Here is a 131,064-nt window from a genome sequence, read left to right on the forward strand (position 1 = left end):
CACAATTATTACGTTCTCGCGGGGTAGGCTGGTTCCCACTCCAGCCCACAATCAGTAACCATAGTGTATTGACTGGGAACCAGCCTGCTGGTATAAATAAGGCCAAAAAAAAAAATACCCGGTCTCTGGTCAGCGCGCGCGTCGATTTTAATCATGCGCGTCAACCTTTTTTTCTTTTTCAAATTAACACGGAAGCTACAACAGCGCCCTCTATTGCTGCGTCTCCTCAAATTTTTGTACCAAGGAATGTGGAAATTGCACCAAGGCAAATGATAAAGGGCACCAAGGCAAATTATGGAGGACACCAATGTATAATGAGGACACAGAAAAGCAAAATAGTACCCACCTTGTCTGTACAATACAAGCTTGAAAAAAAAAAAAAGCCACCAAAAAAAAAAAAAAGCGTCGCCACGTCAATTCCGGAACTTCGGTCTGACCAGAGACCGACTATTTTTTTTTTTTGCCTGAGGAACATTTTTTTCCAGAGGGTTGCAGACACTCAACAAAAATAAAATAGGACTTTTGGGTTGGAAAAGAAAACGTAGAAATTGAACATTTATGAGAGAAAAAAAATCCAATTTGTTGAGAAGCACGGGTGATGCAACTTTTTATCCAATGGAACTTTTATCAATTACATATCTTCCAATAAGAACAAAGTTTTAGGTGTTACTCATTGGTATTAAATCGTAAATTATGTAAAAAGTATAAGTCACTTAACACGTGTGTTCCAGTCACGTGAACGAGTTTGCGTTCCTTAGCTTAACCATACGGACGTGCCAACTTCAAATGGAATGATGTCGTTGAACAAAAATTCGTCAAAATGACGGTGCACTCTATATCCTACATGTGTTACTGTATAGACAGCAACTTTTAAAATCTTCTCTTTTTTTTTAACTGAAAGTGGAAAATGGAAAATTTCATCCATGACAAAATGATTACATTCATTGTCTGTGTCGGCCATTTTGGGAAACACAACCAACAACTTAGGAAAAACATACGCCTTTGCTGTAAACGATTGCAAACATTGGTGGCAAACAAGTAGACCCAAGCGCTCAAATGTTGCCAATGTTGGCAAATGTTAACATTGTTCGCGTAAGTGGAACGTACCCCGATACAATTTGAGAGCATCTTACGTTTGTATATATGTACAAGAAAAAGTATTACAAATGTGCATAGCATGGGCATATCTACATGTAGTCAAGCCTTAGTTTCCTTAATCGCCGGTTTGAACCGGTTCTTCTTTTATGCTAACTTCCACGATTTCCTGTTCCTTGAAATCTGTTTCCATGGCAGTGGTTTCCACTGCATCCGTAGGCATGGCAACCACTGTGGATTCGGAGGATGTGCTTTCAGAACCGGAGTCCGACGAGTCCGAGTGAACACTCCCTGGAGTGATGGCGCCCTCTCTTGATGACGCGCCATCTGCAGTTAGGGCTCCGTCCTGAGTTGCAGTCTGCACCTTCTTAGCTTTGGAGAAGCGAGGAGCATTGGCAATGTCCTTTGGATCTTGCAGAAATCTGGGGTACGAAGAATGACAATCAGACTTGTAACGAGTCACTGATTTTTGTGACTCGAGTCGAGTCATTTTAAAGAAGTGAGTCGAGTCATTTTCAAGAAGTGACTCGAGTCGAGTCATTAGGTCAGAGAGGCGGAAGTGAAACTTCGATCATATAGGCTATCTGGTTTTAATTTTTAAAGGAGGGCGTCAATTTAGCTGGCTTTCGAATCCAAGAGCTGCATAAGAAATCGCCCAGAGCCAATGATAAAACAACGAATTGGAAAATGTGTTTTAACATCCGGTTATACTGGATAGTATTTTGTACATTCCAGAACCATGAGGTGGGAGTCTGTGACACATTGTATCTTTGTACATGACAAGCAGCTGCTATACCGTACGATATTAGCAAAGTGATGTGAACAAAATCCTTGAACCGTAAGTCATCGAATATATATCTTTTTGCAATGTTTTGCTTTCATGTTTTTGACTCGAGTCTTATTAGCCTTCACTGCAGTCAAGTCAAATCTTCTGATGAGGGACTCGAGTTGAGTCAAGTCATTTGCTCGCAGTGACTCCAGTAAAGTCATTTACCCGTAGGGACTCAGTCTAGTCACCAAAAATTACGACTTGAGTCATTACAACCCTGATGACAATTGTATTTACAAGAACTCTCTTCAGATAATCCTCATTTTCAAATAGTTCCACAAAAATTAGGGGGAAAAAATCAATGAATCAATTGTGCCTGCGTGTTTGCAGTTAACTGTCTGTTTCCTACCTGTACGTCAGCTTCTGTCCAGGCACCTTGGCGATAATATTTGTCCTGTAGTAGTAGCGAAGGGCGCGCGACAACTTCTCGTACGTCATGTTGTCGCGGTTCTTCTGGCGCCCCCACATTTTGGCCACGGCGGTCGGGTCGACGATGCGAAAGATGAGTTTGTCCTTCTCTTCCCAGCTGATGTAAGGGGTGTACCTGTCATCGTTGAGCAGCTGGGCCAGAAAATCCCACAGAAGACGGCACTCTGAAATTGCAACACAAGACAGATTTCTTCAAACAATTGGCAACATTGTTGCAGAGACAGGGCTTCCCACTCACACATTTGCGACCATGTAAACCCGGTAGCTAGGTCCCTTGAGTTTGCCAACCACAAATGGAACGACAAAGGCCCGCTCTAAACGTCGAACTTCTGCCGTGTCGAATTCAATTGATGGCTCAAAAATTGACACTATTTGAATCGACGCGGCAAGAATTCGATGTTTAGACCAACTGCCACACTTCTGCCGTAAATTTGGTAAGGCTTGCCGCTCAAAACGGCAGAAGAGCGGCAGTGTTCTTAACGTCGAATTTCTGCCGTGCCGAATTCAATTTGCAATTCAATCAACACAGTGGTCCCATTTTAAAACGCACATGCGCATAGCCCCCCACCCCCCCCCCCCCCCCCCCCCTCCGGGCCAGCTGTTTACAGTTCAGCATTAAAACAAGATGGCGGCGCCCATGGACATTTCGTGGAGTGACCAGGATGTTCTGTCTGAGGTCATTCATCTTGAATAACCGACTTACGTTCGGCAGAAAAGCGGCGTTTAGAGCAACTGCCGCGCTTCTGCCACTTTTTTGCCGAATGCATGGTGTCGCCCTGAACATGCCAATCCTACAAGTGTCAGTGTTGGGATATGAAAGATTTGTGGCTGGAAGTGAAATGTCAAATATATGAACTTACTGGGGATGTGGAAAACGGAAAAATTTGGCCCCCGATAGAATCATTATGTTTGTTGTCTGTGTTGGCCATTTTGGAAAATGCAGTTAACAACTCAAGAAGCCTGTTTGTCTTTATTGCTAATTGTTCGCCAACGTTGGTGGCAAACAGTCCATCCCACTTGCATAAAATTTGCCAATTTTAGCAAATGTTAACACTGTTTGCCAGTGTAGGTCATTCCCTGCTCTGCAATGATGTTGTAAATGAACCTGGATGATAAATCTACACCAAACAATTCCATTGCCCACCTCCTTTCTGCTTGCAGGAGCCCTCTCCTTCTGTCTGGTTACCTATTCTCGATGCCATCAACGAATCTCTTCTGGACTGCTGGCTGAAAAAAGCACTCTGAACTTTGGGAAAGCCATCCCCCGCACAATTCCTCTTCTGTTGAGGAGATTTGCATGCATATGAATTATGGTGCGCAGCAGGGATGGACTCCATGCGATAGGCAGCTAAGCTCCGACTAGCTGCACTGTCAGAAGAATGACGTCGCAACTTTTCTGTTGTCCTGATAACTGGTACCTCACATGCACTTAGCATTATCTGTCCATGAGAGTTATAATGACGAGAGTGGTTATCAGGGATAGAGTGTCGGGGAGACGGAATGCCTGGACTCCCATTAAAGAGCTGTTCTTCTTTAGCATGTGTACGAGATCTAACAGGTGATCGGTCGCGCTCTTCCTTCAAGCTCAGATGATCCTCCTTCCAAACAACGTGCTTCACCCCCTGCTGATGTCTTGCGGCATCAACGTCAGCAAGCTTGCCTTCTTTGTTTATTTTGTAATTTGTGAAGTAACTCACGTCGGGGTATCGATTCCACCTAGCCCATCTATTCTTATAATCAGTTTGTTCAGGTACAGCAGAGGATTGGATATGGGAAACATGGAGTGTATCTGAACCGGTGTCAGGAGTGGGATAAGTGGAAAACGTGGTGTCAGAAGCGGGATAACCAACGTAGGACTGTGGACCCCTCTTGTAATTGCTTTCTACCGTGAGGGACGACCTCCTGACACGAACTTCAGCCGGTGATGACCTCTTGCTGTGACCTTCCACTGGTGGTGACCTGTGACCTTGTGACGGCCTTGTGGGGCAGCTCACTTCTGAGCGATCTGGGTGGCATGCATAGATGTTAACGGCAGAGAGGGGATGAGCAGGGTGTGATTCCCTCTCCTCAGCAAGTTCCTGGGAGCTGCATGCGGAAATCCCAGAATCGCTTGAGCTCTCACTAGCAGCTTCTGTTGGAAAAACAAGATCACTTGATATAATTTGTTTGTACAACAGCTTCTATAAAAGGTACTGATCTCGCAAGAAAACACAAGCTCTTCGGGAACCATTTATGTAAAGCTACCTGTTATTTTGAGGTTCAATGGCATGTTTTCCTCCCCATCATTTTCCCGATAGTTTCTGTTGACGGAGTGGGCATTGGAGTGCTCGTCGGAGTTATATTTGGAGCTTGGCATCTTGCTGCTTGGAGACGGGGTGCATCTTGGGATAGAAGCCACGTCTGGTTGCAAGATAAAAAGACGGGGGTTACATTCATCTTCTGTGTGGTTCAGTCTTTCAGACTGTTGGTTTGCAGGGGGACTATAATGGTTTATATACATGTACATGTAATTCTTGAAACAACTGCTGTCTTGGTTCGTCTAAGTTCTCACAGAAACCTGTGATGAGAGCAGAGCTGTTAAAACTTCATGTACATCCATGTATTCACATGGTTGAATGCAATCTGGACTGCATAAAAATAGATTTGAAGTTTACTAGTCCATTGTCCACAATGTCCATTCTTTACCAGTACATGTACATGTGTGATGCATAGGTGAAACTGGCCTTGGCAACAAAAATCTGAAATTGGACCTTGGGTCCGAGCTGCCACAGTGTCGCGCAGTGCAGCGCAGCACGTCAACATGGGACCCAGTTAATTTTTCCATGTGATAAGTCAGTATTTAACCTTTTCTCCAGCCGGAAAAGGATCTGATCAGCATTGGCCTAGGTGTTTCTACCGTAGAATCACTCCATGCACGACTGGTAAAAGAGATTAAAACTACCACACTTGTGAAAATTTGTACGTGCAGTTTTCATGGACTTTTCATGGACTTTTTTTTTTGGAAATTATAATGAAGAAAAAAACAACATTTTGTGGAAAAATCATTAAATAATCATTTTTGTGGGATCGTTACAAGATGATATTTCATTGGAAAAGTAAAAAAAAAAATCTGATTTCAGATTAAAATCTGAAAAGTTTCATCACTGAATTATCATGGGTCATTGATCAAGGGTCATTGAATCATTCGGTGACAGATGAAATGTTCCATTCCACTCGGCTTCGCCTTATGAAATGGAACAGTCCATCTGTCGCCTCATGAAATTATTCTTACCATTGCACTCATAAACATTCATTATTTGTATACTACTGCGCATGGCTTGGTTTTTTTTTTTCTGAGAAATTATACCTTGCGTATAGTCCGGGATTTCCTGGAATCCTTTTCCATTTAAGGCGGTAGTTTCGTTACACAGGTGCCTGGCCAGGGTTATTGCCTCATTGGCTGATGATGATGTGGACTTCATTTGCATACTGGGCACTGATTGGCAGAAGTGGATCCCGCCTGCGATGACACAATACAGAGTTAATGAATAAATGTTTGTAATTAAAGATCAAATACAAAAGTAGTTAAAGTAAATATTCCAGTGATTTTTGAAATGTTCAATTTTTTTCCCGAATGAACTTGTAAATAATTTTATGTTCTTGAGCGAACAAAATTCAGCCCCACCCGATTTGCATATTGTAGCCTAGCCGTCTGAGGTCGCTGTTCGCGCTTCGCACAGTACATATACGCATGTAAGTGCATGGTGTGGGGCTGCTGTGTATGTTACTGGCCGATCATCTGACACTATTGCCAAATGCCTTTACCAAGGCTAAGTTTAAATACACGTAGGAACGTCCTGCTCCTAATTGAAAAGCTTATTTGAAAGCCATAAAAGTATAAGTTTTAGCGAGGACTGCTTTTTGTCTCATTGGAAAATTTCGTCTCATTGGAATGTTAATAACTTTTGTATCTAGATGTACATGTATGCTCTCGTCTCATACCAGTTTGTGTTTTTTTCTACATTTATTCGAATAACTAGTTATAATTTGTGAATCTAGATGTATGCCCTCGTCTCATACCAGTTTGTGTTTTTCTAGGTTGTGTCTTTGTGTGTCTCACTGTTGTCCATTTTGTCCTTTGTCACTGTCTCTGTTTTCCTCGGTCATGTCCACTTGTCTGTCGATAGGTTAGGGTACAAAAGCGTGACGCTTCACCTTATACCTAAATGTTGTCGTAAATTTGTTCTAGTATTGATCCATGTACATTATTATACACAATTACATAATTCATTGCATTTTGCTCTGTGTATAATATGTTTACACGGCATTGTAACATTTTATTGTGTGGAAATGGCAACATTGAAATCAATGTTTCTACTAAATGTTTCTACTAATGCTAACAAATGAACTACCGGTACATGTATTCAATTTTAAAATTTGTTCGAGTGCCACCACACCCCAATAGTACAGGGACTCTTCCTTTAAAGCTATAGTCCATCATTTGCAGCCATCCGAAAAGTAACTGGCGTAATTATTGTTGAAAAACAAACTTGGTTGAAAGATAGTAAGGGAACTAAACTCCCTGTGAAATTATTCTTTCTGGGAAGCTGTCATTTTGAAATAATCAACGAAAGAAGGCATTTCCAACGGTGATTCTTAAGAAGCACCGTAGGAAAATTTAAAGTAGTAGTTCGTTTTGTTATTCAGCGAAGCGCGCACAAGTATTGGAACGACGCACACACGCGCGCGGTTGTTGTAATTTGTCGGATCAGTGCGCGACGTCGCGTATAGCTGCAATTCAAAACAATTCAAAACATGATTCAGTAACTTTTGATTTGAAATTGAGATCTTAGAATGCTGTTTTTCTTGGAATGTACAGCTGAAGCTTAGCTGAAACTTCATCAGGTTAGTTGCTCAGTATCCTTCATTAGATTTTGAACTCTTTTGTTGCTTCCAACGAACAAAATGCACAAATTACAAATGATGGACTGTAGCTTTAAGGAATTCCAATACAAGGGATTACATTTTTTGGGTTTTTTTTTTCAGGTACAAACAGATCTGCTTTGCAAGCAGACTGGCTCCCTGTCCGTACATTATCGATACTGATTGCTGGGGGGGGGGGGGGGAACAAGCTTACCCAGCGAGAACGGAATTTTTGTCTGACAGCCAATAATGGTCGGCCATTGTCGGAAATTGATTCTAAAACAATTGTACTTTTCTTAAAAAATGACAGCACACCAAGGGATGCTTGAGGCTACACTCACTAATACAGTCAAGTAAGGCCAAAAAAATTAAAAATTCTGTTTCCGATTTCATGGCATTTGAAAATAGGTTAGGTACGGTACATGTAGGTAGGGAACTCATTGGGGGGGGGGGGGAATATATTTTTTGTGCGATCATAGGAAGTGCAATTGCGTGTAGTCAACATGGTCAAGGGTATAAGGTAGTAATTGATGGTTTTTGTTTTTTCCCCTCAAAAAATTAGGGTAGGGGCTGTCAAAATAGGGTGGGTACCGATAGGGTAATCGGAAGCAGACCTATCATTTTTGGGGGGCTAAGGCAATTTTTTTGTGTACGATCATATGGAGGTGCAATTGCGTGTAGTCAAGGGTAAAAGGTAGTATAATTGATAGTTTTCAGGGTTTTTTCCTAATTTTCCCCCTCAAAAAATTAGGGTAGGCCTGAACCGGTAGGGTAACCAGAAGCAGAACCAAAAAAAAAATTTGGCCTAAGGCACATGTTTTTCACAATAATTTGGCAGTTTTCTTTTTTGATGTTTGCAAATGTTGCATACATGCATCGCCTTTAAGAACACAGGAAAAAAAAATCAGTTGCATTCTTTCCAACAGAGTAGAAAGTTGATGGACCAATGCCCAATTCCCACGAAACAGGATTCAAATCAATGAATGAAGTGTTATTCAATGAATAATTTGAATTGAACAGAAAGCAATTGCAAGTCAACTCTTTCCCCCCAGATTGGCAGAGCTAGGTCAAAGTTCTTTGTTTCTGGCAACCTGAGCAAGTTCTTGGAACTCAGACTCGATTGGGACAGTCCCTTTTGGCCAACGATCTACTTTTTTTCCGCTTTGCATTTCTTTGTTGATGGTTGCTCTGACTGGAACAAGGTGACACCAGCGTTGTTTGTTCCACGTACACTAGTGCACACCCTATATATGAAAATAATAAGATCATTTCCCTATTGACTCAGTGCCAACATGGTCACGTACCGGTACCCTGGTGAATTGAACAAGGTTGGCTGTACCTGGGGAAAAAGAGGTTTTTACTATTGGTGATCAATGCTGGCATTGCTGGGGGTCTTTTTTTTTGCTATGAGAGACCACTGAACCGTGATTGGATCAGATAAAATGGGTTTTGCACTGCACACATACTTAACTCAAGGGCGTGAATAGCTTCTTAAAAGTGGGTGGGGGGAAACCTTGTTCTGGGCCCACTTAAGGGCCCTGGGGGAAAAATGGATTCTAGATGCTCTGTGGTGCGATCTGAGGCAATTTCTGACCACTACATTATAAAAGCAATTTTTTGTTTAGCAAAATATCATCCTTGATCCTTGTTGGAGTTTGGAGTTATTGAATCAGCTAGTCCGAGCTACAAGTATGGAATCATAGTGGGCTACAATTTTTTTCAGGGACGCAAACAGTGGGGGAACAACCGATGATATTCCCCACTCAAAAGTGGGGGGGGGGATATACCTTGTTCTGGGCCCACTTAAGGGCCCGGGGGGGGGGGGGGGGAATGGATTCTAGATGCTCTGTGGTGCGATCTGAGGCAATTTCTGACCACTACATTATAAAACCAATTTTTTTTTTTTAGCAAAATATCATCCTGTTTTGAGTTATTGAATCAGCTAGTCCGAGCTACCAGTATGGAATCATAGTGGGCTACACGTTTTTTCAGGGACGCAAACAGTGGGGGAACAACCGATGATATTCCCCACTTTAAAAAGTGGGAACTTGTCTCCCCCACCCCCCACCGATTGACGCCCATGAACTGTAAAAGTGTAAAGGTGTTAAAAGATTGTAAAGTGTACCCGGTAAAGGTGCTAAAAAGATTGTACAGTATCGTCTTTGTACAATGTACATGTGCAATGTATGTAAATGTACATTTACACTGAGTACGGGTTATCTTCTAGGTTTCAAGACGAGGGTGCTTTTTATGACAAAATAGCTTTGTCATACATGTATGTCTGTCAGAATCAACGTTTGTGATTTAGGCCTAAGGCCAAACAAAAAAAGTCTCCGGTTTCTGGTATGCGTGCGCGTCGCCGTAGCCATGCGCATCGGCAAAATGAAAAAGTTTTTTTTTTCAATGAAAGATGATGTCTCAAAACCGCCAAACTCACTGGTTTGACTGGAATCCTGCTGCTGCACAATTTTAATGTGTTTTTAGATTGGGTTATGGTGGAGAATAAGCTTGATGTGGCCTCTCTGGACTCCCATACATGTATATTTGCACTAAGTTAGGTCGGACACCATTTGCAGTCATCAGCCGACATTTAAAGCAAAAACTCAGGTAAAAAAAGAATAAAAGCCGCGTCGCCGCACCACTTTTTGGGCAAGCTCCATACCAGAAACCGGAGACTTTTTTTTCGGCCTAAAGGTAGTTTTTTTTGTGACTTATTTTTTAATGTGCAACACTTACTTTGAATTTCACAATTCTTAAAATCTGCTTTTTTTACACATTGAATATATGGAAATTAATGTTAGCATAAAAACTCCAAAAGGCAGCAAAATACCCTGGAAAATGGCAAAACGAAAATTTAAAATAAGGTTAAATGGGACAGAAAGGTGCATTTTTAAAGGCTGCATTTAACAAAAAACCTGTTTTGCATCTTAGGGCCTTCAGGCTCTGTTCATACACCTGGTCAAAGTATCACAAAAGTGACATGTCAATAAGATCTTGTCAGTACTTTACTTAGATTTATAATTTTTTTAACCTACTGGTACTAGTTAAAGGGAATGTACATCATTGGCTTTTGCTGTAATTTTCAGAAATAAACTATTTTGAGGGGTTAGTATATAATAGATCAAATATTGTTACACTGACATGTTTGAAGTTTTGTGTTCAAAAATACTGGAAAAACGAAGAAAAACAAAAATGTTCAAGTAGTCTGGTTCCCTGACTCCACTAAAGATAAAATGGATCATTTATAGATGCCGGAAAATTGTAAGGTAAGGAAACCAATCTAGCTGGCCTGCACCCGTTCATGAACATGTAACCAATAGCAAACAAAATTTGGACTGAAAAAAATTGGTAAATTTGGAGCAGTAGTTGAAAAATAGTTAGGTTTTTTCCTACACTGGTCGGCCGACCACCGTTGGAAATTTATACAAAATACCACTTTTCTTGAAAATGGCTTCACACATGGTGCCATAATTTTACAGGATGCTTTAGACTGTCATTTACCAACATCCTGTAAGGTATTTCGTAAAAACTTGGTAGTTTTATTTTTCGATGCTTGCAAATGTTGTATATTCCCTTTAATGTCAACAGTCAACTCCAGAGTTTTTCGGTGTATTCATTTGATTTTCTTTCATGGAACACGTGTACACATGTATAGTTCACTGACCCGATATGTCTGGATCTCCAAAGTTATTTGATACATATGTACCGGAACGTGCTCGTTACTCGGGGGGAAAAGGATATGGTCTGGCTGGTTTAGGCCAATGTGGTTTCAAAAAGAAAAGTGTAGCTTTAATGAGGTCTGCAACATGTACCGTGTAAAGTTAAATAAACCCTTTTAATTAGTCCTGAATCCTCCAATTTTAAAGGGTTTTTTTTCCCGCCCCCTGGGAGTTAAAGGGAAGATACAACATTTACAAACATCACAAAACGAAATGATCAAATTATCATGAAATACCTTACTGGATTGTTAGGGAATGACAGTCTAAAACATTCTGTAAAATCGTGGCTCCTAGTGTGCTGTCATTTTCAAGAAAAATGGGATTTTTCCAACGCTGGTCGGCCGACCAGCGTTGGAGAAAACTGGCTTTTTTTAAATAGTGCTTCTAATTTTTCATAATTAGTTATTCCGCGTTTTCTTTGCAATTGATTACACACCTGTGAAGGGGTACAAGCCTGCTAGACTGATTCTCTGACCTTACAATTCCGCAAAGGTTGTACATTGCTCTGTTTCATCTTATAAGTGGGGTCAGGGAACCAGACTACAAGAACATGATTGGTCATTTTAACAATATTTGCTATAACATACTAATCCTCCAAATCCATTTATTTCTGAAACTTGCAGCAAAAGCAAATGTTGTACATTCCCTTTAATAAGGGAATAAATGTTTATTTGGGAGGTATTAAAAACTCTGTTTGAGACAGGTCGGAGTCTGGATGGGTAATTATCAGCACTTCCGACTCCCAAGAATGGACAGCTGGGCAGAATGGGAAGGTGGGCAGAATTGTGGTCCTGGGTTCGAGTCCAACCCGAGTAAGCTTGTGATTTGTTTCTCTTTAGCCTTTAGACAACGCTGAATATATTGTTTATAAAAAAGTATTTGTGTTTGTAATCATGCTAACTATGTTAGTCCAAAAATTTGGGACTCTCAATACTTTGTATGAGACTCCCAAAACTTACGGTATTGAAAACATGCGATACAAGAAAGTAGACTGGCACCTGAAACAAATATTGAAGAAAACTATCCTTTCAAAATTGAATTGAGACCTCAAACTTTGCTGATGGAATACTGAGGACCTTGTCTTTGCCTCCTAAAAATCTTGGAGACTTTTGTCAGCCAAAGAGTGAGTTAAGTTGGCCTGATTTTGTTTTGAAAAAAAGTAAGACTGCTGCAAACTGCTGTGTTTCTTCTTTCAGCCCTGCATGTTTGTGTGCACCCCCATGTTAATGTATGTACCTCTGTCATTTCTGTTTTAGCCTCTGAAGAAGAACTTGCTAAGTTTGCAACGTCAGCATGTGAGGTTCAACTCTGGTAACTAGGCAAAACCCAGTAGCCTATTTCCGGGTGCAAATTCCATCTTATAAATAGTTTGATACCCGCTGCTATTATCAGATTTGAACCAGCCAGCCGACCCAAGGGCGGATCCAGGGGGGGGCCAAAGGGGGCCATGGCCCCCCCCCCCAAAAACGAAACCAATATTTTTTTTTTTTTTTTATGTGACATCGCAATAAAGGCAGGCAATGAGTACACCACCATCTTTTCCTCAAAAAAACATTGGTTAAAGTGGTCAGAAATTGCCTCAGATCGCACCACAGAGCTTCTAGAATCCAAAAAATTTGAATCCAACTTTTTGGGGGGACCAAAAATTTTTTTGGCCCCCTCCAAAATTGTGTTCTGGATCCGCCCTTGAGCCGACCACAGCAAGCTCAATAGTCTTGTGTGGTAAGACATCTGCAATAGTAAGCAGGAGTTCATGGGTTCGAGTCCCACCCAAGTAATTTTGTGATTTTTTTTTGTTCACAAACCCTAATCAGTGTTTAGAAAAAAGGGAAAAAATGTCGGTGAAAGGGCAAAACCCGCAAACGTCCTGTAACATTGCACCTTTTCTGAGCAGTTTCTGCAGCAAGTCGTGCAGCACATCCCCGGCGTACGGTGCCCGATGCTGGAATCCTTCCTTAGTCAGTAGGCAGAGCGCTTTGCCGTTCATGGAAAACCTTCGCAGTTCCACTCCCCCAAGGGAGAATTCCTGCACGCACCACTTCAGCCAGTCTTCCACTTCCTCTTTGCTCCAGCTCAGGGGAAATTTCCCTGGAAAACCAGACAAGATATTCATATTATACTGCTTTAAATGAAAGTCTCAAAGCTTTTGCTGTAATTTTCAGAAATGAACTACCGGTATTTGAGCCGGGTTAATATACATGTAATAGATCAAATATTGTTACACTGACATGTTTGAAGTTTTGTGTTTGAAAACGCTGGAAAAACCAAGAAAAACAAAAATGTTCAAGAAGTCTGGTTCCCTGACTCCACTAAAGATGAAATGGATCAATGTATTGATGCCGGAAAATTGTACGGAAAGGGAACCAGTCTAGCTGGCCTGCACCCGTTCATGAACATGTAACCAATAGCAAACAAAATTTGGACTGAAAAAAATGGTAATTTGGAGTAGTAAGTGAAAATAGTTAGGTTTTTCCAACGGTGGTCGGCCGACCACCGTTGGAAATGTATACAAAAATACCATTTTCTTGAAAATGACTTCACACCAGGTGCCATAATTTTACAGGATGCTTTAGACTGTCATTTACCAACATCCTAGTCAGGTATTTCGTAAAAACTTATTAGTTTTATTTTTCGATATTTGCAAATGTTGTATTTTCCCTTCAAATTTGTTTTCTGAATGTTGTAGTTTTTTGCACACGCTAGCTTCTGTGTATCGCCTAGCACTGTTTTCTGCAACTAGCCTGTTTTAGAGATGGTCAACACATAGGAGTGTGCTATTTGATTGGAGTGTACATATACATACAAAAGACTTTACCCAAATCAAACAGCGCCCTGCTATTGTGTCTGCCATACAGTGTACCATATCTCTAATAGGATAATGGGCAGATCAAACGTGTAACACGTTTATTCAAAGATATGCTCGTACCATTTTGATGGGAAAAACAGTTGTTTTCAAATTAAGTTGAAAAAATTGGAATTTGAAATTTGATACTCTCTGGTTGGACCAAGATTATTCATTTTCAGGAAATGTTTATCAAAATGTAAATTCCTTTTAATCATTGTCCCAAAGGATGCGAAATGACATTTCCCTGAGTGCATCACGCACAAAATATCGCGGAATTTTGAACATCGATTCCGGAGGGATTTCATTTTTTTCCAGGAAATATCAAATCTCTGCTTGTAACCCCTAGTTCCTATGTTTTGTAATGTACCCCGGTACCAAGATAACAATGAATTCCCAGGTGTGTGTTTTTTTCTAGCAAACTGCAAAACCATATTTTCTTTTTAACAACTTTTTTTTTGGGGGGGGGGTGTTAAGGTACAAAAATAACCATGTAACGTTAAAAACAAATTTGATTTTCTGTGAATTTCAGACTTTGAAAGCCCCTGTAATCTGATAAACATGTACTTTAAATTAGTCTTTGAATAGCCCTGACATTACTGCAGAGAAAAAGGGGTTTAAGTCGACCGTCTGTCCCTTCGGCAAATTTGATAAGGTCACGCCACGCTAATCTCTTGCTCTAATATCCCCATCGCAGTGTGAAACAACAACTTGGCATGGACTGAATTTAGCCCGCTAAATGTCAGTTGGTCATCACAAAGAATCTTTCATGTCGATCAAATTCCTCCTGGCCACGTACGGCCGTCTTCCCAAGATAATTATTTTCTCAGAAAACTCCTCTTTGCGTGGATGAGGTTTTTTTTAGCAAAAGGTACTTTTGATTGGGATTGGTCAAACTAAAACCCGGCCACGAAACGGAAGGCACCAAAAAGTCATCTTTTTGTCTCAGTTACTGCTCTCTATCGGTGGGATATCGACTTCTGCACTTGACGACCACACAAAGTCTCTGTTTGTTTGTTTTTGTTTTTTTGTGGCAACCGGCAGAATGCACTTTGGTCAAAAACTCAATCATTTACTTCGGGGAAAAATCCCTGCAACTTTTGTGACAATGAAACAAATGTAATAAAACACCCCCTCCCCCCCCCCCCTCCCAAAAAAGGTTTCTTTTAAGCACTCTGTACATAAATTGTGTCATCAGCAGTCAAATTGAATTTTTTTTTTTAATTGCTGAGCACTTAAAAGAGCAAGTTGGATCATTTGCTTTTTGTACATTTGAAGCAACAAAAGTATTAAAACTCTGAAGCAGGGTGTACAGTGTATGCACTTAACTTTTTTTGCAGTTTTAGTTCAGGGGCAAATATACATTTTGAGAAAACAGAGAAAACATGCACATTTTTTTGTCTAGTAACTGGATTCCATTGGTAACGCACGTCACAAAGTGTGCCCATGACGGTGAACATGGTTACTGTGTTCTTGAGCAAGACATTTTACTATGATTGCCTCTCTCCACCCAGGAGTATAAATGGATATCTGTGAAAGTACCAGCTTGGTACATAACATACAGCTTGGTACTTAACATCCGTACAGATTCAATTATGCCTCCTACCAGACAGGAGAGTCATGGGAGAACCCTTCGTAATAGCCATAATTTTTCATCCTTGCCAACTCGAACCAGTCGCTTTCATAACAGCCCCATCCTCTTTTTTACTAGAATTTTAAACAATTAAGCAAGATGGAATTCACCTGTTGGGGGGGGGGGGGGTGTGATGGTATTTAGCTTAATCATGTCTGTGTCTTCGGTTTGTATGAGTTCTGTGAATGAGTATTTCTTTACTCTTTTTCTTTTTTCTTTTTGTGTTACAGTTTTTAAATGTACATACATGTACACTCTTAATTTATATTTTAAAGTTTTAATTGTTATGATCACATGCAATTTGACCTTTGGGTCACGATTTGTGGTTTTTAATAAAATAATAATAAAATAATAATAATAATAAAAAGTAGAGACCAAATTGCACCGATCTCGTGCTGCTGCAGAACGAATGGTCTCATTCCTGATGAACAGGGCTAAATAAAAGCACTTTGAAACCTTACACACCTGTACATACCAATCACCACATTATTATTTCTCCCGAACAATCATTTTCACAAGGTATTTGATACCAGTCCTATCTTCACTTTGAGCGAGGTGTATCATGGCATTTAATTGGTACACGTAGGTACCGCGCTACATGTACAATGTATTTTTCAGAGTAGTTGCAAGTGATCCTCCAACAATTGTATTGTTGTATACGTGGCTTACATTACATGTTTGCACTACCCGGTATTTCTACTGTTGTTCGACTTATGTACCATGGTAAATGGGTTTGAATCCTGACTGTGGGAACCTGGTGCTTGTGCTCTTGAGCAAGGCACTTTACCATTATTGCTTCGTCCTTCGGATGGGACGTAAAGCCGTAGGTCCCGTGTGTTGTGTAATGCACGTTAAAGAACCCAGTAACACTTATCGCCAAGAGAAGGGGTTTGCCCCGGTGTTTTTGGCAGTGGCTGCTTAATGCGCCGCAGCACCTTGTAAACCATTATAAAGGTGCAACATAATGGTTCTCATATTTCTCATGTGCGTCATTTACCTGTCTCTAATAATAGACATGATTTCCAGCGCCTTGGGTACCTAATTGTTGGTAGATACGTGCGCTATAAGACTTCGGTATTGTATTATAACTGGGGCGCGTAGTCATTGTAATATGATATTGTGTCCTTCTTTTCATCCTTTGGAAATGCAGAAATTAACAATCACCAATAACATTAATATATACGTGTATATGCAATCAATGGTTAGAATTACAATTTGAACACATTATATGTGTGGCATTCTGGCAAAATCCGACTGGGGAAGAATTCCATAGGTACATGGACATCACTAATTTTTCCCAGTAGTCACAGGCAGTGACCTACATGTATATTTATCAGCCATCAGAGAGCGATAACACGTCCTTTAAAGTTCGCATTTATCAACGGGGCCGTATCATAAGTCCGACGCCTCATAAGTCCGAAATTTCGGACTTATGAGGCTTCGGACTTATGAGACATAACATTTATTTATTCCGCATCATAGGTCCGACGCCTCATAAGTCCGACGCCTCATAAGTCCGACAACGGAAAAACGAGGCGTTTAATTTGTCGGACTTACGAGGCGTCGGAGCTATGAGGCATCGGACCTATGAAGCGTCGAACTTATGAGGCGTCGGACCTATGAGGCGTCGGACTTATGGGCCTTTATTTGGTTAGTGGATGCGATTTTGTCGGACTTATGAGGCGTCGGACTTATGAGCGGACCCCTTATCAACAACATGTCAAAAAAGCAAAATACCTGTACTGAGAAAAAGGCCTTTAAAGTTTCGACTGTTTTTGTGGTCGTGAAAATGAAATATGCCTTTCTTTTCATTGAAAACACTTTTATTCCATGCTTTTTATAGTTTCTTTAAACTACATGTATAGACATGCTGGTACCTGTACATGTGATCCTATCAATTTTAAAAGCGAAGAAACAAAATCGCCCCGTTCAGTTTTTGACATTTTTCTCCACTATAGTACCTGTGCCCAGTTCCGTCTCAAATTAAAAGTTAAAGGTAAAATGTAAAAGTTTCATTTCAGGAATATTCAGTTGAATATTTCGCAACATGCATTCCCAACCATCCACAAGCACTAATGGTCATTATACAAATGTACATGTACATGATGTACACTTACCGGTACATGTACGCGTACATGTATAACGACGTTTTCGCCAATACCCATAATCTGTATTTCTCATTGCACGTGTTTATGGTGTAAATCGAGGACACACACGTGCAACATCATCGATGAATCGAGGACAGAAACTAAATCGAGGACTCCTCGGTTGGAAAACGTGTACAAAACAAATGAGAGCTGTTACAAAAAAAAGTTAAGAGTACAAACAAAGGAAAAGGGAAGAGGAACAAAAGAAAATCCTCGATTTACACCATAAACAAACGTGTCTGTACATTGTGTATGTTGAAATACGAAAAGTCATTTACAATGTATACATAAGACAGTTTTCTAATTCCTATTGGTCGAGAAAACACCGCAGCGCCACATGGCACAGTACGTACACACTGCGCGTGTGCCAATTTCCATAAAATTAAAAGGAGACTGAGCACTATACAGGGTGTTTCAATAAAAAGGAAACCCAACTTTGAAGAACCAGTATGGACAGGCGAAATGTTTACTGGCTATAAAACTGTCATGAGATTTTGATGCAAAATTGCAGTTGGTTCACTTTCATGTCCAACACAATAGGCATGGTGTGCATGAGAATAAGAAGAAGACACGAGTGCATAAAAAGAAACCAGGAGGATTTTCCGGAGGATTAACATTCAAGCCATTTCACAGACATTTCCATAGCAATAGGCACACAGTGCCCAGTGGGTTTTTTTTATGAAAGTGAACCAACTGCATTTTTGCATCCAGTTTTCAAGACAATGATGCTCAGTGATGCATGACTCAGAAAACTTAAACACGGTATCATTGAAAAGCATAGAGATGACCCTTTCAGCTGATACCAGTTTTATCACATGTATAGCAGTAAACATATCGTCTGTCCATACTCATTCTTTGAAGTTGGGTTTCCTTTTTTTTTTTTTTAACACCCTGTACACGCGCCAGGCACACATCATAGACATGGCCAGAGAGGTGTTGCACAAAACATGAAGTACAAAATGTTATTTAAAATTGTTGGAAATGTGTGATTTGTTTACTTGTTTTTGACTTTTTGAACAAAAGGCACGTATACCTAAGTGCTTGGCCAGTATTAAACATTAGCACTGTCAGCTACCGGTAGGGGCCTGTTCGCCGATAATGGCCCATGCACTGATCTCTATGTAAAGACTGGATAGCTAATAAAGAGCCGCACAATGTACGAATTTGACGCCATATTGGTGAGACCGGCTGCTGATCTACAAAGGACAAGTTGTCGTTTTTATAGACAGCATGATTTCTTTTGTAACGTCGCGGTTCACTTGACTTATATTTTGGCCACCACCACTGACCAACTGACCAAGGTTTACTACAATTTTTCTAACGTCGTGGTTACTTTTATAATGCCGCAAATCACTTTTTCGGCGTTTTTGAAATAATAATCACTACGGAAATGTGTCCTTTTTAGAACATCATAATATGTGTACGTGACCAAAATGCGCGTCAACTGTTGATACAACGCGCGCGTATTTACGCGTAGAACGTTCGTATATACGCGGCCATCTTCGTGAGACCGGGGGCGAATTGGTCAATATGCAAAGTCTACTGTGTGAATGTTGTATGCATATCCGCTATCCAGTCTTTATATAGAGATCAGTGGGCCCATAGCATGCAGCAGAGTTGCTGACTCGAGTCATGTGACTTGGACTCGAGTCGGACTCGAGTCACTATTTTTGTGACTTGTGACTTGACTTGTAAATACCAGCTTTGACTTGTGACTTGACTTGGACTTGCAAACAATGACTTGTGACTTGACTTGGGATTGCAAAAAATGACTTGTTACCAACCCAAGTCAGACGCTAAATCCAGTAAAATGAATAGATTCCCACTAGTTTCAAAAGTTTTCAATAAGACTGTCACAACAAACTACACAGTTTTCAATGACCAAGTCTCTTGCTTAATGTAATGGTTGAACAAACTTTGAAAGGAACCTTTCATGAAAAGAAAGCAGGCCTTTGTCAATTGCATGTAAAATACCGGATAGCCTAACCCATTGGTAGGCGTTTAGTATACATGAAAATTGAACAATAAAGTGTTAGTACATGTATACTACATGTAATCGAGTGAGTGAAGTCTTTTTTTCATGTCATCTCAACATTTATTTCTACAATGTGAAGTAAATTTATTAAAGTATACAAAGGGCTAATATCCGACAGATATGTGATAAACTACAATAATAGTAATAGCAACACATTGAAAAAGGGGAATTAAGGAGGCATGTTCAAAATAACTTGTAAGATGACGCCAGGCTCTTTTAGCTTATTTCAGCTAAAACAAAATAATGTGCAACTTGACGTGTTCTTGGACAAAGATACTTGCGACTTGACTTGTGTTTAAGACCAAATGACTTGTGCTTTGACTTGTGACTGGACCTAATGACTTGTGACTTGACTTGTGACTGGACCTAATGACTTGTGACTTGACTTGGACTTGCAAACAATGACTTGTGACTTGACTTGGACTTGCAAACAATGACTTGTGACTTGACTTGGGATTGCAAAAAATGACTTGCTGCCACCTCTGGCATGCAGCTTGGGCCATTATCCACATCCAGGCACGCGTAGCCAGTTTAAAAGGGCCAAGCACATACATACATGTACGTATGTAACTAAGCTCTTAATCAACTTGGAAATTCTTGGATGGCAAAACCATGCATTTCCTTGTCATGGGTCTTTAAAACAACTTTTACAACTCTGTTTACTTGAAGTTGACTCCAAATCAAGATTGAAACAAGATAGTGCAGGTGCACATTTATAACGAAGATAAACTTTCGTTCTATACTTACAGGTATCTGTATAAGTACGATTAGCAATTACGGAACTTGAGCCACAAAAATGGTTCTGTTTTTAAAATTGTTTGTTTGGACAACTCCAAATTCTGTTTTCCTAATTCCAATCTCTCTGTTTCCTGTCATTGTGGTCCTGTTTTTTCTGCTTTGGGTATTAAACATTGGTGCATACTTCCTCTATACCTGTCCCCCCCCCCCCCCCCACCCAATACAACATTTAATATTACTGACCTACGATGTATATGTACTTGTAACTGGATGAAACTTCAAAGTAATTACCGGTACTAGTGCAACATTTGCCTTTTGCTGTGATTTTCAGAAATGGATGGATTTGGGGGTAGTATTTTATAGAAAATATCGTTACATACACTGACAAGTTTAAAGTTTTGTGTTATATACTTGAAAAAAAAACCAAGAAAAGATGCTGTTCTTGGAGTCTGGCTCCCTGACCTGACTTCAGAAGAAGCAGAGCAATTTTCTCATCTTTGGAAATGACCTCTTACTGTTTCCTTCGGACAGCATGCCAGAAGGAATACTTTCACAGGGAGTTTAGTGTCATTACTATCTTTAACCCTAAAAGGGCCGGGGGGGGGCGGAATCCGCCCCCCCCCCCTCAACATTTTCCGCGATAGCTTCTAAAAAAAATTTTTTCGCGACCCGAGCTGTTATGACTTTTTAGCCTCGTGCTTTGCACATCTTTTGATACCAAAAACATAAAAATCGGACAACGGGTTAGCCGGTAGCGAAAAATTTTCCGGCGCTACGCGCCGTAAAAACTGAATTTTCGCATGTGTCGTGTACACCGAGCAGAATTGCCATTCATACATATGAATAATTAATTAGCCATAACTCCAAAACCCTTTGACCTATAGTCATGAAATTTCTTGGTCTTGGGCATGTTTAGGAAGAGTTGCTCTATGCATGTGCTGAGTTTCAAAATTTTTCGTCGCTCGATGGCCGAGATCTTAGGGGGGGGGGGGCGGAATCCGCCCCCCCCCCCCCCCCCCCCCCCCGGCTGAGAGATGGTCAAAATAACCCGGCCCCTTTAGGGTTAAACCAAGTGAGCTTTTTAACAATAATTTGGTGGGTTACTTTTTGGATAGCTGCAAGTGATCTACTGGTACTGTACCTGTAACTCGAAAGTCCCTGTACCGCCCTGCCTGGTACTCCCTGTACATGTACCACTTAAAGGGCATGCAATGTAATTTTTTTTAACGCTATCCTTGAAAATCCACCTTTGTGCCCGATTTAAACTCATTTTAAATTTTTCGTTTTGCCATTATGAAGGGTATTTTGGTGCCATTTTTTTTTTTTATTTTATGCTAATGCGAATTCGCATATTCATGAGCAAAACTGTGATGTCATTCCGAACAGAAACTTCAATGATACAGCTATTTCAGCACAAAAAAGTTTCTAGAGTTTTGGATATTTTCCTGTCATAAATTTTCTCACTGGTGATTTGTTGTTGTGTCAGTAAGCCGATGAGCAACCCTTTCTCACAATTGTTTTCAATAAGCAAATTTTAGGAGCACAATTTGAACTGAAAACTCCTAAACTGAACAGTGTCTTCCTGACATGACATCACAGCAACAGCGCCCTCAGTTGACTGGAAAAACATGGACAATTTGTAAAGTTTTTAAGTGCACTTTTCAATAAAATTTACCAAATAGGGATGTCAAATAGTTTTCAACACACATTTACGAGGAGTAGAAAGTTGCACAAAATGTGTTCCTGAGAGAGATTCACAACATGGACCCTTTTAAAAAAAACCACCCAATACATATTATTTAAGCACTCTATTGTTTTATGGATTTTTCAGGGTATAATAAACAGAAATTCATAAATACCTCAGACAGTTTACGCATTCCTATTGGTCGAGAACCCGTCACGTGGCCGGTCTTAAACGGATGATAAAGACATGGCTACGGTAGCTGGTCTTAAACGCTTTTCCGGTGTCACATGAAATTTGGACTCCTATGAAATCCAGTGCCTTTTAATGTTTCATTGGTTGAACGTTAACATTCCTCGTGTATGCATGCGCAATGTACTACCAGTGAATCAGTATTTCATGGTCCAAAATTCACACTTCACCAGCCCAGCTGCGTTTTGCGCGACATCGCGCAGTACGCGCGACGCGCACGCCAGTGTCCCTATTAGGTAACGAGTTGTGGAGGGGCATTCCATATTATAGTCAGAGGGGTGTTTCGTAAAACATGATGTAAAATTGTTGAACAAAATGGTTGGCAACGTCTAGCTTTTGACATTTCTTTTTTATTTTGGACCGAAAAGGTATTTATGAATGGGAATAAATGTGTGTTCGGTCGGTATTAAACACTCTGTTTAAGACCGGTTTGAGTCTGGATGGGCGATAATTACCCGAGGCGAAGCCGAGGGTAATTATCGCCCATCCAGACTCCCACCGGTCTTAAACAGAGTGTTATGATACCTCCCAAACACACATTTATTCCCTTAGTAATACAATATACCGGTAGTATTATCAACGGTTACATTTAAAGGGAATGTACATCATTGGCTTTTGCTGTAATTTTCAGAAATGAACTATTTGAGAGGTTAGTATAATAGATCAAATATTGTTACACTGACATTTTTTAAGTTTGGTGTTCGAAAAGGTTGGGAAAACCAAGAAAAACAAAAATGCTCAAGTAGTCTGGTTCCCTGACTCCACAAAAGATAAAATGGATCAATTTATAGATGATGGAAAATTGTAAGGCAAGGGAACCAGTCTAGCTGGCCTGCACCCGTTCATCATGAACATGTAACCAATAGCAAACAAAATTTGGACTGAAAAAATGGTAAATTTGGAGCAGTAGTTGAAAAATAGTTAGGTTTTTCCAACGCTGGTCGGCCGACCACCATTGGAAATGTTTACAAAAATACCATTTTCTTGAAAAAGACTTCACACCAAGTGCCATAATTTTACAAGATGCTTGAGACTGTCATTTACCAACATCCTACAATGTAGTAAGGTATTTCGTAAAAACTTGGTAGTTTTATTTTTCGATGTTTGCAAATGTTGTATATTCCCTTTAACAGCCGGCCGGAACAGCCACTCCCCTTCCATTTTGAGGAAAATGACTTGTCGCGTTTGTTTTGGCATACCGTAATCGATGTTTAAAAACTATGTACATGTATGGTACATCCTCAACCTGTATACACATTGAAACTGGAAGTTGCACATATACTGTACATGTAGGCGTAGTATGTCTACTCTTTTGGGAAGTGATCGCAAATTTGTGGTCCTGCTTTGTCAACATCACTTCAGAAAAGATAAACACCGCTTTGGTTTCACAGGATACCGAAACTTTCCAATTGGATAGGAATCTAAATGGGTTTGTTTTTTTTTTCGTCGGACTTGTTTGGTTTGGTGTTGCTACTTTTTATTATTATTTCATAAACTGTTTATTTTTTTGCCTTATGGTCCTCTTTCACTTTCAAATGTTGAAACGTGTGCCCCTTTTTAGGTAAAAAAAAAGAAGACACATGGTGTAATTGATGGCTTCCGAGTCAACAAGCATTGGACATGGTTTGTAACGAGTGCTCGGCGTAGTCCAGGGGAGTTTTGCTTCTTCAGAAAGTTCAGATATAATATATGACAAAAAGTAAGACTGCTGCAAACTGCTTACTGATATAATATATGGCTAAAACTTTTCAACTGTCCAAGATTTGGAAATTTAAAGCAAACAGACAAACAACTAAACCAAACAAACACAACAACAAAAACTCCGAAAAAAAACAACAAATATTAAGAAAAATCCTTCTCCCAACAATAATCAATCATTCAAGTCGCTGAACAAGAAAGAAAAAAATCTTTGTTTAAATGTGATTATCCATTTGAAAAATAGTTTAAAATGTTCACTTTTTTTCAAATTCAAAGCTAAAGAATAACAACAAATAAATGTAACAAACTGTTCGTGTTTACTTTATTGTCTTCTGAAATTGTGTTTAACTTTGTTTACATGGTTGTGCAAAAAGAAATAAACCCACTTTTGACAGCAATATTCACCTACCGGTACTTGTTTAGCATATTTCAAAAATTCAATTTAATGGGATTAAAATATTGATTTTTAAACATAAATGACAAAGAAATGATTGCAAAATTTTGTCTCTGAGAAATGGTAGTTTAAATAGTCATGTGCTAAACCTATTTGTCCATGGTAGGGCTGTGCATCGGAATCGGGTACCCGAGTACCCGACCGTTAATGTCAGGAACCAGTTTCCAATTGGGTCATTCTATAAATTTGGGGTCCAAAGTGTGACATTTTTCCCCGTCCCTGTTACCTTGGTACTTTGTAATTTGCCATTCAAGCATCATTAAGAATGACTTCAAATGATTGTTTATTTGTTGGGTAGGTAGTTTGCTATTCATAATCACTCTTGGAGGATGTCTGCATTAAGGAGTGCATCAGAATTATACAATCATAGATGTCAGATGTAACAGGGACGGGGAAAAAAGTGGACCCCAAATTTATAGAATGACCCAATTATGGAAGAGTACCTGTCACCAACTTTGCAAATTACTTAGTAACTTCTCAGTAAAATGAAAAAGAAATGATTCTAATGTCAGTGGGAAAATTTCAAAATGAAAAACAGGACACACAGAAAAACAATGTCATGTTTTATGATGCTCGGGAAAGCTGCAGCTTTTACCACATGTAGCTGAAGAGCTCACTGCACCCTATCTAGCCGTATCACTGCACCGATGTGGTAGAATTATCGTGCCGACCTTTATGAATAATCTGAACAGCAACTTCCCATATTTGAATTTTTGGCTGGGTTTTCTTTATGCTGGGTTCCCCCATTCCCGAATTAGTTGTGAATACAGCAAGAACCCAGGAATTGAAATTGGTTCCCGAATCACCCCCGACAGTTTTGAACATACATTCAAATTTGTCGGGGTGCTTCCCGATCTTTAATGATCTTTCACCGAAAAAAACAGAATCATCCCGAGGCAGCCAAGAACCATCCCCGATATACATGTACTCAAGAATTGCTATTCGTGGTGATTCAGCTTAAAAATCAGGAATATGTGAACCTAACATTAACGGGTACCCGTATTTTTTCAATAGGGTACCGGTACCTCGTTCCTGTATTACCTGTGAATGCACACCATAGTCTATGGACGGCTTTATTCATTCTTGACTGAGATCCGGAGCTTGATTTGAAGACAAAAAAACACCACACTTAGGCCAAAAAAAAAGTCTCCGGTTTCTGGTATGCGCGCGCGTCGCCGTAGCCATGCGCGTCGCAAAATGAAAAAGTTTTTTTTTCAATGAAAGATGATGTCTCAAAACCGCCAAACTCACTGGTTTGACTGGAATCCTGCTGCTGCACAATTTTAACGTGTTTTTAGATTGGGTTATGGTCGAGAATAAGCTTTATGTTGCCTCTCTGGACTCCCATTTGCACTAAGTATTAGTCGGGCACCATTTGCAGTCATCAGCCGGCATTTGAAGCAAAAAAATCAGGTAAAAAAAAAAAAAGCCGCGTCGCCGCACCACTTTTTGGGCAAGCTCCATACCAGAAACCGGAGACTTTTTTTTGTTGGCCTTAGACTTACACGTTGACAACAGTGATTTTGGTGACTTGTATTCAAATGAGCATAATAACACTATTCTTGCGATTTTTTTTATAAAGATTTTTTTCACCACGTACAGTTGAAGAGCTAAATCCTTTACTACAATGTTATACAAACAAACAAAAACAGTTCAAATAAGTTAGGTAGGTAGGTTAAAAATTCCTGTCAAAAGTGGGTTTCCTTCTTTTTGCACCACCCTGTATGTAACACCCATCAAAACTGACCATGAGCAGCCAAAGTGTATCAATTGCAACAAAAGTGTAGCATTTGACGAACAGTAGAATGTTCAACGCAGCTTACAGTTTGTTGGTTGGTCAGACTATCATCAGTAAGGTCAGTAGTGGATCTAAATGGGAGGGAGGGGTTGTGGGATTATGGGGTTGTGGGGGGTTTGGTTGTGGGGGAGTGGGGGGGTCGCAACCCCCATTCAGCTGCTGACTTTAATATGTTATGAAACAAGTCACATGGGGCCCAAAATAATAATCGGAATGCTGAAGTTCCTAAATATATCAGTCCTTCTGATTTGAGGCGTGTGATCGCACTCCCACGCCATCGCACGCCTAAAAGCTTCCCGAGAGGTGTGAATATAATTGCACGCCTGAATTTCCCTGGACTACAGAATCACACACCGAGAAAATGACACACCTTGAAAAACCACACGCCTGGAAAAAATCCAGGTGTGCCTTTTACCACATGCCTGTGATTTTCAAACCAGGACTGAATATTCTCAAATTGCCTTAGAATGCAGGACAAATGAAGGGTTACACCGCTATGTTCCGACACCCCTATGTTCCGACTGCACATATTCCTATTCCTTACCCTAACCCTAACCCTAACCCTAACCCTAACCCTAACCCTAACCCTAACCGGGAGTAACACAATCTAGGTTGTCGGAACATTGGGGTGTCGGAACATAGAGCAGTCACCAAATGAAGCATAGTAGATTTCAAAATTGTCCAGGGGGCAAGCCCCGTACCCCCTAGCAAGCCGTGCTTCACCGATCCCCTCCCCCCTCCCCACCACCTTCATATCAACCCCCCCCCCCTTTTTTTTTTCTGAAAGCTAGATCCGCCCCTGGAGGTTAATAATCCTACCTGAAAGAGCTTGCGGACAGGCATTGAACGTAAAGACTGCTGGCTGGTCGGATGCACTGTTGGCAACCGGTGACGTGGCATGGGTACCGGGCATCGTTGGGCTGCGAACGGTGGCCGGGCCCACGTGGAACCCCGCCGGTTGCCTCGGAGGGAATCGGCCGTTGCTCGCCAGGCCGAAGTCCCATATGAGCGCATGGGGCTGGAAGGCAACTGCTGCCGTAGGGCTGAGCTGGTAAGCAGTTGGCGAAACTGTCTTTTCCATGGCGATTGGCGATGCAATCCTGGAACGGTCTTCAGTCAAATTGGATGTCTGCAAGAAGAGCACACTCACAGTAATATATACAATGCATGCAAACAGATTATGTGGTACCCCATTCAGTGGCTTTCTACGCTTAAACCATCTGTAAGGTCTCTCTTAAAGAGGTTGTGGAATGCTTGAAGACATTTCCGTCATTTTTCGGGTATATGTAGCCTAAGGTGTGATGAAATAAAAACGACTATTGTTTCTGTCATGAAATGACCACAAAGGGTACTTTTAAGAGCTATTTTTCAGGTCCTGTTTCGACCCGAACATGCAATTTGTGTAAAAGTCGTCGTTGCGGGCAGCAAACAAATCACAGTAAATTGTGACGTAATAAACAGGACTCCCGATGCAGAGTAGCATAAACGAGTCCTGTTTATTACGTCACGATTTACTGTGTTTTGTTTGCTGCCCGCAACGACGACTTTTACACAAATTGCACGTTCGGGTCGAAACAGGACCTAAAAAATAGCTCTCAAAAGTACCCTTTGTACTCATTTCATGACAGAAAAAATAGTCATTTTTATTTCATCACACCTTAGGCTACATATACCCGAAAGATGACGGAAATGTCTTCGAGCATTCCACAACCTCTTTAAGTGTGATTTTAAGTCAAAAAACTTGTTTTTTGGCTAAATCATTGATTTTTGATAGTCATGGCACCTTGTTTTAATGCAAAATGTGGTTGAGAGTTTTTGTGTTTATGGCAGAGAGAAAAGTTCATATTATTAGAAAAAGAGTTTCATTATGTTGCAGTTCATCAAACTCAGAGTTTATACCGTGTTAGAAACCATGAAGAGGAAGTAACGTGAGTGACGTAACGTGAGTGACGGTACCTTCATGTAATCTAATGTCACTTGCATCTAAAATACACACTTATTTGATTCAAATGGGTTTGCTCTATCGGTTGAATGAAAGGTGAAATAATGCAATTGTTGCAGACTACAGTTTGAGGAGACTTTAAAGGGAATGTACATCATTGGCTTTTGCTGTAATTTTCAGAAATGAACTATTTGAGGGGTTAGTATAATAGATCAAATATTGTTTAAACTGACATGTTTGAAGTCTTGTGTTCAAAAATGCTTGAAAAACCAAGAAAAACAAAATTGTTTATAGATGTCGGAAAATTGTAAGGTAAGGGAACCAGTCCAGCTGGCCTGCACCCGTTTAAGAACATGCAACCAATAGCAAACACAATTAGGACTGAAAAAAATTGTAAAGTTGGAGCAGTAGTGAAAAATAGTTAGGTTTTTCCAACGGTGGTCGGCAGACCATCGTTGGAAATGTACAAAAAAATACCATTTTCTTGAAAATTACTTCACACCAGGTGCCATAATTTAACAGGATGCTTTAGACTGTCATTTACCAACATCCTACATGTAGTAAGGTATTTCATAAAAACTTGGTAGTTTTATTTTTCGATGTTTGCAAATGTTGTAATTTCCCTTTAACACCGAAATTGCAGGACGATTTTCCGTGTCTTTTTTTTTGGTAACGTGAGTGACGACCAACAAAACACATGTTTTCAAAAACTGAATGAATGGATTGAAATGTTCTTTCCATTTTTGAGTTACCCCTTACCCCAAGGTTGTTGTATGGCTGGTTTGATTCAGCTTGATCAAATACTTTTGAGGCAGTGAGAGGTCAAAGTAGCCTCATGGCATGTAAATGTAACGTGAGTGACGATGGAATTGCCCAACTGCGTATTTTACGCAACCAAGCACGCATTGCGCAGTGTTGAGAATGTTCCAAACTCATGCGCTTGTCGCTCGAAATGTGTTCAAAATACCACGCAGCCGATGCGCGTTATATGCAAGTTGACGCTCAAAATGCCGATGCACGTGGCTGGTCTGCATGGAAATGACGTCATTTTGAGAGAGACCTATTATCAGAAATTGAGAGGACTTTTTATATCATTTGAAAATGATGCTGATCAAGAGCTGTTATAGAAAACTTTATAAACAATTGAAAAGCTCAGTGAACTGGCCCAATTAAAATCACAAAAAAAGACTACTTTTTTTCATGCAAATGGAAGGATCAAAATTCATAAAAATTTGAGCTCCGTATCAGAAACTGTATTTTCATTGTATCAAATTTGATATTAAAACTTGGCAAGGGAACAGTAAATTTCTGCCATTTTTTTTTTTTTTACACTTTTTAGAATGGCTTTTCTCCCACTGGCTGTATACAGTCCATTCAGCTTATACACCTGTGTATACCTTTTGTCATTATTTAATAAGGGTGATTATGGACAGAACAAATAAACATAACTGGGAACACAGAGGGGGATTCCCCTGTGTGAGCACCTGCTAAGACTCTTCCATTACCTCAGGAGGGGGAAGCGGAATTCAAAAGACTCAGGACTGTACCATACGGAAGTAGGGGGTGTGGCTCCTACTTGAAGAGCAGTTGAACTTGTTAAAGGGAATGTACATCATTGGGTTTTGCTGTAAATTTCAGAAATGAACTAGGCCTATATGAGGAGTTAGTTTTAGATCAAATATTGTTACACTGACAAGTTTAAAGGTTTGTGTTCGAAAATGCTGGAAAACCAAGAAAAACAATATATGTTGAAGTAGTCTGGTTCTCTGACTCCACTAAAATGAAATGAATCAATTTATAGATGCCAGATTGTAAGGTAAGGAAACCAACCTAGCTGGCCTGCACCTGTTCATGAACATGTAACCAATAGCAAACAAAATTTGGACTGAAAAAAAATAGTAATTTTGGAACATTAGTTGAAAAATAGTTAGGTTTTTCCAACGGTGGTCGGCCGACCACCGTTGGAAATTTATACAAAATACCACTTTTCTTGAAAATGACTTCACAGCAGGTGGCGTAATTTTACAGGATGCTTTAGACTGTCCGTACCAAAATCCTAGTAAGGTATTTCGTAAAAATTTTGTATATTCCCTTTTAGGTCTCAGAGAAATTATATTACAACTGAATTTGAATTTTGAAATAATGATCCTCTCAAATGCTATTTTGCCGAGAAACAATAAGGTTCACTGAAAACATACAAAAGGGGGAGGAGGGGAAATACCCCACCCCTCCCCCAACTATCCTTTGAAAAAAAGAGGGGATAAAACCGAATACGCCTACTTTATAACCCGTGTCCTCGCCAACAACCGATCCTTCTTTGCAATTGCATGAAATCAATGAAAACGCACACAATGACATGCCATAAACCCCACAAGAACAAAATATACATTGTTAGATTTTCGGCTTAGTTAAAATGTGCAAAACAAACATCATCACAGTCATAGGCCTACTTCAAATACCAAATTTCCACAAACAACCTGTTGTGTCAGTATTAAATTACGATTAATTGATAAACTTTAAATTAAAAGATGCTACAAATTACAATTAGAATGGAATTTTAATTTTAATTTAAACACATTCAATACATTTGTTTGTCATGTTTGTATTTAAGCCGTTCTTACACAAATTTTGAAAAAAAAACCTTTTTTTTTCAATAATTGTAAGTAGTTTACAAACAAAATGTGCGCATCTTGAAAAAAATCGAGGGTAAAAACATTCAAAGATCACAGTAACAAAAATATGTAACCCACCAACCTTTTCACTTTTATTCTTGCAAATGCCCGCGATCTTGTCACCCACCGTGCGTACCGCTCAACGCTCCCCGAGAAAATAGCTCAAACCTCCCACGGTACTGTCCGACCGTGACGCGGTGACAAAAGATACAAAAATCCACCGCCACTGAGCATCACCCATTTGTTTATCTGATCGTTGATGACGGCAGATCGTGCCGATCTTTTCCTATGAAAGTTCCGCCTACTACCTACCCGATCACTTCCCCTGATCTTGGAACACCATTTACATGAATTATTGGCTGACATTCTGGCTATTTTTAGCGTTACAAAGAACCTGAATTCTCGGAAATGTGTACAAGAGCAACCGGCGCACCGCTAGCTAGCATCGATCGATCGTACACGCGCACGTGGGTCATGAGGTCATTCCAGGGATACCGGAAGTAAAATAACTTAAAGCAGCAACCGAGGTACAATATTTGAAATCGGTCTTTTCTTTCTGACACACAACGCTCAGTGCTTCAAAGACTATAGAAAGTACTGTTGAATACTTAAACCTTTATTATTTTCACTCGATGCATAACTTTCATTATTTAATGTGATGCATAAAGTCATCAAAGGCCCTTAAAAAATAACCTTTTCGATATTACAAACCAACCAGGCGATTTGTGCACAAATTACTGTCATTGTATTCCTCCGCATGATATTTTATGAAGAATTAAGTGATCGTCTTTTCACACATTGTTGCATTTGTATTTTTTTTTTTAATGTTAATCGCCTCATAACTTAAAGCTATAGTCCATCATTTGCAGCTATCCAAAAAAGTAACCGGCGTAATTATTGTTGAAAAACATACTGGTTGAAAGATAGTGAGGGGACTAAACTCCCTGTGAAATTATCCTTTCTGGCAAGCTCTCATTTTGAAGAAATCAACGAAAGAAGGCATTTCCAACGGTGCTTCTTAAGAAGCACCGTAGGAAAATTTAAATTAGTTGGTCGTTTTGTTATTCGGCGCAGCGCGCACAAGCATTGGAACGACGCACAGGCGCCCTCGGTTGCTATAATTCGTTGGATCAGTGCGCAACATCGCGTAAAGCTGCAATTCAAAACAATTCGAAACATGATTTAGCAACTTTTGATTTGAAATTGAGATCCTAGAATGCTGTTTTTCTCGGAATATGAAGCTGAAGCTGAGCTGAAACTTCATCAAGTAAGTTGTTCAGTATCCTTCATTAGATTTTGTTGCTTCAAACGAACAAAATGCGCTAATTACAAAGGATGGACTATAGCTTTAAGGCCAGAGGGCCACTCAAAGTGCGGGCTACAAAGGGAAGTACAGAAAAAAAGGTAAAGAGAGAGAGGAGAAATATCTATTCATTTTTTCTTTGAACAGGGATAGATTATTAGTTGGTGGAAAACAGGATTCAGATAAGGAGTTCCAAAGTGCAGCAGTACGAGGCACATACCGGTTCGTTAGTGTGACGTCACCTCCAGCACTTTCTGCATGATTGGAACCGGAAGTTAACGCAGCTCGAGCGTTTGCAGCCAATGGGCGCTAGTAATCAGTGGTGTACGCGCGTGTATGACGTTTTTACTAACGAACCGGTATCGACAGCGCGTACAGTCCGACAGACGCGCATTCTGGGCGGCGAATGGGGCGGCGCCAGTTTGTTTAGCGCGTGGGGCAACAGTTTCAAGTACGCGCACCTTTATTTCCGTTGGCTTACAATGCAAAAGTGTATTTTTATGTCCGTAAAAGTATTTTTTTTTAATGTTTGACCTGTATTAGTTATTTCCCCAACAAAATTCGAAATGGGTTATCAAGCTGGATATTCGATGTTTCGAAGTTTGATCCAGTTTTGTATTTAGTTATCGTTTTAAAATGCTGGTGCGCGTTGCTAAGGGAATAAATGTGTGCTTCGGAGGTTTGTATCACTCTGTTTAAGACCACTTAGAGTCTGGGTGCTGATAATTACCCGAGCCGGAGGCGAGGGTAATTATCAACACCCAGACTCTAAGTGGTCTTAAACAGAGTGATAAATACCGACGGAGCACATATTTATTCCCATTCATAAATACCTTTTCGCTAAGAAAAAATCATATAATTCGTTCAAAACATCCCGATTTTGTTCAACAAATTCACTTTATGCTTTTTGAAACATCCCTCTTGCAAAATAATGGAGTGTTCAGCTGGCGAGTAAGATGTAAACAACCCTTTTATGGAGATTGACGCGCGCGTCAGAACGCACTGGCGCGTTGCGTTTTGAATTTAGAACTTTAAAATTCTGACTCCCTGGTAGTGTTGCGCATGCCTACGTGAGGATTGTGAACGTTCAACCAATGAAACGATAAGAGGCACTGGATTTTTAGGAGTCCACATTTTGTTGTGACACTGGAAAAGTGTTTAAGACCAGCTAGCCATGTCTTTATCATCCGTTTAAGACCGGCCACGTGACGGGCTCTCGACCAATAGGAATGCGTAAACTGTCTTAGGTATTTATGAATAATAATTAAGCACATTGAGTCCAGTTGTTTTAAGTAATATTTGTTTAAGAATTTCAACAGTGTACAGGACTGTATAAGCCCCTATCATTCATCAACGTACAGAATGATGATATTTCAAAGAGTTTTGTTTTTCTTCGTTGTGTTGTCCTTAAAATTCACGACATGAATTGAAGTTTATGATGCCCGCACTATGTTGAAGAAATCTGTATTTTGAAGGGACAACACCCAGAACTTTTTTTCCCATTCTCCCTCTAAGACATGACCTACGCCGTTATCAGATGCTATTCATGTTGGATACTTGGGGGAACGCACGCCCCCTCCCCTCCCCGTCCCCCACCACCAACAAAAAAAAAGGCCAAATGAATTTGAGTTATTGTGCTCTCCTCCAGTGGCGTATCCATCTTTGAATATTTAAGAAGGCGTCAGAATCTCAAAATATTGAAGAGCATGAGCAATGCAGATCTAAACTGGAGGAGTAAAAAAAAATTTTGATCGATCTTACGGTTTACCCATCTCCTTTCCCAATGCACTCTAAAAACAACTTAGTCAAAATATTGACTGGTTTTCCCAGTTATTGGAAATTGACTAGGAATTTAGTTAAACATTGCAAAGTTTCATAATATGACTAGAAAAGTAGTTGGGTTGGACTCCAATTTCAGTTATTTGCAAAACTACTTTTCCAAAGTCAATAATACTGACTGGAAAAATCTAGTCAGATTGACTGATTTTCAGTTGCACCCAGCTGATCTGACCCTGAATGGCTAGTCAAATGTGACTGGTTTCTACTATGACTAATGCTTTTTTAGAGTGTGCGGGGCCATGGTTTTATTTGCCCGTTGCAAAACTAACTTTCGTCCCGTTTTTAACCCACTTTCACCGTGGCCGATTTTCTTTCTATCAGCCTCCCGCCATTAAAATGTCCATCCCATAGACCTTGTTCATGCTGCTACCATTTCAGACATGTTCCAAGTACCATCCGCAAAACTGAATGATAATGTTTTTGTGCAAAAAGGAACCAGACTATTTTTCCTTCCAGCCTCGCTTTGGTTACGTTGATTTGAATGGGGAAAATCCAAATGGCCGCAACATGATAATGGTCTATCTGCCCTCTCCACGATCCCCTAGCTCGCTCCCTGGCCCTGGTCACGCCACTGTCCACTGATCTTAGCGTCAATGCCGTGACTCCATATCCCCAATGCTTTCGAAATACAGCGTGTGTCAATAAAAACGCAGGATTCAAAGCGATTTTTTTTTCTGAGAAAATTATGCTACTGGTGTGCCTAATTTGATAAGGATTTGATTGTCCATAATTTCATCTTTGACAAGATTTTTGTTTGGTGGAATTTGGACTTTTGGTTCAAAAGTTATGACAAGTTTTGTGAAGCTCTTCTGAAGCGGGTTGGTCTGATTCAATGACCTTAACACAACGACCAGTTATGTGCAATGCAGGTATGCATTGAAGACAATTAAACCAGAACAAAACTTTCTTTGAAACAACTGATGATAAGTATCACTTAAATTTAATAACTGGACTATCATTGTTTCAAAGCATCATGAATTATTGACTAATAACATTGATTGTGGACTAAAGGATTATGTAAGCCTAATCCTGCCACACATGTCCTTCTTTGTGATCCACAAAATACTTTCACCTGTACTGAATTCAAACCTTTCATTAGGTATGTGTGATTTCACAAATCAGACCAGCTTGGTATTTATAACCCTTCTTCAATGTACTCTATCTCTGGACAGGATTGTCCAAATGAGATGGGATGAAAAGCATAGTGAAGAGAGGGAAAGGTACTTTGAAAAGAGGGTTAACATTATGATGAATAGGGGTGGTTTATATTCTTAATATTTTTGTTTCTAATCCTGCGTTTTTATTGACACACGCTGTATGCACAACAAACACCTCCCTCTCCCCCTCTCCCCTCCGTCCATACCCACCCCCTCCAAAAAAAAAATGAAAATCGAATCCGCCAGTGCATTCAATAGGAAACTTCTAGGAGTGTAATTGACTTCAGGATCAACGCAACTTATAATTGTCAGGCTTATTATTGAAAGCCACATTTGAAAAGTTTTACTCCGAGTAAAGTATTCTCCTCCTCCAAAAAGGATAATATTGGGAAAGTTTTCAATTTGGACCCCTGCGTGTGACCCGGTTTGACCTTAGTTGACCCCTGAAAAGAAACGAAGGGGTAGGTATTAGGTGAACAAAATGTTTTGGGGCCTTTTATATACTTTAATAGATTTAAAAAAAAAAAAAAAAGGCTTTGGACTTCTGCCAAGAAGGAGACTATAAGAACCTTATATGAAGGGTTTTGGGCCCATTTCCCCACCGTCTACTGGCGCCCCTAACTTCTTCACGGTGCGGCGCAGTAACCTCGTTATGTGCTTGTTCAGGGGTACGCCAATCACATGATGATATTTATTCCCTTATTAAAACTGGGGTATTAAGGAATGTTAGGGATGAGCACTTTTCCGTATATATTACATGTTTGTCCACTCATGGAGTTATTTTAAACATTATTTCATGCACATTTGTTTCCCGGATAAAATGTGCATGTCTGTGTGTCTAATAAATCATAAGAGCAAGCCGCATCATATCATAAATCTACCTAATTTCTTTCCTTTAAGGTGAAGTATTTTGTCTCACGAGAGGGCGTCCTTGCGAATTGCATCTTGGAAAATGGAAGACTTCATGGATGTGTGCGAAAATTCAACTAGAAGTAGAACAGCGAAGGCCTTTGAATGTTTGTAAATTGTCATGATTTGTTGTCATAAATTATTATGTATGTTTTTCCTTAATTATGTAACGTGATGTAGAAATGTGAGAACATAGACCTCACACCATCATTTGTGTGCACTAAGTAAATTCAGTCATTTGTTTTAATTGGTTTTGACTTCATTGAAATCGAAGACGTTGATTGGAAATGTGTGAGCTGTGCGAGCGCGGTATACCTCCATGTGTATACTTGGGCTACACGTGCACGTGTTGTGCAAAACAGAAATTTGATTTGACCATGGAGCTGTGTTAAAGGGAATGTACATCATTGGCTTTTGCTGTAATTTTCAGAAATGAACTATTTGAGAGGTTAGTATAATAGATCAAATATTGTTACACTGACATTTTTGAAGTTTTGTGTTCGAAAAGGTTGGAAAAACAAAGAAAAACAAAAATGTTCAAGTAGTCTGGTTCCCTGACTCCACAGAAGATAAAATGGATCAATTTATAGATGATGGAAAATTGTAAGGCTAGGGAACCAGTCTAGCTGGCCTGCACCCGTTCATGAACATGTAACCAATAGCAAACAAAATTTGGGCTGAAAAAATGGTAAATTTGGAGCAGAAGTTGAAAATAGTTAGGTTTTTCCAACGCTGGTCGGCCGACCACCGTTGGAAATGTATACAAAAATACCATTTTCTTGAAAATGACTTCACACCAGGTGCCATAATTTTACAAGATGCTTGAGACTGTCATTTACCAACATCCTAGTAAGGTATTTCGTAAAAACTTGGTAGTTTTATTTTTCGATGTTTGCAAATGTTGTATATTCCCCTTAAGAGCTCCATGATTTGACGCAGTTATGAAACCTTCTGCATAACTGGACTCCGTGGTACTGCTACATACAAGGCTCTTTCCGTTGTATAAGCGCTAATCATTACTCTCTGAATGTGGGGAAGAATTCCAGTAAAATTGTTGCAACCTGACTATTATACTTATAGTGAGTGACACTGACAGTGACATCGACAGTGACACCACTTTTTTCTTGATCATCATCTCAGTGAAGGTCAGACATTGCAAAAATGATATTATTAGTATTACATGAATCTGGGACTAAGTAAAAACCTTTCCAATTTTGTTAGGAAATACTTTGAAAATTTTCTTGACTCTCCATAGACTTTATACACAACCGCTGAAGTGGGGTCAGGTTGCAACATTTTTTTCCAAGCGCGCGATAACATGTCCAAGAAAGCCAAATTTAGCAGGGCAAATATATAATTGAAGCACTTACCGAGAAAACACTTGGGATTTTTTTAAACCAGTCTCATACACATTAGGCCAAAAAAAAAAAGTCTCCGGTTTCTGGTATGGAGCTTGCCCAAAAAGTGGTGCGGTGACGCGGCTTTTTTTTTTTTTTTACCTGACTTTTTTGCTTCATATGTCGTCTGATGACTGCAAATGGTGCCCGACTAAACTTAGTACAAAAAGGCCTATATGGGATTGGGAGTCCAGAGAGGCCACATAAAGCTTATTCTCGACCATAACTCCATCTAAAAACACGTTAAAATTGTGCAGCAGCAGGATTCCAGTCAAACCAGTGAATTTGGCGGTTTTGAGACATCATCTTTTATTGAAAAAAAACTTTTTCATTTTGCCGACGCGCATGGCTACAGCGACGCGCGCGCATACCAGAAACCGGAGACTTTTTTTTTTTGGCCTTACTAGTCATATGGTTTTTGCACAGGGTGTCGAGTGAACTCCAGGTGTGTCTTTCCGAATATGGCACTTTGGTACACTATATTTCTTCAAGGGTTAACATTTTTGCTAAGATGCAACCTCAATCCTTCAAAATCCTCCAACTGCCTCCATGTAAGAATTGCATACAGCCTCAATCCTGCAAAATGCTCTGTTGTGTCTCGAATGTGGCCCTTGGAGGGGCCACCACTGCCTCGATCCTGCAAAATCCTCCAGCAAGCACTGTCAATATGTTGAGGCAGAGGCCAGTGACATCCTGGAGCAGTGCAGGGGATTTCAAGCATAATCTAGACCTAAATTTATGCACGGCTGAGTATGAACAACAAAGGTCCGGCCCAAGACCGTGACACAGTGCACGTTCCAAAATCAGCTAAACACTTTTGCCATACATGTATAGCCTCAATCCTGCAAAATCCTCAAATTTTGCGAAGAGCATTTTGGAGGATTTGGGCACTAGCGGCAGTACTAACATCAGGCTAAGAAGTAGGAAAAGTTACTTGAGGAAATCGAAATTGGTACTGTTTTAAACTGCGAATAGCAGCTCAGCAAATGGTCGTGTCTCTCTGTGTGTTTGTTCGTTGGTTAGTTAGTAACAAACGTCAGCAACAGCCTTGCATGGCAATAAATCACCTCGTCCCTCAGGCAGGCCCTCTGTTGTTCACTTTAATGGGTCTTTACTAACCGCCTACCAATTTGTGCAGTCCTGGAAAATTGCCTCACTTACGGTATCTATAGGATAAAAAAAACCTGATGTTTGTACTTGCAGAAATTACACGGCACAATCATGTCACACATGCATGAACACAACGCATTTGTTCGCAGCTTCCGACATCATTTCGAGCTTGTTTTCATGTGCTACTTGTATTCACTGTCGGGACAAATTGAATTCTGTTTGTGTAGATGTCCGTGGTTAAGGCCAATAAAAACAATAAGTCGGTCTCTGGTCAGCGCGCGCGTCGATTTTAATATGCGCGTCAACCTTTTTTTTTTCCAAAATGTTCTGCGGTAGCTCCAACAGCGCCCTCTATTGACGCACCTCCTCATTTTTTTTTTACCAAAGAGCACCAAGGAATGGGAAATTGCACCAAGGCAAATGATCGAGGGCACCAAGGCAAATATGGAGGACACCAATGTACATGAGGACACCAAAAAAGCAAAATAGTACCCACCTTGTCTGTACAATCCAAGCTTGAAAAAAAAAAAGAAGCCGCGTCCCCGCGTCAATTCCGGAACTTTGGCCTGACCAGAGACCGATTTTTTTTGGGGGGGGGCCTAATCCTGTTATTTTCAGACGAAATTTTCAGACGCAGTTCCTCCCAAAATGACAGCATTGTCTCCAGGGCATAGGTCATGTACTACATTTGACACTGAGGAAAATACTGCAATCGGTTTTTTGGATGAACTCTCTGCTATAACTAGAGTGGACACTAGACATCTACAGGAACTAAATTCATGTTTTTTTTACCTGGTTATCAATCATGTAGGAAAAGTAAAGATATTGCAAAGTGAAGTGAGTAAAAAAACAAAACAATTTCCTGAAAACAACTTTCCGCACATGTTGCTATCACCGCTGCACGGCTCGCTATACGGAGGAAGTCCAGTATTTGAGCCACATTTTGGGGGCTAAAAGAAGTATACATACATTGTATGATGCAATGACCTGTTTTTGCGAATTTAGTTTTTGTCTAAGTCCAATTAAAATAAATTAAACAGTTTCTCGTCAGGACTGCCTTTTTGAAAAAAAATGAAGGGGGCTGTTTTTTTGTGTGTGTTTTTTGTTTCAAGTGCAATTGTTAGAAAAATGAATAAATACTATTTAAATTAATTATTTTTTTTTACCCCTAACCATCCCAAATCCTCCAAAATACTTTTTTGCAAATTGGAGGAATTTGCAAGATTGAGGTTACATGGCAAAAGTGCATTACTGGTTTCAGAGGACACACTGTGTCAAAGTCTTGGGCCGGACCCTGTGTTGTTTATGCTCAGCTAAGCATAAATTTAGTCCTTGATTATACTTGAAATCCTCTGCACTGCTCCAAGATGTCACTGCCTCTGCCTCAGCCTATTGACAGTCATAGCCAGAGGATTTTGCAGGATTCAGGCAGTGGTCACCCCTCCACGGACCATATTCAAAAAATAACGGAGGAATTTGCAGGATTGAGGCTATATGCTATTTTTCCACGAGGCCAATTCGAGGATTTTGCAGGATTGAGGCTACATCCTAGCAAAAATGCCCAGGGAGTTGGGGATAAATCTTGTGGTTATGATGAAGATGAAATGTACAGTAATTAACAGATGTCCGAGTTCATTTCATTATGTTTTGTTGGATTTAATTAAATTTTATTTGATTCATTGATTTATTTTCTACAGGAAAAAAAGAAAATCAAGGCAATAGTCGATAAACGTAAACCACTTTAATGGCCGGCATAGCCCTGAGGTTTCTACGATCAAGCGGAAATCTCATTGGTCGATTTGGAGCCTACTCCGCAATTCTGTACTGCACGGCACACTGCATCAGCGAGTATGCCTTGGACTTCACTAAGGTGAGAAGAAATGATCGTAATGCGTACGAGCATTACACATGAGGGCGGTATTTACAGTAGCCATGTGAAAGTAGAGGACCTAAGGCCAAAAAAAAAAAGTCTCCGGTTTCTGGTATGGAGCTTGCCCAAAAAGTGGTGCGGCGACGCACCACTTTTTTTTTACCTGAGTTTTTTGCTTCAAATGTCGGCTGATGACTGCAAATGGTGCCCGACTAAACTTAGCGCAAATATATGGGAGTCCAGAGAGGCCACATAAAGCTTATTCTCGACCATAACCCAATCTAAAAACACGTTAAAATTGTGCAGCAGCAGAATTCCAGTCAAACCAGTGAGTTTGGCGGTTTTGAGACATCATCTTTCATTGAAAAAAAAACTTTTTCATTTTGCCGACGCGCATGGCTACGGCGACGCGCGCGCATACCAGAAACCGGAGACTTTTTTTTTTTGGCCTTACCACATGAGTGCGGTATTTACAGTAGCCATGTGAAAGTAGAGGACCTAAAGTTTCAGGCCAGTAAAAAGGCCCAAAAATTGTTTATGCCAACCAAATTACGATTTGCATGCCCTCAACATTTTTTTTGCTTTTAAAAAATTTAAAGGGACACTTGGTCCCTGAACAGCCCAATTGGACTACAAAAGGCACTTTGAACGAGATGATGATAATCGAAAATAACATTTAAAAGTAGGATATAAACATCCACACAACTATCCTTTCAAAACTTGGCGTTTTTGTGTTATTCCTGTATTACGGGTGCGAGAACAAATTTCGGGGCTCACTTTTGCGACCCCATAAATTCGAACTGTTTGGATGCTAGTTGTGATTTCATTTGTAAAGTGTTCGCCTTTTGCGGACGTTGAAGAAACCACTTTTTTTTGCATTGATGGTGATTGGTCAACGCTGTTCCCGAGACACACAACGTGTATATCGTACACTGAGAACGACACGAAAAACGTTTTCTCGGGAACGGTAAGACATTACATGTATGTTGGTTTCCTTTCACCCAGATGTTTGAAATAGGATAAGTAAACAATCCAAAACATAAAATTTCCGGGGATTTCAGGACCTAGTGCCCCTTTCAAACAAAAGGGTGGAAGCCATGAACAGGACTGCGAAGTCATATTTTGGTGAAATTTGGTTGAAATCGGTCCCTATAATTGCCTAAGAGCTATTTTGCAATGGAGCATAGGCATCATTTATGGCGATGGGCTTCAGGACTACTCGTGCTAGACGTGATCATCTTTGGATGGAATGTTCTCCTAAAAGTCGTCAGTTAACCCTACATATAATTGAACACAAAATGAAAGATGATGTCATAATTAAGCTTTAATTTGATGCAGGGGCGTAAATCCCTGGGGGGGGGGGGGGTATATATATCTCTCTCCCCTCCCCCACCTTTTGACCAGGGGGATGGGCTATTGAATCATCCCCCCCCCCCCCACTTTTCAGTGTTGAGAAAAAAAATGTGGATTTCGATGTATTTGTCGAACATCCCAACAACCAAAATGTATTCAATAGCACTGAAAAGTGGAGAAACAAACTAAAAAAGAACCCCCCCCCCAGTGTAATGTGGTGTCCAGCCCCCCCCCCCCCCCTGTTTTGGTGTAAGCGCAATGTAAGCATGAGTATACATATTGATATCATGAAGAGCCCCCCCCCCCCAGTGTAATATAGCCAAGGAGTTAAACTGTTGAAATCCAGAATCCATCAAAGTCCCCCAACTGCTCAATATGGAGGTATCCTAAATCCATCAAAATCCTGCCATACCGCTAGGCTTATTGTCCTGAATCCATCATAATCCCCCAATTTGTTCAATATGGAGGTATCCTGAATCTGCCGAAACACTCCAAAACAGGGGTGTGGATTTTGATGAATTCAGGTACCGGTACGTTAGGGTTCGTGTACATGTAAATGCTCAATGCTCAGCCGGATTTCTACAGAACTACAGGTGTAACCAATGATAATTCTCCCTTTTCTTCTTCTTCTTTTCTCCAGTGTACAGGTCCTTCAATGCAGCCAACCATTGAAAATAACGACATAGTCCTCACTGAACACATCAGTACTAAATTCTTCAACAGGGTGGACAAGTAAGTTGTGGCGCATCCAAGATTCAGATCTCTGCTGATACCTGTTAGTTGATGTTATACAAATATTGAGTGGCTCAGAGTGGAATGGGAGGAATAGGCCTATACCGCAAGGCAAAATCTGGACTTGAAGTCCAGATTTTACCGAGTGATAATATTCCTCCCATTTCACAATTTAAAGCCACTCAATATTTGTTTTGTATAACTGACATATATATAGATCCGTGTCATTTGATTTGCAGTTAAAATGAACTTCTATTTTAATACAAATTGGTGAGAAATGTATTTCTCTCTTCCAAACGACCCCTTTACGAAATGTTTGAACCCAACTCTGCAGCTACTGGCTCTTGGGAGCAATACGTGCTACGCGCAAAGCTAATGCGCACACCAGCATTCATTTGCACACAAATACTGCGCCATGGAACAACGATGATCCTAACTGTTGAGGAGTAAATCCCATTCACCATGGGCAAATGGGGCTTTTTGAGGCCCGGCGTGAATGGGAGCAATAACGAATGTCACGTGATGTGAGTTCCACCAATCAAAATTGGATCTGTGGTTATATAATTATACATGTATACATTTGTACATTGTACCTCATACATATTCATGAGTGAGAGCCTTATTCTTAGTGGTCCATTCACCGTCAGGTGTCAGCCGCTAGTTTAGCTATTTGTCAAGCATACACTCGAGGATTCATCACAGGGTGACTGCGCATGCGCAGTTGACTATGCATGCGCAGTTGACTACGCATGCGCAGTTGACTACGCATGCGCTTTAACCATTTCCTTACCATGGGCGAGTTTTGTTGACAAGAAGAACCCCCCTGCTGGTTCCCATGAGCGACTTTAGTCGACCAGGAAACCACACACAAACCACACTCAACACAGATATATTCACTACTTTTCAGAAAGGCGGCATGTTGATATGTTTGGCCGCCCATACATCAACCATATACCAGCTGAAAGAGTGTTTTCGGATCGTTCTAATGGTGTAGTTTATTCGTAGTGTTGCCATTACAAAAAAATTGAGGTATGGAGTGCCATTCGGTCATGTGGTGAAATGGCTTGCAGTTTGATAAATGGAACCAGATGAACAAACAGGCATAACTTTCTTATGTTTACACATATGGACTTCATTTTTACATCAGATAAAAGAGTAAGGTTCAAGGAACAAACTTTACACACAACACCTATGATTTAAATCACTCCTTGGCAGTGAAAATCTGGGTTGAAAAACTGAAAAACTTGTGGTCATTTTGTTCACGCTCTAGTGATTTCCGCATGACTGAGCAAACAATTTGGTCCTGGGGAGAGCCAAGTCAATAAACAATGTGGTAATGAAAGGGTTAAAGCAATCGTAGAACTAGCGCAAGGGGTAGTGGGCACGCGCGAACATCGCCCTAGCTGCATGTAAAGATTGTTGCACATGCACAATAACAATTTGCTGAGATAACTGATGCGTAACGCAATGACATTGTGGTGAATATGTATGAGGTACAAATGTATATCCTGTGCAGTGCCGTGGCTTCGTGGTCTGGAACATTGAATTCATGGTTTGTGGGTAATTCTGCCGGTTGTGGGTTCGAGTCCAGCCTGGGGTTACAGTGTGTGTGCCCTTGGGCAAGACACTTTGTCATGCATTGCTTCTCCCCACCCAGGAGTAAATGGGTACCTGTAAATGGGTACGGCAGAGATGGTTATTGTGATGCTTTGCGCCGAAATGGCAGCATCGAGCTGTACTTGTATACTCCCCAGAGAGTTGAGATTGTCTTTGGAATGTTTCATTGGCCCAGTGAGCAGGGTTAACTAACCCCCTAGGCCCCTGTTGCTTATAACCATCCTCAATCCTCCAAAATCCTCCAAAATTTTTCAACTCCGCCTAAATTTTTCAAAATTGTCAGACAGTCCTGCCTCAAAATTCATTCATCTTCAATCCTCCAAAATCCTCCTCATCCCAAAACTTTGCACTCGTGTTTAAATGAAGGATAACCAACGCCAAATCCTTCAAAATCATCAGACAGTCCTGCCTCAAAATGCATTCATCCTCAATTCTCCAAAATCCTCTTGTGCTTCATTCACCATTCATCCTCAATCCTCCAGAATCCTCATGTGCTTCAATCACCATTCATCCTCAATCCTCCAGAATCCTCATTTGATTCAATCACCATTCATCCTCAATCCTCTAGAATCCTCCAAAACCGCCAGGAGGATTTTGGAGAAGTGAGGTGGGTTAGGGTTAATAATGATGTAGCGCCTAGGGTACCAATGCAGTTGGATATGTGTGCTTTATTTTCCTGTTTATTGTACCCAATAAGGAGACATTTTTCCATCATAAGTTATACCTTAGGGAGACACCGGACATTAGGGAGACATTTCAATGTCTCCCTAATGTCACAACTCCTAGTTAGAGGCAACATTTTACTGTCACAGATAGGCTACACGTACCGGTAGTGGTCCAAAACATAATATGTACCAAAATGTGTGGGGGTAAGGGTCATTAACCCTTACCCTACTTGACCCTCCAATGCATGCCAATATGTGCCTCAAGAAAATCTCCTATGTTTTTTGCATGGCCCTCCAATATCTGCCATGTCATTTCAAGGGTAACTGGACAGGCATTCCAATACATGTCACAGAGAACAATGAGAGTCCTCTGATAACAAAGTGAGTGCCCCCAGCTGGTCAGTATCAGGCACCCTCCAGGGCCTCCAACTCCTGCCAATTGGAGCCTTCACTGCTACATAGAAGTATCCTCCAATAAACTGCAGCTGGAGGGCATTGGCATAACCAACTGACATGCAGTAAACTACCCTCAGAGAGTAAGGGTTAAAGTTAGAAAAAAAATTGTGCACACGCCTATTTGGATATCTCCTTAACCCTAACCGAACTCAACCCATCAAAGTTCAACAGCAGGTTTTGTTTAAATCTGTTGGGGTAGGTACAGTACCCCTAAACTGATGGTCTTTTACACTGGGGTTGGCATACCTCCAGAAACTAAGTCCAACAGTGTGCGTGTACAGTTTCCCATGTTGGTGTTGGAATTTGCCAGAATGGGTTTGGTTCTTAGTAAATTAGGCTGGGGAGTTAGGGTTAAGGTATCATTTTCCGTAATTATTATTATTTTTAAACAAATATAACTTTGTGTATTTTGGGTGGATACATGTAGTGGAAATACACGTAAGCTCCCCTCAGTATTGGAGATACCATGGGGGAAGGGGAATAGGCTTACGGTGTGCATTGACTATCTACATGTACCTTCAAACCTTGTTATATTTGTATATTATCCTTCTTATGTCAGGGGTGATGTGGTTGTCTTGAGGTCACCCATGGATCCCACACAGTTCCTGTGCAAGCGAGTTGTGGGCATGGAGTTTGACGAGGTACCAGGCAACCGATGGAAGTTCTTACGCACAAAAAACGTGAGTTAAACTCCTAGCCTGGACTGAGCTTGCAACAGCGACCACAAAACATAACCTCCTGCTTACTAATTTGCTCTAGTATTAAGCAGGAGGTCGTGGGTTCGAGTCCCACCCGAGTAATTCTGTTTCTTATGAACAGTTTGGTTGTGGTACCCGCTGCTACATGTGTATCAGATTCCAACCAGCCAGCCGACCCTGGCAAGTTCGGTGGTTGAGTGGTAAGTCGTCTGCACTAGTCAGCATAGCCTTGGTCAATGCTCTCGTCGTTATTCGTCCCGTACGCGGTCTATCATCGGCATATATCCTCACGCGCTATGCACATGCATGTAAAAATACAGCGCGAACAGCGACCTCATGCGGCCACTATAATTTTTTATGCAAAACAGTTGGGGACGATCGAGAGCCTTGGTTCAATCGTCGGCAAAAGCTTATGTTTTTCTTTATTTTGCGCTGGATTTCTAGCGCACGACCTCGTATGCGAATACAGATAATGTAGGCGGGGCTAATATGTGGAGTGTCCAATCACACCTTGGTAAATCCAGACGTCATCAAATTATTTGCAGCTATTCGCCTTTTGCGGACGTGACAGGAACCACAGTTTTTGTGCTTTGGTGCCGTGTGCAGAGACACACAACGTGTACGTGTATGGATTATGTACGGTGCCACGTTTCACTATGCAAGTTTCCACGCAACGATCGACCAATAAGAAAACGACATTTATGGTCAGCTAAGGCTATTAACATAATGAGCACCACCCCCAAAACCTCACATGGACGATTGAACCAAGGCTCGAGATCGTCCTCAACTGATTTGCATATAAAAATAGTGGCCGCGTGAGGTCGCTGTTCGCGCTGTATTTTTACATGCATGTGAATTGCGCGTGAGGATATATGCCGACGATTGACCGCGTACGGGATGAATAACGACGAGAGCATTGACCAAGGCTATAGTCAGCAGGAAGTCATGGATGCGAGTCCCACCCGAAAAGTTTGTGAATTTTTGTGTCACAATCACTTGAGACAATGCAGACTATACAGCTCATACATGTCATAGTAGACTACACAGTACGTTCCAAAAAACAGTGTCCGTCTGACAATTTTTGAAATAACTACAAAACCATGTGGTCAATTTTGAAAAATTTTGGTTGTACAGATACTCCTAAGCTTTGGCCTCAACCTCTGAGAGTTTCATTTAATTTCAGTCACGCATCACTGCACAGTTGTCAATTGATCACAGCATTTTTGGACCCTGTGGTCATGTTCCTTGCCTTATTCAATTTCAGTAAAAGCTGTGTAAAATCTTTCATGTTGTGAAAAGAACTGCAGTTGGGATTGGAATCATGTGCCTGGCTATCGGTCATCATGGCAAGACCTCAGTTTAATGCTCAAGGGCAAATGATTCCAATCCCAAACCACATCAGCCTTTTTTTTTTCTCAACATGCAGGATTTTAAGCAGTTTACTGAAATTGATTCAAGCATGGAACTTGGTCACAGTGTCAAAAAAGTTGTTGTGCTCAATTGACAATTTTGCAGTGATGCGTGACTCAAATTTAATGAAATACATAGGGGTTGAGGCCAAGGCTTAGGAGTATCTGCACAACCAAACTATTTCAAAATTGACGTCATGGTTTTGAAGTTATTTTAAAAACAGTCAGACTGACACTTTTTTGGGGACATACTGTAGAAAAAAAAACATGTTTAAGGCCCCCCCAAAAAAATAAGTCGGTCTCTGGTCAGCGCGCGCGTCAATTTTAATCATGCGCGTCGATCTTGTTTTTTTCCAAAATGTTCCGCGGTAGCTCCAACAGCGCCCTCTATTGCCGCACCTCCTCAATTTTTTTTACCAAAGAGCACCAAGGAATGGGAAATTGCACCAAGGCAAATGATCGAGAGCACCAAGGCAAATTATGGAGGACACCAATGTACATGAGGACACCAAAAAAGCAAAATAGTAACCCACCTTGTCTGTACAATCCAAGCTTGAAGAAAAAAAAGCAAAAAAAAAAAGCCGCGTCCCCGCGTCAATTCCGGAACTTTAGTCTGACCAGAGACCGAATATTTTTTTTTTGGCCTAATAGAACAACATAGCCCCCCTATAGAATATTTTTTTTAACAGCTGAAATTGGGTTCATTCATGAAATAGTAGTACTTAATATCTGAAAACTCAAAATTACTGGACAACATCTGAAAACTATCGGAAAACACAGAAAAACCACTGCAAAAACACCGGAAAACACTCACATTCAGAAAACACCAGAAAACACTAGTTTACCAGGAAAACTACCGGAAACTATTTACTTACCGGAAACTATGATAAAGCACATGTACTGTTTTCCAGAATTTATCAGGAAAAAAAACACCAGGAAATGGTATTATTTCATGAAAACGCAAGTCAACACAGTGAAAAAAATCCACAAAACACCTAAATGGGTCATTCTGTGTCAATTTCAACACAATTTGTCACCCGACCCTCACAGATTCAAGTTGAAATGGTATTTTGGTGTGATGAGTGGCCTAGTTGAGAAACCCCCAGAACTGGTTTTGTTTTCTTTGTAATTTGGGTCATTAGTTTTTGAGATACGAGTCAACAAACTTTGGTCTAATTTGCATGATCTCCAAGCTTTTACTTGTATATCTCCAAAAGCACAGCATCTACAACGTCAAGTTGTACATCATATTAAAGGCCTCAATTTCATAAATTAACACCGTCATTGTAGAATGAAGCACAGCGATTTTTTTACAGAATACTTTACATTTTAAACTGTGTTTACTAAGGGAATAAATGTGTGCTCTGGAGGTTTTTATCACTCTGTTTAAGACCACTTAGAGTCTGGGTGCTGATAATTACCCGAGCCGGAGGCGAGGGTAATTATCAGCACCCAGAATCTAAGTGGTCTTAAACAGAGTGATAAATACCGACTGAGCACATATTTATTCCCATTCATAAATACCTTTTTGGTAAAAAATATCAAATAATTCGTTCAAAAAATACCGATTTGTTCAACAAGTTCACTTCATGCTTTTTGAAACATCCCTCAAGCATAATAATGGAGTGTTCAGCTGGCGAGTAAGATGTAAACAGCCCTTTTGTGGAGATTGACGCGCGCGTGGCATGTTCTGAGCGATGTCGCGCAGAACGCACCTGGCGTTTTGAATTTAGAACTATAAAATTCTGACTCGCTGGTAGTGTTGCGCATGCCTACGTGAGGATTGTGAACGTTCAACCAATGAAACGGTAAGAGGCACTGGATTTTTAGGGGTCTAGCCATGTCTTTATCATCCGTTTAAGACCGGCCACGTGACAGGCTCTCGACCAATAGGAATGGCTAAACTGTCTGAGGTATTTATGAATCATAATTTGAGCATCGGAAATCAGATTGTTGTACCCGACACGTCAAAATGCGACAAATTTTTGTTGATTCAAGCATTTTGGTTTCAAATTTTGTTGTCCCATGATATCCTCATCAAGAATGTGATAAAGCCCCAAACAAGTTTTACAGTTTTGTTCTGCATTTTTTATGAACTGGCTCGTGGATTTTCCTAATATGGTCGTGGATACGCCGTGGAATTGTATTGTCATGAAAGTGCAGGAAGCGGTGTTTTTATCTGCAGCACACATCGTCAATGGATCATGATTATTCGGCTAGTTCGATGTTTATTCCTAAGAAAATAACAATGGCGTCACACCATTGCTATCACTCAGTCATGCATTGTACATTAAAGCATTTCAAAGAACGGCTTTCATCGAGCTGCCACATGGGCCTAGTGGATAGTGGAGTGAACTATGGATTGCAAGATCTGTGGTTCGAGCCCATGCCCATTTTCATGAAATATATTTGCTGGTTGGGATACATTTGTAGGTTCAATAAAAGAGAAAACACTACGAGAACCTACATGTAAGTGTCTTCCATCCCCACAGAGTGATAAATATTCATGTTAGGGCGTGTGATGTGATTGGTTAAAATACGATGCGTCACGTATGCTGCAATTAGAAAAATACGCTTGCAGGATTATTAGTCTTGATGCAAGTCTTGATTCGAATGTTATTCTGATACCACTGGTCCCTGACACAAGCCTCTGCAGTGGTAGACATGGTGGAGGTCCCCATCAAAAAATGAATGAACCCCAGTCTTGGGAACTTCGGCAATGTTACGTGGGAAATTCCTTGTCTGGTTCCTGGACCCCATTGTCCTTTGGACTTCAAAAATGGGGTCCGGTAACTAGCGGTGAATCTGGCATATATGTTCACTATATGAATGGCGTGCGTAGGTCTGAAACCAGCCTCGCCTCGTGAATTCTACCGTAAATCACAACGGTAATGTTTGTGCGCGACCAGCCTGTTGCAAAATGGCAATAGGCCTGGCCACAAATGTGCAATTTTGGAGGTAATGAGCTTCGCTTTTTGTTGAAATTGAAAGTCTCTGGCAAATATCAGTAGAGAGAGAAATATTGCTGTTCCATATTTACAACCTATGGAGTTGAATTGCTTGAAAGTTGCTTTCATGGAGACACTGGTGATTGTGTGTACTTTTTGTGGTAAGTCAAGCGTGAGTTTCTTGATAATCCTGGGTTCAGTCACCGGCTTCCATGCGCAAAAGTTGAACAGCGATTGAAAAAAACAAAAACAATTGTGATGCAGAGGCGATCCAATCAAAGGCTTTAAATGGGAGCTAGTTACCGTCCCCATATCTTTAGGGGGATCCGGGAAACAGTCTAGGAAATTCCGTGCACTTGTGTGCATTAGCTTCAATACAGCACGCATGAGATATGCGTGGAATATTGTGGGTACTGAATGTGATTCATATTATTGATAACCACCTGTACCACCCTAACCCCTTTAGGGTGATTTACTAGGAACCTTCCTCATCCTTTCAAATCCCAACACCATTGTGGTAAACTGTGCACATAAACAGTTGGACTCTGTTTATGTGTTGTATGTCCAATCCCACCCAAAGCATCAGTTGACTAGTGCAGTACTCATCCTAACAGATTTCCAACAGACCCTGCTGTTGGAGTGGGCGGGGATCGTTGGGGATGAAGTACATGTATTATTATTTTTCCATTTATCCTTTGTTGTTCAAGGTTCCCAAAGGCCATATATGGATAGAGGGCGACAACTCAAGCAATTCGACAGATTCTAGAGAGTTTGGTCCCGTTCCGCTTGCAATGGTCAGAGGTCGAGCTGTCTTGAGGGTGAGTTTCATCGTTCGTCCAGATTTTGCCATTTTTTTTTTTTATTAACCGCTTCAAAGATGCTGTTGACAAACTTTGTTTGCTTACATCTTGAGCCGTAGCAATTGTTGGCCCTGTCTATACATGTACCACTGATCCAGACTGGTACCGGGAGTGCATAAAAACGTGCAAAATTACTACTGACGTTTTTTACTCACCATTTGGTTAATTAATGCCCACACAACACATACATCAAAATGCTATAGTTACAAGCATGTCACCAGCGAAATTTGAGACCTTAAATCCAATTTTAAGGCAGGTTTTTGGCAGTTCAAAAACCATCCACGTCATTCTCCATGATCTGGATCCGTGCATGTGATTCACAAGGTATTCTGGGTAGATGCACTTAGTGCCTTGCAGCTTACTTGTTTTTTAATCGATGGCCAAAAGAACATAGCGCCCTCTGTTAAAACATTAAACATTCTGTATTCACTTGGATCAACAAGAGGGCGCTGTTTTGTCTACACGGTGAAAATGTTATAGCTGAGGAGTCTTTTTGCACAATGCATTGCAGTCCACATCAACATGATGTCTCACGTTTGGATTTCGATAACTCTCTGTAAAATTAGAATTAAAAGCTGAATTTTTGGTAAGGCAATGCTCACAACAGCAACTTTGCAAGGCAAAAGTTTCAGCGATTTTTGAAGAAACTGTAGTGAGTAAGAAGCTTGCACATTTGATTCAGACTGGTTTTATTATGCAGCACAAACTTTTTCACAATATGGATGCCTTAAGTTTTGGGACTCTCGTACACAGTATTGAGAGTCCCAAATTTTCGGACTACCACTGATCTAAAGACTGGATAACATGCAGTAAGCTGCAAAAGAAAGCCATTTGAAGCCACGTAGGCAAGAGCGGCTGGTGATCTATAAAAGACAAGTTGCCAACAAGTTGTGATTCTTTTTTGTAGCATCCTGGTTCACCTGGTTAACCATTTGTCCACCAGCACTGACCACGCTGCACAATTTCTGAAATGTCGCGATTTACCTTTTGAATGCCGCAGTTAACTTTTTGGGACGTTTGGAAATATAATTTAACAATGGAAATTTGTCCTTGTTTAGAACATCATGATATGTGTACTTGAACAAAATGCACGTCAAAGCTTGATGCAGGGCCTGCAGTATATACGCGTAGAACGTTTGTATATCAAACTGGTCAAAATGCAAATTCATCTACATCATATCAAATCCTTTGTGGTCAAAAGGACCCCATGTAAACTGGCCAAAACGCACAGCTAGATGACCTTGGACACATAGAGATAAGAGCTCCCGGGCTCTGTGTATATACAGTAGCGCTGCCTAGCACGTGTACAATAAACAGACCCTACGCGCTGAGCCATTGAGCAACGGCAAATTTTATTGGAGTTTAGATGTACAATTCTTTAGTAAATGAATACACGCGAGCCTAAACCTTAACCAATCACAATAAGGGTTATATTGTTGGAAAGCTGACGAGTCGAAGAAAAATGACTCGAGAGATCTAAGCTCCCAGGTGGCGCTATTTAACGTTATGATGATGTTAATGGACCAGTTCTTGGCTGAACGCGTGGTTTACACACAAAACAGGCAGATTTTTGACTGAAAATGCAATGTTTAACATCAATTCGCGAGTGAAACTGAGCGTTTTTTTTCAGTTTTTCTTTCATTTTCTGAAAGAGTATATTGTTAGGGTCACACTGTAGTGAGATCAAAGGTATACCCTGTCGAATAATGAAGTGGTGGCGACAGATGTGAAAAAAGGCCTGTTTTTAATGATTTTTTCGCCACGTTCTCTCATAGAGGTTGCACATAAAAACCGGCCCGGTGGGTTAGTTCCCCAAAGGAATTCATATGGTTTGTGACTGATGTGTGGGCATCCGCTATCCAGTCTTTATATGTGACGCGATCAAGCTGCATGAGTCGTTTGTCGACCCTGGTAAAAAAAAAACATGTTATTACGGATTTGAAAAGAGCACAATCTCAGCATTACTGATGGGAAAACCGCACGCTGATACCATCTTTAGTTAAAAAGTAATGGAAGTCGGAACACCAAGCAATGTGTTTCAGTGATGGGATGAAGTGGCCCTATTTTGGCCTGTATCTCCAAATAAAAATTCCTGACAAACGACTCATCTAGCTTGATCGCATTAGAGATCAGTACGGTCTGTACGTATTTCAAGCAATGCAAGTGATCCCATATGCCGTTTTAATTTACTAAACTGCTTCAGTAAATGAGATTTTTCCACAGTTTGTACCCAGAAATTGGTGTTGATACATTCCCTAAAAAAAAAAAAATCTTGTGGGACTAATTTGCTCCATCCTAAATTATTCCTGCATTCCAGAATTTCAAACGTGCTGATTACACTTTCTTTGAAGTTTGTTTTTTTCAAAATGTTTCAATGACAGGTATGGCCGTGGGAACGTAGAGGCTACCTAGCGCCCCAGCCTGCCAGTAGGTGACCCTTACCCTGGTAGGTACGGTAGAGTCTTCCGTGACCTTTCAACTTTGACCTTTGACACTGTCCTCAGGGAAGTGTTTGTATGCCCTTGTGAACTCCAAAGTGACCTCTCATTTGTGCAAACAAATCTTAACCCACACTTGTGGGCTTTCTGGCTACATGGTTACTGTTTAAACACATTTTTTAACACTTAACTGTACCCACTTTTTTTCAAATGATTGGATAGACAACTTGTATAGGTTCGTGGGTGTCTGTGACATGTTTTAGGTACAGGACGAAAGCCTGTTATTATTATTGTGAAGGATAAATTGTATTAAAAAGTAAATAGAAACTAGAAATGTGTTTGTGGACAAACACTTGCTGTTTCGGCTGACGGCGCTTTAGTTTTCATTTTCATACATGTACGTACAAATTTTCAACCCAATCTGACTTGCTCTTCAGAAGATAATTTTTTTGATTTTTCAAAATTTTCAGAAAATTTTCAGACAGTCCTGCCTCAAAATGCATTCATCCTCAATCCTTCAAAATCCTCCTCATCCAAAAATGTTCAAATGAAGGGTACCCAGCCCCCCAATCCTTCAAAATCGTCAGACAGTCCTGCCTCAAAATACCATTCAGCCTCAATCCTCCAAAATCCTTTTCTGAAAAAATACCATTCAGCCTCAATCCTCCAAAATCCTTTTCAGAAAAAATACCATTCAGCCTCAATCCTCAAAAATCCTTATTTAAAAAAAATACCATTCAGCCTCAATCCTCCAAAATCCTCCAAAACCACAAAGAGGATTTTGGAGGATTGAGGAGGGTTAGGGTTAATGTGACCTAACTTGACACCTGATGACCTCATCATTTGGCCGCAGGTGCGGGTGATGGTTTATGTGTACACAGTGTGAAGTCGATCTCATTACTGTTGGAAATAGCCTAATACAACCTGGAGACAAAATATACCTTTAATGTGACGTAGCTTGACACCTGAAAAGGAGAAAGAAAACAATTCTGAAGGAAAACAAGAGCTGTTTCTGAAAGTTTTCTGAGCCAGCTAATAACTTTGGTTTTAGGCCACAAAAAAAAAGTCTCCGGTTTCTGGTATGGAGCTTGCCCCAAAAGTGGTGCGGCGACGCGGTTTTTTTTTTTTTTTTACCTGTTTTTTTTTTTTTTTTTGGCTTCAAATGTCGGCTAATGACTGCAAATGGTGCCCGACTAAACTTAGTGCAAATATATGGGAGTCCAGAGAGGCCACATAAAGCTTATTCTCGATCATAACCCCATCTAAAAACACGTTAAAATTGTGCAGCAGCAGGATTCCAGTCAAACCAGTGAGTTTGGCGGTTTTGAGACATCATCTTGTATTGAAAAAAAACCTTTTTCATTTTGCCGACGCGCATGGCTACGGTGACGCGCGCGCATACCAGAAACCGGAGACCATTTTTTTTTGGCCTTGGTCAAATGACAGGCTAAATGCACAATTTTATCACTATTTTCTCCCCTGTCGCAGAAATATTATCTTTAAAATATTAATTTACTGAAGATACATGTATATACATTTTGTGTTTGAATTTAAATATAAATGTCACTTATAAATTGTTATTTATTGCTCTAACTTGCTCTCATACTATGCCAAAAAACCTAAACATGTCTTCGACACTTGACTAAACATGTAAAAAAAGTGGGTAAAAATGGTTTAAACTATGAGCACCATTTTTACTAGTGTATTCATCTCCTCTGTAATACATGTAGAATTCCAATATCTGAACCTTCCTGGTCCCCCCCCCCCCCTTCACCTTACTACCCGCTTATGCCATCCAGTTTTCTAATTGGATACTTTTGAGATATTGGTGGCAGCAAACACGTCAGTCCTTTTCAGTTGTTTGCATCTAAGGCCAAGTTCGCGCAAGGACTATAGTTGACCAATGGTTAACTAACGTTTGCCCGAACTCTGTCTAGTCACCGGTGGTTGACTACGCTAGTCGACTATTTGGAACCAGCCTACTGGGGCTGGTTGCTTCGCTGGTAACCAATAGCCACGCGCATTCATAACACTAGCAGAGAACCAGGATCCAGAAGTTTTGCGATGACATTTTGACCAGCGTTTGACTAGAGACGTTCGCATGTTGCTATCAGTACGCAGGCGTAAGGTACGTCACAAATCAATCACTAGTCGACTTATGGTCCTTGCCTGAACTTTGCCTAAAGTGCACATGCTCAATATGAAGCCATCAAAGGAAAAAGGACCTGGGTGTTTGCTGCCACCAATGTCTCCTACGTCTCCAATTATGACTTATTTATTGCGTTTATGTAGGAAATTAACAATTTTCCATCTGGTTAAATGTTGAGGGTACTTTTCTCTGTAGGGATGATTTTCCCACAAATCAGGCATGCAACTTTTCCTCGGATCAGTTGATTTCCTCTTTTGTTTTCCTTTTTTCCCCCTTCATTTTCCAAGTGTGCTGTTCAAAATAGAAAAACATCCACAAAGTCTTGGAAAGATTTCAATTTCCCTTTCTTTTTTGGGTGACTTCACCAGTCGCATTCCTGACAAATAAAGATGAGGCAACATTTAGTCTGGTTCCCAGACCAAAAGATTCCGACTATTCCTGATGAATCTTAGGTCCGGTAGCCTCCTGTAATACAATGTATTACATTTTACGTCACGTGACTAAAACGGGAGGAATTCCTCCTTTTTCTTAAAATTTCTGAAGTTTGCCGAAGTCGTTTCGTCGACAATCGGATAGCGCCCGAGTATTTCCGAGTATATAATATAGGTTTAATTAACTGCTAATTGCTTATTAATTTGATTTTAAATGAGTTGATAATTAATATTCATTGTTTTCTTTTAGAAAACTTGAAATTCAACGACGATTTTGTGCATCAAATATACTCGGATCGTACGGGCGAACTTTTTTGCTGTGTCGTGTACAATTTTGAATTTGACGACCGTTACCGAGATTTTCCAAAACTCGGTGTTCATTCGGCTCCGCCTGCTAACAGTGCTACTTGGTTCCCTAATTTTGAAGATTCCAGATCAACGTTACTCAATGTTATCTTACAAAAACATCAAACTGTATTATCATAACTGTATGATATTACGAAGCAAGTGATTTATTTAAAGATTTGATCAGAACATTAAAAGCTACAAGTGATAAAGCGAAATCGGAAACGAAGCCGCGCTTTGAAAAAGGGCCATTAATGTCGTCATGTTTATTTTTAGCCACGGAGGCTGCCTGACCTACAATTTAAGACGTGAGCGTCGGGAATAATTGTCAGGTCTGGGAACCAGACTCGGCAACATTCTCATTAAGAGGCAAGCCTCTCGCAGTGGGTAATTTATCAGGAAAAGCACAAATATTAAAAGAGATAAATAGATGTTTCAAAACTATTTTTTTTCTAAGTAACATCAGGGTTTTTGTTCCATGTTTGGTATAAATAAGATGTGTTTTTGGAACATTTTGTAATTTGCAGTTTAACTTGATTCAATATTTCCATACTTACAGAATGAAGATATACAGTGGAACATATATTTCTTGTAAACAAACAGAATGCATTAAGTAAAAGTACGGTGAGTATTGAAGAGATTTATTATTAAATTGTATTTTTCACCTCACTTTTTCTTGATTTTACTGTTCAAAGTAATAAATTGAACTTTTTATCAGATTGTTTTAATCCATTGTCTCTAAGTCATTTTCAATTAATACTGTGTATTTGTTTGTTTGATAATTTTTTTAAAGAATAAAGATGGGACTCTCCGTTTAATTTTGTAAACGTTTAGCAAATCTATTCTGCACCATTTAAACGTTTAAATGTTTAGCCACTTCACAAAGGCTGCCACCTGCACCAGTTTATGTTTGCATTCGAGCATGTTAGTATACATGAATATACATGTAGGTGCACAAAAAGCAAAGTGCATCATCGACCCTGATCTACATAAAATGATCGTTCATAATGGACTGTCCTTTTGCTTTGGAAATAAAATGGGTTTAACCAGTTGGCGCTGGGATTATTTTGACAAAAACGGACCTCATGCCAGGCGGGTTGATTCCATCACGGTCGGGCAGCACACTCATATTTCCGCCTAGCCTCGCTCGCTGCTGGCCGGTTGCTGATGGATATTTCCGGCCTTCGAGTCGTTTCCTGCGTGTTTGTCCGTCATCCGTTCCAAATACCGCAAAACCGTTGCGGTAATATGTATGCGCCGCATCCGGCGTGAACTGGTTAAAGACATCCTTTATTTAGGTAAACATATCAATGTCGCTTCAATTAGGTGGGTTTCGTTTGAACGTTTTGGAAAATGTAAATGTGTAAATGTCACATCCTTGGTTAAACCTTACACAAGTTTCTGTTCGACAAGTTGCAGCACACCTCATACCCACATGCACTTTCTTGTTTGGCATTTATGCATCACATCATGATCAAAACTTCCATGAATGTCATCATCATTCTATCATCTTTCCATTTCTTTTGAATATAGTATGAACAGTTCTTTGATTCAAGAGTTCAATCAGTTTATTTGTTTATGCATGATGTTTCTGTTGGACTTTACCGTTTGCACCAATCATCACCACTTTTTGCTGGTCCCAGAGAGCCAGCCTAGTTTCCACTTTGTACCTATCTCACTGACTGACTGACTGACTGACTCCCCGATTGACTGTCACTTGGTTGTAGACTGGTCTTGATGATCTGGCCCTCTGGCTAGGATGCAACCTCAATCCTGCAAAATCCTCCACTTGCCACCAAGAAAAAAATTGGATTCAGCCTCAATCCTCCACATCCGTTTTTTCTTGAATTTAGTCTGTGGAGGGTGACCACTGTCTCAATCCTCCAAAATCCTCTGCCAATTACTGCTATGGTTTGAGGAAGAGCGAATGGCGTTTAGAAGCAGTGCGGATGAAATACGAGAAAAACACAGGGCTGATTTATGCATGGCTGAACATAACCAATGCAGGTGTATATGGCCTACTGGCTTGACGTAATGCATCCTCCACAAAAAAAAGCGATACATCTTTGCCATTTAATCCTCAATCCTCTAAAATTATCCAAAACCGGAAGGATGATTTTGGAGGATTCAGGAGGGTTAGGGTTAAAGGGAATATACAACATTTGCAAACATCGAAAAATAAAACTACCAAGTTTTTACGAAATACCTTACTAGGATGTTGGTTAATGACAGTCTCAAGCATCTTGTAAAATTATGGCACCTGGTGTGAAGTCATTTTCAAGAAAATGGTATTTTTGTATACATTTCCAACGGTGGTCGCCCGACCAGCGTTGGAAAAACCTAACTATTTTTCAACTACTGCTCCAAATTGACCATTTTTTTTTCAGTCCAAATTTTGTTTGCTATTGGTTACATGTTCATGAACGGGTGCAGGCCAGCTAGACTGGTTCCATTGCCTTACAAGTTTCCATCATCTATAAATTGATCCATTTTATCTTTTGTGGAGTCAGGGAACCAGACTACTTGAACATATTTGTTTTTCTTTGTTTTTCCAACCTTTTTGAACACAAAACTTTCGAACACAAAACTTAAAATAGTTCATTTCTGAAAATTACAGGAAAAACCAATGATGTACGTACATCATTTGCTTTTGCTGTAATTTTCAGAAATGGATGGAATTGGGGGGTTGGAAATATATAGCAAATATAGTTACACTGACTTTTTTGAGGTTTTGGGTTCGAAAATGCTATAAAACCAAGAAAAACGATCAATTTCTTGTAGTCTGGTTCCCTGACTCCATATAAGAAGAAACACAGCAGTTAACATACATTGGGGAATTGTAAGGTCAGGGAACCAGTCTAGCTGGCTCGTACCCATTCATAGGTTTGTAATCGATTGCAAACAAGTGCGATGGTCAATTGGGGCCAGTATTTGAAAAAAAGCCAGTTGTTTCCAACGTTGATCGGCCGATCAGCGTTGGAAATTGATACAAAAATACCACTTTTCTTGAAAATGACAGTATACCAGGTGCCATGATTTTACAGGATGCTTTACACTGTCATTCACTAATAGTCCAGCAAGGTATTTCAAAATGATTTGGTAGTTTTATTTTTTGATGTTTGCAAATGATGTACATTCCCTTTAATATAGCTGACAAGCTCCTGCATGAGCATCCCTCAGCTTGGAAGGGGTGGACATGCTATTGATGAGTGCTGAAAGATCTGAGGGCATCACTATATTGTTTGGTGTCTCCTGTCGATCCCAGTAATATGCTGAGGGAGGTCGTTCCAATCATTGCTGGTCTGATAGAAGAATGAGTGTCGGAGTCCTTTGATATTGGTGAAGGGGATCTAGTGCAGGTACATGTACATGTAGTTGGGCTTTGAGCGTCTGGTTGTTATTTTCTGCCTGCCTGATGGTTATTGGGGAAGAAAGCCTGGGAGTGCTATCGTATAGGTTTACCCTGTAATGGGTTAAATCGGCTCATTGTGTACCACCAGATGCAGAAAAGACTTTAACCGAATAGCCATTCTGAACCAAATGTGTAGGATTTAATGCACTAGCTCTGGGAACAGCTTTGCTATTTGAGACTTGCCTTGTTTTTCAAAATAAAGTACATGTACAAATGTATATAGTTATTTTTTTTTTCAAAGCAAGCGACGTTTGTTTTCTAGCTCAGACATTGAGAATCGAACCAGTCCGGTGTTACCAAACGTAATTGACCGTTCAATAAAATGACGCCACTCAAAAATATGCTAGGACAGCGCAAAAAACGCCCCCAAACCAGAACGGTTTAACCGACGCAGTGACACCTAAAACCGCATTGGGCTGTAGGGGACGAGGTTGATTTACAAAAACGGAAATATTGGCGTACTGGTCTCGTGTTTACCGACCCGCTTTTCCTGCTTGACAACCAGAGTGGCCCCGAACCATGGACATAGCAACTGATGGGAGAACTTATATTGTTTTTGTGTAATATTACACAAATGTATGTGAATGAGATTCGGTGGGGTTTTTGTACATACGGCTGTTTTATGAACAGTCCGATGAATCATGTACGTCATGGGGAGGTTATCCTTTCCCTTTGTGTATATAATATTCACTTTTCATATCTTTTAAGGATTTAGAAACATTTACATTAAATTGGGTTGTTTGTTTGTTTGTTTTTTGGTAGAGTCTGATGACGCTTTTTCGGCATTTTTCTTTTCTGCATTGTTACAGAGTAAAATATAAAAAAGGCATGCGTCAGAACAATCTTTTTTCTTTTTTTTTCAAAACTAAAACTTACATTTGCTCATTCATCAAAAGCAGCTGTGGCCATTATTGGAATGTGCAACCATAAAAATGTCTACTCGTCACATTATCCTTTATTTGACAACGGCCGTCTGTTATTGCCATTATTCTTCTCGTAAGCGGGGAGGTACGGGGCTGGACCGGGCCGCTCCAGCGTCCCTCCCCGGGGCATCGCGTCCTTTCTTCCCGCCCTACTTTCAACAAAACACGGCAGATGTGTGTAGTCGCGGCGTCGCCTGGAGATCAGGAGTCAACGAGGGCCTTTAGAAGACATTGTTTGCGCTTAGAGATGGATACACCATCTCTGTGTGGGTGGCATTGTTTAAATTTCAAAATAACGAAAATGGCAAAGGTCCAGCGAAAAAAAGGGCTCGAAATCCGATGTCTATACACTACACTCGCTTATCGGTTTTATTTTGCAACAACAAACCTTGATATCCTTAAAATGGAGTCTTATGACCTACATGTATATACATGTACCTAAGATAGTAAATGTATCAGTTTTGTCGGTTGAGTTTGACGAATTTTTGTATGATTGAAAGAAATTGTTTGTATTTATAACATTCATCTCAAACCATGATTTATAATTTAGCTATTTCGACGCTTGCAGTTATAAAAAAAAATCAAAGTTTGCCAAAAAATAAACATGTTTTCCACTTTCTTAGTAAAATATGAATATTCATGAGCTTACACACTAGCCCCATCTCCATGTGCGCCCTCTCTATTAATTACCATTTAGCGGGGCTGCCTATTATTCGCTAATTAGCTGGGCCTCGCACTATAATTGGGTCCTGGTAAACAAACACGGGATGTGTTGTATAGCGCCACCTGGCGTATAAAGCCGACCATAAAAATTATCCCAATGGCAGTAATGACTCGATACGTAAATACATGTATAGCACATCGACACTGTTTACTGCAAACAGAAGAATTACTATCTCGCTTGACACGAATTAGCTGTAATTATAGATTCGGTGATTCTTTGATGGGTTAATTATAAGCCTACGTGACAACTTCTTCCCCAGGATGATTCGGTTGTGTGCAGAGTTAACACGGGAGATACGATTTTGACTGGCTATCTTTTGGCGCTGTAGGGCGCCCTGAAGGGCTTCTCTGATTGTGCGGTAAACATGGCGTAAAAAAAGGCTAACGGGCATCATTATAACGTCGTTTAAACTCCCAGTGTACGTACTGCAGAATCGGTCTCACAGAAGTTGTCCTTGTTTCCAAAAACTATGGGTTCAATTAAAAATTTAAAAAAATCTCCAAACAAATGAAAGATGGTTTTTGCCCTCGTTTGGGGTGACTTGCTGTCCCTGTTGGGACACGATTCGATGGGATCGGACCGGCAGCCGGTTCTGCCAAACCAGATCTACCGTGGGAATTTCCTTGGGTTTACTGCAAGAAAATAAATAACGGCGGTTGTGGGAGGTTCCTTTAAGAAGGATCCTTATTCTCGTTCCCTCTTGAGATTCTGTCTTTGTGTGATTTGTTTGGAGCAGTTTTCCAAGGCCATGTTGATTCTAGAGGAGCAGTCTGGTGTCATCTTTGTAAGCATTACCATCTGACTTACTGACGATGACACACTGGTAAACATTTAATGACATTCGCATTGCGTCATGGATATGGATCATGCAGGCAATGCAGCTTATGCACAAACCTATCGGGCAGTGAACCAGTCAAGCTATACAATATTTTGTTCTTCAGAATTTTCCAAAATTAACTGATCATCTAGGCCCTATTCACCTATAACAAGAAACAATGTTTAAACAAGTGTTTTAGTAATCTTAAGAAAATCAATAAGATAAACTTGAAATTTGTTTCTAGGCTCCAGTCATCAGGCCCAGAAGAACGATTTTCAGGCATGATAATTTTGTTTCAACTAACCATATGAAATGTAAGATGGCGGATATTGGGTATGCTGAATTAATTTAGTAAGCTGTAAAGTTTAAACTTCGTTCACGATTTAATCTGATATTAAAACAATTAATACATTTACATTTATTTCCCCATTAATTATAATGTTCTTCTCAGCCTTTTGGCATAACATCACCATGCATGTGTGGACAGTGGTTTTAAGACATTGATAATGACAAATGTGGGTTTTTTAATCAAATTACGAAGGGTCAGAGAAGAGCCGACGGCTGTTTATTTGAGAGGCTTTTCCGTTAGATCGTGACAGCTTCAGGAAGTTCCTATATTGTGTACGTTGATACTGTTTGAAGTGTTGGGTCAAGCCGAGTGTTACGGTACAGGGGAATTCAGCAAAATGGATGGATGATATGTGTGATACATTGTTAGTGGATAAATTTTATGTTCGTATTCTGAAAAATTGCAAAGTGAGGTCGAGCAGGGTAAAGCAATGTTTGGTTTTTGCAATTTTTGGGGGTTCAATATTATTTGCAAACATACATTCTGTGCCAAGTTGTCCGATCCTTTCAGTCAAAATCATTGAAGTGACTGGTTTCAGCAGTTACGAGCTCCCACCCTACATAAAGCAGGATTGACTGGCTGTGACTGTTTGTAATTTGATACAGCTATGTTTATGTCTGTTGACTGAATTTGATTAGTCACAGTGCTTGCTTGAATGATCTGACTGTTGGTGACTAGCCTGTGTAAATGGCATGGCAGGGGAAGTGGATTGATTTTTTGACTGTTTGTGACGTTCAGATATCAGGAGGGTTAATGTTGAAGTCTTTTACGGGCGTCTATTTTCATTTTATTTTTTACTCAGCTGATTTCCTTTTGTTTTTTGGGTACATGTGCGTCTCGGTTAATTGCCATTTATAATTTAAAACGACGGATTGTAAATCTTGTTCGTGTCTTTCAAGTTGCATGCGAGAAAAATGTCAAAAGGAGGGGACTCGAACCCACGACCTTGAGCCCCTGCGTAGTAGAGCAGAACATTATCAAGGCAAGGCAACACAGTGCGGTAGAGATCAGTGGGTACAGATCAGAGCAAAACAGGGCAGACATTGGCGGTGGCAAGTTTGCGCAGGTGGGACTCGAACCCACAACATCCTGCCTATTAGAGCGGAGCAGAGATCAAGGCAAGGCAGCACAGTGCGGTACAGATCAGAGTAAAACAGACCAAACATGGCAGACTTTGGCGGTGGCAAGTTTGCGCAGGTGGGACTCGAGCCCACGACATCCTCAGCCTACTAGAGCGGAGCAGATCAAGGCAAGGCAGAACAATGCGGTACAGATCAGAGCAAAACAGACAAAACATGGCAGACATCCACGGTCACGAGCTTATTCGGGTAGGACCCGAACCCACATCCTCCTGCCTACTAGAGCAGAACAGATCAAGTCAAGGCAGCACAGTGCAGTGCATATCACAGCAAAACAAAGCAAAATACGATAGACATAGGCAGTCGCAAGCTTGCATGGGTATGGTGGGACTCGAACCCACGACCTCCTGCCTACTAGAGCAAAGCATCGAGGCAAGGCATCGGAGTGCAGTGTAGATCAGAGCCAAGCAGAACAAAGAAAGGGCAAAAAATGGCAGCTAGAAGCTTACGCGGTTGGGACTCGAACCCACGACCTCCTGCCTACTAACACAGAGCAGATTAAGGCAAGGCAGCATTATAGTAAAACGGAGCAAAACACTGCAGAAATTGGCAGTCACAAGCTTGCTCGGGTCGGACTCGAACCCACGACCTCCTGCCTGCTAGAGCACAGCAGATCGAGGCAAGGAAGGACATTGCGGTGCAGATCAAAGCAAAAAATAGCAAAATACGGCATAAACTGGTGGTGGCAAGCTTGCTGGGACGGGACTCGAACCTACGACCTCCTGGCTTCTAGAGCAGAGCAGATCAAGGCAAGGCAGCGCAGTGCGGTACAGATCAGAGCAAAAGAGAGCGAAACACGGCAGAAATTGGCAGTCTGAAACTTGTACGGGTGGGACTTGAACCCACGACCTCTTGCCTACTAATAGAGCAGAGCAGATCAAGGCAAGGCAGCACAACACAGTGCAGTGCAGATCAGAGCCGACATCGGCAGTCGCAAGCTTGCACGGGTGAGACTCGAATCCCCGACCTCCTGCTTTCTAAAGCAGAGATCAAGGCAAAGAAAGGCAACATAGTTCGGTGTTAGCAATTTAACACTAGAAGTGTGTGCAGTGTGCAGAGCTACTTCTTCACGGCACAGTAGCGTCTAGAGATGTGCAGCCTCCAGACCACCATTCCCCCGCAGACTTCGCTGTCAACCTTCCGTTTACCAAATTTAATTGCAAAATTGTGGTTGGACTGGTACGGCACTAGACATCTGTGCGATATTATCCATGCCCTCCCTTTGGCAGTGTTAACAGACACCCGATACCTCGGCGCAGGAAACTCACTATCTCGCCCCAAGATTTCTGATCCAATTTTTGTTTTTGAGTGCGCGGAAAGATAATTTCATTTGTGATTATGCATGTGGAATTATTACTCATTGCTGGGAAATTAATCAAACTGTTCATTCGTTTTGTTTTCCTTTTTATATACATTTGTTTGCTAGTCAAAGGCATTTTATTTAAAATTATTGTATTGAACACAAGTATAAGATGCGGTAAAGGGCATGAGAATAAAGACATTAAAATGGCAATCTTTTTGTTTTAAATCAGATTAAGTAATTAAACTACAAACCATTTGCCGTCACTTGTCCATTGAAATGGCAGTATTTGTGATGCTATATTGAATTAAGAAAAATTACGAAATGTAATCAGTCCAATGCATAGGACATTGTACTGTCGGTACAATGTTTGTTTTTTTCGATTACAGTGAAGCAACATTTCTGTAGCATGTATTTGGGGAGTCCAGTTAGTTGGTGAAGTGGTTCTTTCCTCGCCTTCCACCTCTATGGCCCAGGTTCGATGCCTGCCTTGGTCCACATGTGGATTTGGGTTTTCAGTCCCTACCTGATTCCGTGGGTTTTCCCCAGAAAATATTCTTCTGGGGGTTTTCCTCCCACCTCTACAACGAATTTCTTCATTGTCTTCTCTCTACAGATGTCTTCATGCTTGCGAGCTACAGTGCCTATGGCGCTTTTAAGGAATTCTTGGTTTCGTAACCATACATTACTACTAATAATAATCAACGAATAAATTTTTGACTTTATTATTAACAGGTTGGTGTGTCGAAGTTTTTTTTAACGTGGCATTAAATCAATATAATTTGAATAATAAATCTGTCCAACGTAAAATTGTGAATAATCCTATCAAATTATTGCCTAATTAGCTTAAACTTTGGGCCATTCTAGTATGATGCGAGCTGCCAAAGCACGCTTGTTGTGTAATCATTTTTAGATCATTTCATATTAATTCCAGCTAATGCTCCATAAAGCTGGGCTAGGCAAGCCAAGTAAACGCTGGTCCCAGAGTCCACACAGTTCTACTCATCTGATTCAGAATAGCTCAAACGCTCGTAAGGGTAACGAGATGGAAATGAAAAATCCACTTTCGTCGTTGCACGATGGAGACGACTGTACTGAAACACTTCTCATGAAAGAACATGAGACAGGCGGCACCAGACTAAAGTACATGTGGCGTAGATAGTATGTCACATACATACATTTGTAGAGGTGCACCACAGCTCTCAGACCAGTGTAAGTCACAAGTGACGGTCAGTCAGTGAAAGGTAACCAGTCTAATTGCCAAGTCAAAGTGAGTAGTGACAGTCAGTGAGATAGGTAGCCAGTCTAATTCACAAGTGTCACTTGTGATTTAGACTGGCTACCTCTCTAACTGTCACTGGCGGTCAGTTGTCAGTCAGTCAGCCAGTCAGTCGTCACTGGCAGTCAGCTAACTGGCAGTCAGTTGGTGAGATAGGTAGCCAGTCTAATTCACAAGTGACAGTCAGTGAGATAGGTAGCCAGTGAAATTCACAAGTGACAGTCAGTCAGTGAGATAGATAACCAGTCTAATTCACAAGTGACAGTAAGTGAGATAGATAACCAGTCTAATTCGCAAGGGTCAGTCAGTCAGATAGGTAACCAGTCTAATTCGCAAGTGTCAGTCAGTCAGATAGGTAACCAGTCTAATTCACAAGTGGCTGTCAGTGTGATAGGTGACTAGTCTGTTTAACAAGGTAGTCAGTCAATGAGACAGCTAACTTCTCTAATTCACAAGCGACAGTCAGTCATTGAGAGACTTAACAAGTCTATTCACTAGTGACAGTCAGTCGGTCGGTCGGTCGGTCAGTCAGTCAGGTAGGCCTACGGAATAAAAAAAAAACTTTTTTTAGCTTCAATTTAGAGGTTTTGTCGTAAAAGAGCTAATTTTTGTTTTGACTCCTTAAGTTCAGATTGAGTATGAAACGAAAACTCAACAACGTGAATGGGTTTACTTTAAAACCTCGGGTTTGATCGTCTTGCAAAGTAATTACATTGCAATTTTTTTTTTGGCTCAAGATGACGTTCCACAACCAATGTCTCGACACTAACACAGGGTAAAATATGTCAACCAAGTCGGCGCTAGCAGCAAGAAAACACGGCCTGAACAGAAAAAGACTGGGAAATGTAATTAACCAGATTTGTGTCAATAAAAAAAAGTGGGATATATTAATGGTGGTCCTGGGCGTAAAGTGCGCAAGGGAAGACCGAAGCAGATACCGCGCGCCTAGCGGCAAGGTAAGGGGGAGGAACGGGGCTTTACTCGGCACTCGTTACACGATGGAAACACGGTGATGTACCTCGCTAGCCGGAGTCCCGCGTGTCAAATTGACATATGGGCTGAGTCGATATTCTGGCAAGCCCAGAGGTTGCAAGTCGTCATCAAAATCCAAGATCTAGATACACCATCTCTCTCTCTTTTTTTCACAAATCGCAAAATGTGGAAGAAATCCTCATGTAATTTTAGAATTACAGGTTCTTGCACAATTTAAACAATATCAATTTTAGGTGACTTTTTTTTTCAAACCAAGATTAATTTGGAGGCTTTTTTAGTCCCATTTTTTTTTTATTTGGGAAAGATTCAATATTTGGGAAGGATTGGGCCGGACGGATCTAAGGGAGGTTTGGTAAAAACCTAAATTGATTCAATCGGGCAAAAGTTATCCTTAATCAGACCATTTTAAATTGGAATGGGGGGGGGGGGTGCCGACAATATTTGCCGACTCCTCTTTGCTGGATGGTACCCAGGATATTTCCGGTCACTAGGCATAGGCAAACTCAAGGGGGGGGGGGGGGGCTGGACATCATATGACTAACGAGAGCGCTTTTCAAAACTTGCGATATTTTGGCACTTTTGCATATATAGGTTCTGCTATTGTTACAACACCTTGTTGACGGACACACGATTTTACCGACAAAAATATTGATGGGGGGGGGGGAAGTGTCACCCCCCCCCATACTCAATTAGCTATTTGTAACAAACTCTACGCACGCAGCAATAAAATCGCATGACGCCGTGACCTGAAAAAATATATTAACAACTATATATTTATCCACTGTCTTTAGTTGAAAGTAAAATATTTCGTTTAATAGGCCTACTGAGCCCTTTCAACCCTCATTGTAAAAAATATATGTATACATTAATCGTAAATCCGATGGACAAAAAGGTAACTTTTGTAATTGATATTAATTTTGAGTTATAAAATATATATTCCCGCTTGATCGCTTCAGTACACCCCTGGTAATTCTACATTGACGACAGTTTAAAGAACTGAACTCTTCCAGAAATCCGAGTCGTGCAAACGGCATCATGAAATAGCCGTCGGGTGAATCTAATCATGCCACCCAAACTGCCTAATAAGACATTAAAACGTCTTGCTTGATGCGGACCCTTCCAGTTCCACGAGAAAATTGAGTTCTGTCTACGGGCCAACTTTAAACTTCTTTCCCTTAGAGTATCTTGTCCGAATCATCGAAGCGGTTAACGCGATGCGACGTTCCCCCGCACTGGCAGGCGAGCTAGATCATCAGGCCCGGCCGGCGTTTCGTAGCTTGCGTCTCGCTGAAGAAAACAAAAATGAGGAGTTCTCGCTTCGTGTTTTTTTTTTGTTCTCTCCTTGATAAGCCTGCCTTGGTTTACAACGTTGGGGTGAATATGTTAAGCATGGTGCGTTATATTAAGCTCGTGGCCAAATGTACAAAAACAATTCTCATTTCCTGTCATTTCTCCTTTTTTCCCCCTGAGTTGCTGGGGAAATTTGCTCATAAAAGCAGCACATTTCAGATCATTTTTCAGCCTTTTGAGAAATGTCAATTTTGGATTGTTGACATTTGGGGGGGGGGGGAAATGATATTTAATAGATTAGAAGGAGCGCCAATGCAAAGCTAGAAGCCCTCTCGACGTTTCGACAAGACTAGTGTACTGTGGTCGTCTTCAGAAAACGACTTAGACCCCATTTGCTAAGAATCGAAGATAGTCACCAAGCCTCGTAATGAGACTAATATACCATTTGTTGGTGTGTGGAAGATCAGACTGACACCCTGTCGTTGTAACCTCGGTTCCAATTTCAACCTTATAATTATTACCAACGCCAGTTTGAAACTTATATACCAACATTACTAGTCTCCGTTCTAGTCGTTATCAACGTGTACACTTTGGAAAATGATTTAGACCCAACAACGATAGTTGGTCAAACCCTTGCATACTTTCTGGTTCCAGAAGGTTTGCCTGGTTCCACCTTTGTTGGACCAGTGTTGTAGTCGGGTACTTTTTTCGAGTACCGAGCATTGCAGAGTACTTAGGTTGCCGAGTACTTGTACTTCCGAGTACAAGTTCAGGTCTCCGAGTGCGAGTACTTGTACTTCCGAGTACGAGTACGAGTACGAGTACTTCTGAGTACGACTTCTATTTCCGAATACCGCCATACGGCAAATGGTTCATTGTGCGTAATTGGCCCAGGCCCAGTCAGACCGATAAACAGACCCACTCACGGCTAGCTGTTAAATGTGTTTGTCCGGACGTGAACAAAGGAAAATCAGGGAAACTTCGACTTCTCCGCAAGACAATCAACCATTTCAATCTGAAAGTATCGATAAAATAAGGCCGTGGTAAGTCACGTTATATGTTTGCTTGTTTGTTTCGAGTACTGCTATTCGAGTGCGAGTATTCTGATGATCGAGTACAATTTCGACATGTCGAGTACGAGTACTTTGCTGCCCGAGTACGAATACCGTCATTTCGAGTACGAGTATACTGTGACATTCGAGGACGAGTACGAGTATACTCTAAACAAAAAAAAATGCTCGAGTAGTACTCCAGTGTGAGTACCGAGTACGAGTACTACAACACTGTTTTGCACCTATTTCACTGACTGGCTGACTGACTCCCCGCCTCTCACGCATCTGCTCACTGACTGTCTCTTGTCAGTTGAGCAGTGCTATCGTATAGGATAACCCCGTAACGCCAATGAATGGGCTAAATCCGCCATTCACCACGCTAGCAGCAGGAAACAGACTTCCAGTGGATTCTGAATCGATTGAATAGAACTCTTCGCGCTTTGGAACCAGTTCTACCAGACCAACCTTGCTGTCTCTAATAGACATAATTTCCAGTGCCTTGAGTACCTAATTGTTGGTAGATACGTGCGCTATATAAGACTTCGGTATTATTAATTATACCTTTAGTTGAACCCATCCGATTTATGCAAACAGTGTTATGTTGTGTTTTGCATCCAGTTCGCGCACCGTGCTCGTCCAGTATCTATTACTTTCACCGCGTATATATTTATGTCCCTGCGAGGCACAGAAGACCGCTACAGTCTCGCCCGGCCTGCGCTGCTAGCTGCTGCTCGCTAGCTCGCCACAATAATAATTGCCAAAGCACCGCACGGGAAATCACAGTGTTGACTCAACTCTAATGCGACCACCATCTCCTCTCGCCGAAATTGGAACTCTCGTCTCAGGGATGTTTTTGTAATGAAGATGAAACGGGCTGCCGCCCGAGTATAATCATTACGAAGTCGAAGTTTAATAGGATGTCACTGTCTTTGGAGACAGGAAAGATGGTAAAATGGGAACATTTTGGCGGGAAGGATGTGCAACCAATAATGATGAGGGATATTGGATAATGTCAAGGCACATAGGATCGTTTGTTTTTCATGCATATTGTTCGTTTCCAATAATGACACCACGCAAAATTCAAAGAAGAATGTTCATCGCTTAACCTGTTGAAGTTTCAGCTCAGTGGATGTGACACTTTTCGAGAAAACTGTAGAAAAACATGCACAACCTTTTGATCATGAAGCACGATTTTGTCGATAGCAGTCGATTTCCCAAAATTAGTAAATTGACTGATCGTAGGAAATCACACACACTTCTTGATGTCTTCGAAATGACAGCAAGCCAGACGGAATAATTTCAAGCGGTGCATGTTTAGTACCAGTACGATAATCATTCAGTATGTTACTTTGGGATATATGCAGATAAACATAATTATTATGCCTTTAATGCCGGGTTTTTTTTTATGAACTGTGCCTCACAGAATGACAATAATGCCAGACACGTCGTGGAATTCTGTCTGGAGAGTTGAAGAAAACAAAAGATAAAAAGAAAACTTGTTTAATCTTCAGTATCTAACGATCTAGGACTAAAGATGGTTTGAGATGTTTAGTGAGCGAAACAAAAAAAAGAGTTTATGCCGTACATTTTTTTTTATTTGAAAGTATTAATATTTAATGTCATATCCTAGTAATGTTTTCCAGTATATCGATTTGACGTAAAATCCATGGATGAACCTTGTAAATATTCATATCGTCTACCAACATCACGATTTTTACTCCCCTTTTTTTCAACAGATAAACTTCGCAGAGAGGAAAGAGGTGGAAGATGTATACTTTAAGATGTATCGTCATTGGCTACTCACAACAAGCGATGGCAAAGTTTATCAATGGAAGATGCAAATGCGATGATTGTTTAATCAGCCAATGATGACGCGCGCGCGGACGCGCTGTGGGTCAGCCTAGCCACTCACGGCTGTCCGTCACTGTCTCGTCTGCAAGGAGATTCCATTATCTAATTAAGGAGGACATGGTGCTAATGGAGTGTCTGTACTTCTACACGCCACATCAGGCGGACAGTCCGCCCCACCACTTCAAGACAAGAAGACCATTCTCAGCTCACCCTTTTACGACACTAAAAAGGTAAGTGGGTCTTTTAAACATTATCCCGTTTGCTTCTCGCTCGTTAAGTTAATTTCATTGTGTCCAGTTATGGGTCAGGCGTGAACTTGCCAACTTGCCGGGGAAATTGAGTAGGCTGATAAATCGGCCATTATGAATGAAGATACATCTTTGCACTGTACTAAACGATGTTAGGTAACGGCGCGCACGTAATGTGGAACTGTTCTTTTGGAAAAGAAATTAGCTTGGTCGAGCGTATTACGTACTTACGATATCTTATTGTGCGATTGTTGGTAATTTGTTAAGGAAGTCACTCCAACGAATCGGTTTTACAGGATTCCTTACTTGTTATAATTTGGTTATCATTGGAACCTTAAACGCAACGTTGGGCTTGCAGTTGGTGACAAGAAAAGGCGAGAGCTGGACACATTTTTGGGAAAGAATGTTGTAACCTGACGCCACTTATTTCTTCATATGATCTCAATGAAGGTCAGTCATTGCAAAAAAAATGATGATAAGACATGAGTATGGGACTGAGAAACATTTCCAATTCTTTTAGAAAATACTTGGAGAAAAAAAAGGCGTCAGGTTGCAACATTCTTTTCAAATTCTGTACATGTACCATCTACATTTCTTGTCTTCGCCCATACGATCAAATGGTACACTGCAAAAACTGCAGTGTTAAATTTACATCATTGGTATCTATATAGGACCATCTGGTGTTAAATTTTACTGGTGTTGTCCTATATAGATACCGACTGGTGTTAAATTAACACTACAGTTTTTGCAGTGTATTGTGAGTGGCAAGACAGTCTACAATATTTCAAAGTGGTTTGTGAAGTAATGCCAAACCTGTACATTGTGTTCAGTGGTAGTTCTGCATTTTGTACGAACTTCTTTCTTATTTCTAAGTTTTAGCTTTGATTCTTGTGGTTTTGTTTTAATGCAAGCCTTGCATTAAGTAAGATTTGAGGCTTTGCATGGTGGAGATACTAAATAATGAAAGGTTTGCGGAAACACCATGTGCGAATAATTTCTCAACTAAGAGAATGGTTCTGAAAAGAACCAGAGGTATAAACTCGACGTTCCGGTCAGTATGCTCTGACCGTCTTCAGGAGAGCCTTGCATTGATGAACTCAAAATTGTAAGGACTGAACATGACTAATACTTCTTTTTGGTAAACAAACCATTTTACACCCGGAAATACCAGGGAGGGGACTGCCATGGCCCTCGTGGTTTGGGGCACTAAACTCGGGGTCTGCGGGTATTTCTGCAGGTTGTGGGTTCGAGTCCAGCCTGCGGCTATGATGCATGTGCCCTTGGGCAAGGCACTTTGTTACTTATTGCTTCTCCCCACCTAGTAGTAAATTGGGTACCTGTGAGGGCAGAGATGGTGGTTGTGGTTGATTTTAGCTGCCTTGCTCCGCTGTATACTCCCCAGGGAGCTGAGATTGTCTTTGGAATGTTTCATTGGCCCAATGATCAGGGTAATACCAATGTATAAAGCGCTTTGATCTTAGTTAAAAGCGTTATATAAGTACCGTTATTACCCAAGTTATCGCCAACATATCCAACTGTCAACGAAGACATATTCGGCAAACTTCCTGCCCCTAGACTGTCACGTGACAGTGACTTGTAGTTAATACCTGACCGAAGTTTGGTCAGAGTAGCCAGGTTTGATGGGGTTTGGGAACCAGACTATTTCCAATGGCGTTCTTCTCGCTAAAGCATTGTTCACAGTAAGCGTAACATCCTCATATCACCCCACCCACCCCCCCCCCCCCCCCCCGTTTTGGTATTGCTTATTAAATTTTGGACTGGTTTGAACGTTTTTTATCAATATCCAATCGATGCCTATCGATAACCAATGTGAAAGTGATAGATATTTCCTTCTGTATAAATGCTGTACTGGACTTGCGTTATATTAGGCAATTTTGTTGTGAAGGAGTTGATGCCCGTGTTGTATTTCCTGGGACTATTCTCTGTTAGGCCAAAAAAAAAAAATAAGTCGGTCTCTGGTCAGCGCGCGCGTCGATTTTAATCATGCGCGTCGATCTTTTTTTTCCAAAATGTTCCGCGGTAGCTCCAACAGCGCCCTCTATTACCGCACCTCCTCAATTTTTTTTACCAAAGAGCACCAAGGAATGGGAAATTGCACCAAGGCAAATGATCGAAAGCACCAAGGCAAATTATGGAGGACACCAATGTACATGAGGACACCAAAAAAGCAAAATCGTACCCCACCTTGTCTGCACAATCCAAGCTTGAAAAAAAAAAAAAAAGCCAAAAAAAAAAAAAAAAACGCGTGGCCGCGTCAATTCCGGAACTTTGGTCTGACCAGAGACCGAATATTTTTTTTTTGGGCTTTACCACGTGGAAGTGTAACAGCGCCCTCTCTCTGCAGATTGCATATTGGTCGGGTTGTAATTTTTCCGATCTTGTTGCATCAGTAGAAACATAAAGGCAGGACATTATTCGTATACTTTGAAACAGAGATTTATACGTGAATACCTCAACTCCGATCTGAATACATTACAAACTGCCAATACCTCTTTCCTCTTATTGAAAATGTACTCGCCTATTTTAGAAGACAAAACTGATAACGGTTTTCGAACACTTGTCGGAAGAGGGCGCCCTAACCTTTGACCATTAGTTTGAGAATTGCTCGCACTGCAATCTTTGTATTTACGAGTATTTATTTTATTCATATATTTTTTTTATTGGTGACTGCGGAGCAAGACATGAGCAGTGGATATAATGATGTATTCGTGTAGTATACCCTTTTTGTGTACTGCCCTTTGTTTTATAAGAAAAGAGATCTTAAATACAAATTGTCCTAAGATTTAAAAAAGAAAAGTCCTCATGTAGCGCAGAAATTCGAGAAAATAAAAATTAAAAAAAAACAGCCACAACAGAAAAAAAACACCTTCTGACGGCAACTAATGAATATCGAAATAACAAAAGCAAGATCTGAAACAACCAAAGCAAATTAAAGGGATTATACAACATTTGCAAACATCGAAATATAAAACTTCCAAGTTTTTACGAAATACCTTACTAGGATGTTGGTAAATGATAGTCTCAAGCATTTTGTAAAATTATGGCACCTGGTGTGAAGTCATTTTCAGGAAATGGGATTTTTGTATACATTTCCAACGGTGGTCGGCCGACCAGCGTTGGAAAAACCTAACTATTTTTCAACTACTGCTCCAAATTAACCTTTTTTTTTTCAGTCCAAATTTTGTTTGCTATTGGTTACATGTTTCATAAACGGGTGCAGGCCAGCTAGACTGGTTCCCGTGCCTTACAATTTTCCATCATATATATGAGTTGATCCATTTTATCTTTTGTGGAGTCAGGGAACCAGACTACTTAAACGTTTTTGTTTACCTTGGTTTTTCCAACCTTTTCGAACACAAAACTTCAAAAATGTCAGTGTAACTATATTTGATCTATATATACTAACCCCTCAAATAGTTCATTTCTGAAAATTACATCAAAAACCAATGATGTACATTCCCTTTAAAGGCTGGACATCGGTAACGTAACAAAAAAACTACGAGAACTGCTACCAGTGCTCACCCTTTCACAGTATCAGTACCTACGTCTCGCACTGTATCCCACTCATCCTTCATTGTCCGCACATCCAAATTGTGGAATTACACTGCAAAAACTGCAGTGTTAAATTTACACCATTGGTATCTATATAGGCCCATCTGGTGTTAAATTTTACTGGTGTTGTCCTATATAGATACCGAATGGTGTTAAATTAACACTACATTTTTGCAGTGTATCTTCCACAGTCGTGCTTCCCACCATCCTACTACCCACTGGCTTCCAAGAGCTTCATCAACAAACTCCATCTCTCATCACTGTCTTAGTCCTATTTCCTATGTCAAGGGAGTATAAATGCTTCCTGTCTTTCCTTGGCATTATCTACTAAGACAAAAATAGTATCAACAACTAGCATCAGCAGTATAGCGGTATTTAAAGGGCCCGTGCAATGTAATTTTTAAATGCAATCCTCGACAATGCACCTTTGTGTCCCATTTAAACTTATTTTTTTCAATGTTCGTTTTGCCATCTTCAGGGGTGTGTTGGTGCCTTTGGTTTTTATGCTGTATTCAAATTTCCATATTCATGAGCAATAGTGTAACATCATTTCAGGCAGAAACCTCAATGTTATTTCGGCACTAAAAGTTGTCCGAATGTTGGATATTTTGCTGCCGTGATTTTTGTGTTTCGTTGGTGATTCGTTGTTGTGTCGGTAAGCCAGTGAGCAAACTTTTCTCGCAAATGTTTTCAACTGGTAACCATTTTGGGGTTCAAACTATTAATGAATTGTTTAAGTTTGAAGAAGTGCACTTTTAATTAAAATTAAATAAAAAAGGATGTCAAATAGTTTCAAGAGGAGTAGAAAAATGCACAAAATGTGTTCCTGGGAAAAAGTCATCCCACCATGATTCCACGGACCCTTTAAAGGTAATTGACACAATTAGCAAACATTCAAGAATCGAACTGACAAAATATGATATGTCTCTACTTGATTATAAGTTAGTAATTTGCCCAGACATCCTGTGAAATCATTGCACCTATTGTGCTGTAACTGGTTTTAGTAATTTACCATCATTTCCTTGAGATGTTTAGGAGCAAACCACCGCGAGACAAAAACAACGACTTTGTTTTGAAAGTGCCCCGAATTGACCGAATTTAGTTGACTTTGCAATTGGTTCATTATATCCGTGAATGATTATTGTGTTTCCCGAGTGACAAAGTGGGGATCATACCACATTTCAAGTCAAAATATTTTTAGAAGGGATGACTTTCAACGGAAAGCATTATTTGCGTCCAGAAATATGAAGATGCATTTTCACACTTTTCTGCACTTTTATCTGCTGAGCTGACATTTTGTCAGATTATTGTTTCAATAACAAGTAAGTCTATACATAAAATTTCGGTACAATTATTTTTCAGTACGCTCTAAAAACTGCGTTTAGCAGTTAAACAGTAAATTTATTAAAAACATTATTTATAAATCAGTTTGTTAACATGTGTAGAAGCTAAACATTATGTCTTCAATTCCTAAACAGCAATGTTCAATTGCTAAATACTATCCATCCTCACTCTAAACATGTTTAGTATTTTTAAATACTAAACATACTGAAAGCAAGAAAGTGATTAGAAAAGTGTTTAATTGCTAAACACAGTTTTTTGCAGTGTAACCAAACAATTTGGGTTCCCAATTTGAACATAAAACCCCGACAACTGAAGAGTGTGTTTCGAAAGTGACATCACAACAACAGCGCCCTCGGTTGTCTGAAGAAAAAGCTTGGATATTTCAAAAGTAAAAAAAAATGTGGACTTTGCAACAACAAAAATTAACAAAAAAAGGAATGTCTCATTGTTTTCCATCATTTTAGACGAATGGAAATTTGCACTAAATATGTTCCTGTGCATAAACTGCATGTCGCGGACCCTTTAAAATAGCAATCTAAAAAAGGGCCCCCTTTAAAAAACATCCCTCCTCGCTACAAAACAAGAGCGCGCGAAGCTGCGGCAACCTCATCTGGTTTAATAACGGCTATTTGTCGCATTACCTATGCCCGCCTGCGTCCTGCGTTCGCTTGGCTGCATCCCTCCCCTATCCCCATCATTCCTCTCGTCATATTTTATGAATAAAACTCCTCGGGAGCCCCTCGCCTCAATTTATTAGCGAAGTGGCAACACCGTGCCGGTTCACCTTGACAATCAAGGTTTTTTTTTTTTTACCGTTTTAATCTTCAACACTTTCTCTTAATTCTTGACATGTCTCCGGGAGACGCAAGCTGCAGCTTATTGCGTATTTCCCCGGACACCGGGACAAAAACAAAAATGCAAGCTTTGGATGAGACAAATATTATTACTTACATGTATTATAATCTGATCTTACAGGAAATGTGTACATACAGTACCATGACAGCTTTAGGATACGACATCAATTTCAACCCAAAATGAACGCGCACAGCACAACGCCATTTTGTGTTCATCAAGAAGTGAATTTATCATACTATACACTTATACATCAATTTGCCTCCGAAATAATTTTGCCAATGAAACAATTTATTGAATTATTAGCCCTGCAACGCTTGTGTGTGTATGTATAGCGCCCTCAACAGACCATGTTTGTTGACAATAAGAAAAGTTCAAGGTTTTGCCATAACACAATGAATTAGTGACGAGTGAAGGCCCCCTCTCGGGCGAAATAAGTTGATGTGCATTACATTCGGTGATGAATATTTGACCAAATCGTCTCTCTTTAAGCACGTGAATGAGTAATGCCTCCTTGTATAATCATGATTAGGCCGTTATACACTCACGGTTTGAAGGACATGATAACATAGCAGGTTTGGTGTTTTTTTTTGTTTTTTTTTCTAATGTAATCCCAAGGTTGTGTTTCAACATTGCTGTAACCTTGCAGTGCTATTCCCATACTGACATAAATTTCGTGACAGTAAAATACGATCCAATGCTTTCTTCAGAAAACTGTGACTATTTTTCCATTAAAAAACAAACCAGTTATTTAACTGAACGGAGGTCTGAGCATGGAATATGCACATGGCTGTTAAAAGAATTATTTTATGAAACATGCACTGCAAAAACTGTAGTGTTAATTTAACACCATTCGGTATCCATCTAGGACAACACCAGTAAAATTTAACACCAGATGGTCCTATATAGATACCAATGGTGTAAATTTAACACTGCAGTTTTTGCAGTGTGTAATTGTAAACGGTGCTTGAATAGTGCAAAGAATTCAGTACAGAGTACACAGCACGAGGCATGTAGTTCACCCGTAGTACGACAACCGCGAGCGCGAATACTCTCAGCGGGCATCAAGTCTCTTCCTGCCCCGTTGATAGGCGTTTTCGCTCGGTGGAGCAATGCTCTTCCGCCCCGCTTCCTTGCCCGTGTGATCCGTGTTGTTGGTGGGCGTGCGTAGAAGGGTTTTTAAATTCTGGCGTTATGCCATGGTTGATGTGTGGATATATACACGTATATTGTGTCACTGAACGGCTGAAGAAGGGGGGGGGGTAGGGGGTATGTAAGTGGTGACATTCCACTAAACTTTAGCTGACAAGAAATGAATAATCTTGCCCATGTATGGCGACTTCTCCAGTTGGAATCGATAGTATATTTTCTTTTTTTCCAAATATTTTTTTTTACGGCGCGATAAGTTGTAGGCGTTTTGGTAATTAATACATATTGTGCAAATGCTTGATGTAACAAGCAACTCCAAAAATTGTGTTTATCAATAAATTACAGTCGTGCTATCTCGTTGTAAGCATGTTTCGAAGCTGAACATTACATGTCCAATTCCTAAACATCATTCGCTAAACAATCGCTATCCATTCTTACTCTAAACATGTTTAGTATTTAAACATAATTACAAAGTGACATAAAAAAAAAGTGCTTAGAAAAGTGTTTAAAGTTATTGCTAAACACAATTTTTTTGCTGTGTGTTTGTATAAACTGGACGAATTTTCCTGATTAATTAAGTCAATCCAGTTTATCGTTGGCAGAAAAAAGTCAACCACAGTGTATGACGTTTGGCATTGAAAGTCCCCCACTACGACCCTTCGGAAATACAAGGTGCTTTAAAATCACGCAAAACACGCGCTGTATAACAAGAACAACGAACTGTTCATCTAAAAGTAAAGCTAACCCCATCGAACGGAATCGAAAACGACGGGTCGGTTTGAACACGCAACATTAGCCGCGACTAACATGTGTAACGGAGTAACGCAAAAAAGGCGTGTGCGTCAGGGGTCTGGAAGTATTCTCTTACGCCAAGCTGAGCTCGAGGTTGCTGGAATTGAGGTTACAAGGATGATTAACCATTAATCCCTTACGATCCGATGATCTGATAGCAACCCATCTGTGATCACATCAGAAGGTTTTTGTAACGGCTTGAACTCACGTTGCGCTATGCGATCCGTCGTGCGGCCGTGAAACGTGCACGGTGCAAGGATGAAGACTTTCGCGCCAGCGCGCGCCAAAACGCAGTTCTGTCCAGTGTAAATGTCATGAATGCATGGACTGTACAAAACGACATGCATATTGCGTTTATGTACACTGCAATGATGGTTGCGTAAATCGTGCATGTTCATCAACCAAAATGCTCCTAAACAAAGCTTTTCAGCAAATTGGGAGTGGGTAATGCGATCAAGTTGCGCATTATTCCTCGGCAAGTACAAACAGATACACTTTACAAATGAAAGATGAACTGAAACTTATTCTTTTCTTGATGAGGTGATCAAAAGCTGCACAGCCCTTAACGTGAAACTGGCACTTTAGTCATGGGCGTCGCGAGGGGGGGGGGGGGCAAGGGGGGCGCTTGCCCCCCCCCCCCCCCGGAAAAGCCACCAAAAAAACAAAAAAAGGAAGGGAAAAAAGAGAAAAAAAGAAAAGAAAAAGAGGCGCGAAGTCATAGTGGGGGAGGGGGCAAAATGTCCCTGCCTCCCTCTAAAAAGCGATAAATCGAGAATATGTTGAGAAATACAGGAGTTTTTTGGGAAAAAATATGTTTTGCCCCCCCCCCCTTTAGAAAAAAATCCTGGCGACGCCCATGACTTTAGTCCAACCTTTTTATTAAGTGGCGATAAGATATGACAAACCAACACACAGAAACTTGTTGAGCGGTTGGTGGCGCCCACACACCCATGTCATTAAGTTTGTCCACCTCTAGTTTGTCCATGTAAACCTAATTACAGTTATTATTTGTGCGTGCAGTGCTGTTGTGTTGACCATAATCTCATAGACATGCGTGTGGACGTACTGGCTTTTGACCATCTTTCTTTAAACCATCGCCATTTCTTAATTAAGGCTTTATTTTCAGCGTCGTTTGCACCATATACCACGAAGATGCTGTGGTTTTGAATATCTTCAAACAATTTTAACATGTCTCCCCAATCCCAAGAAATCTACATCTGAAAAAAAGTGTGAACATTTTTTGGACCAGCTGTATATCTATTCAGTTTTGTGTCCAAAGCTTCCATTTTGAGATGTGTGGTCCTAATGAGTTCGTAGTGGCACATTGGTTCTACCGTGAATCGTGTTATGGAGTATTGAACTCAGGATCTTGTGGGTAAATCTGCAGGTCGTGGGTTCGATTCCAGCCCGGTGCGTGTGTCCTTAAGCAAGACACTTTGTCTTGCCCAAGGAGTACATATGGGTACCTGTCAGGGGAGATATGGTCATGTGTGTGGTTTCAGCCAGTCGCGCCTATTATGGCAGCATTGAGCTGTATAGCCTACTCCATGCAGGAGCTGAGATGTCTCTCGGATGTTTTCATTGGCCCGGTGAGCAGGGGTAATAATATTGTACCCCACCATGATAACCTACTTGTTTTATATGTGTGCAATATAAATCGATATACACCTGTTAATGGTACCTCAAGGAGACATTTTGTCGTCATAAATTATACCTAATAGGGAGACACCGGACATTATCTATTTAGAGGTAAAATCGTATTGTCGCAAATAGTCTGGATCGATTGCACGTGGTCCAAAACATAAATATACCAACATTCGTGTAGGTAGGATAAGGTAAAGTTGGGGTTGGGTGACTTAGAAGTTGGAACAAATTGTGCACAAGTGTATGGGAATGTCTCCCAAGTAACCTAGTATCGGTAATAATTATTATTATCTCTTTCTGGTGGTCTGGGTTCGAATCTCGCCTGATGGTTTTCAGGGTTTTCTTGCACCTTTGTTTTAATTGTCATTCCTACTCGGTCTTTACTGGAAGGTTTCTTGCCCATGGGACTATGGTTTTTCTCCATGTGACGACTGATATGATGACTGGTCGAAGAAAGATCTGCAGCAACTTAATTTGTACTCGTAATCAGGCTATTACGTGTTGGTCTCATTTCGCCTTCACACGTCCACACCTTTCTGTTATACTGACATCGCATTATATTTCTTTTGCTGTTCAGAAACCCATGAGGTTTTCCCCCGGACCTCAAACACCATTAAGGAATAGATAAAGACACGTCCGAAGAAAAACACCGGCGCGACTAACCAGATCTGAGCGGGCTGAGCCCCGGACGTGGACGGGGGGAAAGCAGCCCCGTCCCGGCCTGCCCCCGGGGTCCGTGCCTGGCCAACCTAGCGGCAGTAATTTGGCGCCGCCGAGTCTGGCTTGACAGCGCTATAGGCTGAGCGGCTGTTATATAGCATTCTATTCCAAGTTCACGTCTCACACCATGCACGCAGGCAGCGGGCCCATCTACTAGCCCTAGGGGATTATAGGCCTGCACAAGCCGTCGCCAGAATTGGTTTTCTACGATTAGTCAGGGTTTGGGTCAAATCTTGGAGGCCGAGTTATTTCCTATATGCATAATACTTTCCTCCTGAAGATTTCTCAATCAACATTTGCTTTCTTTATTTACAACTTTTTTTGGAGAATCTGTGAACAGATTTAAATTGTCTATTCTGATATTGAACCCAGTGCTTTTACTCGACGTTTCGGACTGGTATTCTGTGGTCGTCTTCCGTCTTTATATGACGGTGATATAGTTGTTGTTGTGATATAGTTGATTTACTTCACAAGTCAATAGCTGATTAATATGCAATGACTATAGTCCGGCTTAGGCTATAATAATGTCAGCTAGTTCATCCCGGCTTTGACTTAATAATACGGACCGAGACATCCTCACAAGAAGAGGTGCCCATTTCCCTCCCAAGTATAATTACTTGATAACGTCCGTGAATGTTTAGCGAAGTTGAGGTATTGGATGATTTGTGATGATGGCGTGCATGCATGGGCTCCAACAGAACCGAAGCTCGAACAGTGGCCTGTGTATCAACATAAGTAGTGTATTACAACACACACGGCTGTCAGTGGCAGATCAGAATTGGCACCGTTTTGGTTCCAATCTGTTTCCTTAAGTCTGCTTGCAGTTTGCTAGTCCATGAGTGTCAGTCTGGTGTCATCTTTGCACCTGACTCACTCACTGACTCACTCACTCACTAAGCGTCCTGGCTCACTGCAAATTAGACTCACTTAAAGGGAATATACATCATTGGCTTTTGCTGTAATTTTCAGAAATGAACTATTTGAGGGGTTAGTATAATAGATCAAATACTGTTTAACTGACATGTTTGAAATGTTGTGTTCGAAAATGCTTGAAAAGCCAAGAAAAACAAAGTTGTTTAAGCAGTCTGGTTCCCTGACTCCACTAAAGATAAAAAGGATCAATTTATAGATGTCGGAAAATTGTAAGGTAAGGGAACCAGTCTAGCTGGCCTGCACCCGTTCATGAACATGTAACCAATAGCAAACAAAATTTGGACTGAAAAAAATTGTAAATTTGGAGCAGTAGTTGAAAAATAGTTAGGTTTTTTCAACGGTGGTCGGCCGACCACCGTTGGAAATGTATACAAAAATACCATTTTATTGAAAATGACTTGACACCAGGTGCCATAATTTTACAGGATGCTTTAGACTGTCATTTACCAACATCCTAGTAAGGTATTTCGTAAAAACTTGGTAGTTTTATTTTTCGATGTTGCAAATGTTGTGTATTCCCTTTAAATCTCACAAGTGGCCTTAAATCTCACAGTGTGACTCAGATGACTGGATGAATGAGGAACGGATATGGCAGCATGCTGGATGGACGGAATACCCGACGTTGTGCTTAGAGTTGTTGTAGACTGTTGATAGAACAAGCAGTTCTATCGGGTAGGTTTGCACCGTAACGCCACAGAATGTGCTGAATCATGAGAAGATTTCAGATGATTAGCCGTTCTGAATCAATTGAATACAGTTTTGTGCAGTTTGGGACCAGTTTTACTAGGTTTGCCTTGTCTTGTTGAGAAGCATATCTCTCTGGTGTTCTACGCCACGTGCATACTTCCCACTTTCATATACCTCATACATGTCTCAATTGCTATTGGTTTAGTAACCAAATCGTTAGCTAATCATGAATGTTTGAAGGGAAATCATGGATTATGCGTTCCAAGAAAAAACGGAACATTTAATAATATTTCTTCTTTTGTGGGGGGTAAATCCTGGTTTAGTTCTAGCTTGGGAAACCCCAGCTCTTAATGCTCACTGGAAATTCGACAATTAGAGCTTGGGAGATAAATGTACATTATAAACATGTGGTCTAAATTAGGCTGGTTCCGGGTCCCTTCCCTTGATAGCTCTCATTCTGAATGTAGAAGGTGGGAACCAGTCCATATTTTGTTTCCCCATTTCTGAGGGAACCTTGAATGAACACGTCTCGTCTTGTAATGTTTCATTTCATTTTGCTCTATTTTTAAGTCAATCCTGTGTTTCACGAATGACTGCTGCATGGTGTCTAGCGAGTTTTGTCTCGACTGCTTTTTTGGCTGAAACTTGCCGAAAAGCGTACCTCCCAGATGTATAATGCACGTTTCTTCCAAGCTCTAAAACTAATGTCAAATTTCCAAGGAGCATTAGAGCTGGGGCTTCCCAAGTTGGTTTAGTTCGACATTTTTATCTCGTGATTTTCCCTACCAGAAGGCCCGGAAGCGTCGTGGAATTCCAATTCGTTCACGCCGATGCCGCCTCAATCGCCACCACGCCCCCAGGCGACATAAATACACTCTGCCGTTTTTTTTATTGCTATAATAATAGCCAATAGTTCAGCACCAAGTTCATGCTATTAAAGATGGCGTAATATGCAAATTGCCCCACTTCCGGATTATAATCTGACTGGATTGAAAGTAAAATAAACCACAAAAATTTGACCAAGAAATTTGGCACCATTTATCCGCAACTCACGTGCTTGGGATGTGCTTTTGATAATTGTGTGTGTTTTTTTTCTCATAAAGTGCACACATTTTAATTAGTAGGTTAGAAATAGAAATGTTGACTTTGTTCTGGGACACACTGTTAGTTGCGTCAATAGCGCCCTCTGTTGGTGACTGGTTATTAACTAATGTAAACAATGTCCCATTAGGCGTATATTTCGCTTCAGTGAGTGGTGGTACTCGCCTAAAAAAATTAATGAAAAATATTTAACAATAAACAAATAACAAGCAACGAACAAAACTAACAAAATGAACAAGATAAAAATAATAAATAAATAAAAAGATAAAATAAAAACAATTTATTAAAGACATCAATAAATAAAACAAAATATATAAATATAACAAATACAAAACACAAAAATAATACGATAAAAGGTACTGAAACTTTATTACTGTTTTTTATCTGTTTTTTAAAAACAACGAAGGCGGCCTGATATTCCGATCTTAACAAGATCATCTTCAGAGGCAAATGACAGCGGTACAAGAAACAATCATGTTATGGACACACAAGCACGCACACTGCAAAAACTGCAGTGTTAAATTTACACCATTGGTATCTATATAGGACCATCTGGTGTTAAATTTTACTGGTGTTATCCTATATAGATACCGAATGGTGTTAAATTAACACCACAGTTTTTGCAGTGCAGGGATGGAGGAGAACGCGTGTTTATAGGTCCTGTGATGTGTTTTGCAGGTACAGCATTTAATACCAATAATAATGAACCAAAATCATCACATTTTGAAACCTTTCGGTAGGACTGCGATACGGTTTCAAGGCTGCCAAATTGTTTCTAAAAGCCGTTTTCCGCCCATTGTTTTTTTCATATGATCTCATTAAAACAGAACATCCTTTAAATTGAAGTTTCAATCTGCCTCCTAAAATTCAGTCGTTCAATTATACAGAGAAATTATAACCCAAATTATCATTTGAAAATCATAGTTTTTAGTTTTTAATTCTAGAAGTATAAGCACCTCCCCCCAAACACACACACAAAATCAACAAAATAGACCGCAGTTCATAGAAAGGTCAATATTTCTAATCCCAGCTTTGTGGTCGTAATTTCCGGATTCGGTGCACAAATGAGACTTCAATATTTCACCGACTTCACAAAAACCGCAATCGCCGTTCCACACAGTCAACAAGCAAGCAGGAAACAGTTTAAACTCACACCAAGAAAAAAAACAAAGAGGGACAGTTAAAAAGTCCGCGTACACCAACCCCTGTATCCGAACAATTACTGTTGTAGCTAGCTATTGCACAATGGCAAGACTGCCTCGAAAACAATGCCACAATTTCACAAAACGGAAACCGGCTCCCCAAAAGGCCAAAACCCTGGCTGAAAAAAAATAAGAAGAAAAAAAAATGACCCTTTTAATGTAATCTCCGTCATACAAAAACAGATCGGTAGCAAAAGTGGCGTCGGATTAAAATTTAATTGTCCCGAGCCGGGACGAACAACAAAATACCTTGGGCAAATAATGACCGCGGGTTGGTCTCGCGGCGCAAAGAAAAGAAAACCCCCGTCTCGTGAGAGGAAACGCAAAACAAGAAGAAAGGATTTTTAAAAATGCATGGGGATTAATCCTAGCCCCTCTCACAAGAGTTGAAATAAATGTAATCCGGGAACTAAGTAAACAGATTCGGTAGGATTTGGGGCTTTGGCGGCGGCTGGAGTGCAGTAATTGACGGTGATTTGTCAAAGACCGTCCCGCTCTGAACAATTAGCATATTTCGGTTGATACAGCGTGCCTGCTGTGGCCTGTAGGTTCTTCAGTATATAAAAAAGGTCCAAATCCAAGTGCACACCTTATAGCCTTCTCTGCACTAATTAAGTACAGCGAGATTTTTCTTTGCTATTTCGACAAACAATTTCTAAAACAATTTTTAAACAGCATTTTAAATGCCGCGGGTTCAATGTTTACGTGCATTAGCAACGGAATCCAATTAAAGGGAATATACATCATTTGCTTTAATTTGCTGTCATTTTCAGAAATGGATGAAATTGGGGGGTTGGAAATATATAACAAATATAGTTACACTGACTTTTTTTGAGGTTTTGGGTTCGAAAATGCTATAAAAACCAAGAAAAACAATAATTTTCCTGTAGTCTGGTTCCCGGACTCCATATAAGAAGAAACAGAGCAGTTTACATACATTGGGGAATTGTAAGGTCAGGGAACCAGTCTAGCTGGCTTGTACCCGTTCATAGGTGTGTAATCGATTGCAAACAAGTGCGATGGTCAATTGGGGCCAGTATTTGAAAAAAAAGCCAGTTTTTTTCCAACGCTGGTCGGCCGACCAGCGTTGGAAATTGATACAAAAATAACACTTTTCTTGAAAATGACAGTATACCAGGTGCCATGATTTTACAGGATGCTTTACACTGTCATTCACTAACAGTCCAGCAAGGTATTTCAAAATGATTTGGTAGTTTTATTTTATGATGTTTGCAAATGTTGTATTTTCCCTTTAAATTATGTTCCAAATGTTCCAGAAAAATGGTGCATACATTTTCTCTGTTTCTGAAAATAAATAGTATCTACTGAGCTGAAACTTCAACAGTTTAGTTGTTATGCACTAGGCCTATATTTCAGCAATTTTGTTGCTTCCAAAACAAACCCCAAAAAAAGAAAAAAGAAAAGAAAAATAATCCTAAGTTTATACCTTTAACATTCTATTTCCCCGGGGCAATAGTTTGGCGATCATAGTGCCCGGGGACAATAGCCGATTCTATTGGTTGGGCCCAGCTATTCTGGTTCAGACAAAGCCAAGGTCTATACACGCTGCAGGTTGCTCGGCCTTGAGACGCCAGTCGGGCCAAGTTCGTTCCACGCCGGTAGTGGAATGAAAAACTTGGGGTCAAAGTTATTTTGTCAGTCCGACCAATCGAAAAAAAGATTCATGTTTAAAATACAGGGTGAGTAAAAAAAAAAAGAAACCCAAATGGCAGAACCATTTTTGTAATGAAGTTCTGCATGTAGCACTTTCAAAATCTAGGATATTCAAGCCCAATTAATAAGCTTGCTTTTAGTGCAAGAATCATTCAAATGACTCATGTAATTTTCAAGTTACGGAATTGTACACACAACCACCGTTTTAAAGTTCTGTCCACGGATCACAAAAAGGATGTGTTCTTTTAGCAAAACGAAAACGATTCACATAGGGATGTGTGTGAATTGTGATCACACTTACTTTTGTGTGATCCGTACATGGACAAAACTTTAAAACAGTGTTTGTATTTAAAATTCTCTAACTTGAAAAGTACACGGGTGATTTGAGTGATTCTTGCACTATTAAATTGGGATTTCACATCCGAGACTTTTGAAAGTGCTTCATGCAGAACTTCATTACAAAAATGGTCCTGACATTTTGGGTTTTCTTTTTTTGTTGACTCGCCCCGTACACAAACACTAGGTACGTACGGCTGGAGCTCACACTGGAGAGTTTTATACCTTGAAGAATTCTGACAATCTGAAAGTAAAGAAAGATTCAGTAAATACATGTAATTCACGATGATTATAGTGAAAAAGTAGGTAAATTTGAAAACAAATCGATTGTTTTCATCGATTTGTGTTTAAGCCAGTGTTCAGATTTCTTATACGTATTGCTATACAGTATTGCTACTTTTGGTGTTGTTTTTTTGTGGTTTGCTTGGAATATAATTACTCGATTTTCCCACGAAGAGTACTTTCTCCAAGGTAATATACAACATTTGCAAAAAAAAGCAACAACAAAACTACCAAATTATTATGAAATACCTTTCTTGACTGTAAGTGAATAATAGTCTCAAGCATGCCATCCTCAGAATCATGACACCTGGTGTGATGTCATCTAAAAGGCTTTTTTTTTCTTCAAATGCTGCCCTAAACTTCGTTCGTCCACGTTTTGTTTGCACTTTGCAATCAGTCACACATCCGTGAACGGTTGCCAACCAGCTAGTCTGGTACCCAGAGCTGACAATTCCCCGACGTCTAAAATTGTTTCGTTTCGTCTGAAGTAGGGTCAGGGGACCAGACTACAAGAACAAGATTTGTTTCCTTGGTGTTTTTTTTTTAGCATGTATGAAAACACAACTTTAAACAGGTCAGTATAGGCCTTACAAATCTGCTATAAAATACTAACCCCCAAATCCATCCATTTCTGAAAATTACAGCAAAAGCAAACGTATTACCTTTAATATCACTTAATCAATGTTGACTTGAAAATTGTAAAACGATATATCATTTTGGTGCGGTGGCACGCTTCGTTTCCTTCAAGTTCATTACTCGTATATAACGGAACCCGACTACAAACACACTTGAACCGACCTTCAACCTAACCACGTGACATCAACACATCCCCTCACGTGACTATAAATTCAATCGGTTCGTTTTGTGGGAGAGAGAAAGAGAGATAGAGTCGTTATATCACTGCAAGCGGCCCGGGGATAAGTTGAGCGGGTCTGAGTGATCCTGCCGCCCCGGTCCGTAGCGATTTAATCTCGGCGATGCTGCTTTTCCGCTTGCCTGGTCCCAGCAATCTGCGTGTTCAATGACAATCAAAGGAAAGATGCGCGTCGCGGTGAAAAAAAAGGCGCACTAGTACAGTATACTATCACAGTAATTCGGGTGGTGTTGTGCCACGGATCTTTCCTCACAACTCGTGTTATTCGGCAAAGGGGAGAAATTAAAAAAAGGGAGATAGATTTGTAGTCTTGGAAATTAGAGCCTGTTTTTTGGTCTCTCTCTCTCTGTTTCTGCCGAGCCTGTTCGCTGAATTAAACAAGGGCCAATTGAAAAACAGTGGGGGAATTGATGACTGTTCTTGAACTTGTGGCGAGACAAATTTCTCGTTTGTCAAGGACAACGTTAACCAAGCCACTGGTATACAGTCATTTGCATTTCTAACGTCAGGTTGGCCTTTGGATTGTTTTTGTTTATTTTGAAGGAAGACGGAAAAAACAGGGTTGTTCTTGCGGTTTTTGGAAGCTCATTTTGTCATTGCGATTCTAGGAGGTTCATTTTAACTTGTTTGGGTAGGGCCAAAAAAATAAATTCTGCTTCCGATAACATGGCATTTGAAAATAGAGTAGGTAGGTAGGGATTTTTTCTTTTTTTGGGGGGGGGGGCGATTTTTTGTGTACGATCATAATGTCAAAATAGGGAAGGCATGGTAACTATATAGAAGCAGAACTGTTATTGTTTTTGGCCTAATGATAGAAACTGATCTGAAGTCTCTGTTGTCCTTTACAAATTAAGTTCCGTTTTTTGAAAAAAAAACTGTTGATGCTTTAAATAATTTGTTACTTATAATGTCTTTTCAAGTTTAAATGATGAGCGACTACTGTGAGAGCTTTCATGCATGAAAGCAGCCAAATCATTATAATGTTTACATTTGAATTAACACGGGTGAATAATGATAGTTTGGATGAAACATTACTGTATGCTGAGAGACCTCATTTCGTCTGCCTTGTTTGTTAAATTAAGGACAAAAGTATTGGCAAAATAGTTCGAAGCATAATACGACGACAAATATCCCTAAGCAAGGGCCGAAACCAAAGAAATGTTTACAGCCGGAAAAAAGTCTTGTCAAAAAAAAAGTACAAACGTATATGAGTGATTTTCAAATACCTTAATTTACAGTAAAACTTGCCAGATGCCTTTATAACTCTCTTCCTGTGCAAAAAGCAAAAAAGAAAACCACGAACTGAAATAATTAATTATTTAACCATAAAACAAGCCCCCAATAACCCCCGGGGCTCTGCGGTAAAAAAGCCAAGAACATACCAGATTTCCGTAGACCGCTGGCGACAGCGCGGCGGCAAGGCAACGCTCCGCCGTCGAAATTGACCTCAGTGTCGGCGGTGGCTGAGCGGCGCCGACGCGGTACTGTCCCTACCGAATGAAGCGGCAAAGCACCCCGCGTTTGATGTGACTTCAGCACGCGCCAATTAACACGAACAGGCGTTAATGAAATCAGGGCTGAAAGAAAGGGAAATTTCTACTTCGACTTATTTTTCCTTTATATAGAGAGAGAAAAAAAAAACACGAACCAAATAAAAAAAAACATTTCGTGTTGCGTATAGGGTGCACCATACCTAGCGTACATACACATTTATAGTAAAGGCAAGACAATCCTATTGCATATAATTTGTATCCTAGTCAATTGACGGAATTTGAATTGGTCATTGTTATTTTTACCACTGCCATAACAAAAATTAACGTCTTAACAAAACGAATCTCAATCGTTTCATTATTAAAGTTTCAAAAACCGTTCCCCACCTTTTATTATCACAAATGGAACGTTGCCTCAAACGTTAAGCAATGTACGTTAAACATGATACATAACAACTAAACGAATTTACAGTTGAATCAACTCAGTTTCGTTGAGTTTAATCCATTCCTCGCAAATAATATGATCCGTGATTGCCTTGACACAAAGACGATAACATGAGCATTTTGGATTCACACCGGTGTCCCTTTGCACTCAAGACAAGTGACGCATTATCTCCTGGGAGCCAACGAAATACAACAGCGCCCCCAGCGTCCGGTAACTGTCACTGATAATGTTTTCCGTCTGTGTACCACTGATCTCTATATAAAGACTGGATAGCTAATAAAGAGCCGCACAATGAATGAATTTGACGCCATATTGGTGAGACCGGCTGGTGATCTACAAAGGACAAGTTGCCGTCTTTATAGACAGCTTGATTTCTTTTGTAACGTCGCGGTTCACCTGACTTATATTTTGACCACCACCACTGACCAACTGACCAAGGTTTACTACAATTTTTCTAACGTTGTGGTTACTTTTATAATGCCGCAAATCACTTTTCTGGCGTTTTTGAAATAGCAATCACTACGGAAATGTGTCCCTTTTAGAACATCATAATATGTGTACGTGACCAAAATGCGCGTCAACTGTTGATACAACGCGCGCGTATTTACGCGTAGAACGTTCGTATTATGCGCGGCCATCTTCGTGAGACCGGGGGCGAATTGGTCAATATGCAAAGTCTATACTGTGTGAATGTTGTATGCATATCCGCTATCCAGTCTTTATATAGAGATCAGTGCTGTGTACATGAAAGATAGTGATTTTTTTTTTAAATTATATTATACTCCACGTCCATGCATTACATTGTTTTGAAGCACAATTATACACATCGGCATTTATGAAGAGAAAGTGTGGACATTTTCCCTGAAATTATTGTCAAATCCGGAACTGCCTTCAGGCAGAGGAAGTGCTTTTTTGTTCAATAGCGCAGGCGTTTTAGCAAACCGCAACTGACTAGCAACAAAACCAATGACCGAAATCTGGGCCCTGGCAGAATTTGTTTGTGAGGCAAATTGGGAATTCAATTAAAACGACATGTTGCACTGTACAGCTTGTACATTGTATGTAGAGCTGGTTTAAACACATTTAACCGACTTTTTTTTTTACATGTTTGAATACGACACGTTTACATTTTACAATTTTGGATGTCTGACATGACGTCTGGGATTCAAGTCGAAAAACAGGCTAAATACAGACTTTTCTCTTTCGTTTTCATCACCTGTCTCATCAAAACGAACTTCAAAATATGAAGTTGACTTTCCACGAGATCATATTGACGACACTAACGGGCTTTCATACTGTGCAAGACATTTAAACACAGAAGAGTTTAAATTGTAAGCACCATTTTTATAGTGTGGTGTATGTGTCGAACATAAACACTCTTAGCGGCCTTGTTAACTATTCTTAGAAGAAATTTAAATGAAATTGATGTATAAATGGTCGTGGTTAAGCGGTTATTGGTATTTGGTTTTCATTTTAAAGGTAATATACACAATTTACTTTTGCTGAAATTTTCAAAAATGGACGGATTTGGGGGTTAGTATTTTGTAGCAAATATCATTCCACTGAACTGTTTAAAGTTTTGTGTTTCTGAATGTCAGAGGGGGATGTTTTTCTTGTAGTCTGGTTCCCAGAACCGCGACACCTCAGACGAAACAGAACCATTTATAGACGTCGGGGAATTGTCAGGTCAGGGAGCCAAACTAGCTGGCTCGCGCTCGTTATGTAACCGATTACGAACAAAATGTGTACTAACTAAATGAGGTCAATTATTGGGGGCAATATTTGAAAATAACCATTTGTTTTCAACGGTGGTTCGACCGAATTATCCTTGGGAAAACGACACAAAAGTTCGCTTTTCTTGAAAATGACAGCACACCAGGTGCCATGATTTCACAGCCTGTGCTTGACACTGTCATTCACTTACAATCAAGTGAGGTAATTCATAATTATTTGGTAGTTTTGTTTTTTAATGTTTGCAAATGTTGAACACTACCTTAAAATCCCATAGCACGTCATACGGACCGATCCAGTCCACCTAAGAAACAAAGGAAACCGTGTGTCACATTTTGTGCAGTATTGTCGGATTATAATCAAATATAACCCAACATCCTGCGGAGTGTTATTTTGATATTAAATTGTCTTCCTTTCAGTTTGCTTCAAGAGAATGGTCAGAATTGAATTTGCGGCTGCATTTACTCAGAATCCGGCAATTTTCACAATCTTCAACCCTGCACCTGATACACAAACTCCGTCTGTTGCTTTATCTCGTTCACACTGCTCGCACAAATCTTAAATTTGATTTTTCGTTGGTAATTGCAAGAAAACCTCGGATTGTTTCCCCACAAATAATAAATAATGGTCAAACCCTTGCAGACCCAGAACAAGATGAACCCAAATGAACGAGAGAAAGAGAGAAAAGTTGAAGGTGCCCCCGGGCAAAAATCTATACGATGCGGCCCTGAAAATATCTGGTCAGGAACACATTAGGAAGTCTGCGGCTGTGTGCTGTTGATGGGATATCTTCAAGGCATGCTCAGAACGCGCGCGTGCTGCATTTACCCGGAACTGAAACGCGCGTGTGTAGCTGCGGAGCATCTGCAGGGTGAGTAAAAACTAAACGAAACTCAAATTCGGGACCATTGTTTTAGTGAAGTTCTGCATGTAGCACTTTCAAAATCTAGGATATGAAAGCCCAATTCATAAGCATTCTTTTAGTGCAAGAACCATTAAATCACTTATGTAATTATCAAGTAACAGAATTTTAAACACAACCACCGTTTTAAAGTTGTGTCCACGGATCACAAAAAGGTACCGGTAAGTGTTCTTTCAGCAAAACGAAAACAAATCACATAGGGATGTGTGTGAATGGTTTTCGTTTTGCTGAAAGAACGCACACCTTTTTTTTTGTGATCCTTGGACAGAACTTTAAAACTGTGTTTAAGATTCCGTAACTTGAAAAGTACATGAGTGATTTGAATGATTCTTGTTCAAAAAGAAAGCTTATGGGTTGGGCTTTCATATCTAAGATTTTGAAAGTGCTACATGCAGAACTTCACTAAAACAATCGTCCCGACATTGTTTTGGGTTTCGGTTTGTTTTTTTACTCACCCTGTATTATTAAAGCGGGTAGTTTCATCATGGGGTCAAACCGAGAACGCAGCAGGATGACAGTGACCGGCTGGCGGGGGAGAGAATCTTTTCACTTGAGTTCACCCATCATGCGATGCAGGGGGACTCTGCGGCAGAGTAACGGGGGAATAGATGATTGAGGCTCCGGTCGGTGACTCGGATCGGCAAGCCTCCTCGCGTGCCAGGCAACGCAGTTGATATCCCCTCAACCCCGATTGGGAAATACGATTGCAAGATCGCACTAACTAGATACAGACACGCGCCGATATATCGTAAACACATTATAGTCCATAGACCTGTGTCTTGTGTAACATCCAACAGGGTAGATGCTTGGGGGTCAGTAAGAGGGGGAGGGGCTAAGAAGGAATTGTGGGGGGGGGAAACGGGCTTCGCTTAATTCAAATTTAGGGAGACACATCGCAGCCTGGGAAATACGATTGCAAGATCGCACTAACTATATACAGACACGCGCCGATATATCGTAAACACATTATAGTCCATAGACCTGTGTCTTGTGTAACATCCAACAGGGTAGATGCTTGGGGGTCAGTAAGAGGGGGAGAGGCTAAGAAGGAATTGTGGGGGAGGAAACGGGCTTCGCTTAATTCAAATTTAGGGAGACACATCGCAGCCTGGGAAATACGATTGCAAGATCGCACTAACTATATACAGACACGCGCCGATATATCGTAAACACATTATAGTCCATAGACCTGTGTCTTGTGTAACATCCAACAGGGTATATGCTTGGGGGTCAGTAAGAGGGGGAGAGGCTAAGAAGGAATTGTGGGGGAGGAAACGGGCTTCGCTTAATTCAAATTTAGGGAGACACATCGCAGCCTGGGAAATACGATTGCAAGATCGCACTAACTAGATACAGACACGCGCCGATATATCGTAAACACATTATAGTCCATAGACCTGTGTCTTGTGTAACATCCAACAGGGTAGATGCTTGGGGGTCAGTAAGAGGGGGAGGGGCTAAGAAGAAATTGTGGGGGAGAAAACGGGCTTCGCTTAATTCAAATTTAGGAAGACACATCGCAGCCTTGCTACACGTAGTTAGAATAATCTTGAGGCAGTGAAGTTACAGAAGACTTGTCAATTAGCCGGATATATACTTTTCCTCCCATTACAATAACTTGTACTTTTATTCTGTACTCTTTTTTTTCTTTTTAGTCGAGGTGTCATGAGCTATGTATCGTCAACAAATTTGGGAAGGCATCTTCTAAAAATGTGTTTTTATTGAGGTTTTTGTACGTGTTACAGTTCCCGTTCACACTTCGTCTATACTGCGTGGGCGTGGCTTAGCATCACGGAGGGGGTAAACACGCCTCTCCCGTCCTACCGATACGAATTAGAAAAGTACAAGAAACCGCTAAATGTGACACAGTACGCTGTCTGTACTTTATCAATTATTTTCCACCCTTCAACCGGACCCAAACAGCCATGGCATACGTGGGAAAACAAACTAAGTCCTTACCCACATCTCTGTACGGGTTTTCGTTTGACCACACAAGTGTGTGTTCTTGAATTTACCACATTTTTGGGTTGCTCAGTACAGCGGAAGAAGCATCAATTTGAAAAGAGGTGAAGCTGAGTTGGAAAACAAATGTCAGTCCTTGATTGAGAATGTGAAGCAGTAATGGACTTGGCAAGATTTCGCATCGATTTTGCTTCAGCAGGGCTGTGAGTGTACTCTTGGGCGGGTTCTGCGCGCTTTCAGACCCCCGGGCCATCTCTCTAAGTCCCGCTGGTACGGTCAGGACTGGACCATTTTGCCGCCGTACTCACAACCACCTTATAAATCCTCTAGGGGCGAATAATCTTAACCAATGTAGACATTTCTCATCCTTTACAGTGGCTCATTTTAAGTTATCACAACTTAATGTTACTTCAAGTCTCTTCAGGCTACATAACTGAGTTTTCTCGTTATTTAGTTATTTCTATAACTGCTCATGACATACTATTTTAAAGGCATAAAGGGTCATTTGCACTTCGTGCATTTTGTTCGTTTCCAATAATAACTTCAAAGCCACTCAAAATCCAAAGAAAACTTTCAAAACCTAAAACCTGTTGCAGTTTTCAACTCGGTGGATACTCCACGATCAGTGGAAATCACATTTCCCGATTTCTTCCAAATGACAGCAAGCCAGACGGAATGATTTCACAGGGGGTTTAGTGCCAGTACCATCTGTAATCCAAGTAAGCCTTGTGGTAAAACGTGGGTATTTATCGGTAGGTTACTTTTGAGAGTGCAGATGATACCTTTCTTAAAGCCATCATCGTTAGTGTTAGCCCAGTTCTAATGTCCAGTTTCCGAATACCACTTTTAACTAACTGTCTGAATAATTCGAAATCTTCTTCATTTTCCCCCCATTCACTTCCTCTATGTTTCACTCAACATGACAGTGTGAATTCCGCTTCAAATGTACTCCTTCCACAATAACTCCCCGTAAATAATTGAGTGGTGCACAGAGTTTCTTCAGCCCATAACCAGTGTTGAGTCTTTTTTATTTCAGGCCGAAGCATCTTAGTTTATTCCATGTTTAGAGCGTCGCTCCACAAAATCTCTGTTGCTTCACTGATTGTTTTGCTTCCGATTGTTGTCAGGATCGTTTGCGAGCATTTCGGATGATCGACCCCGTCGCATCGCCTTGTCCACAACGCTGACATTCCCCTCGGGGTGTTAGTCATGTTTTGAAAAAAGAAAAAAAAAATCACCCCCTGTGGTACACCCGTCTGTGTTAACTCCCCATAGGCTCTGCCCGCCCGGAACTAATCCGAATTGAACCATTTTCACGGGTTTTAAACCCAAATTTGGCCGGTTTGTTCCGTGGCCAGTCTTGAGATGACAGCTCAACAGGGCGAAGGAGGGGAAGGGTTTCAGGTCGGGTCCCGTCGCGTCGAGTGTGGTGCATGAACCCCTCCAAAACCAATTCATCGCGACAGGTCGTAGCAGGGCATATACAGACAGTCGTTACTTTGTCTTGAATCTTTATAGTCCTTTTGGGCATGTAGATCGTCCGTGGATCGCCGATTCTTAGATTTTTTTCTCCTGTCAAGGGAATCAAGACTTTTTTTCATGATTTGTGCTCGTCGATATTAAGGATTCCACTTTCTTCTATTTTACATTCACTTCTTTGCATGTCTGGTTAAAGGTTTGAGTTCAGTAGCTACTATATATTTTGAGAAAACACAGAGCAACACAGACATGTTTACGCTACGTAGTGTGGACATTCCTTTGTTTTCGTGTATAAAAAAAAAACCTGTGAAAAAAACCTAATTTTACTCACACTGAAAGCTCTTTCAACCCCTTTTTTTCTCTATCTCTAGTGTTTCTCTTCTTTTGCCACTGATATACCTAACCCCAAAATGCCTCTAAACCTGTTTTCAAGAGAGGAGAAAACCTTGTGTGGACGTGGGCAATTCCACACAACGTCGCTGCTACCTGGTTTATGTGGACCTATTTTGTTCCGAAGTCCACACAGTGAATGTAATGCTTGTACAATACATGCAAACATTTTTTTAGGCCCGTAACTGGATTCCGTTGCTAATTCACGTACAAAAGTGTGTCAGGAAGCACACTTTTTAAACAACTTTCAACGATGTTCTTTCTTTTTTCCTAAGAGCAATACAATTCCAGGCGGACTTTAGGAGGTATTTAGTAAACCATCCCCAGCTTTTTTTGGTTTGCAAGGTGTTTCTCGTCAAATATGTAGGTACTCTTCCGGGTAATTGCAAATGATCCTATGTGGCCTGTTCAGATTTACCCGGATTTGGGGTTCTGTTTGACCCAACCCTTTCAGGGTCAAAGATGACACTTTTCCGGTTCAAAGTAACACTTTGTGCTCAGCTTTTTTGGGTTCATAATGACCCGGAAAATGATCCAGAGGAGTGTCGTTTTGATCCGGAAAGTGGCATTTTTATACCATAAAAGAAGGATCAGTCCAATCCGTGTCAATCTGCCTAGGGACTTTTCAGAGTGATCTTGCTGTATGTTGCCCATCATAATCATGATTTGGTTTCCGTATATAACATGTATAAACTCCCGTCTGTTCTAAACATGTTAACATTCCCGTCTCAGATTCGACCCGGAAACAGGCTTCCTTTTGGCCTAATACTTTCAGGGTCTAAAATGACACATTTCTGGGTCATTTTGACACTTTTGTTAAGGCTTCCGAATCAAAATGACCCGGAAAGTGTTCAAGGGAAGTGTCAGTTTGACCCAGAAAAATGTCATATCCTGAAAAGTATTAGGCCAAATAGAACCTCGATTTCGGGTCAAAATTCACCAGGTACTTATTGTACGTACTGTGTGTTGCCAATCATGTCATGATTTGGTTTCCATATAAACTCCCCTCTGTTCTTACCGTCGAACATGCTAAGCATCTCCTATATTTTTCTACATTTCCGTAGGCCCAATCGTATATATTTTTACCAAAGTCCCGGGTCAAATTTGACCCGGAATGCGTGATTCTTTTTGGCCTTATACTTTCAGGGTCAGAAATGACACATTTCTGGGTCATTCTGACACTTTGGCCAAGGCTTCCGGGTCAAAATGACCAGGAAAGTGATCAAGAGAAGTGTCATTTTGACCCAGAAAATGTCATAGATATATATTTTTTATCCTGAAAAGTATTAGGCCAAATAGAACGTCGATTTCGGGTCAAAACTCACCAGGTACTGTCTGTTGCCCATCATGTCATGATTTGGTTTTCTGTATTAAGTCCCCTCTGTTCTAACATGTTAAGTATGTCCTGCATTTCAATAAGGCTCAATCCTGGTATATTGTAACCCTCTTCTACTTGGCCTAATACTTTTCATGGTTAATAGTTCACTTCTCTGGGTCATTTTGACACTTTTGCCAAAATGTTTGGTCTTCTCTTGCCCCTCATGCCATGATTTGGTTTCCATGAACTCTCCTCTGTTATTCTGTGCCGAACATGATAATCATTTCCTACCTCAATATTCAAATTAAGTTTTCGTTTTCGTTCTACGTTGTTCGACTTTCTTTTGAAAGCCGGATCTTCCATGTTTAATTTTGGTTGTGCTGCTATAAAGGCCCGAATGTTTAGCATGTTCAGATTGGACGCTAAGCGTATCTAGTTAATCCTGTCACCAGCTTTTCCTTCCTCTCTTGATCCTGCCACAAAATAGATGACATCCTGTCAATATCTCTGCAGGTAGATCATTCACTAACTCCCAAAAATAATAACAGAAAAAGTGCATCGGTGTTTTCCCTCGGTTTTTATTTGGCGCCTGAATGCTCGCCCCAGCGTGAATTCCTATCTCTTAGTTCATAATGAAGGATATCGTATTGTTTTCGCAGCTTTGGTTCAGCGGATCGATACAGCGCGTTCTGTGAGGGTGGGGGAGATATTTTTGTATCTTTTTTTTGCCGAGTTCTTCTGAACTCCTAGCGGGTATAGGGAGCTGACGAGCCGCCGGGATAATTCAGCTAATCCAGCGGGCTATTAGATTATCGAGACACGGCCGAGACCTTGGCTCGGCGCCTCACCTGTAGGCAAACACGGAATGATGGAGCGTTGATTTGACACTTCTTATTATTGTGGAGCCTTTTTTTTATTTCGAGAGATTGAGGGAAGATGGTGCAGAATACACAGCGGCTCATTTTGTTGTGTAATTGCGGACGGTGTGCGGGCTGCACGCCTGTAGTACCGTCAGAGGAATTTTGACAGTTCGCCTCCTGGCAATTAGTTGCAATTGTCAGCGGATTCGCGCTTTGATATCCCGCGTTCAAGTTCGTCCGTCTGCCCATTCATCCGTTAAACATTCCATCAGCCTTGGAAGTAATCATCGCAATACGATTTGTAATATGAACAGGCAACAGTTAAATGAAGGAACAGTTTATATTGCAAACATGTTCATCGGATCGCTATTTGTCATGTCAGAAAGCAGCCATTTTTGTTTCTGTCAAATTCCACAATTTGGTTTTGATTGAAGTCGGGGTTTCGGGTATCGTATCAGACCGACCGTCTGAAATGAGAGCTGTATACAAATACGCTGTCCTTTTCTCCAATGCCCAAAATAAACTGTCAGCTTAATTTGGTAAAAGGGATACGCCTATTATCCCATGGATTTAAGAGGTAATTAACCGATTGTTGGCCCAGTCCGGGACCGCATTGTGTAGCGGGTACCGAGACCCATCTTTGGTGATTGAGAGCTCGGGACGGGGCTCGATGGAACAATGAAGATGACCATTTTCTTTTGTTCATTTGGGGCGACTGACATCCCTCATATACGAGTCTTTGGGGGTACTGTCATGGGTGGAATGTTGTGCCCCATTTGGGTGATAGGGGTGCTTAAGTACACCCCTGGGGTACTAGAAGGGGTGCAGAAGTTGATGACCTGCGGTGGATAGTGCAAGGGGCTGGTGCATCATTATCAGAGTGCAGTGAAGAAGAGTATAGGATAAAATAAATTCATGTCAATGAAATGATATTGATACCAAACATTTGCATTGATGTGGAAAGACAAAAGAACTGTACCTACTTTATGATTCTATATTTTTTGTTATATATTCTATAATTGAGTAAGAATGTCGTTTGCAAATTATTGAAGTGTTGTACTCCTCATCAGTGTCCACTGTCTCCTATCGTTGATCGGTCTGAAAGGGAAAAGTTCCTGGCGAAACCCTTTTTTCTTGAGGTTTTCAATTTCCCGCAATCCGAGTCTAAAGTTAATGGCAAAAGCTGTTGGGTTTTGGCTTCTAATTACTGACTTAAGGTAGTTCCTCCGTGTTGATGTCCCTCCTTGGACTGTCAGGAGGACAGAAGATGATTTACTTTCTATCAGAAGATAACAGAAATAGCAGAAGTTACTCCGCTGCCATTCTATTCAGTGTGCTACAGAGCTCTAGATGGCTTCTATCCTATCTGTACAAAAGCCAGCTCAATCCGATGAACAAATAAACCAGTAAAAAGTAAAGACGAAGGGAGACTTCTTCGACAGTTGAAAAAGGCAGATAATCCCCCCAGGAGATGGGTGGACAAAAGGACTCATGGTCGATTGACTGAAACAATGGCACATTAGTCCGGGGCACTCCGGGGCCGAGGGTATTGAGCGAGCGGCTTGGGGGTCGGCCCGCCGTTAGATTAGCCGTATTGTCGGCGGACAGAAGCTGACAAAAGCCGGTGGGGGATCAATCTCCGAGTGGAGCTCGGGGTGAATGGATTCCCCGGCCAAGTGACACTGTTTTCGCGGGGGCTGTTGAATAGAATCGCGGTCGTTCCCCCTGTTGTCAACCTTGAAGCCAGCTCTACGTCTGTCAGAGATCATTGAGACCGATCAGAGTATAGGCTGGATGATTGAGGCTGCTATATCAATGGAAAAGGGAGAGGAATCGATATGGTTGTATCGATACCTTCCCGAAAGAAAGACAACCATCTTTTGTATCTCCCGTGTTTGTTATAATTAGCAACTATTTGGCACAACAGAATGCATAGCAATATCTACGCACTGCCCATTGAGAATATGGCATACGCCCAGCAACAGTAGTTACATGTGAATATAGCATTGGTTTCCCATGCCCTATTTTGGCACATGGGTGTTTTCCAATCAGTATAGATCATGTTAATTTTGTTCATAGCAATATCTACGCACTGCCCATTGAGAATATGGCACACGCCCAGCAACAGTAGTTACCTGTGAATATAGCATTGGTTTCCCATGCCCTATTTGGCACATGGGTATTTTCCAATCAGTATAGATCATGTTAAATTTGTTTACAGTTGTTCTTGTGGCCACGTGATTCCAACTCTCAGCAAACTGTTCCCTTCTGCACTGCGCGTGTACATCTCCTGAAATGTGATTGGTGTAACGGTGGAGACCGTTCCATTTGATGTGGCCAAAATATTAAAATGCAAAACATGAGTACATGTTTGGGTTGCCTGTCGGTTGCCCCTGACAAAGGTTTGTTGCGAAGGAGGATGCGGATGCTTGGCAATAGACACCTAAAATAGCGTAATCAAATGGTCCTTGAGATTGAATATGCTATTCAAATTACTCAGACATAATAATACTCCGGAATAATTCTTAAGCATGGCCCGTGTTCTTCTCAGTACTGCGCATTCGCCGTATTGTTCATTTCCATGTGTGCGGATGATGTCACTTATCTGCTCCTGGTAGTGGTATCCAGGTCCACCGCCAGGTAACCATAAGACTAGCCAAATTCGAATTCCCCAAGGTGTAACCTTTTCAACAACAACAAAAACCCACCAAACACTTGGTCATTTCCGGTGAATAAATGACCCCTGGCTCCTGCTATATTATAGTGAGACGTCACAGGTAACACGTTCTACGCGTACATTATTACCCGGAGCCTGTTCCCCTGAAATTTGTCATGCCAAGTTTACCGTTCCATTCATTTTGACAACCCTGCCGAGATCGCACAGCAGCCAACATGTAAGCTTCGACAAATCCTAAAAACGACGGCAAAGGGTCTTAATAGATGCGCTTAAGCCTGGCTCTTTTCAATCAGGCGATATCTCGATTCCCGAAAATGGGTCCATTGAAAGCAAAAAGGCTGTCCTGCTTTTCATTTAACAGTCGAGGTCCGATTCTTAAGTGACCGTGGTGCCGGAGTCTCAAATCGCTCTGGTCAAGTCTCAAGCCACTCTAGTCTAGTCTGTGTTCCTAGCTCCATGTTCTGATAAAGTCTCAAGTTACTCTGTTCAAGTCTCGAATCAACTGGTCAAGTCTCAAGTCACTCTGGTCAAGTCTCAAGTCACTCTGGTCAAGTCTCAAGTCACTCTGGTCAAATCTCGAATCCATGATGGGGTCAAGTCACTCTGGTCAAGTCGCTAGTCACTCTTGTCAAGTTTCAAGTCACACTCGTCAAGTCTCAAGTCACTCTGGTCAAGTCTCAAGTCAGTTTGGTCAAGTCTCAAGTCAGTTTGGTCAAGTCTCAAGACACTCTGATCAAGTGTCAAGTCACTCTGGTCAAGTCTCAGTCACTCTGGTCAAGTCTCAAGTCAATTGGGTCAAGTCCGAAATCACTCTGGTCAAGTATCAAGTCACTCTGGTCAAGTCTCAAGTCAGTCAGGTCATGCCTTAAGTAAATCGGGTCAAGTCCCAAGTTACTGTGGTCTCTAAGTCTCAAGTCACTCTGGTCATGTCTCAAGTCACTCTGGTCATGTCTCAAGTCACTCTGGTCATGTCTCAAGTCACTCTGGTCAAGTATCATTTCACTCTGGTCAAGTCTCAAATAACTCTGGTCAAGTCTCAAGTCGCTCTGGTCGAGTCTCAACTCACTCTGGTCAAGTCATCACTTTCAAACAAAACCAGTATCTCTGTCGATTTGGGCAAAATCTGGCATTCAGAACTCCGGTATGTACCACATAATCTGACCCCACAAAAAAGAAGAAGCAGGGTTTCCAAAAAATGACTCGTTTAGGAAAAATCTTATGCTGTTTCCTTTTTCATGCCAAATAATAGGCCTACCAGGAGCAGGGACATAAGGACTTAATGGCCCCGCAGGGAGGGGTAAGAACCCCTGCTGGAAACTGGGGGCGTTTGAAGGGCTTCTCCGCCCACCTAGTGGCAGTTGCGGTTGTGGCCTTACCAAATACGACCCAGAGGACTCCAGTTACGAGACTAAAAAATGGTGCATAATTATGGTTAATTCCAAACCGTATAGCCTGCTTAGCTAAATTCTCAACAAGTAAGTTGTTATGCACAATACTTTAAGCAAGTTGTTGCTTCAAATGAAAAAAAACGCAACATGAGCAAAATGATCCAACATAACTTTAAACAACAAGAAATCGTACCGGGGGTTTATTTTATCGAGTCAAAATGCCTCACAATTGATCCGAGGTAGGCTAGGAGCAGTTTGTTAATTAACAATGATCCTTGGCGAAACGAAGTCAAGGACTAGATATATAGCCTAGGTACCGAAAATCCAGTAAAATTCAACAAAGTTTTAAAAAAAGTTGTAGTTACAAATTTTGGGAACAAGACGGAAAGGATTTTTGTCAAGTCAAAAACGAATCCAGAAAACGCCGGTCTCACATTTTTTGTCAATCACCCCCTTACTGAACTTATTTTCTCGCCTACATGGTGAATTAAAATCCCCCTTAGAGGCTGCGCCTTCATGCTATAATTCTACTAGATACAACAAATCTGAAATCAACCAGCATCTAATGGAGCGTTGTAATTCACTGTAATTGATTAACCCTACGTTAATAAACCTTCAGATCCACTGGCAAATTAACCGAATAATTCTCATTACGGTGGCACACGTATCATGTATCACCACACAAAAATCGAAAAATATCCACTTCGCTCGATAACCCCACCAAAGTCCGAAGTTAATAAGTCGGAAAATGCCACGGGGTTTTAGAGAGAGTAACGCTCTGTGGAGTTTGCGTGGGGTGGAGGCGGGCTGTCAACGCCCAAGCCCCCACGAGAAAGAGCGTCTTCGATTGGTCATGAGTTCATCGGAGTTCGTGGCACATTTAGCCAGCGGGAGGGCCGCTCGGTCTAAAAAAAAAAATTACTTGGGATTCTGACAGTAATACTGGATGATAGACTAAGCTTGCTCTTGTGGATCGATTTAAATCGCTTCGATCCCTTATCGGGACAAGGCAAATGGATTAGACAGTTTGGCGGTCACTCCGTCCGTTGGTTCACAAAGAAGCAAGGATAGCCATGTTGCCGATGATGTTCCAATTGGGATTGTATGCTCAGTGCTCGAAACCTAGACAGATTGAGTACCTTTCTTCCTTCTTTTGTTTATCCCAACTTTTGGTATCGGACACCAGGCTCCGCTGCCAACGTTTCGGGCAGTGGGCTCCGGTCATCTCCAGAGCAAACCTAGGAGCTCCGGTAAAACGCGATACTCTCTTCACGATCGCTGCCATCGCGGAGTTAATTCACTGTGGGGCTTTTGCGATGAAGACATTGTCATGGAAGTCGTTGACATCGGAGTATACGGTCCAAATTAGACTCCGATATGACAGTAAAAAACCAAGAACCGTGTCAACCTACGGGCCCCTGGCCGCGTTGAGTGTCTATTCTTTTCAGGGGAAGATTACGGCTCGCTACTGTAAACTTTCGCAATCTCCGTCATTTCAACAAGTGCCGTTATATGACAATAGCCAGCTAATTGACCATTTTGGGTGCTTTGGCCTTTTCAGGTGATGTGACTTTAAGACTTGATAAATCCCCTTAACTTGTGCATTAATGCAGTTCCGTCTGGCACTTATAAGCCATAGTTTTCATGAACTACCGAAAACCGAAGTGTTTAACATCACGTTGTCTTTTTATAATAAGTCCGTCATGTTCAAAAAAAAATCTTAAAAACAGGTCATTCCTATATGAACCCATAAATTGGTTTAGAGGTCTGATTACTGCAACAGTTAACACGTATTACTCTCTAAAAAGTCCTGGATCAGATTTGACCCGAAATACGGGTCCCGTTTTACCTGATTCTTTAAATGACATTTTGTCAATGTTTCCGAGTCAAAATGACCGGGAAAATGGTCCGCAGAAGTGTAATTTTGACCCGGTAAAGTGTCATTTTCACCCTGAAAAGTATCAAGTCAAATCCGGTAAAATCTGACTCGGGATTTCACAGATGCAATCTTGAATGCCAAACATGCATTACGTTTATAGTAAAAATGCGTAAAGAAACTGTGTTGAAGTGCTCACAACTTGACATGTAATTGGGCAGTAAAGTAAAGCAAGCGTTACTCCTCGACAAAAAAAAGAAAGTCTTCAAAGTTTCTGGAAGACATCAGTCAGTCTTCAAGGTTTGCCTGGATCTGTCGTTTTGTGGTCTGGGATCCCCGTCTGATTCCAAAATACACAACCACCCCCTTTTCACACTACGAACAATGCCATCTAGAAAACCTCATTAACGGTGGTATTGTCCAATATGTAATTTATCCTTCCTGCCTTAAGCAACCATATTACCAAAAAAACCAACTCCAAGCGTCCGATGTTTGTAGAAGGATCTAGGGATATGACTCTCGTCAGAGTCGTCAAGTTGGTATTGTCCAGGAAAAGTCCGAGATGAAAGGACGAGCAGCGTGTCCTACTGGGGCGACTCACCGGGAAATCCTCATGGGAATCACCCATCACCTGTCAGCTTAACTCGCTGACCCACCGCCGTTCTTTCCTGACGATACCACAATCTAAGGCTGCCTTTGGTTTGATTGTGCAGTTAGGAGCGAATCAACGGCAATTGTGCCGATGAATGACGCAGTGGTTGCAGGCCGACCCACCGTCACATCCACAAACACAATCCCGTCTCCTCTGATAGCTTGTCAATCATGAAATCTTATTACCGTGATTTTGACGAGATTTATACCCCCATCATAGCTCGCATGACAAAATCTTAGGTGCGTAAGATCATTTCTTCTTCGTGCATTTTCTTTCTTATGGAGCAACAAAATTGCTAAAAATATTAGCTCGTAAGGTGCATTACAACCATGGAGGAATAAAAACACATGTTACAACTAACCTGTTGAAGTTTTAGCTCAGTGCTACTTCACATTTTGAGGAAACTTCCAAAACGTATACGTTAATTAGTCGTTGTTTTCGAGGGAGTAATATTGATAATACCGACATCAGCTGTAGAGTTTTGAGTTTCTACTTGTTCTTTCGAGTGTTTTGTTGACTTTTCGAGTTTTTGGTTGAGTTGACTTTTCGAGTTTCGAGGTTGATCTTTTGAGCTTTGAGTAGACGTTTTGAGTTTTCACTTCGCCTTAGAGTGTTGAGTTGACTTTTCGAGTTTCGAGGCGACTTTTGGAATTTCGAGTTTTAAGCTGACTTCTCAATTTTTAAAAGGTGGAACAAGGCAAGGTAACCCAGTACTGTACTGAAGTAGTGGAGACGTCTTCAGACGCTTGTCTTCGTAACTTCATGATCTGATTTTGATTCCCTTCCTAGTGTTCTCTGTTTCTATATATACCTAACTACTTCGACAAATGTCTTCAAATTCCCCATCTTTACCAGTCGGGCAATGACTTCACCCCAGCCCCACTGCAATTCTCACGGTACACCCTCCATGCACCCATGACCCGCTGCCTTCTAACCCACCAGCCAAAGCAACCACTTCGGAACAGCTCCTCTCCAAACAGATCCACCCGAGCGGACAAAATCGATGCCACGCTCCATTGACTTTCCGTATCGATAGACCCCTGGCATGGGACCCGGGCTAAAAGTTCCAAGACAGGTTCCAGCTCCTGGGACCCAGGGGGGATGAGAAAGTTGTGGTAGGACTCTGAACCCAATCCCCTTGCTACCAGACTGGCAGCTGTTGAAGCGAAACAACGACCACTTGATACGCGCACATTGCGTAAACTGTTTACCTGAGTCACTGTCCATTTTGAAACACGTTACTTCGTTGTAATAACTTCTGGTTGTCGTGGGGAGAAAATCCCATGTTGTTGCAACAAGAGATGCTTTGTTCATGATAACAAAACAAAAATTTCCACAAAGAATTGGCCAACGTACATTTTCCTACTGAAGTCGTTAACCGAACAAAGGAAAATCTGACGTTGCAATTTACTTATTGTATTATTTACTTCTGAAACTTTCATCATTTTAAATTTTATCAGACAGTGAGTTTTGTTTAAATCAAAAACACTATACGAAAGATTAGAAAGACAGGTGATGGGATGTATTTACTCGAATCAAGCAAGCGTAATTCTAACCACGACGTTCATACTTTTATTAATTTGTGTAAAGTGTATAAATGAGTATATTTTTCAGTAATATTTCTTTTTTTCAGTGATATTTCTTTTGTTTCAGTGATATATTTTTTTTGGGGGTGATATAGTTCTTGTTTCAGTAATGTTGTTTTTGGGGTGATATTTCTGTCGTTTTGCAGCAGTGTTTTTTTTTTTTAGAGAGAGGGTTCTTGTGGGGTTGGCCTACTCGCACAAACTTGGAACAATTGTACCCCACATTTTGTTTTTTATCTGACCCTACCCACAAGTGGAATTATAAAGAAAGGGAACACAAGGAGAACAATGCAAGTACCCCACAAAACCCATTAAAGGTTGTGTGTTGTAGTAAAAGTACACTAGGATGTTTTTCTGTTTTAGGTTTACGAGTTCTTGAAAACACTTTAGATATCATTGCTATCTATAACTGAGTGCCAGCGCGATTCACTGACGAACAAAGACACCTAAAAAAAGAAGACAACTTTTCTTTGTCAATTCGAGGCAGCCAAAAAGCTCGACCCATCAAGTCACTTGAAAACAACCGGATTGGTGGCAGACGGCCTTTTAAATAGGATTTTCGTTCCGTCTATTTTTTCCCCTCGTCGTTCTTAATACCGCGCGGGGGCGAATGAACCCGCCGTCAACAGATGCCCAGGCCCCCGCCTGACCTTGTCGCATTGTCCGCTGACAGTTGGTTCCTTCCCTGGGAGTCGCTCCTTCTATCGGAATCAAGCGGACCGTTCTTCTACGTTTCTTGACATTTTTATTTTCATTATAACTTCCGATAATGTGGTATGTTTGCTACACTAGCAAGGTGTGTGAGGCTTCGCAAGCTCCCCTGTTCACTGTTATTTATTGGTGAATTATGTCGCTTCCTTTCTTTGTAGGATAAACTAATGATGATTCGTTTCCGTTGTCATGACACGAAATTATAGTATCGATCCGTCTTTGCAACCAGGTATCTTTTTGTTCGGTTAAGGATAAGATTCTTGTTGTTTTCCATGTTGTGATGTTGGTAAAATCCGCACACCTTCGATGTAATGCAAGTGCAAGTCCAACTTTCATGAAGATATTCAACGTTCTGTTCAGCTACTTAGCCTCGTTTAGTAAATAGTAATTCCTGGATGATCCCCATTGTCATAGCAACCACATCTATTACATACTTTGCCAGGATGGTCTGTTGTCACGATGATGCAAATAAGTCCTTTGACCCGACGTTCAGACAACCTCTTTCCCTAGCTGTATTCAACCGCGCGTCTGTTTTGTGTGTGTTTGTACACATCATCCTCGTACCCTTGAGCGCATGACTGCACCACGCTGATCAAATCACGGGGTTATCGACCCCGAATAAACGATCACTAACGGACCGTGAACACATTGATAATCGATTCTCCCGGGCAAATCAATCGGTATGCGGCTGAGATTGCACCGATTGAAAACAGCACCAACGTCGTTCCCATGGTGTCGAGCAGTACACGCCGACTACTCTGTCGCCCCGGTATTGGATCATTTGCATGTTCAAACACATTATATTTAAACACGGAATAGTCTGGTGCCTGGCCATGCTTTAGAACATTGGGTTTTGTTTTGTAAGCAGTGTCTAGGGTACAGACAAACCAAGTCGTCGTGGCGTGATATTGGAAAACATAACTTTTTGTAAAAGCTGTAATGTTATAATCAGACCCGTCCTACGTGCGGAATTACACTGAATATTATAAGAAGCAAAATGGTACACTCTAAAAACTGTGTTTAGCAATTGAACCGTCTTGCTTTCACTTTGTAAACACGTTTAGATGCTTAACATGTGTCCAACTCCTATAAAACATCCATGTTCAATAGTTAAACACGAGCCATTCTTACTCTAAGCATGTTTAGTATTTAAACATGTTTACAAACTGATAGCAAGAAAGAAGTGTAGAAAAGTTGCTAAGCAAAATTTCTGCAGTGTAGAGGATAGTATTTGAGGAGGATTGAACGTAACAATTCAAAATGAAACGTTAAATTCGAAATACACGTTGGAAATAAGATCACCAAGTACAAGATATAAATCCATTACTTGTATTGCGGGATCGAATCAGAATACAGGAAGCAAGTTATCCTCACAGTGTCTACTGTTGTCTCGAGGTTGACAGTAGACCCTGGGAACGAGATTGGCCCGGCTCAAACAAACTCGGGAAAAATAAAACCCTGTACAGGCTGTAGTCCATCTTAAGACATTATTATCGCCCGAATACAACACAATATAAAACCCGTTGGTTGATTTGCCAGTCTTACAAACAGACTTCATTGCTGCAGAATTTGCTAATTCCATTTGCTTGAGATGACCTGCTGCTGCGGTATTTATTGTAGACAATGAATTTAGCTCGGCTGTGGCACCTTTTGTGTGAATTTGATGTAATGGTTTTTCGAATTCCATTTAGGGCGAACGTCACAATCTGAATACCTTCCGCCAACTAAGACATTACATGGCGTGTACTTAGTACATTTACCAAAACTTCTAGAATTCATCCAAATGTGTTTGCCAAAAAATGATTGAATCTCGACCTTTGTTTTTGCTTGATTCAGGATAGTTGTTAACAAAATCCACCTGAAAGTCTTTGCGGAATGTTAGTCACATTTCTCACGCTATTTTTGTCACAAAGTAAATCAAAGATATGCAAAGATTATACGTTTGAAGTGATGTTCAGTTATAAAATACGTGAAAAGAACGCAGAAAATTCCACAGACATCTCAGTTGATCAATAGTTGAATACTGGATGGAAACAAATATGGGTACTTTATTAGAAGGGGTACCGTGGTCCAATGGTTACGGTGTTCGACTCGTGTGCCGTGTACATGGGTTCGAATCCTGACGGGGAACATGGTGCTTGTGCTCTTGGGCAAGGTACTTTACTACAGTTGCCTCTCTCCACAGGAGTATATAAAGGGTACAGTGTGAAGGGGAAGACCGAATTGCGCGGATCTCGAGCTGCTGCAGCTCACATATTATTATTATTATTATTATTATTATTATGCGTGTAAAGGTATCATTAAAGGAAAAATACAACATTTGCAAACATCAAAAAATAAAACTACCAAATCATTATGAAATACCTTGCTGGACTGTTAGTGAATGACAGTGTAAAGCATCCTGTAAAATCATGGCACCTGGTATACTGTCATTTTCAAGAAAAGTGTTATTTTTGTATCAATTTCCAACGCTGGTCGGCCGACCAGCGTTGGAAAAAACTGGTGTTTTTTTCCTTCAAATACTGGCCCCAATTGACCATCGCACTTGTTTGCAATCGATTACACACATATGAACGGGTACAAGCCAGCTAGACTGGTTCCCTGACCTGACAATTCCCAATGTATGTAAACTGCTCTGTTTCTTCTTATATGGAGTCAGGGAACCAGACTACAGGAAAATGATTGTTTTTTCTTGGTTTTTATAGCATTTTCGAACCCAAAACCTCAAAAAAGTCAGTGTAACTATATTTGCTATATATTTCCAACCCCCCAATTCCATCCATTTCTGAAAATTACAGCAAAAGCAAATGATGTATATTCCCTTTAAGGAGACACGGTATCGTAATTTCTTCGCACGATGGTAGACATCGGTCATTAGGGAGACTTGTTCATGTCTCCCTAATGTCACAGCCCCCTTTTAGAGGCAAAACTTTGCCGTCGCAATTAGATTATATTTGTTGCTCGTGGTCTAATTAGTAAACATACCGAAATTCGTGGGAAAAAAGGACAAGGGAATATTGGGTTAGGGCACATTGAAGTTTGAAAAATTGTGTGCACAAGTCTATGGGGGTGTCTCCCAAAATCTCCCATCCAGGGTAATACTTATTATTATTATCAGAACCATGAAATGGTTGTCAATTCCGGCATAAGAACGGCGACAAGTAAGGAGGTTAAGGACGCGGAACTAATTTGAGAAACTTTGGGGGGAAAAAAGCTTGTTGGTGGTTGTAAAAAAAATCAAGTTTTTTGGCATTTGGCCACATGAAATCGATCACGACAGATCATTCCCTAACAAAGTTACAAACACTCCTCCCCCGGTAACTGTTGCACAATTCAGGGGTCTCTGACACCGTAGAGGTCATGGGGCCTTTCAGCCTGGCCTAACCGCTTTTCAATTTCGCCAACAATACCCTCCAAATTTCCGGACATCAGAGGGAAGCACATTCTATTTTGACAGCTCTTCCATCCAAGCGAGTATATGCGACCTGATTCCAATTTCATCGACGAAAACTTAAAAAGGGGGAAACAAGTAGAGTCCTTGCATGGTAGTCTAAAATGTTACAGGGTGTCAACAAGTGAAACAATAGGCAGCGGGATTTAGAGGCTTGGGGTACCGGTAAAAGACCTCCGAATCCCCCGCAGGGTTTAGCGAGCACTGTCTGGTCCGCTACCCGTTGGGTCTTCACGCATTGTCGGCACTAATCTGGCCCCGTTGTGTCGGCTCAAAGATACCCGTTCTCAGTTACAAGTGAGTAAACACTTGCCCAAAACGGGAGCAATGAACCACGAACGGGTAAACACTGGACTCTCTCTCTCTCTCTTAACTCACAGACTAAAGAGGATGTTTTTCCTGCGTCTTTAAGAACTTGTTATCTGGTCTGGGTGATGCGAAAAGAAAGTCAATAAAGAAGGCATAATTGAAAACTCAGAGATGCCTTAACATCTTCAAAAATGCAGAGAGAGGTATTTGCTTTAGCGGGTTTTTTTTTGGTTTTTAAAAACATCCAACACCGCTAAATAGGTTGGCACATAATCATCTTCTTTCGGAAAATTCGTTATCCTTTTCCACCAGAAGTTCTATAGAACAGTTGATCCGTTATTCCGAGTGATATACCGAGCTTGCAAGAAAATTGTTTTCAAGAGATGTGATTTTGGGGAATTGCTGACTGCCGTATGGGTTATCAGACCAAACACGACATTAAAAAAAAAAACACCTGAAACCGAAGTCGATTCTCTTGACAGTGAAAACAAAGACAGAGAAAGTTTTCCCACAACTATTTTTGTACCAAACAAGTAGGCCTAAATCAGTCTGCAATATATTTCATATGAGTCAAAATCTACTAATTCGCTTAATTGCAGTACTTTTTTCCTCACGACGTTTTGCCACGAGCTTAGTTTGCCCACCGGTGCCAGAATTACCATCGTTGGAAATGCGCAAGCTGATGCCAGCAACCCACGCAATCGCGCCTGCGCGCGAACGCGCCCGGGCACCAAGGGTAAACTCATCACGACTGAAGTCGGCACGAGAGCAGATCGTGACGCGCATGAGCGGGTAATTGACTGTGTCCACTTACCGTGTCAAATGAACCGGGACAGTTCAGTCGCCTGTGTGCGAGTCTGGTCAAGCTATCATTACGACTAAACTCACTTGTTGGGAATCAGTAAATAAAACAAAATTAAATTGATCGCCACGGAAGGAATGTAGAATGTTTTTTTAGTCCCTTGACACCAACCAACTGCATTCCTTAATAGGTGAGGGCAACTACTTAAGCCTGGAACTTTCCCACTTTTATTTTCCATTTCGCCAAAAAATGTATATTAAGAAATACCTTAGGTATAATTCATATCACATTATAGTAATTAAACCGTACTAGGACGAGGTTAAAGTCTTTGAAGATTTTGGTCTTTTGATGACTGTTATCAAACAGATCCTCCTTGTACTGTATGGTACTTAAAGATGGAAAGAGGTCTCATGTAGGCCTGAGACTATTAAAGGGAATGTACATCATTGGCTTTTCCTGTACTTGTCAGAAATGAACTAGTTGAGGGGTTAGTATAATAGATCAAATATTGTTACACTGACATGTTTGAAGTTTTGTGTTCGAAAATGCTGGAAAAGCCAAGAAAAACAAAAACGTTCAAGTAGTCTGGTTCCCTGACTCCACTAAAGATGAAATGGATCAATTTATAGATGCCGGAAAATTGTTAGGTCAGGGAACCAGTCTAGCTGGCCTGCACCCGTTCATGAACATGTAACCAATAGCAAACAAAATTGTGACTGAACAAAATGGTAAATTTGGAGCAGTAGTTGAAAAATAGTTAGGTTTCTCCAACGGTGGTCGGCCGACCACCGTTGGAAATTTATACAAAAATACCACTTTTCTCGAAAATGACTTCACACTAGGTGCCATAATTTTACAGGATGCTTTAGACTGTCATTTACCAACATCCTAGTAAGGTATTTGGTAAAAAAATTGGTTGTTTTGTTCTTCGATGTTTGCAAATGTTGTATATTCCCTTTAAGCATCCTGTGAAATCATGGCATCAGCTGTCATTTTCAAGAAAAGTGGACTGTTCGTATCAATTTCCAACGATGGTCGGCTGACCATCGACTGCCCCCAATTTACCAAATTTAGTTAGTCCACATGTTGCTTGCAGTCGGTTCCACATCCGTGAACGGGTGCAAGCCAGCTAGTCTGGTTCTCTGAACTGACAATTCTGTAAATTGCTCCGCCCGTCTGAAGTACGGTCAGGAAACCAGACTACAAGCACATCAGTGTTGTCGTGGTTTTTCGAACACAAAACTTTTGATAAGTCAGTGTAACAATATTTGCTATAAAAAAAACATACCACAAAATCCATCAATTTCTGAAAATTACAGCAAAAGCAAATGCTGTATATTACCTTTAAATAGTATCCTTTGTCAGACTTGTATTCGAGTGACCAAACATCGAGTCCGAGTCCGAGTCCCGAGTCATACAGGTGGAGTCCATGACCTAGTCACGAGTCTCATTTAAATTGGAAATCAAATTTTGAGATACTGCTAAAACATCACAGTGTAAAATCTTTCCAATTTTTCACAGCTTTTAAATTTAATGAACTGGAAATCCATATTTCACCATAAGGCAAGGCACCATTGTCTGGGAAAAGTTGATCTGGTACCGAATACTATCAAAAAGCTTAATGTTCGCAATATCAAGTGCGGACGTTGGGGTACATGTTTCGATACACACATTTCCCAAATCATCAGCAAGCCAGCCAAACGCACTACTCAGATGCGTTTCTTCTGACAGAAAGACTGTAGTCGCTCGCTCAGGATAGGATCATCTCCAAAACAATTTGTAATGATATTGTTGGGAAAAGGTCGAGTCCAAGTCCGAGTCCACAGGGTCGAGTCCGAGTCTGAGTCATTTGTCATGGTGACTCGAGTCCGAGTCCGAGTCACGGAAAATGGGACTCGAGTCGGACTCGAGTCCGAGTCACGAGTCATACAAGTCTGCCTTTTGATTGTGCTTATTTTTTATAACACCTCACCCACAGATTCTGTGTCTTGATTGGCCGAGAGCGAGTCACATGTTACTTTCTAATTTTGCTATCTTTCTGTGCACGGCCAAAAGTACTATGCGCATAGCAACCAAAGTACTATACCATTAGCAACCAAAGTACTATTTCCACGGCGCGGTATTTGTGTGCAAATGCATGCTGGTGTGCGCAGCGCGTATTATTCCAAAGAGAGCGCGCCGCAGACTTGGGTTCAAACATTTCGTGAAGAGTTAGTTTTTAAGAGAGAAATACATGTTCCACCAATTTTGTATTGAAATTGAAGTTTATTTCAACTGTGTTCAGATTTAAATAATGTAAAATATTAAAATCAAGCAGAATCTGTGGGTGAAGTGTTATAAAACAAATATTGAATGCTTTATCTCGTGGTGAAGTAAGACTAGCCTCCCTCGGTGATCCATGGACCATTCTATTTTCCCTCGGCTTCGCCTCGGGAAAATAGAATGGTCCATGGATCACCTCAGGAGGCTAGTTTTACTACACCACTCGAAGCATTCAATATTTGTATAATATAATCTTTTCCAGATATAACATAATATGTATCCAGGCTTTGCAGCCATCGGCGTTTGAAAATCTCGAACAGCACCACGTTTTCGCAGAGCATCCATCCTCTTCAAATTAAAACCTATGATAGTCCATTATGGAAAATCACAACATTTTTGCAACACATCTATTTCAATTCAGTGCTCTCAAAATATTTGTCTCGGAAATGTGGGGGCTGAACTTAATATAACGCGATAAGGAAGTATTTTTGGTTAATTCCACACGCGAACATAGCTTACGAATTACAAAAATAAAATACCAGCTGAGCATAAGAGGAATTCTTTGTACGTGATCGCTGTACACTCAAGGGAGGCCCCCTTGCTGGCGAAATTGTGCTAGGTATTGTACAGAGCAACTTTGCAATGACAGTTATCCTGAAGAATAGCTAGCATAATGCTTTCGCCATTGAAGGGGCGTCCGTTATATAATTGATAGCGTGCCCTGATTGGTCTATACAGTTAATTGCCCTAGATAAAGGCCTACTATTAAGAAAAAAAAATGAGCGGTAAAAGCTGAAAGGCATTTAGTATCATTTGCATTTATCCCCCCCCCCAAAAAAAACCCGCCAAATCATTTGGATTGAAGATCAAACTGGTACTAAACACTCCGTGAAATTATTTCTTCTGGCTTGCTGTCATTTAGAAGAAATCTAGAAATGTAGGCCAAATATAGGTGATTCCCAACGATCGTTTAATCAACTGACTTTTGGAAATACAGAGTGCTTTGGACGAAATCGTGTTTTGTGATCAAACAATTGTGCATGGTTTTCACTGGTTTCCCGAAAAAGTGTAACATCCGCTGAGCTGAATGTCAACGGGTTAGGTTTTGAGCATTTTTCATTTGATTTTGAGTGGCGGTATTATTTGAAACGGACAAAATGCACGACAAGCAAATAATCTTATATACCTTTAGGGGTCAATATGACCGACCCAAAAACAATGATCAGTGAGACTTGTTGTCAGGATTAGCCCGCTTTACGCAACCCCTGTGGTCTTACAGCGAATTGACACCAAACGGCGAGCCGCGCTCACGCCGACGTCCCAATCAAATCTCCCGCCAAATTTCCCCAAAGAGTTCCCGCGTAAACACGCCCCGGCCATTCCGCGCGCTCAATCAACAGATGGTCAATGTTTACCAAGTAAACATCAGCCAAACACTCTCACGGCAATCTGACATCATTCCTTCTGCGAACAAAAATTGTTGTAGTAAAGGATACCGTAGGAAAGTACATGTAATTCGCATTTTTGAACTTCCAACCTGCAATGCATTCACTTTTGTATGAGTGCACTGATGCAGGAATATTTTCCGTCGGAATATCAAAAATTATTTTAAAAAAAAACATCTCTTGAGTTTCCATGATGAAATTAACGGCAGACAGTTTGATAGCATTTTTGTTGATTTGTTTTATTTTGTTTTATTTGCAAGTGGTAAAATACAGTGATGTAAACCGTATTTTGTCGAAATTCTCTGTCTGTTTATTTCAAAATTCAAGGAGATAAAAGAATGGGTTCTAAAAAGAAAATGCATCTTTATTATGGACAGGTGTCCGGAGTCAAAGGATTCGGAGACGATTCGAAGAAAACATGAAATCATTGTTTAATAGCCAAATTTCCATTACGAACATCCTGTCCCCTGCAATGCACTTTTGTAGTTCCCCTGAGGGTCCTAGAAATCGATTTCTCATCTTTGGCAGATCTTCTTTTCTCTCTCTCACTCTTTCTTGAATCGTCCTTGTACTAACGACAGCTGATCACGCGATCATTCCACCAAAAGAGCAATTAACAGTCTACCCCCGATGCTCGGAGCAGACGACTTCGTTTCCCGCGCAAAAAAAAAAAAACCGTGCACTTTTTGTCGATTTCCTGAGGCTGTCTCATCATCGATGGTTGCTAAGTGTAGTTACCCATACTGCTTTGCACCTGTTCCCAGCATGCCCCGCGGCGATGTCATTTTATATACTCCCGAGGTCAGACAGGATTGAGCACGATTGGGCAAAACAAAGAATTGATGATACCCGATATCTCCCAAATTATACGAGTAGATTATTCCCAAAATCTGACCGATTCTAAACTTTTCTGTTTTACAAAGGAGGAAACTCCGGTGCTTGTACTTTCTCGGCTGACCTTTGACCCTTCAATACCTCTTCCAAAGCGTTTCCCTTTCTTTTTGTTTGCCTTACTTTGACATTTGGTTCCATGTTGGCGTGCAGACTTCTGGCACAAACAGAAAGCATGGAGAAGTATGCTGAATGCGGAAGTAAAATCTTCAAACTTGAATCTAAAAAGGAGTTGATTTGTTTCATTATTAACCCTCCTGCTGTCTGAACAGTCACAGAAAGTCAAAAAAAATAATCCTTTTTCCCTGCCAGAGCCTTTTTAGACAGGCTAGTCACCAGCAGTCAGATCATATTTCAAGCAAGGACTGATGTGACTAGTCAAATTCAGTCAACTGACAAAAGCAGGCAAATGATAGGCACAGCTAGCTTATCAATCACCTACAGTCAAAGCATAGCTATGTAAAGTTACATAAACAGTCACAGCTAGTCAATCCTGCTTTATGTAAGCTGGGAGCTTTTAACTGGTAAAAACAGTCACTTGACTGATTTTGACTGAAAGGATAACTTTGCACAGAGTGTATATTAACATAGGAGGGTTAATGTTCGTAAAATAAGATACCGCACTGCAGTGCCCGTAATATCATAAAAAAAATAAAAAAAATCGCGCAGTATTTTTACTTTCAAAACTTGATTTCTGCCCATGAAAATATTATCAATGAAAAACAAAGTACTTTGATTAATATGCGTATTATTTATTCGGCATTTAAAAACACACAGATATACAACATCGTACAATTCAATACTGTCTTTTTCTTCATTATTTGAAAAGAAAAAGGAAATATTGGAACCAGCGTTATCATCCTGTTTGATGAATCCGGTTTACAGTGTGTTACTAAGCGTCCCAGGCCAATCGGAAACGCCCCGATTGTCCGGTCACAGTGCAATGCCATCCCTGGTGGCTTACCGGGGCAGACCCGGTATCCTCCCGCCGTGTACATTGACCAAAAACACGGCCCGGTTGAGGTCAACGAACCCGCTGTTCGTTCAGGCGGACTCCATTGCTTGTTTAATGATTTCCCGTTTGTTTTAATCGATTCTGCATCTGCCCGATTTATCCTAAATCATTCTTAGTTGCAAAAACTGCATTCCTTATCGTCGTTACTTGAGTCTTTATGCGTAGACATTATTCTCTGTAATCTTATAATCTTTTCTGACCAAACTTTTAACACAGCCCGGTTGAGGTCAAACTTTTAACGTCAAGTTATTCTTAACGCTAAATCGACTAACCACTGTGTCTTATTCTATAAAATATATCATTTGCGCTCTCCAAAATTTAACTGACAAATTATGGTTGAAAAGCTTACTTGGTTTAAAGATAGTAATGGGACGAAACCCGGAAATTATTCTTTCTGGCATGCTGTCCTTTTGAAGAAAACAATAAAAGAAGGCCATTTCCAAAGATGTGTCGAGTGACACATTTTTTTAAAAATATTTCCGTTAGTAGTTGGTTTGTAATTCGGCGAATCCGTGAATGGGTACGCGCAAGCGTTGACATCAGTGACGCACACGCGCGCGCGGTTGTTATTATTCGTCACTTCTCGGTGCGTGACATCGCATAGCTGCAATCGGCTGAATGAGAACGGGTCCCGGACGCTGATTTCGGGCGCAATTCAAAATATGACTCGGCAACTTTCGAATTGAAACCGAGATCGTAGAATAATGTTTTCCTAGAATATACAGCATGTTTGTTTTGGGGGGTTTTGCGTTGAAAAGCGTAATAATGTAGGAAAATCTGTAAAAATGTATCTGTTTTGTAAATGTTCAATTCCCGTCACTTGCTCAGCTCCGTTTCGTATTCGCGAAAAGTCAAATTGCATATCATGCGACGCTCACATGTGTCCACATGGTTCGCAATGAAAAAGAAATCACATCCGGTATGGAATGTATGCATTTCTATGAGAAAGTTTTCGGATAGTATTTGCGCGCGTTAGCTAACTGCGGTCTTAAACAGCTGCAGCTATATCATGATAAGTTACCCAGAATGCCATCCCCACTTCCTTCACAAGATTCTGTGAAGCTCATCAGCCCTTCCCAGCGCCCTGTTTGCCGGGCGGGGGGTACGAATGACATTCAGTGAGTGCGAGACCTATAAGCAAGTTTAATTCACAAGTGCACGCATATTGCATAACAGTCATAGGTTGGCCCTCTGTGACCAGCAGAAATGACGTCACTACTAAGTATTCCAAGCTGTAGACATCCATTGTCTGAGTCTGCTTTCCGTTTGTCACTCTCTTTGTTTTCATTTGGGCGCAAATCAAACGGAAGAACCTTGACCATGCTTTACACTTTGCTGAGCCCAAGTGACACACTTACCCAGTTGTATTGTTTAAAGCACTTTCTATTTCATTGTTTTTATAGACATATTGCCATAGCAGTGGGTACGACATAGCAAAATGTGGAAGTAAGATAGGGCAACGATCAAGCTTATATGAACCCGTTATACTGAAACTGCGAAGACATCTTACGTCAAATGTGAAATATTGACTGTACTATTATGGATTCAGTCCAAAACTTGGTACACCTGATCTATAGATCATGTGTTTTTCTTTATATGTGCCAATATTCCTTTAAATAATTTATCTATATTTTTGTACAGGGTGTCCAAAAAGAAGGAAACCCACTTTTGACAGCAGTTTTCACCTACTTGTTGAGCATATTTGAAAAATTCAATTGAATGGTATTAAAATATTGATCTTTAAGCATAAGTGAGGGGAAAAATGCAAATGCACAATTTGTCTCTGAGATATGGTAGTTTAAACTTTTCATGTGCCAAACCTGTTTGTCCATGGACGGCTTTATTCCATCCGCTTGACTGAGCTGCGGGGCTTGATTTGAAGACTAAAAAACACTACACTAGACTTACACGTGGACAACAGTGATTTGGGTGACTTTATTCAAATTAGCATAATAACACTATTCTTACGATTTTTTAAAGATATGTTTTCGCCATGTATGGTTGAAGAGCTATACTTTATTACATTATACGAAAAAACCAGTTCATATAAGTTAAGAAAGTAGGTTAAAATTCATGTCAAAAGTGGATTTCCTTCTTTTACCACCACCCTGCAGTTCATTTTAGCTGCAATGTGACCCGGTGCCGAAGTGGAGTATTATTCTATCCGGACATGGGCAGCCCCTATCGGCAAAGATCCGTTTTCCTCGCTCCATTCTTGGAGTACTTTCCTGCACTATAAAATACTCAGCAAATTCTTCAGCTACTCATTTTTATTTCGAAGTCATTTCTTCCCAAAACTTGGTTGGTAAACAGCCGCCTTGATTTGCACGAATTGTGACAGGTACCCGCCAGGGGCTCAGGAAGTATTTACCGCAGCCCCCGTCCGTTCAGTCTCCCCTACTCTCTAGCTCTCTCCCATTTTGCCCGGTTTGTAGCCACTCCAGTCCCACCGTAAACACCTGTGATTTCCCCCCGTCACTGGTGTTTTTTTGTCCGGCTCCCACTCTTGACTTTTCTCCCTGACTGTAATCCGAACTCCAGTGTTCAGAAAAAAAAAAGACTAGCCGTGCCGAATGCGCAGCTACTATACAGCGTATGGCCTCGCGGCACTGTACACAACAGACTTTTCATATCGGAATAACAAGAAAAGGGGGAGAAAAATCTCATTGATGTTGGATTACGGACAAAAGTAACAGAATTCGGTAGCTTTCTGGCGGTTTCGAGCGGAAAAACAACTTATTTTGGTACATACGTGTACAACTATTGCCTCAACTTTGGCAAACAGGTCATGGGACTTTTGAATGATTATGGAGTGGTTTAGAAACACATAAGTTTAAAAGAGACGTAGGTTTGCATGGTGGACATGAACAAAGTACGGCAGGTTTGCAGTAACACCATGTGAATTTAATCTCTCATGAGTTTGTGGTTCTGAGAACCAGTTGTTTTAACTTGACGTTTCGGACAGTGCTCTCTGTTCATCATCGGATGACTGTTCGTCATCAGGATATATAGGTTTGTTGTTAAATGAGTGTGTACTCCATTCAGCTTGAGTGTAAAATTAATAATGGAATTCACTTTGTGAGGCTCTTGAAGTACGATCTGCAGGTTTGGATTGTTACATTATATGAATTTGATGTTGAGATTTTGACCTTTTATTTTTGAAATAATGATCATGATTAGGTGACAACATCTTATAGTTTATTCTGGAGAGATTTCGGGGAAGCCAATTTGGTGGAGAATTCGAGGGGCGATTCGGCAGAGCTGTGGGGGTTGGGGTAGACGAGCCTTAACTCTTCTCAAAAATTAAAGGTTGACATTCAGCCACATTTCACACAAAAAAATGAAATACGTTTTAAATTGATTACTCTGTTGGTTTTGTGTACCCCGAAATTCCTTCGCGCGTTAATTACAAAAACAAAACAAACAACAAACAAACAAACACCCCAACACCCCAACAAACAAACACAGCAAATATTCAAGGTTTAGCTTTGTGGACGTTTTTATTCTACTTTTGAACGATCTTTCCAATTCGTGGTAAACGCGTTTTCGAGCCCAAATGGGCGCTCCCCCCCCCCCTAAGCCAATTTTGCATTTTCTCACAGGTCCCCGAAGGGCACTGCCTCATCCAGTTGAATCTCTCTGACAGTCCCTCACATCCTAATGTAACTCAGCACCAGCCAAGGACGAAGGGATTCTGACTAATCCCAACTTAATCCAACCCAATCCTCCTATAGCAGTGTGAGATCCCACAGTGTTGATATAACCTCATCCGTCACCGCATGATACCCCACGACTGGCTAATCTTGCATTCCAAAATAAATCCCTTCCAATCTTTGTGATAATCTCCCCACCACGATCACTTTAATGTTAATATTGGTGTTACTATCCTCAGTGCAGACTTTTTAATTGTTTGCATAGCATAATCAATGAGACTTGTAGCTTTGCACGGTGGACATGAACAGAGTATGGAAGGTTTGCGGAAACACTATGTGAATTTTATGTCGTTTGAGTTGTGTAGTCCTGAGAAGAACCAGTTGTTTTTACTCGACGTTTCGAGCAGTGTGCTTTGTTCGTCATGAGGAGATATAATAATTATTGTTACGCCCGATGTTCAATGTATTTTAGTTTTACATTTCTTGTCACTTATACTGTACAGTATGGATAGTTTGCACTGCAGCCATCTTAGAGACGGGTGTTTTTGTTAGACATGGTGCGCATGCGTAGACTTCTTGCGCGTTCATTGTCAATGAATTAACATAACAAAGCATACCTTCAAAATGGCTGCGGAGTGCAATCGATCTGTAATCATATCAGATCAACTTAACGCTGTGAACCAAATGCAAACAACTTTATAAGAACTAAATTTCAGTCGAGTTGTGGTTAAAACAACTTGATACAAAAACCAAGCATTAGCAAACCCTGAATTTGTATCTAAACAGTTTGGTTGCCACACGAGTTATTGTTTTTGGACGAGGCTGCATCCTCGTATACGCTTGTAGCCTCGCGGCCAAACATCGCAAGTTGTATTTTTGGAGCAGTCTGGAACGGATGAATACAAACGCTTCAACAACAATACGCCAAAAGTACACGGAACCTTTCAGTGCGGATTATTTTCTTAAGGGCGGTTAGTCGTCGGGGCTTTACAACACAAAAAAATGGTTGACTTATTAGTATGGCCAGTGCGCTGTAATTGTTATTCTGGAGAGTTTCCGTTCGGGACGTAACATGGGAAATGATTTCATGTTCGTCAACAAATCAGTGCGTTTAGAGGGAAGCGTTTACCGCCTAATGGAACTCATGTTCCGGTAACTTGCATTGGCACAGTGCCAAGACTCGTAGCAATTGAGGCCAATTGTGTCCGTGTCATTTGAATTCAGTTTACTTCACATGTTTGGTTTGTTCATTGGAATTAAAAGAAAATTGGGAGAAATTGTTTTAAAGAAAATTGTCAGCGAACTACTCCAACCCATACGTGTTGCTGTGGCAGTATATTGTTTCTTATCATATAGTGGAATGAAAATCCACTAGTTCCCCGTTCGCACGGAGACTTAACGTATTGCCTTAAAATGACACAAGCGGCACCAGACTAATGAACATGTGGTGTAGATGCTACGGGTCCACTGTACTAATTCAAGCCCCATTGAAAACAGTGTAAAATCAACAATGTTCAGGGCCAAGTAACATGCAAGCCAACATCACTGGGGTTTCTGAAACAAAAATTAAATTATTGTCTTGTCTTTCATCTTTTCATTTCTTTTCAATTGTACGTACATTAGCCAATTACATTTTTAAATATTTACACCCAAATAATATCACCTCCCGAAAAGTGATAGTTCCCGAGCCTGCATGTAGCCGTTTTACAAGTGGCATCCTTCCACTTTCACAGGCAAATAGGACCCATTTTTCATCCGTAATTTTATCAAGCCTGCCCTCAGATGGAAGCCCCCAAACCAGGGAGTTGATCCTTGGGTATATTTAAACAATTCCACCGTTTTAAAAGCCAAACGGTCTCCGTTTTCTAAAGAAATTGTGGGGGCACTTTTTATGCTAATCAGCTGGCGTAGAAATTCTCTCTTGAATTAGTTCAGTGCACCCCTACATCCCATACATGACTTATACAAGCCTCGAACGTAAACTGCTCCAAGACCGGTGTTGGGCAACAAAATGACCGTCCGTCAGTGAGATAGGTAACCAGTGTGTGATTTTACCAGTCTAAATCAGAAGCAGCAGTCAGCAGGTCAGATAGGTAACCAGTCTAATACACCAGTGACATTCAGTCAGTGAGATTGGAAAGCAGTCAGTGACTGAGACCCAGTATAATTCACAAGTGGCAGTCAGTCAGTTATGCCAGTCAGTCAGTGAGATATGTACCAGTCTAATTCACAGTGACATTCAGTCACTGAGATAGGTTACCACTTATATAACAAATGACAGTCAGTCAGTGCGATAGGTAACCAGTCTAATTCACAAGAGACAGTCAGTCAATCAGATAGGCAACCAGTCTAATTCACAAGTGACAGTCAGTCAGTGAGATAGGTAACCAGTTAAATAACAAAATGACAGTCAGTCAGTGCGATAGGTAACCAGTCTAATTCACAAGTGACAGTCGGTCAGTGCGATAGGTAACCAGTCTAATTCAAAAGTGACAGTCAGTGAGAAAGGTAACCAGTCCAACTCACAAGTGACAGTCAGTCAGTGAGATAGGCAACCAGTCTAATTCATATGTGAAAGTTAGTCAGTGAGAGACTTAAAGGGAATATACAACATTTGCAAACATCGAAAAATAAAACTATCAAGTTTTTACGAAATACCTTACTTGGATGTTGGTAAATGACAGTCAAAAGCATCCTGTAAAATTATGGCTCCTGGTGTGAAGTCATTTTCAAGAGATTGGTATTTTTGTATACATTTCCAACAGTGGTCGGCCGATCATCGTTGGAAAAACCATGGAAAAACCTAACTATTTTTCAACTTCTGCTTCAAATTTACCATTTGTTCAGTCCAAATTTTGTTTGCTATTGGTAACATGTTCATGAACGGGTGCAGGCCAGCTACACTGGTTCCCTTACCTTACAATTTTCCGGCATCTATAAATTGATCCATTTTATCCTTAGTGGAGTCAGGGAACCAGACTACTTGAACATTTTTTCGTTTTTCTTGGTTTTTCCAGCATTTTCGAACACAAAACTTCAAACATGGCAGTGTTACAATATTTTCATCTATTATACTAACCCTTCAAGTAGTTCATTTCTGAAAATTACAGCAAAAGCCAATGATGTACATTCCCTTTAAGCAAGTCTAATTCACAAGTGACAGTCAGTCAGTGAGATAGGCAACCAGTCTAATTCACAAGTGACAGTCAGTCGGTGAATCAGTCAGTGACTCAGTGTCATGTACAAAGAGGTCTGTAGCAACACACACATTATGTTTTAAATGAACATGTACATTTGTATGACATTCTTGATTTAATCCCATTGTCCGTTTGACGTCCACTTTACACCTCAAAAACACCACGAACAAATAACGACATTCAACTTCTTCCAACCCACTATAGATGACACACCTTGACACCTTCACCCTCATTATCTGATTAGGATTAATTTCAATGTTAAACATCTTGATCTTGACTTAAAATTAATGCGATACTTCTGCTTACAATTATGTCCCGCAACATGGGTTGGCCTATGACTCACCATTGGGGACAATCCCTGGATGTTTTGCCTCCGGCCGTCCGGGTCCATAATTGTGTATTTTTGAGCTCCAATTGTTCAAAGTAAGTAAATAGGTTCAAAATCTTCTATCCCAAAAGTTACAAAGATACTTTAAAGGTAATAAACAACATTTGCAAACATAAAAAATATATATTAGGAATTACCTTACTTGACTGTGAGTAAATAATAGTCTCAATTATCCTATAAAATCATGGCACCTGATGTGCTATCATTTAACAAAAAAGTGGATTTTTAAAATCTATTTCCAACGATGGTCGGCCGACCTTGGTTGGAAAAAAGCATACCTTTTTACAAATACTGCCCTCACTTTACAAATTTGTATAGTGCAAGCCTCGACGTCTACCAAGTGCTCCGTTTCGTCTGATTGTTGGTTCAGGGAACCAGACTACAAGAACAGCATTTTTTCTGGCATCAGTGAACACAAAACTTTAAATAGGTCAATGTAACAATAATTGCTGTGAAATACTAACCCCAAATCCATCCATTTCTGAAAATTACAGGAAAAGCAAATGTTGTGTATTGCCTTTTTAAGTCTTCAAGTAACCATGTTTAAAAATCAAGGACTCTATCATTGCTTTACACTTTAAATATACAGATGAGATCTCTTAATTCTGAGTCCCCCCCCCCCAAAAAAAAAGGTTTCCCAACAGCTTGTCGTTAATACTCATCGTCCCCCTTGGGCAAGAATCGGTGGGGATGTGGGCTTGTTCCCTCCCTCTCACTTTTGGGAAGCGATCGACACCATGGATTTAAAGGTAATATACAACATTTGCAAACATCGAAAAATAAAACTACCAAGTTTTATTATACCTTACTAGGATGTTGGTAAATGACAGTCTAAAGCATCCTGTAAAATTATGGCACCTGGTGTGAAGTCATTTTCAAGAAAATGATATTTTTGTATACATTTCCAACGGTGGTCGGCCGACCACCGTTGGAAAAACCTGACTATTTTTCCACTACTGCTCCAAATTTACCATTTTTTCAGTCCAAATTTTGTTTGCTATTGGTTACATGTTCATGAATGGGTGCAGGCCAGCTAGACTGGTTCCCTTACCTCACTATTTTCCGGCATATATAAATTGACCCATTTTATCTTTAGTGGAGTCAGGGAACCAGACTACTGGAATGTTTTTGTTTTTCTTGGTTTTTCCCTCATTTTCGAACACACAACTTCCAACATGTCAGTGTAACAATATTTGATCTATTATTTAAATCCCTCAAATAGTTCATTTCTGAAAATTACAGCAAAAACCAATGATGTACATTCCCTTTAACAGTGATGTCAAGCTTGCAGTTTATTCCGTTCTTACAAAGAGTATAGACAGTTAGCCAAATTTGCCAACACGGCCAGATCTCTGCGTGCATACAGTGCGAAGGACAACTCCAGGATTTACATCCAAGCGATTGGGACAAATTTTAACCTTGTACTGTGCCATTAAAGTACTTTACTTTTAAGGTTCGCATTCTGTCTCGATTCTTGCGATATTTACTCCCTGAGTCTTGCGGTCCCAAAACAGAATTACCTTCAGAATAAAACCTTGATTTGTAGACTAGCTCTGCCTGTTGCAGGGACACATCTTCGGGGAAATTAAAGTACGTCTGGAGCAGCAGGCGGCTGTTGCATGTATTATCTTTGTATCCCTCGTCCATATTTTTGACCGTACACCAAGCATAAAACCGACCAACTCACTAAAAAAAAATTCCAAGACTAGAAATCTAGATAACACCAATATCAGCAATTAATATGTCATTTGGGATTAAATATCTGAATTACTATGTCCTTTGAAAAAAATGAACAAGTCGGAAGAAACATCGGGATTTTGTTCACTTTTAATTTCTATAAACTTTAAAACTTCAAACAGCCTCAGGAGAAAGAGTAGTACATGATGCATATATAATTATGGACAACAATATTTTTGAATGTAAATGAAGAAACGTCGAGGAATTGTCTGATAAGCATTCACAAAACAGCCGTTGATTAGACCGGCTTGACCAGTGGGGGTTTAACAACTGACCACTGTCCAACTCCTTGATAATCCCACCCTGCGGCCGCTGCCGGTGTCTAACCTTTCCGATGGTCACTTGCTTCCATTCAATTCCGATTCAAGGAATAATACAATTCAACAAGTGATTTTCTTTTTGGTCAACTACGGAGGCGATTTGTGGTGGACAATCACTGGACAAATCTCAATCATTTCTGGATGAAATTATTTGTCAAATCGTTAATCGTCGCGTGCGCTTTGTCAGCAGGTCTTATACCGCACATCAATCAAACGTTACCGTTGCTTGGAATTCTAGGAATGAGGGGATCCCTGACTAAGAAAAGACGCAAAGTTTCAACCAACATAAGAATATGTCATTTTCACACATGACTCAGATAATTTAGTTTTTTGGGGGATTTTTGATAAGATGAAATTTGCGTCGGGAGACGTAAATTTTACATTTTTCTCGCAATCCAGTGGATACAGACTCTGACTATACAAGGTTTTTAGAAAAGGTCGGCGAAAGGAAAAAAAAACAATACAAAATGTTGCGGAATGTAATGAAGTTATGTTAGCAGAATTGTTTAGGCCATCAAGTTGAGTATGCTTCAAACATCGCGTGCGACTATCGTTTCTTCTCTAAACGTGGTTAAAAGATGGTATAAAGTTAAGAATGTTTATGCTAATGAGTTCCAACATCAGTAATGGTCTTAACGAAAGTCAAGGTGTTAACGCAGGCCGAATAAAGACTATTTGGTATGATTGACAGGTTAGCAAGCATAACGTGTGATAAACTGTTTATCGACTGTTTAGATGTGAAATCTAATTAAGAGACCTTTTGTATATTTTTCAGTGGAGTTTTCATGTTTATTGCTTTACTTCGGCAAGTTGAAGTTGAGAAATCCAACCCGTTAGAACACCCGTCCTCTTAATTTTGCCTGCTTACATAACAGAAAGCCTCTTGTCTTTGCGGTTAAGGTGCAAAAACTCCATGTTCCTTGTTGGGGTTTGATGGAATTTGGGAAGGGGAAGCGGGGGTGTAATACTTTGGGTGTGGAATCTCTCCTTCCGGACCACATGCGAACAAAAACTTGACAGTGTCTAGTCAAGGGTGGTGGTGTTTGTTTGTTTGTTCGTATGTTCGGTTGTACCTTTACGTTTGTTGGTTGGTCGGTCGCAGCTAGAAAGTTTCTATTAGGCCTACATGCACCCAAGAAATCCCTGCTTTTTAAATTACATAAACGTTGTTCAAAGCGAAGATACCATGCGTAGTTATTTCGCCTGATATGGTGTCATTTAGAAGAAAACTAACACTGAACTTCAAGGTGGTTTCGAAATAGCGTGCCCGTGGGAGCACTTTCGCGATAGCAACCGTTACGGAATCCAGAGCGAAACCCCCAAATTGTGCATTTGTTTTGGTTTTCCCAAATTGTATAGTATCCACTGAGCTGTTCCACATGTAAGTTGTTGAGAAATATTGTTGCATCAAAAGAAAAAGAAATGCACAAACTGCTGCGCAGCTTTCAAACAGATTTTCGTGCAGTGGGGTATGCGCCACCTCACTTGCGTAGTTGGAGCCAAACTCGGGCATAATTATCTCATTAAGAAACAAATCTGATTTTTTTTCCTCTATGAGTTGGATCCCGTTTGTGAATATGAACTGAACCAACAATCGTACAGGCTATATTGCGAAAAATAGCTGATAAAGAGTCATGTTGCTGAATTTTTATCCTTTATGGGTACAGATGCGGAAGAAACGGCTTTAGGCCCGGTTAGCTATGCACGTTTTTAGTTGCCAGCATATCAGAGATTATAGCCCCAGTTGCTCCTTTAAAAATGTGCTACGATCTTCATCACAAGTTTTGCTTATACCAAAATTCATTGTTTCTCAAAATTGTCCCAGGCTCATCATTCCTCAGAGGACGACATTCCTATCACATCACCCATCTTCAATTTTCTTATCAATAGCTACATCAGTTTTTCCTCAACTCCCTTTAGACGTGAAGAAAAAAAAATAAGGCCATCAAATTTAGGCAACCGTCTTCCCAAAGCTTGTGGCCGGAGCGGAGAGAAGGGAGGACGGCATGATCGGGAGTTTTCCCTGCGGTCCTTCGTGCCCCTGCGGGGGAAACTCTGCCGTGCCCAGACCGCGATTGGCCCGTATACTGGCGCGGCCTGTTCCCGCAGAATGCGGAGAGAGAAGAAGAAAAAAGTGGGACTTAATTTCCCTTGTGTTGCTTGCCAGTCCCCTGCCCCATGTTGTTGTAATGACGCCAGCTTTCTTATTACAGATAAAAAAAAAAAGAGGCGGTTTCTCTTGTTGTTTTTACCCCGGAATTGGTAGATAAGGAATCTAGGGATGTTTGGGGGAGGGGAGGGGGAAGGGTCTGTTATCGGGAAACTGTGGATCACTAATGGCGAGATGTTGCCAGCAACTTGTGTGAAAGGCTACTTGCATTCTACGATCTGGCCACAAAGTTTTGGTACAATTATTTAGTCACGGGGCTTTACCGGGTGTATTCACTCATATTGTACAAGTCCTGGGTCAGATTCGACGGGGAAACCGGGTCAGATTCGACCAAGAATCCGGATCAGAGTTGAACTGACACTCTTCTTGATAAGTGTCATTTTTGTGTGTAATAAAATGGCACTTTTCTTGGTTAAAATAACACTTTTTGTGTGTCAAAATGGCACTTTTTTTCCTGCTCAATTGGCTCTGTGACTCAGAAAAGTGTCATTGACCCGGAACAATTTCAGGTCAAATTTTGACCCGGATTTTGGTCGAATCTGAGTCGGGACTTTTAGGACCGCAGTGCGACATAATGGTCTTGTTCCTTGTCGGCATGGTACAGTATTGCTTCATATGAAGAAACAGGACACCAGACTATTTTCCTAGATATGAGTTTTGTATGAAGACTATATTGCCCACGAGCCTCGTTATGGGACGCATAGACTTGCGTGTAAAGAAAAACCAAGATGGCGGTTTCCAGGGGTCTATGTCCAACCAATCCTACACGGTCATGCCCCATTTCCCCTTTCACACAGTGCACGCTTCACGTACACCCAGACACCTTCGCTTACCGCGCGTGTCGA

The 131,064-nt window shown here is 40.7% G+C and overlaps 2 protein-coding genes across 4 annotated transcripts; one reads left to right on the forward strand and one right to left on the reverse strand.

Moving 5' to 3' along the window:
- Window positions 1-443: 443 nt before the first annotated feature.
- On the reverse strand, window positions 444-31,314 carry LOC119738174. Its single transcript, XM_038212963.1, has 8 exons — window positions 30,949-31,314; window positions 27,072-27,381; window positions 12,856-13,062; window positions 5,700-5,852; window positions 4,598-4,753; window positions 3,498-4,484; window positions 2,274-2,517; window positions 444-1,517 (listed from the first exon to the last, which is right to left on the reverse strand). The coding sequence occupies exons 2-8, from the start codon at window positions 27,331-27,333 to the stop codon at window positions 1,214-1,216; spliced, it is 2,313 nt and encodes a 770-aa protein (XP_038068891.1). The 5' UTR covers window positions 27,334-27,381; window positions 30,949-31,314; the 3' UTR covers window positions 444-1,213.
- Window positions 31,315-36,110: 4,796 nt separating this feature from the next.
- LOC119738249 (mitochondrial inner membrane protease subunit 1-like) lies at window positions 36,111-71,818 on the forward strand. Of its 3 annotated transcripts, XR_005272447.1 has the most exons (8): window positions 36,145-36,298; window positions 40,279-40,451; window positions 42,445-42,536; window positions 45,834-45,954; window positions 51,037-51,147; window positions 53,571-53,635; window positions 57,112-57,176; window positions 71,567-71,818. XR_005272447.1 is itself a non-coding variant. In XM_038213175.1 (7 exons), exons 2-6 carry the CDS (start codon window positions 40,326-40,328, stop codon window positions 53,622-53,624), a joined length of 504 nt encoding a protein of 167 aa, XP_038069103.1. In that variant the 5' UTR covers window positions 36,145-36,298; window positions 40,279-40,325; the 3' UTR covers window positions 53,625-53,635; window positions 57,112-57,370. The 3 variants fall into 3 exon arrangements, 2 of the variants coding, with proteins under 2 accessions (XP_038069023.1, XP_038069103.1); XM_038213175.1 differs by lacking the exon at window positions 71,567-71,818 and having other exon boundaries at window positions 57,112-57,370; XM_038213095.1 differs by lacking the exons at window positions 57,112-57,176; window positions 71,567-71,818 and having other exon boundaries at window positions 36,111-36,181; window positions 53,571-54,088.
- The last annotated feature ends 59,246 nt before the right edge of the window (window positions 71,819-131,064 follow it).

This window comes from Patiria miniata, unplaced genomic scaffold (genome assembly GCF_015706575.1).
Source record: "Patiria miniata isolate m_02_andy unplaced genomic scaffold, ASM1570657v1 HiC_scaffold_1, whole genome shotgun sequence".
Taxonomy (NCBI): Eukaryota; Metazoa; Echinodermata; class Asteroidea; order Valvatida; family Asterinidae; genus Patiria; species Patiria miniata.

Coding starts and splice junctions, on each gene's coding strand:
- LOC119738249 (XM_038213095.1), top strand. CDS start 40,326: ATGGCCGGCATAGCCCTGAGGTTTCTACGATCAAGCGGAAATCTCATT. Junction 42,537..45,833: donor TTCTTCAACAGGGTGGACAA/GTAAGTTGTGGC, acceptor TTCTTATGTCAG/GGGTGATGTGGTTGTCTTGA. Junction 51,148..53,570: donor GAGGTCGAGCTGTCTTGAGG/GTGAGTTTCATC, acceptor TTTCAATGACAG/GTATGGCCGTGGGAACGTAG.
- LOC119738174 (XM_038212963.1), bottom strand. CDS start 27,333: ATGGAAAAGACAGTTTCGCCAACTGCTTACCAGCTCAGCCCTACGGCA. Junction 13,063..27,071: donor CTGTCCGCAAGCTCTTTCAG/GTAGGATTATTA, acceptor CTGGTTTTCCAG/GGAAATTTCCCCTGAGCTGG. Junction 4,754..5,699: donor AATCCCGGACTATACGCAAG/GTATAATTTCTC, acceptor TCTTGCAACCAG/ACGTGGCTTCTATCCCAAGA.